General features: G+C 42.5%; 6 protein-coding genes across 12 annotated transcripts; 1 reads left to right on the forward strand and 5 right to left on the reverse strand.

Moving 5' to 3' along the window:
* Window positions 1–2639: 2639 nt before the first annotated feature.
* rfx2 (regulatory factor X, 2 (influences HLA class II expression)) lies at window positions 2640–30752 on the reverse strand. 5 transcript variants are annotated; one of them, XM_079574640.1, is made up of 19 exons: window positions 30612–30748; window positions 29102–29170; window positions 19581–19692; window positions 18944–19018; window positions 18172–18248; window positions 17702–17975; window positions 16150–16224; window positions 14779–14960; window positions 14484–14603; window positions 13967–14088; window positions 13397–13515; window positions 7245–7357; window positions 6350–6501; window positions 6064–6161; window positions 5823–5972; window positions 5530–5738; window positions 4876–5029; window positions 4622–4664; window positions 2640–3223 (listed from the first exon to the last, which is right to left on the reverse strand). In XM_079574640.1, exons 3-19 carry the CDS (start codon window positions 19686–19688, stop codon window positions 3102–3104), a joined length of 2193 nt encoding a protein of 730 aa, XP_079430766.1. In that variant the 5' UTR covers window positions 19689–19692; window positions 29102–29170; window positions 30612–30748; the 3' UTR covers window positions 2640–3101. The 5 variants fall into 5 exon arrangements, with proteins under 5 accessions (XP_079430766.1, XP_079430770.1, XP_079430767.1 ...); XM_079574644.1 differs by lacking the exon at window positions 29102–29170 and having other exon boundaries at window positions 30612–30752; XM_079574641.1 differs by lacking the exon at window positions 18944–19018.
* A 3850-nt stretch (window positions 30753–34602) lies between these two features.
* Window positions 34603–52399, forward strand: acsbg2 (acyl-CoA synthetase bubblegum family member 2). Its single transcript, XM_079574639.1, has 15 exons — window positions 34603–34811; window positions 39445–39574; window positions 41138–41193; window positions 41988–42259; window positions 43255–43343; window positions 44483–44603; window positions 44726–44806; window positions 44880–45029; window positions 46034–46210; window positions 47042–47223; window positions 47581–47823; window positions 48429–48643; window positions 48782–48921; window positions 49781–50027; window positions 51412–52399. The coding sequence occupies exons 1-15, from the start codon at window positions 34805–34807 to the stop codon at window positions 51528–51530; spliced, it is 2229 nt and encodes a 742-aa protein (XP_079430765.1). The 5' UTR covers window positions 34603–34804; the 3' UTR covers window positions 51531–52399.
* A 7260-nt stretch (window positions 52400–59659) lies between these two features.
* Window positions 59660–81923, reverse strand: mllt1a (MLLT1 super elongation complex subunit a). Of its 2 annotated transcripts, none has more exons than XM_079574648.1 (12): window positions 81736–81923; window positions 75557–75737; window positions 72890–72972; window positions 71204–71347; window positions 70783–70908; window positions 69484–70140; window positions 69184–69274; window positions 68972–69077; window positions 67141–67240; window positions 62831–62899; window positions 61616–61687; window positions 59660–60009 (listed from the first exon to the last, which is right to left on the reverse strand). In XM_079574648.1, the coding sequence occupies exons 1-12, from the start codon at window positions 81745–81747 to the stop codon at window positions 59881–59883; spliced, it is 1770 nt and encodes a 589-aa protein (XP_079430774.1). In that variant the 5' UTR covers window positions 81748–81923; the 3' UTR covers window positions 59660–59880. The 2 variants fall into 2 exon arrangements, with proteins under 2 accessions (XP_079430774.1, XP_079430773.1); XM_079574647.1 differs by having other exon boundaries at window positions 62822–62899.
* Window positions 81924–84172: 2249 nt separating this feature from the next.
* Window positions 84173–86411, reverse strand: acer1 (alkaline ceramidase 1). The gene is made up of 6 exons (XM_079574649.1): window positions 86303–86411; window positions 86080–86194; window positions 85361–85499; window positions 84679–84816; window positions 84467–84604; window positions 84173–84389 (listed from the first exon to the last, which is right to left on the reverse strand). Exons 1-6 carry the CDS (start codon window positions 86402–86404, stop codon window positions 84212–84214), a joined length of 810 nt encoding a protein of 269 aa, XP_079430775.1. The 5' UTR covers window positions 86405–86411; the 3' UTR covers window positions 84173–84211.
* A 2585-nt stretch (window positions 86412–88996) lies between these two features.
* myo1f (myosin IF) lies at window positions 88997–107163 on the reverse strand. 2 transcript variants are annotated; one of them, XM_079574637.1, is made up of 29 exons: window positions 106968–107163; window positions 106724–106860; window positions 102990–103118; window positions 101846–101935; window positions 101655–101749; window positions 101480–101567; window positions 101318–101407; window positions 100463–100594; window positions 100256–100390; window positions 99291–99423; window positions 97583–97779; window positions 97391–97471; window positions 97213–97299; window positions 97036–97122; window positions 96705–96872; window positions 96405–96490; window positions 95039–95120; window positions 94855–94961; window positions 94600–94698; window positions 94360–94504; window positions 93955–94069; window positions 93712–93881; window positions 93462–93607; window positions 93065–93211; window positions 90583–90731; window positions 90444–90506; window positions 90154–90364; window positions 89465–89625; window positions 88997–89117 (listed from the first exon to the last, which is right to left on the reverse strand). In XM_079574637.1, exons 2-29 carry the CDS (start codon window positions 106724–106726, stop codon window positions 89041–89043), a joined length of 3273 nt encoding a protein of 1090 aa, XP_079430763.1. In that variant the 5' UTR covers window positions 106727–106860; window positions 106968–107163; the 3' UTR covers window positions 88997–89040. The 2 variants fall into 2 exon arrangements, with proteins under 2 accessions (XP_079430763.1, XP_079430762.1); XM_079574636.1 differs by lacking the exon at window positions 106968–107163 and having other exon boundaries at window positions 106724–106932.
* Window positions 107164–108724: 1561 nt separating this feature from the next.
* Window positions 108725–140506, reverse strand: adamts10 (ADAM metallopeptidase with thrombospondin type 1 motif, 10). The gene is made up of 26 exons (XM_079574635.1): window positions 140362–140506; window positions 133948–134275; window positions 130891–131027; window positions 130597–130806; window positions 127148–127316; window positions 126828–127030; window positions 125439–125522; window positions 123804–123949; window positions 122273–122316; window positions 122079–122184; window positions 120106–120252; window positions 119786–119927; window positions 119343–119450; window positions 119101–119246; window positions 118848–118911; window positions 118684–118786; window positions 116628–116761; window positions 115305–115428; window positions 113534–113614; window positions 113124–113287; window positions 112931–113057; window positions 112445–112574; window positions 112162–112366; window positions 110596–110772; window positions 110086–110254; window positions 108725–109878 (listed from the first exon to the last, which is right to left on the reverse strand). The coding sequence occupies exons 2-26, from the start codon at window positions 134051–134053 to the stop codon at window positions 109769–109771; spliced, it is 3336 nt and encodes a 1111-aa protein (XP_079430761.1). The 5' UTR covers window positions 134054–134275; window positions 140362–140506; the 3' UTR covers window positions 108725–109768.
* Window positions 140507–143854: the final 3348 nt, after the last annotated feature.

Here is a 143854-nt window from a genome sequence, read left to right on the forward strand (position 1 = left end):
AAAAAAACACATTTGAGAGGCTTTTTACTGCAAAGATGTGCATTTGTTGCCTGGAAACCAGACTCCGTACCAGCGATCGAGTCTGGTGACGGGCAGCGTCAACTCCATTTCCACAGCCGCACATACATAAGCAAACAGGAAGTGGAGTAAACCAATCAGCGAAGGGCAGGCATCTGCAATGTTATTTGCGGTTTTGCGTTAAAATTCGCACAGGATTATGAATCACAAAACTCACTGACTGTAAATGTTTTTTTGGTCATTTACTGCCAATTGGGAAACATCTCTCTCTCCGGTGCGCCACCGTAGATTGTTATTGAGGGACTTCCACGTGCCGTGAGTGACGCTGCTCGTAAACACATGACCGCACATAAACCAATCTGATTGCACGGGCTCGTTTGAGTTTTCCCAGAGTGATATCCCTCTGTGTAAAACATATAGAGGGGGATCATTCTGGTCTCACCAAGCTAGTGCATTTGCAGCTCCTTTTCTTCATCTGTTTAAAAATAGATGTTCAAGGTTGAACGCCATTACTGTACATGTATGTATTTTTATTATAATGACATTTTTATTTATTATTTGTACTGGTGTAAATTCTAAGTTTGAAACGAGAGCTGCTGCGTTAGCCAGAAGTTGAGACTTTGAGATTTTGTTCACTTAGAAAATTCATTTTACATTTTGCAGTTTGCCAAAATGAGATTTCTGTTTCATTCTACTCACCTAACTCTGCTCCTTTGGGCATCATTGCTATGAAACATTTACCATCTTTGTAATCCTTTGTAAACGGACTGCTGACAAAAAAAGAAAAAATAGATTGTTTGTGCCTTTTGATTTGTATCAGAAATTCACCAAAAAATGCTGTCATGAAAATGCATCATTCTGGACACGTCCGAGAATAGGATTTGTCTGTCAAACACTGGGTAAATTAACTTTAAAAAGGAAGTTGCCATTGTAAGTAGCATTTTAAAATTGTGTAAATATAATATTTAAAAAGGTAATGTGCGAGTAGACCTGTTTGTAAATCTGTTTGTGACCGTTTGATAAATAAACATGCTCACACTTTTGGCGTACACCGGTTTATTTTCCTTTTTTTTGAACACATCGTGACCAAGTACAAAATACAACTATGCTTTTTTTTCTCACATATATATCACCCATCCTTTAGTCTAGTTAAAGTGTAGTTCAAAAATGCACAAAAATAAGTATACTTGTAAGAAGAACCAAAACTAGTTCAATACAAAAGAATCATCCGGCCAGTAAAATCTAGACAGCTTTACAAAACGAGTAGTACACATAGAAATGACCGTATCCAAAAGCACTTGAAGGCAAAATGACTGACAGGCACGAGTTACAAGATAAATAACTTTTTTCCTCATAGCTACAGCAAAAAGTGGGATCAAAACAATCGATTTAGACAATTAACGTTTCTCATATAAATAGGAATTCTCAGTTTTAATCAAACAGTCTCTTACATCAAACAATTGACTGAATTGACAGTTTTAATCAGGTTATTTCATTGCATTTGTCATTAAAGAATAAGAAATCAGGCCACACACACTTTCTACATCCTATAGAGGGAATATATGTAAGCTTAAGGACATTTTTCCATTGCAGACAGAGATCGTAGACAGGGTAACGTTGTGGGGCCAGCCTTACTCCAGTTTGGTGCCATAGATACGTCCTATAACAAAATAATTGTGGCCAAACTCCCTGCTACACTTCTGCACGTACTGAAACAAGACTTTAATAGTGTTTTAATGAATCCATTTGTGTTTTTGAGAACTATTTACATCAATAGAAAACGGTAGCGGACTGCTTCAATGGCTACACTTTGAACGATCGCCTCATGTCACTATGAGCTAAAAAATAAAGGAGTACAGCATAGAAATCTACTGAGGTATTATATGCACCCACATCTAACACAGGCTAAGCACGAGGCTGAACCCCTGCCTTTGACTACGTGTGAAGGCCGACTACTGCATGGCTAACAGTTATAGGTACAAGCAGGTTTTCACCGGAGCAGCTTAGTCTTGGACAGGTCACCTTAGCATCAGAGCTTTGCCTAGGATTCATTTCAGATCAGATATCACACCACCTGGACTTAACGTAGAGCATTCACCCACCACAAAGGGGGAGATTTCACATTTGTTTTATCCAGGCAGCGTGTTGGTTTGGCTGGAAAGTAACTCAACACCTCCAACCCTGCACTCGGTTTACGAGGTACAAACAAATCCCTTTCAAAAGACTTTTCAGAAAAAACGTTCTTATGCATTTTCATTTTGAATGGGTACTTCCTGGACCAAGGGCGGGGTTCAAAGTGGGCGGGTCTGTTGATGCCATGGTACTATTACGCAATACAGTTTTATAATCTCACTAAAAGAGAAAACCAAGTAGTAACGCACGTAACTAGAATACATTTCCATTTCCCATGTGGCATCTGGTGAGAGTCGTCCTGCCCAACCCAGTGCTGCTCGGTGAAAACCAAGGCCTAAGGCTAATCTGCTGGGAACGATAGGGACAGGTCCTTAACCAAGGCCTAAGGCTAATCTGCTGGGAACGATAGGGACAGGTCCTTAACCAGGGTCTAAGGCTAAACTGCTGGGAACGATAGGGACAGGTCCTTTGGGTAAGCAGAATGTATGATCTTTAGTTGTTGTAGCTGCAAACGATACGTCCACACTAACCCATATCAAAAGGTGCTCGCTAGAACATTGAGGTTTCGGGGTCTGATACATTCATCCCGCGGTAGAGGCACAGCTGGGGGGAGGTGTGTGTGTGTGTGTGTGTGTGTGAGGGGGTCTTCGACATCTGTAGTGGTGGTTAGCGAGACTCTAAGGCACTCCAATGACACTATGGCACGGCTAGTTCCAAACCGAAATGAGAAGATCCACGTACACGGCACGCACTCAGAAGTTACCAATGAAGGAAAAAAAAAAAGTACTGCACAAAGTCATTCACAGTTGCAACAAAAAAACAAGAACAATCGAGTAGAAAACCGAGGTCCCCTGCTGCTGAAAAAAAAAAAAATCTCTCCACTCTTATGTACATCGTGCAGAGAGAGGCAGAAGGGGGGGACGTGGTCTTGCTGAGGGGCTGGTCCAGACTCACATCTCCTGCATGGGGTGGGTGAGCTCGATCCTCTCGCGCTTCACGGCCGGCTCGGTGGGACCTCGCGAGGCGTCGGCGTCACTGCCCACGTCGCTCATCTCATCGGAGAAGGACGTGTCTGAGGGGGGCGAGGGAAGAGCCGGTCAGGGGAGTAGCAGAAATGTACCACTTTATATTTCCCGTAGAGTAAATTGCCCTTTACATTTGACCCATCCCTGTTTACTTGAGTAGTATTACTTACTTATGACTTTACTCCACTACATTTAACACACAAAATACTTTCTACTCCATTAAATTTCAATTTAGGCCCCAAATTTAAAAGGAAAGATGTTTTTGTTTATTTTAAAAGCTTAATAATGCACACTCCAGAGCAGTAGGTGGCGCTGTGCAGATGTTCTGTCAATGTCACTGACTCAACACAAGGAAGAAGGTTTGTCCTCATCACGATTTTTGTCTTTTTAAGGCAGCAAAGTAGTAGTAACACTTATTCAAATGGATTTGAAGTGTCTACGACAGCAAATACTTCAGTACTTACACGGCTTAACATTTTGGATTATTTTGTCGCCAGCAATAAAAATCATGCCTCTAATGACCAGCTCGACACAAAAAATGGGTGCGGTGGGTAATCAAAGGATGGGTATTGGATGAGGACTTAACCTCTCTATTTGGCTGCAAACTACTACTACTACAACAAGTATCTGTATTTTTACTCAACAGTAACAAAATAAGTACTTTGACCATCACTGTGAATATGTTTAGGGGCGTCCACACGCTTCCTAAATCCTAAACCAGGCATATCGGGCGGCGCAGCGGTTAGTGCTCTCGCTGCACAGCTAGAAGGTCCCGGGTTCGATTCCCAATCGATGTGTACAATTGCAAAGCGCTTTGTGACTATGTATGAAAGGCGCTATATAAATAAAGATCTCTCTCATATGGATGGTGCACAAGTTTTATAAATGATCAAGTATTTACCTACATTACAAACTGCTTAATGGGTGGTAATCAAAATGAATACAAAATGCGATTTTGTTACACAATAAAGTGGAAAGATTATAACATCTTGACCTGCTATTACAAATGCAGCCAAGCAGAGGTTTAGGTCTGGACTCAGTGCTATGCTTTTACAATTTGAGACCAGTTGTATTGGAATATGTTCATTAGGGGAGATAAAAATCTATTATGTGGGCTGAAGTCTGCATAAGCTTGTACTTTATTATAATTAATGGCTGTGTCACTCAGCACCAGCGCAGCGCATTCAAGTGTTTTTAAATAACAAAGGGGCCCCATAAATCAAAGGAATACATTAGAAAACCCTATTGAAGCACCGAACACTGCAGGGCAATTAGCAACCAATATAAATAGGATTTTTTAGTGTGCGTGTGTGAGTGTATGCGTGTGTGTGTGCGTGTGTGTGTGCGTGTGTGCGTGTGTGCCTGTATTCACAAACCTGCATTCAATAATTAAATGAATAAAATTAGGGTTAAATTAGAAGCAGAAACAGTTAATAAAATCGTACCTTTTTCCAGTAGGGAGGGCATCATAGAGCTTAGGTCACTGAACTGAAAGAGTAAAAACATGTGCTTGAATCAGAATCATCTGAAAAGTGTTAAAGCAGAAGTAAACTACAGCAACAATAGAATTTATAGAGGCTGACATAAAGGACTATGCTCTCAAATCACATTTACTGTCCCATAATTTCACAAGTGAATGTTGAATATACAGTCGGTTGCATCCAAGAGTCACAAACATAATCCGGACAATGAGTCTTACCTCCCCCATAACGGCTATAGGCGTCTCTCCGGTGGCCTGGGCCACGCGGTGCTCAACCAGGTAAAACATGTACTCGTCGTACAGGAGGCGGATGAGGTGAAAGGAGCCGAAGCTGGCGGCACTGCGGAGGGTCAGGTCCCTGATTACCATGGAGCTGCAGGGGCCCGAACACAGGAGGTAAGTATATGCATAGAACATCCCTGCTATAATGCTGCCTTCATGTGCTACGGTAAAGATGATCCTTTCCTGTTGTGAACAAGAAATTACCAGCACATTGTATTTACATATAAGTGCTTTTGTGCTCGTAGCAAAGTGAAACCTTATAAAAACACACAAGAGCACACAGTAAACAAGTCAAATCACGCGAGAAAGTCGTCTACAGATTGTAATCTTGAATAGGTTCTGCTTGGAAAAACAAGTTTGTCGCCATATTGAACAGTGTAGGCTTCATATCAATCAGCTCAAAGGCAGGAAAATGTTGAAAGGTTAAAGGCTTTATAAATCTCGGGAACTCAGGGATCAAAATTATTTACCAGTTTCCCAGTGGAAAATACAAGAAGTCGTGGTGTTCATGTGCAACTTTCTACTCGTCAAGTGGTAATACCATAATTACAAGACCACATGAAGGCAGCATGATGTAAGCAGTGACAGTACCTATAGAAGGACCACTTGAGCAGGAACTGGCGCGCGGCCTTCGGGAAGCTGGGGCTGCCCTGGTGCGGCTTTAACACCTGAGTGACCACGTTGTCCAGCCACGTGGCCCACTGGTCCAGCGAGCTCTGCTGCTGCAGCGTCACCTTAAAGTCCTGCTCCAAGCGCTGCACCACGCTCTCATCGCACTGACACACCCAGGACGCCTGCTCCTGTGGCACAGAGCAAACATCACCCATCACCGCTGGAGCTCGCACACACAGGCCCAGCTCCTCCTGACCGACTGGGGGGCTTACTTGAACGTTAGCGAAGTCCACTCTGTTGAGGTCCGAGAGCATCTGGTTGATCTGGGAGGTGTTCTGGAGCACGGCGCGAGCAGCTTGGGCCAAGTGGTTCAGACTGGTGTAACGCCTCAAGGTCTGCGCAAAGGCACTCACCACAGCCACCTGAGGATTCCACAATGAACAATCAAACACTTCAACAGAATTAAGTCCGGAACCGATTTAAAAAAAACAATGATGGAAGTGTAACGGATACCTTAGTGCGGATGATTTCGTGAGGAAAGCTGGTCATGGCGTTTGTCAGCCAACCTTCAAGACTCTTGGCAAAGTTCCGGATGGCCTGAGTGAGAGTACCTGAGGAGAACATGGACAGTAGGCATTAGTTTCAACAAAAGTGGCAGTAAGTGATCTTTACATGTTGCATAAAGATGCTTTCACTTCACCTCACTACATGACATGACTTGATCACTTAAATAAATTAATACAAATAAAAATACTTGAGTTGCAAATTGAGTGAGTGAGAGTTTTTGCGAGATACTGACTGGGCACGGGGCGCAGCACGTCGGGGATGAGGATCTCCACCAGGGCTTGGTACAGGATGTGGTCACAGCTCCTCATCCACAGCCGCACAGGTTCAAATTTACACAGACACACCAGCTTGTCCCGGGGGAGGATACTTTCAGCGTCATCCTCACTGGACAGAAAGTAGCAGCATAAACTTATTTCTAGCTCTCACAAGTGCTCCTACTTATACGTGAATTCATTTAATTGCACGTCACGGGCGCCTCGACAGCACCAAGGAAATACATAATAATAATAATGCATCAGTTTTATATAGCGCTTTTCTGGACACTCAAAGACGCTTTACATTGTGCTGATTTGAACAATTAGCAATCAATTACTACATTATTGAGGCGGCTGTAGAGACTCTTTTGTCAGCATATTTTTAGATTTTAGAAAAACAATGATTTTTCCTTGTACTTTTGATTTATATATATTTAGTCGATAAAGGTAAAATTAATTTACTCAAATAATAATAAATAAAACCACATTTAATTATATTCTCTGCTTCATGGAGCGGCTTCAACATGAACAAAGCACAGACCTGTTCCTTGGGCCGTGAATTTAAATGATACAAGGCTTTTTCAAACTGCGTCACTGAAATGCACATGCTTTTAGTCCAATCTTTCCATTTTTATTTAGTTTTTAAACATCTGACATGAGTATCTGGACATTTCAGTCATAGGTCTGGTCTCATTAACGACTTTAAATATTTAGTTTTAGTCTCATTGTCATCAGCAAAAATATAACTTTCACTTAAATTGTGACAAAATTGCATAGTAGACAAAATGAACACTTTAATCAAGTTATTCTTTAATCGATATTCACACATTTTATGATGGAAAATGCCACAGCAAGTACATAATCTGTCCTCACCCGTTGGGGATGGTGGTGCTCCCGTCACTAGATGGCGGCGTTGCGTACCAGAATGTCTGCCAGAGTTTCTCAATGAAGTGGAACTGGAGGTTCATCACCACATCCAGCGTGGCCTACAGCAGAGCGGGCGGAGAGGGAGAGGGGGAGGCAGAGGGAGAGGGGCGGAGGAAGGGGACAAAACACACAGAGCTTAGCCATGGCAACCAGACACACAACAAAGTTTCTCCTCCAGCAGGCAGCCTCTCGCTCTCTCTCTGTGGGCCCTGGGGTGAGACAATGAGCCAGCTTTAACACGGCTGCTAATGTTCAGCTTCAGGCAGCCCAAAGTTTACCTAACCCCTCATTTCACCACCTTTTCATCTCACGTGCTGTGAACCTTAGGCCACATTAATCCTACTTGTATTAACGGCATTATTAGAGCTTTGAGGTCAGCTATATTTAGAAGGTAAACAAACTTAAAATCAATATTGCCTTTGTAACAGGGGCCATAATGGCTGGCTCCTGGGCTACAGCTGTCTCCATTTGTTAAGTTTCCAGCAGTTTAGCGAGCAACAGGTGAATAAATATGTGGATGTAATGGAAGTACACTGCAAGTAAATACCAAACTACTTTATTCAACTGTAGTGAACAAACCCTGTTTTAAGTTTTGGACTAGTTTGGTCCGCACAAGAAGATGTTAAATTATTGCACTGATTCTTATTTTTTGTGTAGATTTATATAGAAAATAGTAACTTAAGAGGGCGATTTTCTCAAAATGCATTGTTCTTACATCGTGGCGACATCTCTACATAAGTAGCACAAACACCACATTCCCAGTCGTATAACCTCCTCTTTTTCCTCTTTGTTTTGCATCTGTTTCAAAAAAAGAGATTTTTTTATTTTTAAATAAACCACTTGGCGAGTGTGGCTGAACTGGAGTGATGCTCTGACGAGTGTTTTCACTTCAGGATGAGGAAAGCATTTCCTGGATACTTAGGAACTATGAGGAGGAGCTTTTTGGGAGCTGTCACTGCCCTGCTGAGGATCCAGAGATTACTCTAGGCCAGATATGGGCAAATACGTAGACTGCAATGGCCTAAACACACTAAAACAAAGAGCAACAAAATAGCAGCAGTTATGCATTATCTTTCTCTATGTCAATGAAAATAATGGTGTTTTTCCCCCTTACTAAGCAATGCATATTGTGTTTGGTCATGTTTTGAGGGCCGGATTTTAGGGCTAGGCAGGCTGCATCTGGCCCCCGAGCCTTAGTTTGCCCACGCTTGCTCTAGCTGCTTGAAACAACAAAAACAAAAACTAAACAAGCTATCTAAAATTGAAAACCTGCTCTATCCACATTTTTAAATGGAAAGTCATGTCAGTGCAGCAAAATGTTTCAAATGAATATCTCTAAAGTTAATATTTTGCCCATTAACCTGCAGTGTCTTGCCTTAATTTGTTATTCAAACTATGAATAGGAATTGGAAATGCAATATTTATAACTCTAACTTAAAACTAAAATGTATAACTTCAATGTTTTGTATAGGCCAATCCTGAGTGTGTGCGATTATTATCTATTGCTAAAGTAATTTGTGTTGATTTTAGTGCATTACCAAAGTATTGTCCTGAGCTAGCCCACGTAACTTCCCCTTTCCTGTTGAGGCCATGAGATGTATAGATGTGTGCTACAGATAGAGTTACACCGCAGAGCACAAAGCGGACAGAGTCGCATTTCCTCAGCAGTAGTCCAAGCACTTTTAAAGCAGTCAAGGCAAAGAATACACACCAAAAGCTACAAAATGGCGCATTCTCCGGCCCCCTTCGCATTTACCCACGACAGCCTCCCTAAAAAGTGTGCACAAAGTGTTCTAAGCCCCTTTGTTATGTCATGAAACCGTAAAACAAAACATAAAAGTCCATCTCCATCATCCGCACTGTGCCCACAGATCCTCCCGCGTCTGCGTTTGGCAGGACGCGCACTTGCCGCTGGATCTAGTTACACACAAAGCAGTGGAGGCTTTAATCACATGATATGTTTTTGCTTCCTCTTCAGCTGTCTCCATGGCAACCTTGTTTACGGTTGCCCCCAGCAACAGGTCAAACACAGAACTCCAAAACAGAAAAAAGGAGAATTCCCCTTTCCCTCCGGACGACAGGGTTTTGCCGCCGCAGAGAAAAAGAAAAAAAAAAGACAAAATGAAATATTTATTTGTTCTTCGATGAGGCATCTAAAAATAGCATTTTATTAATTGCACAGATGGCCCCTGGATAACTAGCTATTATAATTTACTGCATGAAAAGAGTTCTGGTATCATCAAACTGATTAGTGACTGCAAAGCAAGTGAGTGGGTAGAGAACATTAACTTGAAAAATAGCTAATAACCTTATATTTGGACTGCAGCTAAACCGTGACTAAAATAAAGGCAGAATTAACAAATTAACTCTTGTACTCATTTGCAACTTTGTGGAGTTACCAAAAGCCATTTGTCACAACCTAACCCCAAAATCTGGGGGCCCAAAATATGTACCCACAACATTTGAGTCATTTGTCAAAACAAATAACAACAATGTATTACGCCCGTCATTCAGCTTGTGTTACTCTGCTGTGGCAGAAAAACCCTCTAACCTCTATTCTATTATTTTATCTTTACCCTCTACTCAATATTGCCCTTTGACCTTTTCTATGCATCACCATGGTTACTTGCCATCCTTAACCTGAACTATGCATCATTTTGGCCACAATACATGGAATACCTGCTTGTCTTCTTTTGAGGTATTGTGTAATCTCCATAAACATTTAACAGAGATTTTACAAGTCAATGGAATTTAACACTTTTAAACACAACAATTGATAATGCAACACGTGTGTGCATGCGGTTAGCGACTGATTGGAGAACATTAGCTGTGGGATTGTTAAGTGACGATGTCATCGCTCTAAATCCCATTATAGTGAATAGGGCTACAGTTCCATTGGACCCGGATATTGATGATTTTAACCTGTTATAGAGCTGACATGTTTTTAACCTGCTATAGAGCTGACATGTTTAGGTTAAATTAAGTTATGCTTTATTATTTCCTGTAAGGAACATCGTTCTCTGCATTTGACCCATCATCAAGGTCGCTGGGGCGACCTGTGGCAGCCAGCGCTCATGGACCCATCTTCAGATGTGAAGCCAGGCTTATGATCAAATACTCCTGGCTGGATTAACCTATTGTACATGTTTTTAGTGGCAGGGGAAAGCAGACATCCTGGGGGAAACCTATGCAGACACAATGAAAACATGCAAACTCCACAGAAAGGCCCTGTGTAGGATCAAACACGGGACCTTGAGAAATGGTGAGATACAGTACATTATTCTAATTTGGTGAAAACAGTTCTCTGTTGTTATTCCAGCAGGAGATTCAGACAAAGTTGCAGTTTTTGCAGTGTTTGTCTATGGAACTCTCAACAATTTGGAGCAGGAAGTAGCTTGGTTATTATGTGTGATGTCACAGCAAACAGATGTACAAAGTATGCACATTGAATCAGAGCATGGCAACAGAAGCCAAAATGAGTATTTGAACTATTTGAAACTTGATGTTTTTGTGCATTCGACACAGGTCTTCATGTTTCTTCATTAGTTAAATGGAATAAGGCCAGTGGTAAGAGTCCATTTTGAAGTGGCAACATTTTTTTCTCATGAAGAAAAGTTTTACAAACTAAAACATAAGTGGCCTAGGAAGAGGTCCATACATCATAGATAGAACTGGGACCCTTTTGGTTTCACGGCGTCAATTACAAAATGTTGACCTCTTCTTACATCAACTTCTCACTGTCCATCAGGCAAACACAGAAAATGTCAAACCAGGGACTTTGATTACACTGTAGCCTTTAGCGTTAATAAAGCCATGCCTAATGTGTTAAAGTGTCAGGGAGAAAACGCTCACAAAAACGGAAAAGCGTAAACCTTATAACCAGAGCGAGGCTTCGGGGGCTTGTGCGGGGATTGACAGAAAAGCGCAGCGTGGACAAAGCCGAGGAGCCCGTGTGCCTGTCCACAGAGCAGGCAGCACAAAAGCTCGAGAGGAGGCCACCGCGAAGACACCGCGACGTCCACCCCTCGCGCTCAAAGGTTAATTGGCATGTCTTGAAAGCCGCGGCGAGATGAAAAGGCAGCAGGAACAAAGGGAGCGTGCTGGGGCTGGACAAGGCAGGCCACGGATAATATGATAAAGCCAGGGTTGTGCAGCTTTTAATCACACTCACGCTCTCCCGCCTCAAAAAGCACCAAATTTTAATGTCCGATATTATTCTTTGGGAGAATGCGTTCGCCTCCGGGGGTCTCTCGTCTGCCCACTCGCATTCAGTGTCTTGCCCGGGCGCGACTATTCATGTTACGCAACACATCAAAATGTCATTATGCAATCCAAGGGGCTTTTTTTTTTAAGTTGTCCTTGGAACATTTCACTAATTCACCAATGAAACCTGCATGACCATTTTTGGCTGAGGCAAGTGCTAATCCACTTGTTGAATGCTTTGACGCACTATTGTCTCTCGCAGACCATTTAAATAACTTCATATCTAGCAAGAATAGCTAAAGAGTCTTGATGATTCCTCTAAAATAGTGGTTCTCCGATTAACATCAAAAGTGATTCTAACAAAGACAAAAAAGCACTGACCAGGACATACAATCATAAAGTCATCATAAAGTGTTACCGCTAAAGGTCCGGTGCTTATTTATTTTGTGCATTGAATTCTAGCAGCTAGCTTTTGAACACTCTAAATGAATTCTTTGCTCGCTTCAGGGCAGAAGACCTGGTGCTGAAGCTATCTCCAGAGAGTGTGAGAAGATCTCTAAGCAGGATCAACTTCACAAAGAACCAGGTCCAGACAACATTCCAGATTATTAACACATCTCTGCAGCAGTCTGTGGTCCCAACGTGCCTCAAAGCAACCACCATCATTCCGGTACCAAAGAAGTCACCACCCTCCTACAATTCTTATGAAGTGCTTTGAGCGGCTCGTCATGGACCACATTAAGTCTGTTCTCCCTACCACCCTGGACCCATACCAGATTTTGTATCGATCCAACCGCCAATCAACTGAAGATGCCATCTCTACTGCGCTTCATACAGCTTTCACTCACCTTGAAACAAAGGACTCCTACGTTAGAAGGCTGTTTTTAGCCTTTAGCTCAGCATTCAACACTATAATCCCACAGCAGCTAATACACAAACTGCTCCACCTGGGGATCAACACATCACTCTGCAACTGGCTGCTGGACTTTGACGGGGAGACCACAGGCTGTACGTGTCAGCGGCAAATCCACTGAACATGGGGGCTCCCCAAGGCTGTGTGCTGAGCCCCCTCCTGTTCACTCTGCTGACCCATGACTGCACTCCAAAGTACAGCTCAAACCTCTTCATTAAGTTTGCAGACGACACAAACTACAGGAGTGAAGTGAGTAGTCTAGATCCTCTCCCCTCCAGTAAGGACAAGTACTACACCCGTCTCACCCGCAAATCACAATCAGCAGGGCACCCATGCACCCATCACACAGTCTGTTCAAGGTAATGCCTTCAGGGAGAAGACCGCGAAATCCACGAGCCGGGTCCAGTCGACTGAAGAACAGTTTTATCCACCAGGCTATCAGAAAGCTGAACTCCCTCCCTTCCCTGCCCTACTTCATTCCCCACACTAAGGAGAGAATTAACATTTCAATTCATATCAATGAATTGACAATAAAATCTTTTAATCTTTTGAATCTTGAAAGTTAGGAATGAGTTTAAACTTTACAGTGAAGCACAACTGTTTCCTCTTTTATTGCTTGTAAATAAAAATAATCTAGTAGCTGGTACTGTTGTAATAACGTAGAAGTAAGCAGGGCTAGTTTCCCATGAGACGTAAGAAGGATACTCATTGACAGATTGCCAGAAGGGCACATGCTTTATGTCGAGACATGTTTTGACTGCCAGCAATTTTAATCTCCAAAGACATAAACAAAAGGATTAGGATTACACAACACTAGTGTGGCAAACAGGAAGTGGGTGTGTGTGTTGAGCAACAACATCAACAACGTGTAATGGAACTAGATAAGGATCAGAAAACACATGTGGACCTGATATGCTAATATCCTCTTCAACATCCCTCGCTTATTAATAAATGAGGCTTGTCTTTCTATAGGCTTATTTACCTCGCAGTGGTCTCTGTAGAGCTTCTGCAGTTTCTTGATATCGCCGGCGTTGATGCGCTCCGGCAGAGCCTGGGAGCCCAGGTCAGGAGAAGGAAATGGAGGCAAGGTGTGAGATGTGTCTGAAGAAACCGAAAGAGATGACAGCTGTCAGTCAGTGCGCCACACAGACTGCAGACAAACAAGTTTACCGGATCTGTGCGGTCTCTGAACAGAAAGAAAATGTCGACATGCAGTGATTTCAAGAAGTAGTCACAAACTTATAATTATTTCTAAGTTAAACGTGATTTCATATATCATATTTCTCAAAACTTGTCTATTTCAGTCCCGTCTATGTATATTTCTGCATGAAGTGATGTATATTTCTGCATTAATACCAACCGAGAGGCAGTTATTTCATGAGGTTTTAGGGCAGTAGTAGTCGAATAGAAAAGAATATGAAATTAAGTTTAGATGAGGCGTGCTCCAATCATTCCTAAATTGGGCTCTAATTTGCAAATATTATGCTGACACCTAAAGCAAAAGGGGTTTGAGTCTTGACAACTGCGGTCTCCGGAATTGCTGGGCTCTTACCGATGTACTGCTGGTGATGTTGACTCTGGGCGGCCACAGCCTGCTCTGGAGTGTTGTTACAGTGCTGCGAGCTCCCACACAGGCTGTCAGACATCCCGTCCACCTTCTGCAGAGGCTTGAATCTAACACAAATACCACCAGCCAACTATATTAGCTTTGGGGAGCAGAAGTGTAAAATATCATGCTGTATACTGCTTAATAAATGCAGAGTAAATGTTTGAAACTTTCAGTGTGTATGGATGTGGTTGAATTATCTTTTATCCTCCAACATGGTGCTGACTGTCCTGCGTTACCATGGAGATCAGCAGTGATGCGTCAGTTTTAATAAACCGAGGCAGTGTCTCATATGAGGATACCAAAATACTGTATAACAATTTGACAAAAAAACTATCTCAATATTTGGGGACTTTCTTGATAACAATAATAAAGTGTGCATGTAAACATCCTCACTTAGTTTGTGTTTGGCTCAAAAAGTGACTACTATAACTGCCTAGTGTAGGTATTGTAAGATGCTGACCTCTGTTTCTGATGAACCGGCTGCTGCCTCATGGCCATGTACTGCGTGTCTTCCTGCAGGCGGTTGAGCGGTGAGTCTGGCTTCACTCGAATGCCATAGTAGTGATACTTGGAGTTTCCCCTGGAGGATTCAGAGGAGAAAAGTCGGTGAGCGGGTGAAATTGTCAAACTAATCACTATCATTACCCCCCTCCATCGACAGCTATGCCATGCTTACAGCCTCCACACTAAACATCATAGGGTTTATAATGGCCGCATGATTACCGTTATCACGGCTACTGTACATGTGAACGTACCTGGTGCCCAGCCGGCGGGTTCGAAGCCCCATGAAGACAGAGCGGATGAGTTTGCCAAAGGAGGCGGCGTTGACTGGGTCCAGTTTCTGCTCCTGACAGTGGCGCAGGTAATGGTTGTACAGGGAGCAGCGAGGCAGACTCACCCCCTCCGCTGTCTCGTAGTTGTCCAGCAGCCACTGAAGCTAAGAACACACAAATAAACAGGGATAATTAGCTCAACTCAGAGGACATGGCCATTTCATTACAATAAAGACAGTCAAGCACACAAGAGATAAAAGGCTGTGACAATGTTGTTTGATATACAGGGACACTGGTCAACATGATTCATCGCTAATGCCTCCATATCCAAGATGTTTGTTTTGTTGCTTTTTTTCACTGGGAATCTGAGGCCTTGAATAATTAATATTAAATGAGTAAGAGGGGAATTTTAAACTTTTAACGCAAAACATTTACTCTGAAAATTCAGTCATCAGATAGATATATTCACTGCAAATTTTATTAGCACAGCAATATTGTGGCAAGGCTGCAGTTTAAATTGTTGGATAAGAGGACGGACTTTTGGGGGATACGTGCTAATGACGGGATCAACTGTGTTTTCCAGTCTTCACAGTGTTGTTCATTCGTATCATGAAAGTGCTTGTTGTTGTTGCCGCCGATGTAAAATTCTCCTATTGACGCGAGATTGGTCCAAAACACTGTGGATTTCAGCCATAACATTGAGATTTGGATCTTTCAAGATGTGTTTTTGTGAGTTTGTGAAATCACAAATCTCACAGGAATTCATCTTGTAGCGCAATACATCATCTGAACCCCCAGACAATTTTGCGAAATAAGATGGCAGACGACTGACATAAAACACCTGGTATATACCCAAGATATAGTCATTTAATGAAGAGTTTACCTAAGGGAGGTCCCCAGAGACAGCCCATGTGGGGAATACTATTACAACATAGCAAAGCTTGAGCTTTGCAAAATGAAGCTCCCATCGTTTGACTGGACATTTCTAATAAAATGTGTATTTAACAAGGAAAACTAAACCTTACTGAACCTATTTAACTGTGCACATATTTGGCACCAGCACTAAAAGTCCATGTAGAAATGTTCAGCCATTATTAAATGTCAATGCAAGAATTTTATTTTAACTTAAGGCATGACAGAAAACATTAAACGTCTATTTCAGTTCAGCAGTTGCATGCAAGTAAATGCATACGCAAAACATATTGACCGGTGCAAGGCCTGATCAATGTTAGCAACAAACATGGGTGGGCAGTGAGGAAAGCCAGCAGGAGGGAGTGTGTTTCACTCAGCAGAATACAACACACTGCCTGAGAACCAGCCGCAGGGTTAGAAGACAGTTACTGGGGAACTTACATGGCTGTTGAGCAGGCTGCTTTTGTGACTTGCAATTCCTTCAGACTTTTGGAGGTTTTCAATCGCCATTTCAAGCTAAAGAAAGGATAAGCATGCAAAAAGATTGGACAGAGGAGAGAGAGGGCAAAAAACAGACAGAAACAGGAGTAAGCAAAAGATAAATAAGAGAAATCAAACACAAAAATAAAAGATACAGGAAACAGGACTGTTAGCAGCCAGATCTCTGCGTATCCATTCAAATCAGTCAGTGTTGTAGCCAAATGCATTATTGGCTGACAATAGCATGCAAATCAAGGAGTTCATAGGGTTAAGCTTCTCAGTGAAGGCTTGCGGTCAGACACTCCTAATGTATGCAAATAGGAACCACAAACAAGGGCATGGGTCACATCATGCTGGGGCCAGCAGGTCAACTATGCCTGAACTAGACTGGCAATTTCAAAACAAGATAGTGATTCGATTAGTAGAATATGTGGGCATTTAATTCAAGGATGAAATGGACAAAGGGCAAAGCCAGGTTCACTCTGGTGGTGAGCTATGTAAAATGAAGTCAAAAACTGAATTGGAGCTGGAGACACCGAGGCAGAGGGGAGAGGAGCAGGCAGAGCTCCCGAGGCTCTGGACAAATGGTAATGAGCCCCAGGGGTTTCTTTGTTTCGCAGGGTGCTCAAGTGCCTGTGAAAACCTCCCAAACAAGGCAGCTCTGAATTATTAAAGCCTGTCCTGCTTCTACCGCCGAGCATCACACTGGTTTCGCCTGCATAGAGAAGTGGTCTGGGGCTGGGTCGTCTGAATTGAGGCCGTTTCATAAAAAAAAATAAAAAAAAAAAGCTTTGAAGACTTTTACCACCATGGAAAACTATCATGGTATTTGTGTTAATGGAAGGTAGAAAGTTACATAGGCTTGATCATGTTAATATTGGTACTATATTGGTTATGCTTGAGTTGAAATATAGTTTTCGATAGATTTGTTTTTCTTTAGAGTTTGTTGTTGTTTCTTTGTGCTGAGAATGTTTTGCCTCTCACTAAAGATGCTTTGTCCGCTCAAAATCAATCTCTGGGCACAGGTTAGAACCTTTTATGTTACTCCAAGAGCTCACATAAGAGCTTGATGGACAAACGCTTCAATTCTTTGGTATTGTTAATGAAGTCCAGAGCAGCTTGCTTCTGCTGGTGAGATTAGCTTCACCTTTTGCTCACATGAATTAAACTGATCCCAGCACTGACCGACTGCATTCAAGGAGCAATCAAAACAGATGAGTTGCTGCTTAAAAAAGGAATAAAATATGTTGCAAATCATAAGGGCTTTTTTTTTTTCTCTTGTGAAATGATAGAGCACAAGGCAAGCACAAGCATTGTTAGCTTTTAGACATCTCAGTTACTCGAGTGTATCATGGGAATTGACGACAAAATACTCCAATAATGCAAAGTAGCCAAAGTAAAGACACTGCACCTACTGTATTCAAGGCCACTACTAATTTGCATACATTTTTGCACCCAGCCAGGTTGATCACAAATGAAGCAATCCGGGCCTTGTTTATTACGCCTTCCTCACCATGGCGGAGGAGGAGCGCGAGGAGTGCGAGATGTGGTTGCGGCTGCCTTCCATGTTGGCACCGTGGATCAGGTAGGTGCTGCCGCTGGAGATGATGTGGCTGCTGCCCACGTCCATGGCGATGCCCACCATGCCGTGAGAGGGCACCCCACCCCCGCCGGACGAGGACACCACTGTGGTCACATGGGCTCCCCCTGCCTGGGAGTCAAAGTAGGGCCCTCCGCTGCCCTGGCTGTACAGCTGCGTGTCGGGGTTGTACGAGTAGGCCGAGCGGCTGGAAAACGCCAAACACGGAGAATGTAAGGACAGTGACAAATCAAATGTGTGAAATGTTTTTCTTATTCTTGATTTATTTGACTAATAATTATGAATACATTTTACAATAGCTTCTACATGTGTAATGATTTGGAGGGGATTTCTCTTAAAAAAATTGTCAAGTTTATTTTTAAGACTTGATAAATAGGCTTTACATTGTTCCATTGGTGTAAACAGCATCCCCGCCCTCATACTGGACCTGGGATGGGTACACGTGCTGCACCTGCTGTACCTACAAAGAGAGCAAAGAAAATGAGGGGGGGAAAGGACACTGCCTTGGGGTACTACTTTTTGAAGTGAACTACAAAAGAGAGAGTGGGACTGACTCACACTCTAGTCCACCATACCATAGGAGGTAAAATGCTGTTATAGATTAAGTTGACTGTGGAAATATGAGCATACAACAATAGACAAAACATACATTTACAGTGAGAGTAGGTGAGTCTGGGTCACTGACTGCATCATTTGTATCTTTAATGGGGAAGTGGCACAGGGCAGATAGTGGGATTTGGTTCAAGCATTTTGGATTTACAACTCTGGTATTAAAATAGATCAAGAGATGGAAACAGATGACAAAGACGCAACAGGAAACCCATGTCCTCAATGCATTCAGACTTGTATCATGTTAACATTCTCTTGCAGTTGACGTGCGAAGGCAGCAGGCCAGGCTCAGCCAGAGAAAGGAGCTTGTGTTAACAGTCACAGAGGGAAGCAGCACAAATATATGAATTGCATTTGTAATTGCATATGATTGGAGGAGATTGCGTTTGTGTACATGCAACGCTCATGCTGTAATGTTTTTCAAGTGAAATGAAGCCCCTATAGCAGCTTGGGATATTCCACTAAATATATATATTAACCCATGTCCCTGTGCCAAAGGTGTGGCTCGCACGTATTTAACAGCACAGTCTGCGTACAGCACTGTACCTGCTGTTGAACTCTGCTGTGCTGCTGTACTTGTCCTGCCTTCTGAGCTGAGCCTGTGGCTTGAACCAGCACCCTCTGTTTGGATATAAGACATAACTCAATTACATAGGTATGCACAAACAATCACGCACATCATGGTACACAATGTGTCAACACGACTGAGACATCTGCCCTGCTCATCAACTGCTGTGTGCCAGTGATCATAGATCCTGGTTGGACAGAAAGCAAGCATCTTCTGTAAAATTACACAAAGCTAAGAACTTATTCTTTTTGTGTGAGGCCAAAGTTACCCATTAATAAAGACTACAGCGTACCCACGGCATCTAATTTTCTCCCCTACAGTCTAGAATCAAGCTAACAAAAATATGACGAATTATATAATTTATCATGATCATAATATAAAACTATACACTCTGAAGAGAAAAGAACTGTTCTTCCATGATCAAACAGACGCAACAAGTAACATTTACACTCCTACTCATGTATCAAATATAATCATTTAAATGTCTCAGCATCGTGTCAGAAGAAATCTGTGTGAAACACTGCACAGCATCATGGTCTGCTTCTTGTATAACCTCACAAGGCATTGGAAATGAAGCCCATTTGTGCAGTTGTTCAGGCTGTTGAGAACTGATACCTGCTGTGAGGCGGGGACAGGCTGTACCACGGGAGCCTGGGCCGATGAGGATGTCCTCAGGGTGGCCACACTGTTCGCAGAGTCGGACCCTCCCTCTGGGCTCTGCATGCTGCTGTGTAACGAAAGGGGGAGTTAAATGTGTCATTTTAAGATTATACTGTATGAGGGCATTTAAAATGTATGCACATGGCAGGTCACCTTAAACAGTTTCCAGGGCTTTGGAATATTGTTGTTTAATTTACTCAAGGGGCTTTTAGTAAAAGTACAAATTGACCACAGGAATATTGTCATAGATATCTATACTGTCAGTGTGAGGTATAGGTTTATGTACAAAAACGACTCAGCTTTCCAGCAAAATCCTTTTCCAGTCACCATGGCAACGCACTGTGTACATAGACCACACACACCAGTTAAAGTGCACATGACACATTAGGCATAATTTTAACCAAAACGCAGTTAGCGCAATTACACTTCAGATTGTTCTTCTAATTTTTACCTGGTTGGACATTTTTTGCGGTCCACATCTATCCACTTACTTTTTTATCAAAAGGTATAATCATCATCAGTTTAAGTCAGTATTCTATAATAGAAAGTTAGCCTGGCTAAATGCTGTAGCTCCATCTCTTACTTGGGTCAGAAATTATCAAATCATTTCCACCAGACAAAAAACTGAACTGTATTCTATACCCATCAGCATTAAAGTGATGTAAAACACATTTTGATCATTATATAATTTTTCTAACAAACTTTTGAGACAATAAAAAGCGATCATGCAGCCGCTGGTGAAAGGCCAGTGACAAGGCTCAATATTTTATCTTCTTGGACATGGGCATAGGAAGTGACATACGTAGAGGCAACTGTGACATACGTAGAGGTAACTGTGACATACGTAGAGGTAACTGACATACGTAGAGGTAACTGTGACATACGTAGAGGTAACTGTGACATACGTAGAGGTAACTGTGAAATACGTAGAGGTAACTGTGAAATACGTAGAGGTAACTGTGAAATACGTAGAGGTAACTGTGACATACGTAGAGGTAACTGTGACATACGTGGAGGTAACTGTGACATACGTAGAGGTAACTGTGACATACGTGGAGGTAACTGTGACATACGTAGAGGTAACTGTGACATACGTAGAGGTAACTGACATACGTAGAGGTAACTGTGACATACGTAGAGGCAACTGTGACATACGTAGAGGTAACTGTGACATACGTAGAGGTAACTGTGAAATACGTAGAGGTAACTGTGAAATACGTAGAGGTAACTGTGACATACGTAGAGGTAACTGTGACATACGTAGAGGTAACTGTGAAATACGTAGAGGTAACTGTGACATACGTAGAGGTAACTGTGAAATACGTAGAGGTAACTGTGAAATACGTAGAGGTAACTGTGAAATACGTAGAGGTAACTGTGACATACGTAGAGGTAACTGTGACATACGTAGAGGTAACTGTGACATACGTAGAGGTAACTGTGACATACGTAGAGGTAACTGTGACATACGTAGAGGTAACTGTGACATACGTAGAGGTAACTGTGACACACGTAGAGGTAACTGTGACATACGTAGAGGTAACTGTGACATACGTAGAGGTAACTGTGAAATACGTAGAGGTAACTGTGACATACGTGGAGGTAACTGTGACATACGTGGAGGTAACTGTGACATACGTAGAGGTAACTGTGACATACGTGGAGGTAACTGTGACATACGTAGAGGTAACTGTGACATACGTGGAGGTAACTGTGACATACGTAGAGGCAACTGTGACATACGTAGAGGTAACTGTGACATACGTAGAGGTAACTGTGACACACGTAGAGGTAACTGTGACATACGTAGAGGTAACTGTGACATACGCAGAGGTAACTGTGACATACGTAGAGGTAACTGTGACATACGTAGAGGTAACTGTGACATACGTAGAGGTAACTGTGACATACGTAGAGGTAACTGTGACATACGTGGAGGTAACTGTGACATACGTGGAGGTAACTGTGACATACGTGGAGGTAACTGACATACGTAGAGGTAGCTGTGACATACGTGGAGGTAACTGACATACGTGGAGGTAACTGTGACATACGTGGAGGTAGCTGCCAACCATGTAGGGTATGCACATTTTAAAAGGGGAACAGCAGTTGGGTCCACTCAATATTGTTGCTGTTGTTGTGATGGATGTCTAACTGCTAAACTGTTGTCATGTAATGACATCACGCACATTAAACTCTATCACCAACTGAAACTAAAAAACTAAATGTTTAACTTTGACATTACCAAAAGAAAACTAGGTAAAAATTCAACATTGACCACTGTGTGAAAAACACCGCCGTGTCTCGCCTGTGAAAGTTGTGGGTCTTAAAAGAGTATGACTAAAACAATATGTTGATCCAAAATGTTCGTTTTACTTTCTAACAATGAATAAAACAGAAATCACATTTGTTCGAACAGGACCAACCCAAGTGGAGAAGTTTATAAGCACAGTTTGGGGGAGTTGAGTTACCAAGAGGGCCGATCTCACTCTCCACTGGGTGACAATGTGCACAGCATAGCAAAGGGGAGCTAAAAATGGCGTGGCACAAAGGCTCTCTTTTCAAAAGCATGGAGCGAGGGAGGAAAGCCTGGAGAATACATGCATTAAAGCGGGGGAGCAGGAGTCGGAGACATAAAATACAACTCTGTGGAGACATGAGGGAGAGCAGGATGGACGTCAGCGGGGCTCCGGCTCCAAACATATCCACAGCCGCTCTCTCCGAGAACTCCCATAATCCAGCTGATATGAGGAAATTCCTTAATGCTTTGTAAACGTTTGTTGGTTGCCATAGCGAGGGGCTCCATGGTGATCACCCCCCCTCCCCCCCCCAACTCTCTCTCACTCTCTCTCTCTCTCCTCCTCCTCCTTCTCCCTTCCTCCCACACCCCCTTCTCTCTGTTCTCTCTATTCTGCCCCGTTTGTAAAGCTCTCGCAGGAACTTTGGAGTACAGGGCGATGGATTAGAATAGGGACATGGGGGTAGAGGTGTTACCGCTGGGGGGTGGGCAAGATTCACGGGACATTGGCACAGTATATTCAAGGCAAAATCCAGCACAAGTTAGTACAGGCAGAGTACACGATTAGAACACCACCAAGTCTAGCTTTTCAATTTAAGCAACAGGTGCAATGTTTGATCTTACTCACAAAACACATTTAAAAGTGCTGATTGTTTGACTCCACTTTCCATATTGCAAATCGCGAGAAAAGAGAAGAGGAAACCACAACAAACAAATCGGCCAGTCTGTCGTTACCGCAAAGACAAAGAGAAAAACGTAACCAAAATGCTCCCAACAATTTGATCTCAAACCCAAACACGGATTATAGGTTGTTTTTGTGGAAAGTTTCGAAGTAAAATGACTAAGACCGTTTCTCTACAAAACCTTTGGAAACCTGACCGCAGCCTCAATTAGCTAACCACACATTACCCGCAGTCAAAGGAAGGCAGATTTAACTGGTTTCACTGAAAATCCTACACTTCAACGCCAAAAAGGAAATCGGACACTTGCGGTAGTTATTTCGACTGGACTAATGAGATGCTAACAGCTACTTATTATCGTAGACCCCTTCATATACAAACTATGACCTAGGAAGAACACTGATGCACTTGTGTTGCCATGACACTGAACTCCAATCAATTGGTTTGGAAGAGCAAGAAACTTTAAATTCGACTTCTTCACAATGGCACTGTTTGGAAACTTGGAAAATGTGTTTACAGCAATTATTTTACTTTTATTGACGGTTAAATTGTGGACAGGAAGTGAGGTTTTCCCTCCACTGGCCAACAAGAAGCCAAAAACATACTATAAAGAATCAAACCAAACATTGGGCGGTTGAATCTGTTGACATTCATGTTGCAATCTGTAAATAAAAGGTGGTACTATCTGCCAAAGTGTCCGCCTGAAAGCATTTGGATGTTCTCTGGGAGCTATATTTAGCTGGGAAAATGTACCAAGTCAGAACAGCAACAGGTTAGGGTGTGCCACCGCTGAGCTGTCTGTGCAGCTTTGAGCCCGAGGCGAAGTCTACACATGAGCAACAGACTTCAGATTACAAGTGTCAATCTCACAAACATATTAAACAGAGTGCTTTCGTCCACTATCTCAGCTCAGTTAAGTCAAGTGGACTGCATGGTCAATTATCACTCTACTGCAATTCTACTTCCTTCAACTAAACTGTCAAAGCGGCTCCAGAAGTCCATTATCAGAACGATGCAAGCAAGAAGTGAACACCTCCGCTCTCCGTCCTTCTGAAAGAAAAATGTGTCTCTAAAGTGTGAAGAGAGTTATAAATAAACGTGCAACAATCCAATCGTCCATTGTGAGACTTGTCATTTTTAGGGGAGGAAGTAGCCCGAGGGTTTCTTATACCAGGAGAGAAAGAGGCTAATGAAGGCACCGTACAGCTGGTGTTTCAGCTTTAGAGTTGCAGATGGCTGGTCTGAAGTGGGGCAAGGAGGACCAGTCTTTCGGAGAAGTTAAAAGCCACTACTAAATTCCTGCAACACACAAAGGTTCGTCCCAGCGGGGAGTGAAGTTTAACAAGTGAAGCTATTCTAGTTCATACTTTCATTCTCTGGACGTATGTCTGAGCCCGTTTTCTCAGCCGCTCAGCCATGTCCCAGATGAGCATAAACATAGTTCAGATGATCTCTCTTCCAAAGACGTGCCTAGAGACGCGTACGTGATAAAGTAAAAGGTTATTTAAAAAGTGAAAAAAAAAGATTAATGGGAAGATTTGAAAAAAAGAAATAGTGCATGTTTGAACCACTTTTACCCAACCAACTGATTCATGTTTCAATTATTTTTCAATACGCAAACAGCTGAAAGTAAAACCACTTTCAGGATTTATTGCTGTAAGGCTAAGTTTACAGTCCATTGCCATGGTTACTTGCCTTCGCAGAAGACATTCAAACACATTGTTTTCAAAGTGAACTTTTTTATGGCTTTCCCTTTGCGGTAGTTTCTCCCTGAGGTTGCTCCTATACGCTTGTCCAAACTGGAAGAAGACAAGCTAAAACAGTGACACTGCTCTGAAGTCAGAGATTTGCAGCGTGCAGATAGATTTACACATCTGTCAGCGACGCATCACATGCACAAAAACAGATACAGATGTTCAATTAAAGCAAGAGCCACAGTCTTGGCTCATGTTTGCTCTGGCCCACATTGTTTGCAGAGCAACAACGGTTGCTAGTGGCAACACCGTCCACTCCCGTTTCCAGGAGCCTGTTGCTAGGCAACCAACAGAATACTTCCCAAACCAAACAATGCCATCCCCCCACCTGATCCCTGTATCTCACGCTACGCACAAACTTACAACAAGTCGGGTTAGCTATTAATTTTAGAGCGCAGGGGTCATGTGGTGGAGGGGAGACTTTACAGACTTCACTTGAGAGTTGATAACAGTCGACAGGAGAAAGTGCTGTTTTTCTAACTACTTCCATGAAAGGAGGAATGTTTAAGTCATCAAGTCTTTTCTCCTCTACTTTACTGCCTTACACAATTGCCATTGGAGAACAAAGCTCACAAAATTTAATGTGGAGTGTTACCAAACTTCTCACCACTGAGGAGCTGATAAACAAGTCCAAATGAGCACTGTATTTCATTCTCAATACAAACAAAGCTACGCCACTTGTTGCTTTCACTGTTCAGTCTTCATTACTGCTAATCTAGCTCATTTCTTCTCACGTTTCTGATAACACAGGATCAACAGGTCTCCATTTCTGCCAATACATCAGGAGCCCAGTCTTTGTTGTGTCAAATAAACATTTACAACACGCTTGCTGTTTTTTTCTTTTTTTTTAAAGAAACTACAGGATCAAGGAGCCACACGTGCGGCCCCTGCCTCAAAGCCCCAAATGAAGATATGATAAAGAGATTTCCACCACGGAGGCTGTTCTTCAGGCCTGTCTCATTAATTCACGGCTAATCCAATCAAAGCGGCTCTTGGTGTCCGCAGATGGCAGTCGGAGAGTCTGAGTGAGAGAGAGCGAGAGAGCAAGCCAACCTCTGGCCATCAGCGCAACCTGTCCACTCCGTCAGCCTGACAGACACACACAGAGAAAGATCAAACTGTTGCCATGGAGATTGTGTGTTTGCGGCAACTTCCTCCCCCCCCTTACAGTCAGGCCCTTCTAACCCTTTCCAGATTTCCATCCCCCGATCCATCCGTCTACTCCGTCCGTTTGTCCATCCAATCGCCAACACTTGTCCACTTACAAGTCGAGCCATATGGAAACGACAGTGCAAAAGGCCATAGAGTTTCAGTTTGAGTTGTTGCATATTCAAAATAAATCATATCCTATAATCAGATCCGTTTTCCATTTGCTTCAGTTAAAAAAATGAAGGTGTTACAAAGAAAAAAATAGGGGGGGCAATCAAATCTGACCCCAAAATTTGATTGCTTACCTGTTATTTCTTGAACAAACCATTTAGTAATCATGGTGACATCCCAAATTACCTCCCACACCTGGAAGTAGACGTTGCACCTGGATTTTTCTCAAGAGGGCAGCTCACCTTAAGTGCTGCATTGTCTCAAGTGGTTCACCTCACATTCGACACAAGATTGGGGAAATTTCAGGACTAAATTGACCAGTTTCTTGTTTGTGCCTGTTTAGAGAAAACAAATCCACACTGCAGTTTCATTTACCTGTAATGGAGTTCTTCAAAACTATGTGGCTGTGTTTACTGCATGCTAGCATGGTTGCTCTCATCAAGGGAGCGTCCATTGTGTCCTTGGGCAAAATGACAGCTGAACACAATCCTGAAAATCTGACTAACACAAGATGACGACTCAAGTCAAAAACTGGCAACAGATTGTTGACTCTCTTATCCCCATTAACTTCTTAACCCCTTTGTTTTCCCAAAATTTCAATTCAGCACTAAATGATCCTTTATTCTTTACATTTTCTTGATGCGGCACAAGCCCAAGTAGTTCAACAGTTGTCTCCAGCTGATGTCCACAATGCTACCTCAGCCCACATCTGCAAAGTACTGCTCATCAAAGGCATTTCTCCATTAAACGACACCACGACAGCCATATTTACCCCAAATACCACATTGTCACCGTTTTAGGAACAGAATGGCCAATTTGCATCTAAATAGCGCGCTTCTTTTATGGCGACACTTTGATACCGAACCAGCTTCCATTTTGTAGATACTTTCTCCTTCACCCCGAGTCGTATGGAAATCAGCGAATACAATGGTACCTTTGAAACACTATACCTACAATGGCGATAAACAAAGGGGGCATTTAACTTGTGACAATTGGGCCGGTCTCCTTTTGTTTCCGACTAAAATCCTTTAGACGCAGGACCACCTAAAATGCTCCAACTTTCAACTTGAACCGCTCAGTAGTAAACTTTCTCACAAATGTCTTCACTGAGTACAAGTCTTTTAACAAATTCAGATGTAAAAAAAACTCCAAAGAGGAAACAGAGTGGTTTGGGGGGCTGCTAACCCAGTCTGATTTGGAGCGGAAAGGGAGAAGGGGGGGGTCTTCTGGTATTGTAATGCAAATGTCACTGCCTTGTTCACTGTTTGCGGCAGGATATTTAATTAGCAGTTGTGTAGCGCCGACGGGAACAGGTGGAATCTAAAGAATGCTCCGAGATGACACACACACACACACACACACACGCAGACACAGACGGGGTAGACACAGAGAAAGACATTTCATTTCACGACCAGTTTCAACTTGTTGCCGCCACGCCGGAGCCAATCAGGAACACTTTTCTTCCTGCTGTAAGACAAGATTTGTTTGCCCGGTGTCCTAGCAACAGTAAGCCCACAATGATTTCCAAAGTGTTAGCGGAGAGAGAAGAGAAGAGTCCGGCGGGAAGCTACAGTCCTCATCACGAGAGCATAAAACACTCCACTCTCCGCGAAAAGGAAAAAAAAAACAAGTTTATTCAGAACAAGTTGGCAAGATATTTCATTGCTCTTTATTCAATAGAAATAAATGCTAACGGTGCTATCCTGAAACAGTAAAACTAGAACAAACCATATGGGGTTAACGCTCGTTTATTTAGGTTCCATTTTTGTTGCAGATTTTCGCCCTTGCAATGGAACTGTAAAGAAAAACAATAGCAAAGTTTTCGATTCCCGAGTTGGGCTGGACCTTCTGTGTGAAGTTTGCACGGGCAATTTGTTGAACGTCTCTCCTCACTCCACTGTCAAAATACGTCTGAGGAGAGCGAAAGTGACTCATGTTGAAACGTGCGATTTTCTTTAGGGAAATGGAAAGATTCTACCAGTATAAACCGGGTATAGCATAAGCCATGCAAAGAAATAGCCAGAATCAACCTCTTCCACTTCATTAACATCAAACACGCCCTAAACAAAGTCATGTATTTATAGAAATCGCAAAACTGCAAGACTAGTCTCTACAAATGACACCATTAGTTTCCACTTAACAAGTCCCACAAGGCATCCGTCTCCTCTCCGCTTCTCCGCTTCTCCGCGCCTGTTGTTTCCTGACGTGCCTTTGATTGGTTGGCGCTATGGGGATAAGCCATTTAAAGTTTGCTAGCATGTGCAACAATAACGTACACAAGAGCCAAGCCAATAAGTCAGCGGGAGGTAAACGCGAGGCGGAGCAAATGTGGGAAGCTCGCCGGGGCAACAAGTGATGATGGTCTGTATATATGTGGCTCTACTGAACGACAACTTCTCCCCGAGGCTACACAGAGGGCCTCATCAAGATAGAGGCTAAATAAAGTCGCACACGACACAAGCACATAGAAATACAACACTAGGAGGCTACACACACACACACACACACACACGCACGCACACACACACTCGACCAGGCACTGTGTCAGGTCAGCTACCGCCCAAGAGACTCATGGACTATTGATAGCTGTGCCAGGCCATTAGCAGACACGCACAGACTTTGCAACATAGTTAAAAATAGCACAAATAGGGGCCGGTAAATAAAAGCAACGTTAATTGAAGATCATGTTGACAACAGAATAACTTCTTGTTGACGTTCTTTAAAAACAATCCAAAACACAGGCTCCCCTTTGCTGTGCAGCGGTTTCAATAAAAAACGAGGGGGAGGGGGAAGAAAGAAAGAAAGAAAACATACTCCATGCGTGTCCAGTGTGGCTGAACTGAAGTGACACAATAGGAGTCCGCTGTCAGGGAGAACTGTGCTAAAAACACAAGAAGCACCACCTTGTGACATCAGCAGGTGGAGAGGAAGTGTTTGAGCACTTAAGAACCAGACACACTGATTATGTGGGATATGTGGGATTACTCAGCTATGTCTGAATGATACAAACACAACTCCAGATAGGGTTTTTTGTGGGGCCGGGGTTTATATGATTTTTAAGAAGTCAGTTTAGCATTGCAAAGGCCCTCTTAGGCTTAGCTAATCGTCAATTAACAAAACGTGCAACAGCACAACCCGATTGCAAAAAACATTCACTAAATGACTCATTATCTTAACTTAAACTGTCATTGTACAATGTCTTACTTTCAGATGTGCAGAAATGTTCCTTGTGAGAAACTTGACTTCCTGGTCAGCGAATACAAGCCAGCACTCCTAAAGAGAAAAGGTGAAAAAAAGATTAAAATAATGCGATTAAGAGCACTCACGTTTTCACAGAGTAACAGTTCACCCCCTGGCCCGCTCCATCCCACTCCTTTTCCATGACTTGGGTGTATTTGTATATCGAGTTGCCATGTAAACATAACAGTGTCACGCTCAGACTGGGGGCAGGGGAGGTGCTGCATGGAGTTCTGCACACTTGTTGTTACTCTTTCTAGCAGCAGTTCATACAGATGAAGGAGCGGTTTTCAAAAGCACTTCACCTGTATAAGTCACTGAGATAATGGGTTCTGGCATAACTTACAACATGTCTAACAGGCACAAAAAAAAACAGATTCAAACTTACTGGGCCATGTTTGAAAAGAAAAGTTTTGATTTCAGTGTTTAGATTTACTGTGACATAATGAATGGACCGTTTCAATATGAAAACGCTGGGTTAAACAATGTGCATTAATTGATCTGCACCTGACAGCTGCCTCTGACATTTCATAGGGGTAAGGCTGGAGGAAGAGCACATTCATATTAGTTTAGCCCTCAATCTCAAGCACGATTCAACTGAATGAGATTTGTGACTGTAAAAACTAGATTAAGTGTCAACAGAGGCTGCATACATAGATGCATACATGAACAGTCAGGTTCATGGCAGGTTAAACTCATCAACTCAAAACTATGAGACCACAGCTAGCACTGCATGTAGCTATAATAATAATAATAATAATACAACTATCAAGTTTAAAGACACCATTTACAGCCTGTCTCTAAATGACATGAGTAACATCCTGCTCCTTCCACAAGCCATGATACAATCCTTCTATTCTCATGCTATAGTTTCAGAAGTGACTATGCCAAGGTAAAAGCAGTGGCAGCATGCAGCAGAAAGTTTTTTTGTCTTCCGAAAGCGGATATTTCATTTCCAGTCAGCTCAGGGTGATTCAGAGAGTGGCTACGGCTAGTTAGCTCACTCCTACTTCCACCTTGCACTGCGAGAGATCAAACACAGTCGATCCGAGCGCACCGGGCCATATTAGCGATACAGATATTGTACTCCGAGTCTAACAGACTTTGTAACTTCTCACTTGTTTGGGCATTGTGGAAAAACACTTAGCATCGGTGCTAGATCTGATGTAGTGTGATCGGCAGCGGCTCGAGCAGAAAGAGCGTTCACACCTCGCTCCTCCTGAAGGCAACAAGTGTCTGATCAACGCGCAACATAGTTTACGTTCCTGCGTAACATTGTGACAAGATTTATGAAAAACAACTCGGTTCAAAGTTTTCTTAAAAGGTCAATTTTGTGAATTTTGCTAAATTTGGAAATGTTCTTCCAAACGGTTGGCGGATGCGATGGAAAGTTGTGAGAGCGAGAAAGCCTGTATCAACAGATTTTTTCCCCACCCAAATTCCCACAAATCTTTTGTTGTGATAAAGAAATATTCACCTTTGTGTTGAGAAAAGTTGTGCGTGGATCTGCTCTTTTTGCCACTCTCCAGTCCTCGCTGACTTCCAGATGCTGCTGCGGCTGCTGTTGCTGAGTGTTGGCCGTTGGTAAGTAACTGTCTCCACGGCTACAGTCACTATGGCGCGGTGGGGTCTCGAGGCAACTGTTGCTACCCTAGAACACTTACGTCACGTTTCCCAGTTATTAAAGGGCGGGGCCATATTGCATGGGCGGAGCCAGATACCAATGCCTCGCCCACAGATGTGTGTCTAAGGGTGCACCACCAGGGGGCAGTGTAGCCTAATGCAATCTTGCAGATGTTTATTCCCTCTGACATCCATGAGCTAATGTTTAGTAAGATTTATGAAACAACAAAAGATTTTCTTACAATATAGCCTATTTCCCTCCTGTTTCATTCTAACGTACTGTGATGCAAACATGAATAAAATGTGGTCTCTTTTATTTTCACTTTCTGCATTATCAACAAGATCTAGATTCATGTATTTATTTGACAGGGAAATTACAATTTACTATAGTGCAAAACAAAACAAGTTGAAGCAGATGCTTTGCGGACCAAAAAGCCAGAGCTCATTTTCAACTTGTGACTTTTATTTCCTTCCACGCTCCAACGCTTCAGCCCTCGCTGGGCCTTTGAGGTGCGCGTTGAGCGTGATGTCACCTTCTGAACACCAGATGGCAGTAGATGTATAAATATGATGAAGAGAAACGCTCCCTCCTTTATCACCCCTGCATCCATGCAGTCAGCGGGGAGCAAAAATACTTTTCCTAGGATAGTTGGTAAACGGTGGACATTCATCATCCAATCAGAGACTAATTTAAGATTAGGCACCAGCCCTCTGTCCTTAAGGTTAGTGGCTAGGGCAGGGTCAGGGTTAAGCTGATTGGTTGATAGCCTATATGTGTGACGTTTCACTCTCATGACTTGTGACTGGTTGATCTACCAACTATCCTAGGAAAAATATCCTCGCCTGCGGGGACTTTAATTATCCATGATGCGAACTCGTGTCGTTTTTTTAGACGATCGCAAGGTACGTATAAAGTCACTCTCGCTGCGAGGCTCTGCTTCTCCTGTTGATCGACCTCATGTTTCTGAACCTGGACATCTTTACCTGCTCAGTTCTCTTCTCCTTTTCCCGCCATCACACACACTAGGATCACTTTCGCTTTGTCAACAAGCGTTCTCTTCCAGCTGCGCGTCCACGTGCTTCTTCTGCAACTAATTTACCAAGAAACCTGTCAACAAACAAGCGATTATTGAGGTTCCCACGGAATATTAGGGCCAATGTATTACAGAACATTAAAGCCACACTGTGGAACATCAGAACAGAGTTAAAGCTACACTGTGGAACATCAGAACAGAGTTAAAGTCACACTGTGGAACATCAGAACAGAGTTAAAGTCACACTGTGGAACATCAGAACAGAGTTAAAGCCACACTGTGGAACATCAGAACAGAGTTAAAGCTACACTGTGGAACATCAGAACATAAGTCACACTGTGGAACATCAGAACAGAGTTAAAGCCACACTGTGGAACATCAGAACAGAGTTAAAGTCACACTGTGGAACATCAGAACAGAGTTAAAGTCACACTGTGGAACATCAGAACAGAGTTAAAGTCACACTGTGGAACATCAGAACATAAGTCACACTGTGGAACATCAGAACAGAGTTAAAGTCACACTGTGGAACATCAGACCAGAGTTAAAGTCACACTGTGGAACATCAGAACATAAGTCACACTGTGGAACATCAGACTTGTGTTAAAGGATGCGAGTGGGGGATGGATATTTACCATTGGCTACAATCTAGCAAGGTTCATGAGTGTTCATTAACATGCACTGTCCTAACCAAATGAATAAATAAAAGCCACACTGCGGAACATGAGAACAGGCTGTAACTGTTCTGATGTCCCGCAGAGTGGCTTTAAGTCTGTTCTCATGTTTTGTCATGAATTTACCCTTTGTCATAAATGTTTTTACCTCATAAATCGCAAATTAAGTATAAACTCAAACATATTTTTTGCCTCCCTCTGTTTCTAAATGACCCTAACTCTCATCTGCCATAGTTCAAATCTCACTTAGATTAAAACTGGATTAACTGTGCAGCCCTTTGCCTGGGTTTGCGCATGTGCATCATGTGATGCTGTGGTGTGGTGATGACTCTGGGTTGCCTCTCTCATAGCAATTGGCTGGGACTGGTCTGACTATGCTCCAGCAGAGATGGAAAGCTCTGAAGTCATTCAGCCATCTCCTCACGTGAGATGAGGACAGGTTCAGAACAACCAGAAAGTCTGTTGTGTATCCTAGAGTGGGAATGTAGCTCGAGAGGGAAACTCAATAAATAGACAATTCTTAGCTCTACGACATTGTGGGTGTCAAACCACACAGCCTAGTGCAGTAATAAGTAAAGGAGATACTTGAATGTTTGATTTTTTGTCTGCCTTGTGAGTGAATCTTTAATTTTGAAGGAAGTCAATTTTTGTATTCTGTGCACAAGTCTTCTCTTCCTGATTTGACCCTGTACATTTCCTTGAGTGGGAGTTTAGGGGAAATGTTGCAGAGGAAATCCTGTGCTTTCATGCTGCTTTTGAAATGTTTGACTTTCCATCTGCTAAACCCACATTTAATGACATTACAGATACAAAGCAAACCTACAAACCTACATACATACAAACCTTTTAAAATCCCTTGAGTTGATTATGATGCACAGAGGTGAAGAGGTCAAAAATGTGTTTAACGATAGCACTGCCTGTTACCTCTGCATTGACCTCTTTATTGTGTGTTTCAACAGGTCCATCATGTTTTGTTAAGAGCCTCCACGAACCTGAAGGACAGGACTGACTCTTCATGCTCTGCCATTAGACTGGCAGCTTTGTGAGAATAAGGTATTATTGTAGTTTTGTCTGACATACACCTTTTTGGATCTGCCATTATCTATATTGAACAAGTTCTTCATTGTTGCATGCAGAGGTTAATCAGCTGAAGCAAATGTCATACTGCAGGTGCTTTTCCAAATAACGCGATTGCACAATTAATCAGTGTCACTACTATAGTTAACATGCAAACCCTCAAGAAAAAAACATGAATATCACTGGTTTTGAAAGTAGCTTTAAATTAATTAGTGATGATAATAGATAGTGACTGATACTGTAGTCATTAAATAGTTACTCTTATATTTCTTTTCTTATGACAGTTGGAATAAGTACTGTTAGTATTTACATTGCATGGAGACATGGTTGTTGTATGTATATATATATATTTTTTTTGAAGGAGCGCTCAGGTATTGATATCATAAGCCATGTATTGACCCACTATTGCTACTGGTAAACAATACCTACTCCTATCACCAAGTTTTGCCCAGATGATATTGATAAACACAGAGAATCATTCACAAAAGTAAAGAACGTTAAGTTATGAAGTGAATTTAATTCCACGCATCTCTGAAAATCTAATATACTTTTCTTTGGCCAATATAAAATGAAAACTATTCGAGACGTCACTGATGTGAGACGTGACGATGGGGGTCACCAGTGGTCACCAGGCCATGGTGGTTGTAAAGTTATCCTCATATAGGTCATGAGGATGCGGCAGTGAGGATTCATCTCTGAATGAACAGTCTGTAAAGTAGGCCAGTACAGCTGCTTGTGCCATGATGACTTGGCCTTACAAACCTCCCCTGTGTTGCCCGATAGTAACCTCCCTCCCAGCAGTGTGTGTGTGTGTGTGTGTGTGTGGGGGGGGGGGGGGGGGAGGGGGAGCGCAGCATCCAGAGCGAGAGTCGTCTGTGTTTAGACTATTACCCCCCCCCCCCCTCCCTCCATTTATTCATTTGGCGTGCGTGACCGTATATGGAACGTGGGCCTTGTGGTGTGAGCCGTTCGCACCAATCACAGGAGCGAAAGGGAGGGCTCTGTCTAGAGGAAGCTGGCTGCCTCTCTGGGTGGGGCTTTTTCTCTTTTCTTTTTTTTTTTGCAGAGGGAGGGACCTACTGAGCCGGCTTCTGCTGTTTGAAAATGAATGATATGCTGCTGGAGTTGTAGGCACGTTGGGCAGCTTGCATTTCTGTGTTGGAGAAGGCACTGCACCAAGACCACACTACACAATAAGAAGAACAGAAACCAGTGGGACCTTTTCGGCTCTTCGGCACAGAGGATAGGTTCTCTTTACAGCAATGCAGTGTAAGTGCTTTAAACGTGTCTATTCAATTCCATTCATCTCTCATGCGGATTCCTGAAGAACCTGGGCGAGTCATATTCACGTTTGTTTGTTTTCTCAAAGCGTATCTACCATCATTATCTAATTTATGACTTATTTTTGCTGGTATTGGTGTTGTTTACATTTTCATTTGGTTTATGTTACCCTCACCTGCCTGTCTTAATGCTTCTAAATCCAACATCAATGGCTGAATTTGTATATATTTTGACCTGATGACTTTATTTTAGAAATGTTCATTGACAGGGTTGGCTCGATTAAGACATTTGCTTAGAATGAGCTGTGTGATAAAAGGGTGGATCCCCGTCTATGCCTGTCTGTCACATTGAAAACAGTATTGTAGCGGTGTTTATTAAATGTATTTTAGTTTCATTTCTATTTCCCAGAGCAGTTTTAAGGGCTAATGATCTCAACATGTTTGTGAGCATAGGAGGCATGTTGGATACTGTGCGCGGATTACGCCCAGTCACAAAACTGCAGTGCTGCACAAGGCTGATGAGGCAGATGAAGAGCACAAGCTGCTGCTTCTGTTTGACATGCAATACGTATCCAGGCTGATCAAATGACATTTTAATTTCAGCCCATTTGAACAACACAAGCATCGATGAGACAAGTAAAAGGACACCCGCTGGAGATGAGGCGATGCACAGTCTGGTGTGGGACGGGCGCGGTGTGTCATCTGTTGTATGGGATTAGCATAATTTAAGTTTGCGTGGTGCTATTGTGTCCCTGGTTTAAATCGAAACAATCTGGATCGGCGTGTACAAGTGGCTGTTGAGAGATGACAACAATAAGGTCTGCAAGACTGTAGACCGAGACAGTGCAGTTATTGAAGCACAGTGTCATACTTAGGTCTTGTTATCAAACCTTCAAAGCTGGTAATTCAGAAATCTTATAATGTTCCGCAGTGTGAGTGATTTTTTAGTTAGTTTAGCAGCTCAGGTTTCAGTCTTCTTTCTTGTGAATCCTGTGGAAAGTGATTAAACGATGTAAAAAAAAAAAAGCAATTTAAGTCCAGGGTAAATCCAGTGGCGGTACCATCACATTTTTGTGGGGAAGTCCTCATTTTAACACTGGATCTGCTGAACAAGAGCGCGGTGAATAATTAAGTGATGTCGCAAACGTAAAGCCGGCAGGTTGTATTTTTAGGTGGCCAGCAGATATTTATAAATAAATCAGGAGGTACAGATGAATCACCTCGGACTGTGCGCTGTTAAGTCTACGCTGGGGGTGTTGCATCACATCAATCATAGAAATGGATTTTTTCTGGCCTTTTTGGTGATGAGGTCTTTAGCCTATGAGATTTATTGCTACTGTACTGTTAATAGGTTTAGGTTTAGGTTTATGACATAGCAGAAAAGGACAAAATGTGTCACTTGAAATGACAATTACAATAGAATAAAAACAGCAATAGAAGAAGAATGCACTTTTTGATATTTTGACTAGGTCACGACTGGGGCAATTATTAGTACGTTTTTATATTTAAAAGACTGTACAAAGCACAGTGAAGATGGGATGTTTTGTTGTAAGCACTGACAGGACATTATAACATGAAATTGTATGGTGGATCTGATGATTGTGATAATTAAAGGCACACTGCGCAACATTTTTGGAGTGGACGGTTTCCAGCCATAATGAGCAGCTAGACACAGAAAATGCTATTTTTGCAGAGGGTAATCAAAGGATGGATTCGGAGGATGACCTAACCTATTTAAATCTCATATTTGGCTGCCTTTAGTTAACATCTCCATGGAGACGAACCGGAGACATTACAGTCAGGGCTGAGGAGAGCTGAGCCACAGCAAAGGCTCGTGTTTGTTTGTGCATTTTGTCGGTATTTTTCAAGGATAAAACTATAATACAATAAATGAAATGCACATTTTTTTTCATTTGATTTATCGGGTGAAATGTTACGTGATGTGGCTTTAAAATTGGGACTGATTGCATCTTTTTGGGACGATTTTTGAACTCTGACGCCCCCGGCCAGCTTTGCATTGTTTTAAAAGAGCGACACAACACATGAAAAAGTGCTGACTAGAGGAAAAAGGACACTGTTTAGAGCCCAAATGGAGTGATTACTCAAGGCGAGGCTATCGGCCCCAAGGGTTTTACAGAAGGACATAACAATACACACTTTATATTCAATGATCGGGGATTCATACGAAGCTTGTTTTCAAAATGTTGTTTCCACAAGGATGTGACGCTGAGAGCTCACATTTGTAAGTTGTGTTGTTCAGAGGGAAACCATGTAACATTAGTAGAAAGGCTCTGAAGCAATGACTGATACTGGGGAGCGTTGGAATTTGTGAAATGATGGCCCCGTCTGTGTGACAGGCCGCTCTGTGTCATCATTATCCCTCGGTGTTCGGTGAGAGCGCGTCAGTGTTGTGTCATCTTAATCGCACAGAGTTCATGGAGCTTTTGCCCTCTGCCTGACACTTGTGGCGTTTGCAAAGTTCAGACGTGTTGAAACTTTGCCTCAAACTACAAGTCGACAAAATACATATTTAACATCAAAATACAGGCTTCCCATGTGTTCGCGGCCTGATTTTGGATGGCGCACACTGAGAAAAATATTTGTCGCCGTCTTAAAATGGTGATGGAAAATATTTTTGCATCCGCTCAGACCTCACTGACGCCGGTTTGTTTCCAAGCGCCCTGCTCCCCAATGGGACGGGGGCAGTTGAGGCCGCTGGTATGTGATAAGATAAACAGGACAGACCCAAACACACTGTCCAGGCTGTGTGTTTGACTGAGCTGAGAGAGACTGCGTCATGGAGACCTTTTTGTCATGGGGTTTTGTTGTGGTTCCGGTGATGAGATCATGGGTGTAAATGCTTTTGGAGTTGGTGCAGCTGACAGGTTTATGAACAAGCTTGTCCGTAAAGCACATTGTACATATCTGAGTAGCTTTAGAAGAAGACTATTACCTATTGAAAAGATCCAATATCTTTATTCATTGGTCAAGGTGCTGTTCAATTTGTTTTATACCAGCACCTACATAATGTTCTGTTCAGCATCTTATATGACAAATATATAACATAATATGAAGAGTTCATGTATGCATGTATAAGAGTTGATCTTATCCCCACAACTTTACCATCACACAGTACAGTATCCCCTCCAGAGTACAGTAACAAAAAAGTAGTTGTAGTACTGGGAAGGCCACATTTCTACAGCGTATCTTCTGGCTCAAAATGTGTTCATTCATATCAGTAAAATGTTGTGGTCACACAGAGGCATTGTATAATCACATCGTTCTGAAACAGTGCATGCAGTGTAATATTAATACAACCTAAGTTCTGATCTACGAATGAAACAATTAGAATTGTTTATACAAACATTAAATTAAACAAAACTCTAGCTCTTACTTAAAGGTGCGTTATACATTGATGTTCGTACATATTTGACCTTGTAGGTGCCCAGTGGCTGTATGAGTGGTCAGCATGGGGCCTTTACTTTCCATCACAGTGGTCGCTATGACGTTTTCACTGACGGAGACTCTCACCAGAAAATCTACAAAACATGGAGGTGCTAAACTGCAAGTGCAAGATGAAAAATGAATTCTGCTCTTTTTGCATGTTGCACCTAATTTACCATTAGAAATTGCCTGTATTCTGGCATCAGGACCACAAATCTGATCTGTAAATGACAGAATGCACACAAATGGCTTGGATGCTGCTGATCCACGACTCATTTTGCACATGAGCCACAGACTGTGGCTTAACAACAGCAACACTTGCACGTCTGTGTGAGTTCGATGAGGTCTTTGAGCTAAAGTGTATCGCGCTCTGCTGCTAACCATCCTGTTCGCAATTAGACAAGAACCGCGATGCTGCTTAGCCTGGGCTGCTATGACCACACTGTCTCTACACAAGGTCAAACTTTGTTCATTATGTGCTGCTAAAGTAGTTCTCAGTCTCAGGCTGCTCCGCTCTGGACCACCACTGACGCACACTTATCAGCACACATTGCAAAGAAGACGGGCTGTCACTGTTAGATCCTAAAATGTGCCATGCTAACACTTACTCCACTGTTGTTTTGGCTGTCAGTGGAATGACGCAGATGGCCTGATTACTTGGTTGTTGACATTCTTTTGCAAATCCTATTTGATGGTTAACAATGCTGTCAAACAAGAAAAGTTGCAAAGCTCATTCACCTAGTTTGTTGTAGCCTTTGCAGGCTTCGACTACATTGCCCAATGACTGCTGTGTTCTTTCAAGGAATGCACTGGTTTTAAAAATAGTGAAGCTTTTTTTTTTTTTTCGTCTTTGGATCTAAAGTTTAATGAGATTTTCTATTTGAAGGATTTAAATCAGCAAATCGCAAATAGGTAAAATAATGTCCACTGCAGTTATAATCCTGCCATCAGACAAACATGTCCCTATAAATGCATGTCATTCTTTTATTATTGTTCTTTTATGCTCCTCAGCTTGGTCAATGATTGCACAGTAACCTGAACCCTCAGAAGAAGTCTCAAATCTAATTGCAGTTTTTATCCTGAAAGATGGAAATACCTTCTCACGTGCCAGTCTTTGAAGTGTTTACAAGAGAAAATACTTCCCTAATCGGCGTATATATCTTGTGTGTATTCTGCAGTAATCGCGTGCGAGCCGACCACCATGTCCGAGGCCGTGGTGATGGAGCCTCCCAGAGAAGCTGCCTTCATGGAGTCATCGTGCAGAGCGGACAGCGCCGCCGAGCTGGATGACTGCACCGCTGACACCAAGTATGTTTCTCTCACAACAAACCATCAGATTGTACACGGTAATCTGCTCGCAGTAAGAGGCAGTGACAGTTGTTGTGATATCGAACGGGAAAGGAGTGCCATGCTTCACTTCAGGGCTTGGCATTGATACCACTTCTGTGATTCCCAATTCTGGTGTTTTTTATTATGCTAGTATCACAGTTTCCTCCTCAAGCTATTTTCTCTGACTTGTTGTTGCACATATTCAATAGAAGAAAGTATAGCAGTATCAAGTAAGGCAAGTAAGCATTGCACACTCTTTATTGTTCTCTGGCTTCACCTTCAAATACAATATTCGTTCTTCAAAAAACAGCAATAACAACGTTGGGGATCAAGACCACGCCGATCCAAAAAAGGCAGAACTTCATGACATGATCACTTTTTAAACTGCTCGATTAATGTATAGTGCAAAAGTATAAGCAGTTACCTGTAAAAATCTAAGCTCAGTATGTATCTTGGAAAATATTCTGTTGTTGTGTGTTTTAAAGCAGTTCATAAGTAGGTAGCATTTGTGCCGTGTTTCTTTGAGAACTTTGAGCACAGACTTTAAATGATAAGTTAGTAAAGTGTATTTATATAGCCCCTTTCCCAGACACAGAAGTCACAAAGTGTTTCACAAAATGACAACAGAAATAGAAGCCTAATAGGTTATTGAGATAAAATACAGAGAAAAGGGGTGGGATTTACTTCCTTCCACTGGATTAGATTAAAATGTATATATTCTTTCTCCTTCAATTGTAAATGTGAGCTGCATATTGTGTTTTGGATTCACAACTGCCCAGATTGGATTATGAGTTTATATAAATGTTGTGTTTTTATGTGTATTTTTTTATGTATATTGCCGATGGTAAAAGCTCCTATTCATTAAAGAGCACATGAGAAGGTTCTTTTAGAATGTTTTTTGCCTGTGCCAGGACCGAGAATTCAAAGAGTTTATGTAAAGAGGGATACTCGTCCCTGCCAATAATCTTCATAGCAGTTCGGACCAGTTTCTCAATTATGGTTTTACACAGGACAATAAGACGGCCAAACCAGGCAACCATGTGGTATCTGATTAGGCTTTCCAGAACAGCATTAAAAAACCAAGACACACGGCAAACAATCTCAGTCTTCTTAAAACACACACACTTGAGTAAGTTGTCAACATAAACATCGAGATATTCATTAATAATTAATAATTATACTCAATTGTACCAGAATGAAGTCATCAAAAAATCCGCTCTAGTCTTCATCATTAATCTTTTGCTGTACACCAGAATTGTGAGGTCTTTTTTTATTACGGATTTATCTCCTTTAATTCACCACTGCAGCGCTTCAGCTATAATTAGACGAAAGCGTATAAACAGCAGCTCTATAAACCCTGTATTTACACGGCTTGTGTAAAGGTTATGTGATGACAGGATTCACGTTTTTTGCTGGCAGCTACCTCTTTGACTCATCTGAGTAAAAGCCCGTGCTCCTGGGTTTCCCCCCGGAGATGTGATCTTCTGTAATCAGCCTGGGACCTCACTCACCGGGTTGTTTTTCCCCTTTCCTTTTCCTCAGCGAGTCGTCGGAGGAGGAGAGAGAGGAACAGGTCGCCGCTCGACCCGCTCAGTCAGGTGGGTCAATGATGTTCAAATCACTGTGATCCCCTTTACTAGTGAGGAACAAACATCAACATTCTCAAGACTGTTCGTGATATGAAGGGGCACTATACAACATTCTTTATTTTGGAGAAACTATAGGAAACACCAATTACTACTTTTCCTGCAGATTAGCTACTGATGCAGATATAACTCATTCTTCTCTTGTTGATATTGTCATGCAAAAACAAGGCATTTCATTTGTAGAGCAGGTCAAAATTGCATGTATTTCAAGATTTTAACAAATGCATAAAGCCAGGGTAAATCTTTCTTGTTACATAGATGAACTACCACGTTGAGTCACTTGAGGAAGAATGAGTGCATCGAAGGACAGCTTATGTTCAGCACTTTGGAGCTTGTCAGAGAAAAACCGAAGGAAAACAGTGCTGTTTACATTCTTGGTGCCTCATCGCACTAACAATTGTTCCGGTCCAACAGCAGTCGATAAAGACGCCTGTGATAAGGCAAAGTCAAGCTCCGAGTCATGAACTGTTAATAGAGCTGCTGACTTTCTCCAAGCAGCAAACGTCAGGAGCAGGCACATGGTTTATCTCTCTTCCCATGAAGGTTCCCGACTGAGAACACTTCATTCTGTGGCAGGAAAACCGCTCTTCCTTTTTCCTGTAGTTAAAAGTTCTTGTATGATTAATCGAAGGAAACACGCTCAGGGCTGTGACGACATTAGGGCATTAGTGAACTCGCCGCTAAGAGCACACCTTCACAGACACATTGAATTGCTCCCTAACATGACCCTTCTCTGTCTTGTCTAGTGAGTGTCCAGCGTCCGGCCTCGTTGTCTTTGCCCGTGGCCTCCGAGCCGGGCCTGTGGACGTCCCGGGGCGACGCAGAGGTGACACTCAGGATGGGGGAGTCGGGACTCGCCGCTGAACCTCCACTCACCATCAACCAAATGTTCTCGGCCACCGTGGAGCGCTTCGGGGACTACGCAGCGCTGGGCTGGAAGGAGGGGGAGCAGCAGAAGACTCTGACGTACAAACAGTACTACCAGGCGTGTCGCAGCGCCGCCAAGAGCTTCCTCAAGGTGAACAAGGAGCAAGAAATCGCGTTTTTGTAACTCATAGTATTCGATTACCAGTGGAGTTTGCTTGCTTGTTAGCTTCCTCCTGGTGTTCTGGCTTCCCTCCGAACATGCAAATCCAAAACATGCACAATGATAAAAAGATACAAGCACTGTCTTACACAGCAATCTACTAAACTAATCACACAAGCGCTGGTACTGTCCTACTTGGACTATTGTCCAACAGTCTGGTCAAATGCAACATCTGAAGGAATAAAAACCTTACAAGTAGTCCAGAACCGAGCAGCTCGAATGGTGCTAGGCTGTGACTACATGACAAGCACAAAAGAAATGCTGAGTAAACTAAAATGGTTGTCAGTGAAAAACAGACTCTTGTACTCTCTGTTATCCTCAGTAAAAAGTATTATGTCGACTAGATGTCCAAAGATCACTTATGAAAATCTCCTGTTCAGCCACGAGAAACACAAATATAAAACCAGACATGCAACGGCCAGAACATTTCTCTTGCCAACAGTAAGATCAAATAGCGTTACGAGGACCTTTACATACAGAGCTATGCAGGCAGTGGAGGACAAGAAGAGATTTAAATTTTTACTGAGAAAACTCTTACAAACAAATATGGATTGAATTTGGCGAATGAACGTGTCATGTGATATTCCTTTCTGAATGCAAATATGTACTACTTTTATGTACAGCTTTTACAGGATTTTAGTAGGATATACAAATGTATTGATGCACAATTTGTATGGATTTAAATACTGTTTATACTTTTTGTGAATGGATTTAGTGGGACCCCAGGAAGAATAGCGACAGCATGACTGCGCTAATGGGGATCCTTTCAATAAACAAACAATAAACAAACAAACAGTAAGTCCTCAGCTCTGTTCTCCTGACTACTATAATGTTGTTGATTGAGTATTATCAAACTGAGGAGACCACTAGTCTACAATCAATCACTCCCGTCCAGAGATCAAATTATCTGCTTACGTCTGTTACAGCTTGGCTTGGAGCGTTACCATGGCGTCGGGATCCTGGGCTTCAACTCCATGGAGTGGTTCATCGCTGACATCGGAGCCATTTTGGCCGGGTGAGTTCAAACACCTGTTTGTGAGCGTGATTCAAGGCTACATAGTGAACATACAGTCCAAGCCTCAGCACACCTCAGTGTTACTTCAGTTCAGCACGTAGCTTCTCAGTGATTGACACACGACGTGCCAAATAATGGATGCTGCTCTCATTCCTGTCTAAGTATTTGCTGTGAAACAAGTTCCCACATTTATGTTCTCAGTTGTCCGTGTGAGATCCTTATCACTGATCTTGGAAACAGCCAGAGTTACATTTCTTACGTCACTAAACATCTGTTGCAGGTCAGCAGATTGTGTCTGCCCAAACTGAGATGAGAGCTGTGAGCTCACTGGCTTTCTCAGAAACATCTCTCTCACTCTTATTTAACAAGTCTGAGTCTTGAACATTATGTAAAATGATTTCCCTAACTTCATGCTCCAACTCAGTCTTGTAAAATAGATCATTTGAAACATTCTGTTTTAGTATAGAATCAACTTTTAGCAACAGCATGCACCCATTGAGTGGCAAGTCTTAGATTTGCCACTCTCTATTTCTATTCTATTTCTATTTAGATCTAAAAGTGCATACACATTATATGCATATTACAAGAAACCCCATTATAGCCACCCCAGAATCGTCACTCTAAAGACGCTAAATGCAGGACTTCACCCCTGCAGCTGTGCTGCTGTTGCTGGGAGACTGTTGTTGGCAGAAACTGCAACTCAGACACATGCTGCAGCGGTTCTCAGCCTCCTGCATGACATTAGCGAAACTCTGAAACCTGTCAGCCTGTCAAACCAGTCCCACCAAAAGCACCCGGCGTCATAATGGAACATGTGCATTCAGAGTATTTCAACCTACTTTACCTTCAGGGCGACGTTTTATTTGGCTACAGTACTGTCAATGAAAGTGGATGTAAAAAAAAAACATGAGAAGCAGATGGTAAATGCTTTTCATCAATGGGAGAGGATGGAGTAGATGATGGAACTGTAGATGGCACATCTATCACATGGAAATTGCTCAGCATGAGGCCTTATTAATGATTCTCTAGGTCTTAAAATGCACATTAACAGTAGCGATAGCAGCAGTAGTGTGCTCAAAGTGTGCTCTGTGAATTAGTTTAGATTCATTGGAAATAAATAAATAACCTTCCTGTTGCAGTGGGTTCGCAGTGGGCATCTACACCACCAACTCCCCCGACGCCTGCCAGTATGTGGCAGACAACTGCAAGGCCAACATCATCGTGGTGGAGAATCACAAACAGCTGCAGAAGATACTACAGGTAAATCACCTACCGCACACTGCCTGCATTTACGTTCAAAAAGTCACCTCTTTTGTAAGTTTTAGACAATACAACCTCACACAACAGCATTTTTTACACTTCACGTCTTTGTTTGCGGACAGGTTGAGGACAAGCTGCCACATTTGAAGGCCATCATCCAGTACAAAGACGCGATCAAAGAGAAGAGGCCAAACTTGTATTCCGTAAGTGTGAAAATATGTTTTGTTTTGTTTTTATAGTTCCATAGCTTGACACTTTTCTGCGTGCTCTCTGCAGTGGTCGGAGTTCATGGAGCTGGGCCGCGATGAGCCCGACGCGCCCCTCGATGCCATCATCTCCAGCCAGAAGCCCAACCAGTGCTGCACCCTCATTTACACCTCCGGGACCACGGGCCAGCCCAAAGGAGTCATGCTCAGCCACGACAATGTACGTCTCCGGTGTGCTTTTAAGTCTTTATGACGGCAACTCAGAGACAAAGCTCGGACAGGAAATGGGATTAGAATAGAAGTGAACACAAGCTGCAGTGGTAAGACGTGTTTAGATGGATATCAACACATTATGGCTATCGCAATATTTGATCATGCAATATCTGTATCTCAAAAAGCCGCAACATATCACAAAATCACTGCATAGTCCCTGCAAAACAAAATGACAAAAGTTCAGACTTAGTCAAGATTTTTCTAATTTGGTTCCATTTTTAGAGGTGGGCAGTAACAAAATAAATGTACTTAAAGGTGCAATATGTAGCTTTTTATTCAGAAAGACGATTGATCCTTGAGTGTGATAGAGGCCACCGTGATGGAAAATAAAGGCGCCATGTTTTTTCCCCCGCATAAAACGTTCCATAAAGGACCTTTGAAATACTCATGATGCACCCTCCAGAACAGTAGATGGCGCTGTGCAGAAAACTGTCAAATGCCACTGACAAAGGACAAAGAAGAAAGTTTGTCCCCGGCTTGTTACCAAAGTCATTGTTCCTAACAATCATGTAAACTAAAGTGCACTTTCTTCTTTGAATATTTTCTTCAGCACGTACAAGTACTTCAGTGCTTTCACATAAGTAATAATTTGGCTGTGCAACTTTTACTTTTATTAAAGTAATATTTGCCCATTAGTATCTCTATTTTTGCTAAAGTCATGAAAGGAAGTGCTTTGACCACCACTGTTTAAAAAAAAAAAAAAAAAAAAAAACTATTATTGCTTTATTTTATTTGTTTCTATTCAGAAATGGCTTAGTAAAAATATTGCAACAGTATCGTAATTGCAAGATTCAATCCAGTCATCAAATATTGTCTCTCTTTGCGCAGTCCGGCTTTGGTTCACGGCATGTGACCCGACTTGCAACTTTCCGTGGAGTTATGGGAATATTAGATTAAGATTACGACATGAGGCCTCTCACGGTGAAATAAACATTGTCTCTCTCCCCCCAGCTGACCTGGACAGCACTGTCCACCAGCCGGCACGTCCACCTGACGGAAGCGTCTCAGTCTCAGGAGGTGGTGGTGAGCTACCTGCCCCTCAGCCACATCGCTGCTCAGATGGTGGACATCTGGGTCAACATGAAGGTGGGAGGGGTCACGCACTTCGCCCAGCCCGACGCCCTCAAGGTGAGACTGCTGGGTTTTAGATTAGTAGAGCGAATCCAGCTGAGCATGGCCATGGGATGACAAGAATGACACTCTATTCAGTGTCATTCTTGATTTGCTCTGGTCCAAAATGAGCTCTCTTTCACAATGCATTTCTGGAGAATCAGTCTGTGTTGTATAACTGCAATTGGCTTTCTTACCTTAAAGAGGGGGGATTTTTACTTTGCAATGAAAGGATTAAGCTTCAAGTTATGAGGCATGTTTTTAAGAACAGCATAAAGTAAATGGCTCCAAAAAGTACATTTGGCATGATACCCCCTTTTTAACGTCGAATAAAAATACAAAAGAGATATGCTACTACTAATAAACATTCATAGTAATAGGTTTAATCACTCAAGTACTGGCTTGTAACATGAAGACTCCAGCTATTTAAGCTATTTGGATAATTTTGCATTCTTCTTAAACAAGAATCTAGTACCAGGATAGATGTGCATTTTTCAGATCTTACTTTCATTTTTGACACTGAGGTAGAATCTGGTGCTTTGGGATTGAAGCAAAGCACACTCACTATGCACAACTCCTAATTTCGAATGGAGAACTTGCTGCAGGCCTACGCTGACAACCACTGATCACACTTGTGACATTTACTTGAGGCTAATATTGGTGTGAATGCAAATGCTACATGCCTGGAGAGAAAAGCATAATTATAGACGTTTAAATGAAAGTAGGGCTTGATTCCACTTGGCCACCATCTTTTGAAGTATTAAAAAATGAATCCCCAAAACATCTATCTCTTATTTATCTATCACCTCGTGTTTCTAGTGTTAAATGCCCTTGTGTTGTCTCCCACAGGGTTCTCTGGTAAATACTATGAAGGAGGTGCGCCCCACAGCTTTCATGGGCGTGCCGAGGGTTTGGGAGAAGATGCAGGAGAAAATGAAATCCATCGGAGCCAAGTCCTCCACTGTGCGGAGGAAAGTGGCAGCTTGGGCCAAAGACGTGGGACTGCAGACCAACCTCAGCAAAATGAACCAGTGGGTCTTTATGTTCTGCTATAATGCAGCTCCTTAAATCAGCACATACAGCTAAAGGCCAGCAGAGGGCAGCACAGTGCAGATTTGCAGCGATGTTGATAAAATACTCTAAGCTTGGTGCAAATTCACCATGAAATGTATAAAATATACAGAGGTCACATTTACATTAACTCAAGAATATGTACTTGAGTAAACTTCTGAAATAACTGCAGCCCTTGGAGTGGTTTTATCATCACTGTGAATTAATATTCTTAATGTCAAGTCTTCATATAGAGATAGAAATAGATGTAGTTTGTGTTTAACATGGCCAGAAAGTAAGATGTTCCAAGAGTTTACACTGTTTATTCTCCTTGTCAGAAATGGTGCCAGCGCCCGCTCGCCGTTCAGCTACCACATCGCCAAAAAGCTGGTGTTCAAAAAGGTGCGCAAGGCTCTGGGACTGGACCGCTGCAGTAAATGCTTCACCGGCGCCGCCCCCATCACCAAAGACACTCTGGAGTTCTTCCTCAGCCTCAACATCCCGCTGTACGAGCTGTTCGGCATGAGCGAGAGCTCCGGACCACACACCATCTCTGTGCCCGAGGCTTTCAGGCTCACCAGGTTTGGCTTTTGTCATGGTTTAAATAACCACTTAAAGCGAGACACTGCAGGCGAATGTGGATAAAACATCAATTCAGAGATAACAATTTGAAACTTTGACTGTAGATGAATGTCCACATTTTCCCCCATGTCCAAATAAGTAATTCTGTGTGTAAATATGGATAAAATTAGCTGTATTTTCTGCAACTAAATATAAATAATGACAACAGCAAGACTTAACTTATTATGTTAACATATTATATACAAAGATATGCTCAAAGAGCATTTTGGATATCTTGTTTAGTTTTTGAATAATAGAAACATTCACATTTCATCTGGTTTTGGAGTTAAAAACTCAATAAATCAGGGCAGAAGTTAGATGTGGAAAAATAATAAAGCCTTCAAAATATTGTTAAGTATAAGACTGGGACCAGAAAGATTGGCGTCACAAAAATGTGAGAAAATGACCTTTTAATTTCTCCTTTAAATCTATTGATAAACATTGAATGTGCAATAATTACACCTTATAGTGAAAAATGCATAGTTTACTCATTTTGAGGAGAAAGTTTATATTTTTAGAGCGAGCAAATTATCCCCAAAAAATATATCCCTCTGTCTCTCCTCAGCGTGGGTAAGGAGATCCCAGGCTGCAAGACCAAGCTGCATAGCCCCGACGAGGAGGGGAACGGCGAGATCTGCCTATGGGGGCGTCACGTCTTCATGGGATACCTCAACATGGCCGACAAGACGAAGGAGGCCCTGGACGCTGAGGGCTGGCTCCGCTCGGGCGACCTGGGCAAACACGACGACGGCTTCCTCTTCATAACGGGAAGGATCAAAGGTAATGCTTCCTCAATTCACTGGGGAATACAAACTTTAGATTTTGTGTCTGAACATGTATATAATGCCCCTAAAAAGCCTGAAGAAATTGTAATATCTTAATTATAGCTAACCTGTGTATATGTATCCTGCGCTTCAGAGCTGATCATCACAGCCGGAGGAGAAAACGTGCCTCCCGTTCCCATCGAAGAGGCGGTGAAGGAGCATGTCCCTCTCATCAGCAACGCCATGCTCATCGGGGACAAGAGGAAGTTCCTGTCTATGCTGCTCACCGTCAAAGTAAGCCCCGCTGTGCCTCAGGGTTGGGAGGTGGTTTTACGGACAAATGACACAGTCTGCGTCTTAGTCATGGGTCGGAGACAGATCTGTGGTATTACGCCTTTGCATATTTTTCATGAAATTACTACATGTCAACTATGATGGAAACATATTTTGGGAAGTGCAGTCTTGTTTTCAAATATCGCCATCTGGTGGTCACTAAGGGAATCCATTTTTTTATTTTTATGCTGCTCTTGATTTGTAAGACCTGGGACTAAATGAGGGGCTTTGTTGTGCCATCTAAGGCTTGCAAAAATATATATAATCAGAATTTTAATAGTTGCAATTAGAAAGTGCACAAACTGTAATTATTTTGGCAACACACTACCCTTTTTCCCATTTATTGTCTAAAAAAGGCTCACCCTAAACTCTAAAGAATGGGAATCATGACAATTGATATCAGTTGCCACTCTTTATACATGCTGTTTGGGAATGCTATGAGGTTTACATATGGAAAAAGTACTGAGAAAAAAGCACAAGTGGGTTTTTTTGTTTTTTTGTTTCTGTTATATGTGCAGGCTTTTTAAATATTTTATGGTTCCAACAGAAATATGTAAAGTGTAATTTGCACAGCTGTTTGGTCAAGGTAAAAGTAGTAAAAACTTGAATTGCCATGAGATATTGTCCCAAACTTGTGCAGCTCTCGTGCTATTTCTAATGTTAATCGGATAAATATATAAAATGAGCGCCGTGAACTATGTAATTCTAATTTCTCTTTGTCAAGAAAATGCAATCGGATATTCATGCGTCAAATCTGATAATTATTCAAGCTTATTAAAAAGATTTGCTTACCTTTTCTGTCTGGTCCCCTCCTGTCCAGTGCCAGGTAAACGCAGAGACGGGGGCCCCAGAGGACGAGCTCACTCCGGAGGTCATCGAGCTGTGCCGCAAACTGGGCAGCACCGCCACCCGCGTGTCAGACCTCACGGGAGGCAAAGACCGCGCCGTTCACGCCGCCATCCAGGAGGGCATCAACCGAGTCAACGAGAAGAGCACGTCCAACGCCCAGCGCATCCAGAAGTGGCTCATCCTGGACAAGGACTTCTCCATCACGGGCGGAGAGCTGGGTAAGTCTAACTTTTAGAGACAGCAGAGTCAGTTCTTCTACATCTGGTGCAGGATTATATATCGTACTATGTTGTGTAAAGAGAGCGAGCAGGGGTTTGGTTGAATGATATCAGAAAAAAGTGGTGGAACAGTATTGAAAGACAGTAATCACAAATGCTGCGCTGTGATCCGGCACATCTTCTCTTTTTCAAGTCTCAAGCATAGAGATATATAAACATTGATAATTATATATGCTAAATTGTACAACTTAAATCGGTCCATAAAAGCCAGGGCCTTCCAGAGCCTGCGCCCATTTCCTATTAGGCTTCAGCAGCTAATAACAAAGCTACATCTATGTTTTCCACAGTCTATGGTCTCAACATGACATTGCAGCCAAATGAAAACATGAATTGTTATCAATGTTTTCAATTGATATTTTAGCAGGATCCCCCACCGCCCTTGGACGACAAGCCACGTCCCATAAGAACATTTATGCAAACCCATAAAACAGTGTTCTCATTTGAATCTGTCTGAAATCATGTAGAATACTAGCCTGGCTAACGCCAGACTAAAATCACAAGTGATATTTAGTCTGGGGACACCAATTCATTTTCTCGTAGGAGAGGTGTAGTTTACGAGGCGCTACGAATGTCTATCATGCGTCTGCACGTAGCCACAGCCAATCGTATCATCGTATCCGATGATGTACCTGCTGTAAACTTTCGAGCTAAACTATTTAGAACACGGCCTAAAGCTCGATCGAAAAATAGCGTTGCGTCTGCTGCTGTCATGTTTGATCCGTAAATAAACTTTTTATTTTTAATCCGTAAATAAACATCTTGCCGTCCCTCCTCGTTCTGTGATTGGTTCCCAAATCCACGCGAAATTTCGGCCATGGTCCCCAGGCTGTTGTGCAGTTCGAAATGATTCGAGCGCACACAGCAGCATAGCGTTAGCCAGGTTAGTAGAATACAGTTTTTCCCCAGATTATTGTTGATTTAAGCACCGACCATTTTAACAGACTATGTACTTTTTCAGTAGATGAATATTGAAACAAATGTTCCCTGGGAAAGGCTTGCGACCAGAGAATTGTTACATTTTTGAGAGATCAGACTTATAAAAATAAGATTTGTGATGAAAAAGAAACCAAACTATTGAAAACAATGTTCTTTTGTAGTGAACCATGTTTCATCTATTAGCCTGGATGCAAATTTTAGCACAAAAAGCTACAGACAAAAGTGCTGAATGCTGCTGCACTTGACGAAAGAAAAAATGTACAGACTTCACCAGTTCAACTCGCACTGACCCGTCAATAATATTATGACTGTCATGTGGGCTACAGCTAATCTTTTGTGGTAAGATTGAACATTCTTCTTATACAAATGTTTTTGTCTTCCTCTCTAGGTCCCACCATGAAGTTGAAACGTCCAGTCGTTGCGAAGATGTACAAGGAGCAAATTGAGAATTTCTATAAGGAAGTCCCGACGCCCACGACACCGGACGCCCCGCTGCCTCCCAAATAAACCCCGCCCCCTCTCCTTTATGTGCGTCGATGTTCTTTGCGCCTTCGGTCGTCGTCTGCCATCGTTTACATTCAATCGATTTACACTGTAACAAGAAGCCATTGCGTGAAGAGCTTTATTAGTTGTGTATAAGCTGATTATTTATTGGTATTGTTGACAGTGATACCTTGAACCAATGAAGTGGAAGCAGCTATATGTAAGCAAAGCGAGTTTTACTGTGTTACTCGACAAAAGGAAGTGGTTAAATGTTCATTTGCCAAAGTCAGAAATGTCACTTTTGTCTTGTTTTTGTTGGGTTTTGTTTCTTTTTACATCGGAGCATTGTTGTCATGGTAATTCTTTTAAGCCATACTGTCCTTTTTGTACTGTGTTTATAATGGTTTCCACTGTGTAAACTTGACCATTTTATGATATTGTAAATAGTTTTTTGTTTGTTTTTGCACATAGCCTCTTTATTGTCTGTAATTTATTTTAGCAGGCATTTATTGATCAGCGCTGAGTTTTTGATGCATTATATTTGCACTGAGCAAACATGCGACGAATCATCAAATGTGCATCAGATCTATCGATGTGTTAATATAATCCAAAGAGCTGATCTTGTAAATGAAGTTATTGTACAGAAACATGCAGCAAGTGTTGGCCTCTTCATGGATATGACGGTGATTCGGGTAATCCTGGAGGAATCGCATTCACGTGAACTGTCGGTTTTGTAACATTAATGTGGCTGCTTGAAAGACATCTGGGTCAAATGTAAGGATCACTCCAGCCCCAGGTAAACGCTTGGATCTGCCTGAACCATGAGCTACTGTGATATCAGAGTGGAGTTCTGTCATTTTGTTTCACAGCAATGAAATAAAAAGGTTGCTCGAGTAAACTGGGTGTTTATTCCATACGTGCACACAGACATACAGACAGTACATCCTCCAGGTGTGAGATGTGTGGCTTTCAAAGTTCGCTGCCCCAGTTTGGAGCATCCTGTGTGTCTGGGAGTGGCATTTTAACCCAATCAGAAAAAATTAAATACAAAGTTGTAGCCCACTTTTAATCCATCATCGGTTCACACAACTTCTACTTTTTAAATATGTCCAACACTTCACTGGCACTGTCTGTCTATGCTATCATCTAGTGCCCATAGAGTTAGAGCTCAATAGCTCGAATAGATTTGCAGCTTGGATGGTCTGCACATATTCTCCACATGACACCTAACAAACCTATAAGTGATGTCATGTTACCATTGTGGGCGTGGGTGACAGAGGTCAGTGTGAGCTGTGAGGCTGAGTCCATGGGTGAACGTGAGGAAAAGAGTGACACAGGTACAAGACAGGGACACGAGGGCCTTTATTGCCGCTTACTGCTTTAAGTCAAATTCAGTAAAAACAGAAAACTGATTATTTCAGTGCATGTTTAGTATAACACGTTCTTTTGTATCGCTTCACAAAAGCTGCTGGCCACACATGTTGCCCTCAGGCATAAGTAGATCTGGTACAGGCCCACACTGAGATGCGTGGCTTCCTTTGTGTTTGTAAAGGCAGTGATCAAAGATGACACACGAGGGCGTGAGACAGTCATTTAGATCTCCACCTCTGCAGAAGTCACACAAGCCTAACCATGGCTCCAGACTGCTCAGGTTTATTTTTTAAAGCACAAACGGTATTTATTGATTAGCCTTCATCAATAGGCATGTGTCCTAGTCCTGACACAGACGCGATAGATGGTCCATGCATCAGCGGGTTATTGCTGAGGCTGAAGCCTGTCCTTTTAACCCCAGCCACATTGACTTGAACTCACCATGAACCTTCTCCTTCAGGTCAAACACAGGGCACGGAGTAGACACAGACAGAAACAGTACTTATGACTTTATTAATATGTTTTCAAAATAAAAATGAACATGAAAAGAACAGTTTTGTTCTTGTTAACAACTTGCATCATATGGCCACATGGTGGCATTGCAATGCCAAGTTTTATTAAAATACCAAATTGTTCTCTTGCCTCCAGTCCATTTGTTCGGCCTGCTGTAGACTGATCACATACATGAAAGCTCCATCCCCCTTAAACAGAAACCTTTAGAAATACAGGCAACCCTGTCCCGTCACAGACAACACTGACATAGGACCCCAGACATGCCCCGCCCTCCCCCACCCCGGCCCTGTCACAAAGTCAGCATCATGATCCTACCTTCTGTACTATACAAGTCACATGTGCATGAAATGCTCTGAGCTCCAGCTCCGTGTTTCCTATGACATGTTATTCTCACAGCCAGACCAGCCATCCTCATTCTGATTCTGGACCGTTCCAAACGTCTGCTTTTGTGGACCAGAGCTGAAAGAGCACGGGAAGCTGGAAAGAAGGACATCAGCATACCTCCAAAGTTTAAACCCTAATTGGATAAATATAATCATTAGTGCTCTGGTGCCATTAAAAAGGTAAAACCCAAAGGAACATGCAGAAATCTTTAGTTTGTAGTTAGACAAAGAGGTGGCATAAGGCTTTGCTCAGAAAGTGAATGAGTCTGGCTGGTCAGACTATGCACCTGCCTTCATTCAACACTGAATTGAAAACTATTTGGGCTGAACAGCGAAGACGTGTGGATAAAGTAACATTTAAATCATGGACAAAACAAGGACATGAACATTAGCTCATTTTTTCCAACTGGAAGCAGAGGGACTGAGTTTAGCTCATCCAGCAAATATCCTTCAGCTGTTGCTTGGTGTTCAGCTGTCCTCAAATTCATGTACATACAGGGAATGTCCCCATAACAGCAATTTATCCTAAAATAGATTCAACATCAGCATGTCCGTTTGCGAATAAAATAGACAACACATGCCAAAATAAAGACAATTAAATAAGAAAAAAACTTGGCAAAGAAAACTCAAATAGTATTGCATGTAAATATTGTAGAAAATCCTTAAAAATAGTCTAGGTTACTACATAAGTACTGAAGTCGTCACAGCCAAAAGTGCAGAGGTCCATAAATAAAACATTGACTGTGGGTAGACAGTGGTGGGACGTCCCGTGAACCCTTTCCGACCCAAATACAAGGGACTGAATGAGGCCTGGCCTCAGGTCGGAGTTCATGATCTAGGAGTTCCCACATGGAGGGGAGGACACAGAGGTCGGTTTGGTTCCCGCTCACACAGTTAAGTCCCAGGATGCACGGCCTGAAGGAAACGGAGGCACAGCAGTTCACTTTCCACCAGAGCATGGGCCAGTTTGGTATCGTAGCATTCTGTTTTGAAGTTGACCAATTGTTTTAAGAGTCACGACATATTAGTAAAACAGTGCATCACCAAATTATTATCTGGATACAAGTCAATATCGGAAGAAGCCGCAATATATAACGGATTTTAACGTTTTCTGCGCAATGGCTCAGTTTTAGTCACAATTAAGTTCAATTTTAAGTCCTGGTTGAGTCTCTTTTTAAAGTCTGTTTTCACTCAATTTGATGACACAATAATGTAGTTATATTTATCACAAGAATAGAGTTAACACAATATACAAAACAGGTCTCAAATATTGCGATTTGTTTCCCCTCATATTGTGCAGCCCAATTGGTTATTTAATGTAATTATTAGCATTATTTGATAACTGTACTATTTGTGAAATGATTCTTCAGTCAGCCAATCAGAAAAATCTATTCTTATGTGGATAAGCATTTGCAAACCATAGATTTTAAAAGAAAGGCAGATTCCACCTCAGTACCAATCCGTAAGGCTGTGTCATATGAACCCAAACTATTAGCCAGATTAGATTTCATTGGCATCACTTGGAGGAGGGCAGAAACCAACATAATAGCCACAAAACCGAAAGCAGATTTGTTTGTAGACCTGTACAACTCTGAGAAAGTACAAATTGTAATAAACCACAACTGTTTTATGAGAACTCTGTGATCTACACAAAGCTCTGGGGCATGTTCCTAAATGACAGGCCTTTGCCTCTGTTAGCTGACATTAGCACAAATCAACACATCAGGTCCCTTGTTGTGTTTCAAAGGTCAGTTCTTCTTGAAAACAGAGCCCACACTTTATTCAACTTAACAGTGTTTCCGACTATGCAGGAACGTTTTACCTGCCCGCCCTCAAAAGCAGGCGTTACCCATGGCGCATGCTAACGATTTGACCTCCAAGAATGCCACATGAAAAACTATACCAAACTGACACACATCGCATGGCAGAAAAAGAACTTTAAGGAAGCAAAAGTGGGAAAAGGGACAGAAATAGGGCACATAAGGCGACAAGGAACCAAAGTGTCACTTCGGAGACACGTTTTACAATGAAATCTGACAGACCTTTATCACAGAGCAGTCGAGAATAGGCAACAAAACTGTATATTAAAGCTATAGAGGTTTAGTGGATGGAGGAGGTCTTTTAACACAGTGACTTTTGTGTGTGTCCAGCTTCGAGGGGCCACAGGAACTAACACCGCGGGAATCGAAAAAGTCAGAAAGAAAGGAAAGAAAAAAAAAAAAAAAAAGGTTCCGAAATCCAGTCTCACAAAGCTGGTTCTGGCTGCTCAAAGACCATTGAAGAAACAGCCATGGACCTAAAATGAGCTTAATGTAAGATATAGCAGTTGGCAATGCGTTTTGTGGCTGCATATTTAGACAAAAATCAGCATATACAGTGAAAGGCACTAAAATATCGAAATAATGCCACAATTTATAAACAAACTAGCTTTTTACTGCTAATTGTAAACAGCTTAAAAACACAGCATAATACTGTCCTGAATATGCCCTTAGTAAAATGTGATCTTAGTGGACACTTGTGCTCTGTTTGCAATAAAACTAATGTTATTGCCTGATATGAAAGATTTCTGAATAAACACCTTTTTATTTCATTTGACAGTGACATTAGCAGTAATCACTGCATGCAAATCAAACAGTATGGAAGCCAGCTAGAACACAGTAGTGGATTGAAAAGGTCTCTGCAAATGCAATTAAAAACTCCCCGAGAGAGAGATTGGGTAACAACAAGAACAGCCGCATCAGTCGTCTAATTAAAAGCTTTAAATCTCCGCTGGGGCTGAAGCAAAATGGATAAAACCACATTAAGGTTTACAGTGAAGCCGCACTGAATTAGGCAGTTGATAAAAATAAATCTAGTTAATTCAATTACTCTTTTTTTTTAAAATTCACTTAGTGTCCAGACCTACTAAAATCCTTCACAGACCGATATGCAGCACAACCAAGAAGAGATTTTTCCTTGCAGGGAGATGACAAACTCATCGACTATTATGAATTAAAATAGATTGTAAATTGTTTGATATGTTTCTCAAAATAGTATTTCCTGTCAGAAGTTATCTATTGGTTAAAAGAGACATCACAATTAATGTTTTAGCCCTTAGTTTCTGTATGGAGAAAATAAAGTTTGTCATCTCCCTCGTCGGACCCATCTCTAAACAACATATATTGTGTTACTTATTGCCCATACTTCTGAGGAGATCTTTCCCAGCGGAGATTAGCGTTGAGTTTAATAATAAAAAAATAAAAATAAAAGACCAGCCAGCTTTGTGAGAGTGGATAATCAGTGCGGAGCTTAATATTAGCCGCCTTTCCCCCCCTCCTCAGAAAACCATTCACGAAGCGAGCCAAAGCCCTGCGAGACACTGGCAGCCGGTTGCTAAGCTGCTGTTTTAGCATACATTTCTATCAGCGATGCTTTCTGAAGAGCTTTGGAAGCGCTCCACCGTCAATTCACATACTTGAAAAGTACTTGAAGAGCCCCATTCAAAGACAACTCCGGAGTGGCGTCTCTCAAAAGCACAACACAGCGCTAAAACTAGAGCTAATGAACTTGAGTAAATACCTCACCTGATGCTCCCTCTTCAACACAGAGTCTATCATCGCTACGAAAAAAACAACAAAAAAACACATGACCAAAAAGGACCATACAGAAGATGTGAAGACAGTGGACAAAGAGAAGCGGAGATGTACGCCATTATTAAGACAATACTGGATATTCAGGCATCCCAATTAACACTTGCGTCCCCCAGGGGAGTTATGGAGGGGGGGGGGTGGGACTGACCATGGCTAACCCCCCGCACGCTGCAGTTGAAGAAAAGGCACTAGAGCGGGGCTGTGGCTATAGCCGTAGAAAAAGTAAAAGCGATATATACATTCATAGCTCGCAATCTGGGAATAAATACACACAATGCACTTGGTAGAAAAATAAAAACTTTGAAAAAGCGTGGCCCCTATTTGTATCACCGCTTGTTCTTTTTTTGTGTTTTTTTTTTTTTTGGAAGGGGGGGGGGGAGATTCAGGGAGACAACTCTGGCTACTTTTCACGGCTTATTATTATTATTATTTAACCGGCCGCCTCCCTTGACCCCTAACCCGCCGGCTCTAAAAGGCAGTTGAGATCATGCATTTACGTGCCAGTATGAGGGGGGGGGGAGACTAGGGAGGCGGGGCAGTAGCGCGGTGGGCAAGGCTCAACTTTCAGTGCAGGAGGAAATCCAAACATATGTTCAGAAGAAGTCACATACTCAGCTCAGTATGTGTACAGGCACGGCTGAGGCACAGGCTGCTGCTGCTGCTGCTGCTGCTGCTGCTGCTGCTGCTGCTGCTGCTGCTGCTGCTGCTAGCATCGCAGACCAAAACAAACAAGTCGTAGCTAGTGGTCAGCTGACAACTTGTGGCCGATTTTCATTCACTTTTGTGTGTAAAGCACGGGGCGGTGTTGACGTAGCTGCTAAGATTTCTGGCATTCCCGGCACATTCCATTATAATAAACGAATGGAGATTTTCAAATGGAGATATTGTTCATATAAAAGTGCATTACATTTTGTTCTGAGGCTGGAACTCAAAGCTGGGAACGCCATTTTTCTTTACAGTGAGACAAATACAAATAATTTAAATAATTTAAGCTGAATATTAACTCTCTTAAAATCACCCAAACAGTGTGCTTGTATCACTGGTGTAATAAATTATATTATAGTCAATTAAAGAGGGCAGTTAGCGCTTGTTGTCATTAGCCAGTTAGCATCATTAGCATCACAGAGTAAGCATTGTTGAGTAGTGGTTTGATTTACTTAAGGATGTTCCAGTTGAAATGTACAGGTTGAAACTCAGAAAACCAGACCTCCGAGGACAACCGGTACGCATTCGTCAATAGCAAATTAGCAAGCAAATAATTAAGCTAGCAAGGCAGTTAGTTAGCATCATTAGCTTAAGGACCAAGTGAAAATTGGTTTTGATTTCTTCAGTATTATGCCATGGCTTGAGGGGAAAAGTGTCCATGTAATTATAAAGCATTGATCGGTGAGCTTGCAGGTTTTGTTAGCATTTCTGAAAGTCGTGAAACATGCTCATAAACCCATTTACACTGGGATAGGCGCAATAAGCTTCATCTTCTGCCTATTCCGTTTCAGACTTAACGTATAAATGTTTCCTCTCTTTCTCTGTTAAATGTTTAAACGTCTGAATAAAATAAATCAGAATCTGTGAAGGATTGGGATGTTAGAAATACATTTGCATCACAGCTAACAGTTTAAACTTTCATTGTAGTAAACACAAAACAGGTATAGGGCCTTTAAGTCACAGTAGCTATGAATTGCACTTTAGCCGTTGAGCGCAAACGTGAACCGTATGAATTCTCGCCAACTCATTTTAGTCTCAAGTGTTGAGCTAATATTTCAACCAGCTTCTTCAAGTGCCATGTAAACATACTGAGTCAGTAGTGTCTAAGGACTTGGCCAGCTGTTAGCGCTTGTGCTTCGTGAACAAAACCACAAAGGCAACATCATCTTTGCACGAGCCTCGGTCTCTCGTACCCACACTCACGGGGCTTTGAGGATCTGCCGGCAGAGAAATGAGCTCCAGCTGACGGCAGGGGGAAGGGCCAGAGCAGTTCAGCCCAGGGAGGAGCAGTGTGAAGAAGGGATAGAGAAGAACAAGGCTAAAGACGAGACAGGGAGAGCGAGTAGGGCTGCACAATAGCCGAGCCTTTTGTTTATACCCGAATTGACCCATCAAAGCTTTTTTTCCATTTAGGTAGTCATAGTTTTAGCCATGGACTCTGACATTGTTTCTTATTCAGCCTTGTTATGTCAAGATTCTTAATTACAATATAAATCTTTAACTTATCAATTCAAACACATTATCAAAACTGCATGTTGTTTCAATATTGTGCAGCCCTAGCGTGGGATGATTTCCTCAGCGCCGCAGACACTTAAAAATAAAAACAATATTCAGTAATAAAAAAATCCTAGTTTGTCCTTCTCTTTTTCTTCACTTAGTTCCTGCAGTCCCCAAACGCAGCACGAAGGCGTCTCCATGTGTGCTTGTTGGTCGGGTTTGTGTAGGTGTGTTTTAGTCTAGGTTTTAGGCCCGCGGTGCCGCTCTGGCGTCCTGTCACGTGGCCGTGGCCTCCAGGTAGCTCTGTAGTTTGCGGACAGTGGATTCATCAAGTGAAAAGAGGTCAAAGTCAAAGGTGGTGTTGGTCACGTTGAAATGTCCCGTCTCCTCGATCAGGTTTACAATCTGACCATAAGAAGAAGAGATTTAGTAGTGCATGACTTTATAAACTCAGACTTCTAATAGCTCATTAACACTGAGTACACTATGTCCGCGGCCCATTTTACTCACATCTACCAAAACAATAGAATGTAATGAAATGAAGCTGGTGGTTTACGCCAGTGTGTCATGTCACCGTCACGACTCCACAGCAGGAATACGTAGAGATTCTATTTTTGACGGATGCCGCAGCATTATCAGTGAAGTGGAACAAGTTTTTTTTCCACAGCGCAGGACTTTGTTTATCACGCGTAGGGTGATGTGCCAGACAAAGGAATAAACTTTCACATTACTGTCAAGGTGGTACCCCTTCTCCGCTGAAATGAGCAAGCTAAAGCTGGGACTGTCTGTCCAGAGTCACCACGCACTGCGACACAGCACACGGCTTAAACTTTCTCTCTCATAAGGACTCTTTAAACTTTACACTTTAGGGGCCGAAACTATTGCCTACAGATTAAGTTAAAATCGAGGTCATGGAAATAAGCTCCCACATTGCATTATTACGTGACCTATTAACCTCTTGAATCTTAAACAAGCACATTTTCTCCAGTTCAGCTTTACCCAGTGCTTAATTTGTAAATTTGTATTTTCAGGAACACTTTGTCTGATGTGATGGAGGCCAAACAGGCCAAAACATTTGCCGGAACACTCTCATTAGATTCCATTATATCAGACACATTTTTTGCCGGATCCTCCCAAATATTTCCCGGATCCTTTACCCTGAAAAAAATTGAATGGGGGATCAAATAAGCACTGGCTTTACCCAAATCTAAAAGCTTCTCGACTGGAGTTTACCGCCTATAGGCCAGTGCTTCTTTGTCACTTTATTGCTGGTCTTTTGGAGCATTTGTGTCACTTTTTTAGTTGCGTTTTTGCTTAAAGGGGGGGTATTATGCAAAATCGACTTTTTCAAGCTTTACATCAAGTTATTCTGTCACTCCCTCATTAAAAACATGCCTGAAGTGTTGCCTTGGCACATTCACATATTTTTGAGTAATCTGTAAAAACTCTGATGGCAGCCATTTTAGGGATAGGTTTGCCTGAGTCCTCCTAGGAACGCCCCCACCTCCTGGAGACGCCTCCGAGCTTTCGTCACCAGCCGAGTAACCAACCACTGCTCCTCAGTAGAACCCCCTCCCCACTGATGCCACAGACAGTGTGTGGAGGGGGCGTGTCTGAAAGGCTCAGAGGTTCTTAAAGAGACAGAGGCCTATTTCAAGACATTCACTACAGCCATTTCGAGAGAGCAATTTTATACAAGGCAGTTATTCTAATTTACTGCATTTACAGACCAACAGAAGGTTTGGTCATCATTGTAGTGTGATATAGACTGGTGCTATGTGACTGAAAAAAGCATAATACCCCCTCTTTAAGTTCTTTTGTCGCTGTTTATGTCACTTTTTTGTCTTGTTTTTTGACCTTTTTTCATGAAGCTTTTAGATTTGGGTAATGCCAAACTGGAGGAAATGGACTGTTTAGGTGGTAACTGTGTAAACTAAAATGTGTGTTATGACTGTGCTTGAGACGGTCCGTGGACGTAGCGTACTCAGTGTAAATGAGGTGTAACACTCACCTGTTGTAGAACATTGCGCTCCCTTAAAGCCATGAGTCTGCGATGAAGGTCTACTAACTCTTCAGTATAAGCCTAGGAGCACAGATATGTTAATATAAAATTAACTGTACAGGGGAATGTATTTTGAGTTTTCTTGTGTTGGATATTTCTGCAGAGGCTGGTGATATTCATTTACTCTTCATGCAGTGTAGAAGTAACTGTATTTCTTGGGAGTAGTTTTGTCACAGTACTTCTTCCATCCACTTGAGTCGTATTATTCGGACTTAGCAGTACTCTTACCGTTACTTGACTAGACATGGAAAAACGCACAGAGCCAAAAGCTCCCAGAGAAAATCATTTATTGCTCACCAACAGTGCCGTTTCACTCTTACTTGAGTAAACATAATGGCTATTCCAACCCACCTCAGCATTTCTGAGACCTCCTGAACAAACAGAAAAGGCTTAGCTTGTCAATATTCTCAAAACCTTGTGTTCACACCAACACGAGAACAAAGCAGATTAGCCCTTGTTCTGCAGAAAGGTCGGTGTGAATTAAGACTACTGTAGCATGGTGTCTGACTGCATTTACTACGTGCGAGTAAAACAGAATTCGTCCATGCAGAAAACAACAACCATGTCATATTAATTACCACTCTTGTTATTGCAACGCTTGATTTTCGGGTTTCTAAATGAAGACATAATGTTCATCTCGCCTCGATTAACAGCTGAACCGTGTCCTTACTCATCAGTAAACCGCGAACACAGCCGTACCTGATGGGATTTCAAAACTTAATCCTATTTTATTGCTCTGAGTCTTTACTTTTTATCTGTTGGAAGTCACATAATCCCCAACAATGATACTGGGATGTTCATAAAGTAACACATTTGAGTATTGAGTATAATGACGTTCCCTGTAACAATATTGAAAAAGAGGACATTTTGGCAGCAGAGCTCATGCCATGTGGATCAAGTATCTCCCGCTGCTACATCTTGACTACATTACTGGCTTGCTGCGCATGTACAGAAATGACGTGTGTATGTGTATGTGTGTGTGTGTGTGTGTGTGTGTGTGTGTGTGTGTGTGTGTGTGTGTGTGTGTGTGTGTGTGTGTGTGTGTGTGTGTGTGTGTGTGTGTGTGTGTGTGTGTGTGTGTGTGTGTGTGTAGGTGTGTACGTGTGTATGTGTGTGTGTAAAATGCGAGAAATATAAAAAAAAGTTTTGATTTACCCTTCCTACCTTGTCGTAACCCTTCTTCAGCAACTTCTCCGAGCGGAAGGTGGAGTCTGGGCTTTTTCTACCGGACACCTGCACACACCACATCAAAGAGGAGCAACGTGAGGCAGACGATGAGGCCAAAAGATCACAGAGTCTCTAAAATAGAGTTTAGAATTTCAAAACTGGGAAATAAACAAGTTTATGCATACATTTTTCTATAGTTGTGGTTCAAACTCATTGTTACTTTCAGAACGCATTACCTACTTAATTTTGATTCCCATCCCTAAGCTTTGATCAGGACGATCCACTTTTGTCACGATCCGATACGTATCACGATACTTAGGGGCCGATCCGAAACATTTCACAATACTTAGGGGCGAATCCGATACGTATCACAATACTTAGGGGCCAATACGATACGTATCACGATACTTAGGGACCGATCCGAAACATTTCACAATCCTTAGGGGCCAATACAATACGTATCACGATACTTAGGGACCGATCCGAAACATTTCACAATACTTAGGGGCCAATACGATACGTATCACGATACTTAGGGACCGATCCGAAACATTTCACAATACTTAGGGGCGAATCCGATACGTATCACGATACTTAGGGGCCAATACGATACGTATCACGATACTTAGGGACCGATCCGATACGTATCACGATACTTAGGGACCGATCCGAAACATTTCACAATACTTAGGGGCGAATCCGATACGTATCACGATACTTAGGGACCGATCCGAAACATTTCACAATACTTAGGGGCCAATACGATACGTATCACGATACTTAGGGGCCAATACGATACGTATCACGATACTTAGGGACCGATCCGAAACATTTCACAATACTTAGGGGCGAATCCGATACGTATCACGATACTTAGGGACCGATCCGAAACATTTCACAATACTTAGGGGCCAATACGATACGTATCACGATACTTAGGGACCGATCCGAAACATTTCACAATACTTAGGGGCGAATCCGATACGTATCACGATACTTAGGGGCCAATACGATACGTATCACGATACTTAGGGACCGATCCGATACACTTCACGATACTTAGGGGCCAATCCGATACACTTCACGATACTTAGGGGCCAATCTGATACACTTCACGATACTTAGGGGCGAATCCGATACGTATCACGATACTTAGGGGCCAATTCAGTATGTATCACGATACTTAGGGGTCGATCCGATACTTATCCCGATACTTAGGGGCCGACCCAATACATATCACGACACTTATGCTGCGTCCACACCAAACGCGTTTTGGGCGTCAAAAACGCGCCTAAAGCCCGTAGTTGGACGCTTGTCACAAATGTCACCAAGCGTCAAGACGCTCTGGCCGCGCATCAGCTCAGAGTCTGTTCGTAGCATCTTGGAAGTAGCTCTTGCCTGAAATCTACCTGCTACAGTTCATTGTTGATTAAAAGTCTGCAATAAACCACAAATGCGTGAAGGTCGTCTCAGTATATGATTGTCATAAATCCTGGTCTATGTCGTTGCGGCTTCATTGACGTTATTAGTGCATAATGCTTGTTTTCATGGGAGAAAACCGGGGCTCAATGCGAGCTAACTGAGCTAACAAGCTATGGTTTTCTCCCGGAGCTAATTGTAGATGATGTGAGTAATAAACTACAACATCAGCCAGCCCAGCTCAGTGTGTGATCATTGTTCTTTATTGACTTTATTTGTGCATATTTCTCGTTTTCACGTGAGGACCGGAGGTGTAGCTTAGCATTAGCTTTCTCCTGTTGGTAATGCTACAACAGGCATCCTCGAGGCCCAAACACATTCCCAGCGCAGATTCAGCCACTGAAATAAGTTTTCTTGTCGCCGCTTTTAATCCTGGGTGTTTAGATAAAGAAACACTGATGTGTCTTTGTAAAAGTCCCTGAGCTGCTGTAGCTCCGGTTCACAATGAAGCTAAACCTCCGTGACTTGTGACTTGTTGACATCTGTGGGGCCGGCAGAGGATCTGCCTCAGTGGCTCAGCTACAACGTACGTCACTATGGGGGGGAAAGCTCCTGAACGGTCGACGCTCGCGAATTTCTCCAAAAGGTTCAACATTTCCCAACTCGAGCGTCGGCCGCGCTCGACGCCCTGAAGGCGCGTCAAAAGCTTTCCAAGCACGAAAAGCTTCAAAACGTGCCGCACAGGAGGCGCGTGACGCACTGCGGGACATCTTGACGCCCCCTCGAGGCGCGTCCTCCATGTATTTTAAATGTAAACCTGACGCTTTGGAGGCGCTGGCCGCGTTTGGTGTGGACGCACCATTAGGGGCCGATCCGATACGTATCACGATACTTAGGGGCCGATCCGATACGTATTGCGATGCAGTAAGTACAGTAAGTTGTCATGGTCCCTCTTCTGCCTGACTGGGGCGGTTCCCTGCAGCCAGAGGAGGTGCTCCTGGTAATCGGAGCCACCTGGGGCCCAGTCTGTAAGGCAGCTCAGTACTAATCACTCTCCCTCTCTCTGCCCTCAGGTACGCCTGGGTTTTGATCCTGTTTTGTTGGTTTCTGTTTCTTTCTGTTACACCCTCATTCCAGATCGCACTTACACTCACATTCACTCGTGCACCTGGCATACATCACAGATATTCATTCACACAGATATTCTTGTTTATTAAAACAATTGAAAATTGTTCTGTATTGTTGTCCTGTCTCCTCATTCTCAGCCACAGGCCTGAGCCAGCCTATGACAAAGTGTGAAGATTGAAAAGTGCATCAACACAAAATGTAACAAAGTGCTGTGTAACTGTTACCGGAAAACAAAGGAGGGCAGGATAAAAAATGCTCCAAACACAAGTACTGAAAAAGCATGGTGATCCAAATCCGATCCGATATTTTGTCAACGCTTTATTTGTAAATATCACAATGTTCACATGCTTTTATGAGTTGTTTCACATTCACATTGACGTAATTGAAAATAAATCAGATTTTTTTCCGCTCAAACAGTTACTTACACTACTTTCTCCAAGTACTTTTTTACTTTTACTAAATTCTGAGTTTTGTAACATAGATGAACACTTAGAATGGAAACAGGAAGTGCATGCATGAATAAATTACTAGAACAGCTGTAACACAAAGTTAATCTATTTTGCATGACACAAAGACTTAAGAGTTCATTGCTGTATGGCATTCGTATGTTCAAAGCAATCAACTTTTATCCAAATGCTAACATATCCCATGAAATTGTAAACCCCTATTTTGAAATGAAAAACCTGCTTCCTGGAGTGGAGGTCGGTGGAACAAATGATTGCAAATACATTTAAAAGGGATTAGGACATAGATATAAGTTAATAAAGCAGTGGAAACTTAATATGAGCAGTGTGCATTCCTCTGAATGGTTTTAGTGAATAGCTTGAGGTTATAATGTAGTCGTCATGTCCGATGTGTGTTTCCAGTCTTCTGCCCACTTTCAGACTGCCTAACATGAGCTATACTATCAGCAACAAAGTTCTGGAAACTTATTTTTGTAGTCTGAATCATATATATTTCTATTCTAATGATCAATATTCCGCATTACCCAACAATTATGAAATCTGAAAAAAAAAAAGTTTTATTTAACCAGGAAAATCCCACTGAGTTAAATAGGGGAGTCCTGTACGTGTTTTTAGTGGTAGGAGGAGGAAACCTACGTGACACGGGGAGAACATGCAAACTCCACACAGAAAGGCCTGTCCAGGTGGGAATCGAACCCGGAACCTTCTTGCTGTGAAGCATAAGCGCTAACCACTGCATCGCTGTCCCGCCCAAAATTGTATACTGGCTTTATAGGCTTAATAGATCTCGCAATGGAGAAATGGAGAAAATCTCGGAGTTTCCATTGGTTTCATAGTTGAATTATTTATCAGATTTTTGAACAGGCAACACAATAACTGCGATAGTTCAACACTGAATATTAGATTTAATTCAAACTATTTTGTCTTCAAATTGACTTAACGCAAGATATAAGGGTCAACACAAGGTTAAAATGGCAAAGATTTACAACATACTGTGGCTTATGGATGTGGTGTGGGCTGATATGGCTCTAACATAATATGACGATATGTTGTACAACTCTTTTGTAAGAATAAAGAGAAATAAACTGAACATCAACATATAACAATAACAAAGGGGGTAATCCGAGGGGTATGAACACTTCCTGTTTGAGGAAACTGCAGCTTCTGTTGGCCAGAGAATATTGTGGCAGCTCGACACAGGAAGACATTTAAGAGGGAAAGTGGTGTCAATGCCATTTTGTGCCGTGGTAAAGAATAGCGGACAATAGGGTAAAGTGAGAGGTTAGTACGACTTACTTTGTTATTGGAGGAGGTGTGTTTGTGTGGAGGCGGGGCGGGGTCTCGGCTGGGGCGGTGCGACCCGTCGCTGCTGTCACTCTCACTGTCCAGGCTCAGGCTGAAACGGGACAAGAAAGGGCACAGGTCAAACAACACTGACAGGCAGCCAACACAACCCACCATCCCATGCTAAGGGAGCTTTTATTCTGCTCCTGAAAGACACTTGCCCTTAAGACACTGCCGCTTCTTCTTATCTTGGTTTTGGAAAGCGAGTAAAACATTCTGCACACGAACAGTAATGTGTGACCTTTCAATATTGATCGTTTGTGTTTAATGATCCATGTAATACCTTTTCATTCCAATCCAGCGCTACTTTCTACACATGCAACATTTATGACAGATATTGTGAAAAATAATTTGTGTCACAAGTTACCTTATTTATATTACCAAAACAGACAACAGGAGAACTCAGTTTCAGGGGAATTTCCACTGCAATTGTGAACAGCATCTTGATATTGCCTAAAGCTCTTGAATGGCCTGGGCTGACACATTCAGGCTCAGATCCACTGGCCGAGAGGACGAATCGCATGGCAGTATTGCCATCAGGATTTACATTTGTCGACAACAAGAACTTTCACTGATAATTAGTAACATGGCAGCAACAGAAAAACACGAGGTGCTGCTACAGACTAAAAAATCTAATTCATTCAATCACCTGAGAGCTTTGTTGCTGAGCTGAGTTCTGAGACGTGTTTGAACAAGAGCCTTTCCAGATATTACAACATTTATTTATGCTGTAATATCCATCTAGCTTTGTCAGGTTAGTTATTGCCCTAATTATAATTTGCCCTATCTGACAATTTATCAAATTTGTCGAATAAATGTATCTGACCAGCATTGTGATTTGATTTGCAATTTAACCGATTCAGGAGAAGAGCCTGGAATAAACTGCTGAACTAGTATTAGATAAACTAATACTCAGAATAGGACATTTATAAGAATATTATATTACATTTATTTAGAATATTATATTTAATATTCAGAACATTTTGTCTGAGGTTTAGCTTATGTTTCACAAATGTGTCTTTCAAGCTCAATAAGCTGCTGCTCTTTTTATAGCTTTTATAAAGAATTTGATAAGAACAAAAGTAAAGATTCAAAACTCCACAATGCACTCCCGGTCAGTGTTGGAAACATTACATTAAAAATGTAATTAGTTATAGTTACTTCTCTGCAAAAGTAACTGCATTTGTAACTGAGTTACAGTATAATAAAAACACATGATGAAGTAAACAAGAGCCTGTTTTAGCCACATACTCATCAAAGCAACGTTTACCTTCAGTGTCTGAGCTCAGCCAGAGCTGAGACTGACTCCACACAGCAAACAGGGAAGGCAAACGCCTCAGTTAAACAACTGATCCCACATCAGTAGATACATCTATTAAACGCACAATGATCTCAGAACATATCCAGGACAATGTCAGCAAGTCTTCAGAAAACAACACTCTAATATGTCAGAAAATGCATTTAAGGGCAACTACTCTGTATTCTGTTACTACATAAAACTTCAAAGCTGAACCCCGGAGACAGGATTATTTATTGTTTGCTGAAGATGATTTTATTTAACCTAAACAACTGCCGTCATTGCAGGTTGGTAACCGTGACCTTTATAATGATACGATTGTGATTCATTTTGCAGCCGTATTTGCTGCCAAGTTCTTCTGAAAAAATAGAGTTGCCAATGAGGTAAATAAATTTGAAAGTTCAGATTTCTCTTTAAAATGATTATGCTAATGGAAACTAATTGCTACCCCACAGTCCACGCAGTTTAAAACCTCAGCAGACTGACCGGGAGTTGCCTGGGTTGGTTTTGACGGGGGTTTCCTCTTCTGAGCTGCTGTCATCGTCATCCGACTCCTCCGACTGGATCTCCTCCACCATTGATCGCAGCGGGCCTGGGGCAACACACAGGCCGAGTGGGTAAACAGACTTCTCAGGTTAAACGGCCCAACAACAGAACACGGTGCATGAATGTTGCGTCGAGGAAAGCGGGGAATTTACCTTGACCTGGTTTTTGACCGGGCTCAAAGTCTGAGTCCGAGCTGGAGTCTGAGCTGGAGCTGGAGCCCGAGGGACTGGAGGGGGCCGACTGCTGCGAGACCAGAGAAAAGATTTCCCATTAGTAGTCAGTCATATGAACTGACCTCTCATCCATCTCAATTATAAACAACCCAGTCCAGATGATCTCTTTTCTAAACCATGATGAACGACTCCAGGACGTTTGAGCCCTTCTTACAAAATGTTTGCCCTTTTTTTGCAAGCCAACACTAGTGGTCAGATTTTAAGGAAGGTGAATCTAACCTCTGACTTGGAAGACGCCTCGTCCTCAGAGTTGGACTCCTCGGACTCCTGCAGTTTCTTGGACTCTTTGATTTCCTGTGAGTCGTTCTTGCCTTTGACCCAGCGGACCTTGTCTTTGGGGGGTTTCTTCTCGGCGTAGGGCTGTCCCGCCGCGGACGACGAGGACACCCGCGGGGAGGACCCAGTGAACCCTCCACTCCCCGCCCCCTTGGGCCCCTCAGAGCTTCCCTTCTTCTGCTTCTTGTTGCTGGGCTTTGGGGACTCCACAGTGGAGGGTCGTTTCCCCGGAGCTTTGGCCTCTCCAGAGCCTCCGCCGCCTCCGCCTCCGCCTCCCCCTCCTCCGCCGCCGCCACCACCCCCTGCCCCAGGACCCCCGCCCTTTGGGGACATGCCCTCCATCTTTGACTCCTTCAGCGTGAGTTTGGGCTCCTTGAAGGCGGCTTTGGGCAGGACCTTGACCTCATCCTTGACTTTTACGTCGGAGGGCTTTTTGGATGAAGAGGAGGGGTCCCGGCTGCTCTTGCTGCTCCCGTCTCGGTCCGAGTCTTTCGACGTGGCTTTGCTCTCCGAGTCTTTCCGGGGGCGTTCGCGATGCTCCTTGGTCAGTTTGTGTGGCTTTGGACCTTTGCTGCTGCCACTTCCTTCTTTGCTGGGTTCCTAATGCAGACGACAAAGAACAGGTCACTTTAAAAACTGGTTTTATTTCCTCGTTAGCAAGATCCATTTTATTGGTTAGTAAAAGTTAGCATTTAGTTTGCCCTTCAACCAAAACAACAGATAAAATACCTGAAGCGCTGTCGGCTTTTGCTTCGACTGACACATTTTCAACACTTTCAACACATTTCCAATAACTACAAAATTCATCTGAACATGAACTTTAAAAAAGTTCTTTATATGAAAAAGCAACAGAACCAGGACCTGTTTGTTTTAACAACAGAGGTCATCTGTGTGGCAGACATTACAGGATGTTCCTGCTGTTGGCAGAGGATCAAGAACTATGTAAAACACACTCAATTAGCTTCTAAGTAGTGAGGAAGAAAGTGCACTCTGCATGGGAGTGAGCAGGCCATTATTCAGATGCAAGTTTACAGCACACACTTAATGTGAGATGTACTCTTTGGTGATGTACTTGATGAAGACTTTGTGATTTTAAAGGGATGGGTTTCCAGTGTCTTTCTCATAGGTTTGTGTGAACAGTGACAGTGAGTCAATACAAGAATTTACTTAAGCCAATATAAACAATATATAAACGTGCTTTATTACCCATTTCAGATTTCCTCGTCTTAATAGGAAGCTCACCTTTGACACATGAGACGTCTTTGTCTTCTTGGGGTCTGAAAAGGCAGAGAGGGGGATTGTGGGTAATATGGGATAGTCTGGACTGGGTCTTGACACAGCTTCTGCTCCTTCTGGAACCACCAAGACCTGCAATGAGTCACAAGGCAAATACAGTGAGTGAATACAATATAATGCGATGGCACAAATACTCTTTATACATTTAGGAAGGAACATTTGCCTTTCTTAATTATGATGTTCTCCATTTCCCAGCTCTCGTAGTCTTTATCATAAATAAATGCAAAATTAAAAAGTATTCTTTACTGTCCACATTGATAGACTTTGCATGTGAGCCACCCAAAACCGGGGGGGCCCATGCAATCCCCACCCAGAAGGTGCAGAGAGTGTTTTTATGGGTGTAATAACGCAGACAGTGTGTACTCACCCCTCCGGCTTTGATGAGCTTCCTCCTGAACTCTTTGGTGGGGTTGTTGAAGGTGAGTTTCTCACAGCGCAGGTGGTTCACTGGGGGGTTACCCTCCAAATTGAGGAACAGGTCATAGTTGAAACACACCTTTTTGGGTTCTTCCTGCAATACGACACAGCATAGACACCATTTGTTAAAGATAATCTCTTCACAGACAATACTTTAAAGAGTTATGATGAAACCAAGAGCAACAGAAACCTAAGGCTGAAATACAAATGAAAGTCGCCTAAAAAAGCAGCACAACACAGCACAACGCTTTCAAGCGCATGTCGGGCAATTCTTGTGCAAGTTTTCTCCGAGGGCAGAGCTTGTTCACGCTCTCCGTGTGTGTTCAATTGATTTGGGAGCATGTTTCCCTGTATAAATGTGGAGATAACATCAGTTCAGCAAATAAAGGTCTCATGCGGTTCTGCATGGACTTTTTGTGCTCTTAACCCTGACGTATTGTTGTACTCATAGGAAAAAACATACCTAGAATTGTGCAATGTTTTGTTCATACATTTGTCCTGAATATTTAGCCGTCTCTTTCTCAAGAACTCAAAACAATCAAGCCCCATCTGTATGATATCATAGAAATGAACTGGTTCACCCTCAGTGTCAGCAGATAGAGTTCATGTGTTTTGTATGCAGAGACTTCTTTACTTCTATTATTCTCGACAACAGAAAACCTCAAACCTTTGGTACAGTGAGCTGATAGTAGTGGTTTGTAAGATGCTACGTCGAAGAGGCATTTCCTTGGTATTCAAACTACATGATCTAAAAACAGTAAACTTGATTTACAGGACGTGTGGGACAGTTAATTGAAGCCACTCTGTGCATTTAGAGAGCTTTTATCACAGAGCTCTGCCATTTGCCTTTGATGAGCCCATTTAAAGCACAGACAGACAAATGTGGGAAGATCAATGACATGAAAGCAACTTCAGCTTTTACAGCTACATTTGCCACTCTCGACGTCACTGAAATGCACTTAAATTGGAATATTTCACCAAATCTTAAATGAAACGATATCAATTTGAGGGGGCGCTGATAGCAATAGAAGATACTGACATAAAAGCTGTAACAATTTCCCTCGTAAAATATGATGATATCGATGCATTCATTTCACTGTGGGTGATGTTATTGGTGGAAAATACAGTAAATAAAAAGTGCAGCTGATAGCGGGTGCCGTGGTTCTCAACCAGGTCTGTTCAAGATCCACAAACTTTACCTTTCGCTCCATCCAGGGGCCGGACATTTGCAATCATTGGCTCTTTGCTGTTTAAAACATTAACACGACTGTCTGCCATACCATTATTACGAATACCGGCTCTGACACTATGCTAAATGTCTCTCTCCGACCTGCAACCCTTTTTGCCCAATGCTGTCTAATAAAGAAGTGGGTACTGCCCATTATTTTGAAAGTGATTACCTAAAAACACCATTTATTCGTAAAAAGACATTTTTTTCCTTTCAAAATTATAGAATAGAGTAGAATAGATTTTACTGTCAACCAAGTTAGAAATTCACCTTTGACTCACCGACATATAAAAACACCAGATTAGGACAATACAAACAGGCCTAGTCGAAAAATACATAGGAAAAAAAGTACATACATACATAAATACATTTCTCAAAATGGGCCGGGCTCTCCTCAGATCATCTTACCTTGTTCTTAAAGTACACCTCTATGGGCATGAGGAAGCCGGCGTACCCCGACTCCTCCACTTTGTATGGCGGCTCCTTGCATACTGCAGACCAGAAATAAAACTTGCATTACATAAAAAATCTCCATGATTGCAGTAATAAACAGGCCCATATCGTCTATCTATCTCTTGTTTAAAACATTGAAGAAGGTAAAGGAAGTGATTTGCCATTCAGAAGACAAACAGCACCTTCTTCAGAAGAACCAGCGAAGTAAAGAGAGGAAAGATTTATGGATTACTCCCAGTGGCATTTCATCAGCTCCCGCTTTAGCTTTGAAGGAAATCTCTGTAATGATTAGCCTCAGTTTGACCCAGGAAACTGCCCAAGTCCCTGAAAAGCCCTGAACGCCTCGTGCGAGCTGCCCTTCCACTCAGGTGTGTGACTCGGGCACAAAACCTTCAGAATCGAGTCATCATTGCCTTGCACCCACAACACACTCTCTTTGTTGTATGATCCTGATTTAAAGACCAATACATTCAGACAGTCCTTCTCATCATTTAATCTTTCCTTTTTAAGCACTGGGGAGAAATGAACAGGAGCACATTTTGATTCACGCCAACGGTGCTTTGATGTGTCAAATACCTTCTCGCTCGACATTTATGTCAACTGAGGGATGATTTAGATACATTTCACACAAATATTTGCTTTGATGTTGCTTCAGACCAAGTTACTATTAGAAAAGTCTCCGAAGAGAAAAAGAGCAATCATGTTTGGGCGTCCACTACACTGACTTGAAACAAGGCTGTAAACAGATTCAGTGCTGTGCAAGACGGGGATTCAAGATTCTAATGTTTACGTTACGATTCATCTGAGGGAATGTTTGGAGATTTAACAATTATTCAAGATTATTGAAATTAAGGAAGAAAAATTGTTAAAACCTTTATAGTACCGTCTAGGGATGTCACGGTAACCGGTGTAGCGGTAAACCCCGATAAAAATTTTGACGGTGAAAATTACCGTCTTGTTTTGTGTTTTTATTATTATCTCGGTGAATAACCGCACCCGCGGTGTCGGCACGGTGAGCCTCACCAGCCACCGTCTCCTCTGCTGCAGTTTCCGCGCATGCGCACTTTGTTGTTTGCAACCCAAACAAAACTTTCTCGAAGCTGGAATCATGTCCGACACGACAGCGCAGGATCTATCAGCCTCAGAGTTCAGTTTGCGGAGCGTGCAGGAAAAAGTGTCTCTAAAGCAGCAAAACTTCGAACCTCTGACTCACCTGCGTGACCGTCTCCCACAGCTCTATAGCAGGAAGCTAACGTTAGCGCTTTAGCTGAAATGCTGATGTGGGACTTTGGGCTGAGGGAGAATGTAACAAGTCGCCTCATAGTGCGGCTGCAGCGCCACCGCCAGTACATAAGCCGTGTCCGGATACCTCCGCACGATGGCACAGTGCGTTACGGGGCTCCCGGTGGCAGATTGCAATAGATTCACTCTCGCCGCAGTTTTATGAATTTAATAATCAGGCATTTTCCCAAATCTGCAAAGCGAAAGCTCACTGGAAGGACAACAACAGTTTTCCTGATATAGACGGTTTATCTTCGTTTCTGACGCTATAAATAGTACATGTAATACCCTCGAAACATCAACAACACATCGTTATAGTTCCTTTACTTTGATGTGAAAAGGCTTTGTATTTTTTTTTATGTAACAAGCACTGTTAAACTTTTTTGAAACTATTTCAGTTTGTGTAGGACTGTCAATGCTTTCTGAACATATTAACACACATTTAAAAAAAATACCGCGATAATACCGAAAACCGTGATCATTTTGGTCACAATAACCGTGAGGTAAAATTTTCATACCGTGACAGCCCTAGTACCGTCTAAATGTTCACAAAAAGACATTATACAGTGCTGTATATGTTAGGATTTTGTAAGGGTTATTTTAACTGAAAGGTTATTGAACGTCTTTCATCTTTATGCTTTTACACTTATATGTAGAAAAGATACAATCACATAATCATTTTAAAAAATAAATAGGCAATAAAATATTATTATGAATTAATTTAGTGTGAGTGTCTACTGAAGATATTCTTTCATAAGATGTTCCCTCTGATCTGAGCCTCACTAGATTCACTAGAATTACAAAATGGTGACTTAAACAAATGAACAAACTGCTGATCTAATCAGCTGATTTGATTGTGCTGGCACAGTTTCACTTTGTTTTTGCCGTGACATGATAACTGCAGCTGCACATTGTTCTTTTGTGACTTTTGGGACTCTTCCCGAAAATGTATATAACTTGCTCTGGACATTGGATTGTTTTGGGGTGGATTTAACACTGGACACTGTTTCTTCAGCCTTTACCAGTGAGTGTTCACAGATACATGTACCCTTTAAAATGGTTACTCCCTCGTGGAAACTTAACTATAAATGCTGTAGCTATACTTTATACACACTAAATAAATACTAACAATCATCCTGCAGCTACAAAAACAGTTCAAGCCCTCACAAGTGTGACCCTACCCGAGTGTTTTGGGTTTGATCTGAACTCTTATTGTACATGCAAGACAAATGTAGTGCTTCATGGACACACAAAACACCATTCACACATACACATTCATTCACCACCAAATAATCCTGACTGGGACGCCTCCTTACACGTCACCAGCCCAGCGCGGCTCACCTCTCTTGGGTTTGGGGAAGCTCTCGTGTAGGCGGAACACCACCTTCTCCACAAAGTGCTGGATGTCTCCGGTCTCTGGGCCGCGCACGAACACCATCCAGTCATGAGTGAAGCCCTCGGACGTAATCTTCTTCCTCAGCTGCGCTCTGTGGCCCAGCTCCAGCTTCACCTGCACCGTGCACTGGAGAAAACACAACAGCAAGTGATTATTACCAAGGCGACGCCGAGGAGGAAAGAATAGAGGAGACTGTGGTTCCCTTAGAATCGAAAATACCTAGCCCCGGATAAACATGGAGAACAGACTGACAGGCAGTCGGAGAAAAAGATGCAAAATATACATGAAAAATGACAATGTTTTTTAATATGAAATCACTATAGAGATAAAAAACGATAATGTCTCAGAAAGCTCCTGTGTCTAAAGCTAAAGTAAAAAGGGTAAAGAATATGACATGGGCCTTTGCTCTAAAATAACTCTAAATAATCTTTCAGAATATGACAATTATAATGGCACCGAAGACATTTAAGGGATTTTTCAGAGAAAACCTTGTTTCCTGTGATAAAATCTTTACATCCTAGGTTAGAAGAGGGCAAACCTACCGTTTCCTGTCCTTTTATATCAGATGAATATGTAAATGAACCACATTTTACCCATTTGTCTTAACTAAGAAGACGAAATGGACACAATCAAGCCGAGGTGAATCCATGTAACGCTTAAAAAAACACAGATATGACAAGATGGAATTAGAACGTGCATATTTGAGAGGAAGTGGAACAGATGTTTATTATTATTTCATAATTCTATCAACTATGCAGACTAAGACTTAGAAATAATGTGTTCTGACGTCTAGGAAACTCAAGTTGCAGAGTCAATTACAATTCAAATGTAATTCATGTGAAATAAAGATGGATCGCTAGAGTGAGATTAGGTGAAGTGGCTATTGTCTGCTGATATCCACTTGTAAAACCCATAGATTCCTGTTTAGCGAGCGTGGGTTTCACTTTGAGAATGTCTAAGCTGGTTTGGGGAAGTTCTTTCTGCAGTAGATTAGCTGCTGAGCCGACGCATCTTTAAAAAAAAAAGGCCCGTCTTGAAGAGGGCCACACACTCTGGGCTCCCGAGAACGCCGGCGGCGGCAGGACACGCAGATGACAATGCAATGGTTTGACTGGAAAGAGGGCTGGGGGGGGATCGGCCACTTTCTGTCTGGGGAAGAATGTAGGGATTTGGGCCGTGAGTGGGGAGAGAGCGCGGGGATTAGGTGGCGGGACAGGATTGAGATGAGACCGTCTCACTTTCACACAGACGCTCAGACGCTCGCGAGCCAACCCGTCCCGAGCCCTGGCAAACGGCCCGGGACCGTCTCAGCGGCACCCGTGGCCTCACGACAACAGGACACCGCCAATCAAAATCGCAGTTTGAAAAATTTAAATAAGCAAATCACAAAGTTTAAAGACAAAACGGGAAAATACAACTTTTCCCACCTCTACCTAAGGGCTGCTCGTAATTCTGGGATTAAATGTGACATAATTGTGGTCCCAGGTCTCATAATAAAGTTTCTTCAACCTGACCTACGTTATGTAAAACAGCCTTAAATCTTTCCTAATCTGATTGGTTACTTTCCTGAAGCCTACAGTCGACTACTGCCATGCTGTTTACTGCCATGCTGATCTGACTGAAACGCCAACTTCCAACTGGGAAATAACCAACCTCCCAGTTGCCTGGAACCCGGCAGCATAATAATAGTATTTGCTTGGCATGGGCCTGTTTTGAATGTAATGAGAGGATATAGGATATACTGTGGATGGATTGTTCAGGTAGTTATTCATATCGCAATTCTCTTCGAGCCAGATCACTTTAGAGGCCACAGTGATGGAAAGTAAAGGTGCCGTGCTAACCACCCACACAGCCATTTGGTCACAAGACGGTCAGTTTATTTGCAAAATGAATTTGTATTTGTCGGTAAAACGTTGCACCTTTAAAGTGGCCGTATCCTGCACATGGGGCTTAAAAACAGACGTAAAACCATATTTGTCTGGCCTCAGCATTGATATTTTATATTGTGTAATTTGAAAGAATATTTCTGTAAGAATAAGATCGTAACAATGAAATACAGGTGAAAGGGCTGGCCGTTTCAGCCCAGCATAATAAACACACTGTGGGGGTCATTTACTAAGCGTTTGCTCTAGTGCAAAACAAGTAGCACATGCAAAAGTGGATCAGCAGCAAAGCCATCGGTAAATTAGGTGCAACATGAACACGCCCCCAAATAGATGGGATTTTCCAGCTCGACTTGGATCATCCCAGCCCTACTACATAGTGTGTGTAACTAGTAGGGCTGTGACGATCCACTTTTGTCACAATCCGATGGGTATCACACAATGCTCAGGGGGCTGTTCCGATACGTATCATGATACTCAGGGGCTGATACAGTAAATAATTATGAGTTTGAAGTATTATGTTAACCTTAAAGGAACAGGCCACCGTTTTTACATACCGAGACATGTTCTTACTTGAACTAAGACGAGTTAATGCGTAACTGTCTTTGTGCGTCTGTTGCAAATGCAAATATCGTGCAAATGTTGTTAGCATTTAGCTTCTCCCAGAGAAGCTAAATGCTAGCTTCTCCCAGCAAAGGTATAGCTCCAAACTGGGATGAAGTTAGAAGCTAGAAGCCGATAAAAAGGGGAACTATACTGTGAGGCGTAATAACACCTGGAATACTTCCGATGATATTACGGCGCGGACGTCGAGTGACTGAGCGCACGCACACAGACCAGACAGGTACACATCAACTCGTCTAAGCTCAGGTAAGAACATATCTAAGTATGGAAAAGCGGTGGCCTGTTCCTTTAAAATGTGTAAAATGTCATATGTCCAAAGTTTATAAACCAAATGCCATTTGACATTTATTGAAGAGTTAAGATTGAAAAGTGCATTAATACAAAATGTAACAAGCTGGACTGTAGCTGTTACTGGAAAACAAAGGAGTGCATGATGAAAACGCCTTCAAGCACAAGTATTGAAGCTATTGCGATACTTCATAAAGTATGGATACTTGGTATTGTAGCACAAAGTACTGCGATCCAAGCCGATATTTGGTCCCAGCCCTATCATTTAGAGCCGGTTTTGACAGTTTTGGGTTTAAACAATGACACAATATATAGCCAATAGCCAAGAGGCTAATATTGTGTGCTGACACTGTAGAAGAAGAAACAGCCAAATTAAACAGGATTCCCCAAAAAGGACTCTAAACGGCACTACTACTTGAGGCAGGCTTTTGACAAGGAAACAATGTAATAACATGGTTTTAAGCAACAACAAAAAAAATGCTGTTTTTGCACGATAAGTCCCCTGTGAGAGTTAACTAAAGGCCTCCCCTATATCTGAAAGTCGAGGTGATGTTTCTAACACCAGTAGAAATGAATGATTTTACTTGATTTGTGTAAGATGAGTCACAAAGCTACACAGATGAGAACCACTGCATTAATAAAGTGGGACTTGAAAAACTTTCTGCAATTGCCTGAAGAAAATGGTGGCTACTATTTAGTTACCTATTAAAATATGATTCGCTCCCAAAGATAGCGATCAAACAGCAAGTCAGTCGCTCACACCAAAACACCTTTAAAAGCCTCGGGTTAACACGAAAAGTCATGACTCTCAAATACAAAACAATTTACCCCAAAAAAAAAGACGAGCGAGAGGGGATTTCTACCAAGTCAACTCTCATCTTCTTCAAAAGAGAATTTAACCCGAAGCTTTAATACACTGACGGAGCAATTGTGTGGCCTCCAGCGTGCTCATACAGTGCAGCGATTGAGTGGAAATACACACTTTGGCAGACAGACAGGCTCCCATGGACACCACAGTGCCATGCTCATGACCCGTTAATCTCTTCCAGCTAATATTCCGTCACTTTCAACATCAAAATTTCCTAAAACGGTCTTCTCACGGAGTCTAATGCCCATGAACTGGGTAAAAAAGAATCATTCAGTGACCTGAATCATGATTTTGAAAACATGAATCGCACCCTTTCAGAACAATCGCAATGAAATATTTGACACTGTTCCATGTACTGGAAAGGCATCGATCCCAGGAGGAGGGAGGGGGGGGGGGTGGGCATTTAAATGGCCGATGTGCCACTGCGAAGGCGAGAAGGGTGGGTATTGGAAAACAGGGTGTGTGCTGGGATTACGGAGAGCAGCATGAGGCACTCGTCCGGACGCCCACTGCGCGCCGCTCACACAGCACAGCGCGCGACTCCTGCACTGTCCGGGCAGGAAGCCGCTCACCGGGACAGCCTGTTCTAAAGGGGAATAAGCAAAAGACACGCTGACACGGAAAACACTGAAAACACTGAATATTACAGTTGTTTATTACCAATGACCGCTGCTCGGATTGCTGTGTGGCGTTGCGTGCAGCGGGCTTTAGTTTAGACTAGTGCTTCTCAACTTTAACAGCCTTCAGATAGCTAGTCCACGTAGTTAGTCACCCTTTTTGGATTCGATTCTTGATAACGATGCACATGCTGTACTTTTTCCATGAATAGCTCGATGCTAGACTTAATCTTTAACCACAAGCTGGACTGAAGTCACAAAAGATGTTTTATATCAAGCAGCTGGTTTAAAAAATATATTTTATTATTTACCCCAAGTTCATAGGGTCTCATCTCATTGCTCCATTACTCAAATGCACAGCAGAATGATTAATTGGGAGTATTCCTAAATCAATCTGTGCTGTAAAGACATTATCTAATTGGTGAGGCGATTAGAGACCATGGATACAGAGGGGAAAGACAATGTGCAAACTGATGGATTAAAACCTACAGTGCTCAGCCAATTGAGCCACACACAACATTACTATTACTGCCTAACCACGTCTTTGTTATCATCATAAATCCAGACACCGGCGATACAAATGACAAGAGTGACATACTTTTTTCCCCCGCTTATACTAATGCTTTCCCAACTGACAACATAACAAACCTGACATAACTTTCCTTGCACTGCTCACTGTCCTCTGGGAACAGGTTCTCCCAGTCTCTAAAATGTTTTGCAGCATCATTCTTGTACAGCGTGAGAGCATATTTCTTGCTGCAAAAATGGAGACATGAGTGCCAGGAAACACCAATCAAACGACACAGCCTTCTCCTCCATGGCCCTGTTCCTGATGCACATGGTCAGCTCCAGTTCAAACTTCAAAGAGGCCAACTGTGAATGGGCACTGCTTCCAAGAACTAGTCCAGCCACCCCTTCCCTGTGTGTGGCCTAGCCATCTGAAATGTACTCAGGCCCAGGCAAAGAAATGTCTCCAACTTAGGCCATGGCAGCAGACCTGTAATTATGCTGTTTTACCCGAACTATGGGCAACCTACATGTGGATAATAAAGGCAATAGCATGTTATTACCAACTTGATTCTACCTTTTAAGTTTGACATGCTTTCACACCCTGTTCCTTTATGCTGTATAGTAATGACCAGCCTATAAAAGCGAGGTCACCGTTACTGATTCAAGTTCAACATTGTCCAGTGCCACAAAGCAGAAAATTACGCATTTTTCCCCCATTACATATGACATGCTTCACACTGCTCGAATGGATGCTGGTACAGGCAGTGTTGTTCTTAAGCAACAACAGTGCGTTTTTGTTATCTCGTTATCGGTATGAGAGGGATTTCAGGCCGCTGGCTAAGAAGGCACCACCCCGCCTCTCTTTGCTCCAACCTGGAGAGGACAAATCTTTTCCCCGGCGCCTTGTAGCTGCTCCTTAGCCTTTAGCCATCGGCCCAATTACACACACTGGCCTAGCTTAGCCACTGCAAAGCCAGTCTAAATTACAGTGTGTTGTAGGTATGAACACGCGTATCCGTAATAAACACCCCGGAGAGGATCAAACCCTGAGTGGCTGTGTCTTTGTGCACATGGTTGTGGCTAAAGCTATGCAGCGGTGTTGAATTGCAGTGATAGGCTGGAGCTAGCGGTAAATACCGATGTATGAGTGGCCAGCCAGCTAGCATAGCTCCAGAGCCAAACAACTACGAGTTCATTAGCAGCAGGAGCATTTTTTCTTCTTCTTGTGGCTAGTAGCGGAGTAGCGGGCTCACGCCTACTTTACGCACGGACCCTTCGGCTTTTACGCACGGGCGAAGTCGCGATGTCAGCGGAGGACACGCGGGCGACAGTACCTGATTCTCCATGTTCTCTGGCCTCTGTGATTGTTGCAGTTATCTACAGCGGCGTCCTGCTCCTCATTGTGTGCCAATCTCTCCAGCCCCACAAGCGGAAGGCAGACGGCTGGCTCCCCTCCCCGCTCAGACGCGACCAAAACAGAAAGCTCCGCGGGCCAATCGGCGGGAGCGCATTTCAACCGGCGTCGGACTCGGCCAGTCACGGGGCAGCGGAGGCGGGGACGGGCCCCTCGCTGCAAATACAATTAAAGCGTTTCACTGGTGCTTTTCTCGAGTGACAGCGAGCGTGTCCCAATGGCTACGGCTCTGTTTCAATTGTAAAATGCACATGACACTAATTGAATGGAAGTGACAACATTATAGATGTGCTGTGCTGTTTGCGGGTCAGACCTTCTCCATCACTTTCACAGCTGATATGGACTGAACTTTTTTAAATTGTAGTGAGTCTTCTTTCCAAGGAGGGTGATGGATCTTGTAGAGACAGCCATAAAATAATAATGATATTACTAGTAGTAGCAGCACCACACATGGTAGTAGTTGCATTTTGTACAACTACTGTGTGTAATAACATAATAATGCCTGTTTTAGAGTTCACTTTACACAATGATTACTGAAAGTGCATTCAGCAGAACAGTTTAACACATGTTTTTATATTATATACATTATAATATCATATTTTAAAGCCACACCGCGTAAGATTCAACCCAATAAACAAAACCGACATACAAGCATTTATTTTATGATTGATGTTTTCACCATTGAAAAATACCTCAACCAAACATGTGCTTTTGTGCTAAGCGGCTCGCCTCTGCTAAAACATGACTACAACTTAACCGGGAGTGGGTACGTCTCCAGCTCGTTTCCATGGAGATGTCCGCTAAAGTCTGTAGATTTGAGAGTTGGACAGGTTATAGGCCCTCATCCAGATTCATTCTTTGGTTATTCACTGCAAAAATAGGATTTTCTGTGTCGAGCTGGTCACTGAGAGCATGTTTTGTGTTGATGGCAACAGTATAGTCCAAAATGTTACGCAGTGTGCCTTAAAGTAAAAGATTGACTTTTCTGTGATTTGTATAAGTGATTCCAGTGCACTGCTTTACCAAACTGTATATAACTTTACCTGTTTTTTTGTAACTTATTATTAACAAAATGAAAGTTTCCCATCATAGTGTCTGGTGAGGTGTTTTTTCTGTTCTTTTTCTCGTTGGTGAAGAACATGAGTGAGTCACTACCTCGCACTGTAGCCCTGTGTCATTTAGAGAGAACTGTTTTAGTGGAACCTTTGATGTGAGATTATTGGACTGCGCGTGAAGGTCAGGCCTCTCTCAGTGCAGCTCAAAGCCTCGGTATAAAACAGGCCAAAAGGGAAGTGTCGTGAACTCCCACCTCACTGTCACACACAAACTGCAGCTTTTATGAACACGTCAACCTTTAAATCCGGCTTTTCAGCGCCAGGGAAGCTCCAAACGCAGTGCTGGATTATAGGACAATAATGTGAATTCCAAGTTTGACTCTTTCTATTGGGGAGTTTTTACTTTTCTCACGCAGCAATGACAGTTTGAAGGCTGTTCATGGCTGCTCTTGTACAGTTTACGCACCGCTAAAGCTTTGCCCATGTCCAAAAATGAGAGATGTGACTCAAACTAATGTTATTTGTAAAGTGTTTATTGCATTGAGTTGTCCATATGCTACAAGTAATGCCTCATCGGCACACGCGGGGGCGCTGTTGTTCCGATAACCGCTCACATTTCCCCATTCTCTGAAATCTATTGTTTTGACTGCTGCTGCGCCCTTCAGGAAAGCTCGCGTCAGTGGAGACAAAGTGAATGTGGATTTTCACAAAGAATCACGAAAAGGACGGTCCCCCGAGGTAAAAATAGCTTTCAGAAATATTACAACAACCCGCCACCCAAAAAGCAGTGTGTTGCATAGGCAATAGGTAGTTACAGTCAGACAGTGAAATGATCATTCTGAAAAACGCAAATAAAAAAATCTTTACACACTATAATAAACACAAAAACATATAAAAGAAAGTAGCTTTGCACCGACTTCTTTAACAATGTTTCATCAGTCATTTTAACAACAGTCGGCAAATGTCATCAGTTCAAGCTCTTCAATAAAAGTTGTTATTCTTTGATTCATAATAAACTTGTATGACTCAGTTTTCACATAAAAGTGGAAACCGTCCCAAGATGGTGTTTTGAAATATAAGCACATTTTCTTAAGTAAAACATCTGTTACTTGTATTGGATTACAACCCTGAAATTAAACTGATTCCAGGTTGGCCAGTTTTGTTTAGCTTTTTTACATTTAGTCAGTTGCTATAATTATAAGTGAGTTTCTGTTACATTACTGAGAATAAATAACACATCTTTTGGAAGTATATAGTAAAAAAGATAAATTGTACAAATACTGGCGTTTAGTTCCTTCTCAAGATGATATAAAATATTTCTATGCACGTGTATAAACATAATCAACATCTTTTCCGTGTCTTTGCTGTGCCTTTTAGAACAATGTGAGGTAGACCAACTGGCCACTTATCACAGGGCCAGTACTGCAGTCCAGGCAGAGAGTATGGGATCTCATTGTTAGCGTCCAGGTACGCGATCAGAGTGCTGCCATAGGCCACGGCAATCACAATGAGAATGTGCCTGGAAGTACATCGAGTCATGAGTCTCACACTTGCAGATAAGAAATGATTAAAACTAGTAAAATATGCAGTACGTACCAGAGACTGTGCAGGTAACAGAAGTTCATCTTTTGCCAAAAGCTGCAGCCGAATCGGTCGCTTATCCAGCAGGAGATGGCCAGCACCCACAGACACACCGAGAGCTTGGCCAGACGCAGCGCTCTCTGATCCGTGCAGCTGAGGCCAGAAAAGGTTTGATCAAAACGGCAAAACAGGAAACAATACGAGCGCAAAAGCAAATGCTTCAGTACCTTCTCATCTCGATAGCCAGCGTGTAGAGAAAATGGAGGCCAAAGGAGTTAAGGGCGTAGGCGTTAGCCGTGGGTTTGACGAAAGAGATCAGCGTCGTGATGACCGTCATGACCAGCACCAGTTTGGAGAACGTCGACCTGATGAAGGAAGGAAACGTGCATCTTATTAGAAGAATAACACAGACATACAATGCAGCATGGTGAGTGATAAAAAGTTTTTAAAAACTAAGCCCGATGCCCTGCTCCTCTGTAAATAGTGCAAAGGATCTATAAACTGTGTTGTCGGGAGTTTAAACTGCTGTGACAGTGAGCAGCAATCACCTCGTCGGGGTCTAGTGGTCCTCAGGGTAAGATTACCTCCGTGATGGACGTCCTGTTAAACTTCTTTTCCCACCTGCTGTTTAAATATTGATACAGCGCTGGATAGGACTCTATTATGAGCCCTGAGCTGAGCCCCTGTGCCACACGTTAAGGTGACGACGGCCGCACCACCATTGTGTCTATGGGACAATGACTGGAGCTGAAGCTGTTCGACAGGCTCCTGCTATGAGCGGAGGTTAGGTTACACTGCCGTGGCTTATAAAAGGGTTTCTTCTCTTATTAAGCTCGCTCATGTTTACATTAACCCTAGACAAATAAATCATTGTGTGTCATTAGGCTGACAGTGGCCAGGTTCTCTTACCTGTCCTTTATGAAGGATGGGAAGAGCTTACGCGGAAACCACAGGGAGTATCCCACCGCTATCACCCAGAGGATGGACAACTCGTCCAGCATTTGACCCACAAAACTCAAGGTCATGTGGAAATAAGCGGAGAAAAGTCCTGGAGACACAAACTATGGTAATTATCGCAGAAAGATGCAAAACAAAAATGGATTAGTAAAATGTGGTTGGCTATACAAGGGTCATTTGGTTAGCCCTGTGGAAAATCTCTCTGTAAATGAGAGCGATAAGATGAGTGGTGCACTTCTGTAAACTCAAACCTGTGACCCGAACAATTTACTTAATTTATGATCGTATTGAGACATTTTAGGATTATAAATAGCAAAATAACGGATCCTCCTCTGTCAACTTCAGTTACCATGGAAATGTTTATATAATCTCTGAAACACTCTGCCTTGTAACGTAAGTTTAAAGCCACTTCAGTGCACGTGAGAAATGTGTTGACTTAACTTTTTTCCTGCATTGAGTCTCAGGGCCAAAAGGTTCAACTTTACAAATCCTGATTGTAGATAAGGCTGGGTCGATATGCCCTCTTCAGGAGTGCAGCCTGAATGTGGTTTCCCCGACCATTATTTGCGTATTGCCAATGTTTCCACATACTACAGGCCTTTGTATATAATGCTGCTTTTGAGATTGCTGTCGAATGCAACAGGCCACACACGCATTTGAAGAAGTCTCACCTACAAAAATCATCATGACCCAGACCATGTGAACGGCCAGGTTCCTCTCCTTGGCGTAGGGATGCAGCAGGTAGAGCATGATGGGGGACACTATGAAGAAGAAGAAGCTGCTCACCTGCAATGACACACAGCTTTACACATCCCTTATTGTCACATATGAATGCGTTTGCGCTGCACAATGGGCCTCTTGTACCTCCTGCACCAAAGCGTGTTCACATCTCACCGTATTGAAAAATTCAGCCACATTTTCAGAGTGCTGGTAGTTGTCCTCGCACCAGTCGATGTCCGAGCTCTGGTAAGAAAACACCCCCACCATTTTCTCCATCGAGTATGTGCCTTGAAATACGAAAAAACAATGATCATGTAGTAATCATTCAGTTGTTGGTTTACGTGGACATATGCAGAATGGTCGCAGGATTGTTTACATAGGTTATGAAAATCAGTATGGGACGTTCTCGAGTGTTGGCAAAAGCGTATTCAAATGGGCCTTATCCTCCTAACGCACCTGCAGCGTGTGATGTGAGGCTGTTTTACTCAGTGATCTGTGGTTCAACGACACAGTAAAGATAGGATTCAAATGTCATTCAGGCTTGAAAAAGTTCAACAATTTGGTCAAAGATTCCTCAGAATGTTTCACACAAAGTTTAATGACTGAAATATTTGGCTCTCCAAGCACCATCAGATCTAAGAGGTGGACTATACCAGGGATAAACTAGGACTAAACCGGGTCTGGGAAAACACTAAACCATGAATAAAGTAGTTATGAGCAAGGACTAACCGGAGAACAAATGAGAAGGAAACTGTCTTTAAAATCAACAAAAAACATGAACAGCAGAGGAGAGGACCCTGAGAACCAACTAAAGCATATATTCTTATTAAGACTGTAAGCCAAAAATGTATGGTTTAATAGGCTATACAATGTTCAAATCAAATTAAGATTTAAGCAATGAATAATTTGTTTTATGTGACCTCTAGCTTAGAAGTGCAATGAAGATGCATGAGGCTATAAAATGCTTAACACATGCAAATAGGCTGTATGTTTATTTGGAAAGAGCAAAACAGAGCTACTGAGTCCATTATGTTTGCTGCTGGTACCATGTAGGCTATCATTTTCAAAAACCTCTCACAACTTCTTACACGTTACATGAAGCACAGTCGTCTAGAAGTAAGAAATAACGAGCCTTACCTCCCATGGCCCGCTCCCGCTCCTTCTGCCCGTGGCTCGTGCACTGCGTCGCTCCTCGCGCTCTGCCACAGGTGTAACAGGACAGGTGCAGCTATTTAGCAAGGGGCGGGGCTTCTGCACGCTGGAGCACGAGGCGTCACTCACAACAATAACAACAATAACAGCAGCAGCCTCTGGGATATCCTACGTTTATGGAGACAAACCGGCCACTCATTCTGGCTCAGTCTGGACCAAGTCACTGATTTGTTTTTTTTGTTTTTTGTTTTTTTATGTCAGAGTAGGAGGGTTACAGCGGAATTAGGTTATTGTCCATTTATGAATTAATTTGGGAAAACTATATCCACACAGCTTAAAAAGTAAATATTATTCGCTTTCCGCAATTTTGTGAGGCAACTATTACTCTATGAATAACTTCTATAGCTGCCCCCTCACAAGCAAGACCATATACACAGAAGCAAACAAATGTAGTGAAAAAAAATGACTACACACTCAATAACAGTGAGCTTACATATATAGAGCACTTTAAGTTGAGGCAAATCAGATTTATATATTTGAGAATAATTGTGTAATTAATCCTAATTAGATGTACAGTACACAAGCCTTCTTTCATCATTTTGTCTATGTACCAGTTGATTTGTAAAGACAAGTGTTACTTCTAGGGACGGACATTGCAAATTAGCCTTGGCTATAAATGTTGTAGTGTGGTACATGTTTATTGTTCACACATGTCCCTATCAAATAAATAAATAAATAAATAAATAGTTAGTGACAAGGCAGCACCAGAAAAGTCTAGAGGAAAAACTAGATCCTTTCCAACGAACTCCAAAGAATGGTATCATTTGGTCCACTCCCTATTCACTATGTCCTAATGCCAACTGAAGCACACCCTTGCATTAAAATGTCAGACTTTAGGCATTTGTGACATTCCCACTGGTCAGGTTTTGCTGCTACAGTGGTTAAGTACATGGCATTTTAAAGCAGCTAAAAAAATAGGGCCTCAAGACAGGCTTCAAGATCTGGAAATTCAAATGGCTTATTACTAAAAAAAAAAGACATGACATATTAATTCCATTATACATTGGGGTGAAAGGTGAGTTACTTTAAAGTGAGTAATGTCATAGATCATGCAGTAGGTGGCTGCTTGGTGTGCAATAACGTCCCTTTCGTGGAGGCCCAACCGGTCCATCAGCTTTGAGCTCCAAGCGATACCACTATCTATAAGTTTTTATAGTAACAATGGCGACAACAAGAGTTGTTTGTTTTCAGCACAATTTATAAAACAATAAAAATCAGACAAAATGACTTTATGTACAAAATTGAGTTGTACAAGTGCAGCAGATAAAATCACACTTTGAGTTTGTACAATGTAAATAGCACTTATCTAATCAAACTGATATCATGTCTTGTATAAAGAGTACTGTTGCTTGGGAGATCATTTGTATAATGTAAACATGCAAACTAAGCAAGGCCATATTCCAGTGAAACTATTGTCTGTTTGTGAGGTGTAACCTAATCTTTGCACCAATGGGACAGTGTGAAAAAGGGGTCGTTGGCAGCCAAAGATCTTGTTGCTGGGTCATTGTTCAAAAAGGATGTTGTGAGACGACAAAAGCCGATGAAACCCGAGAGCTGGTGCTAACCTATTGCTGTTAACGGCAACCACAGTTATGTTATACAGTGTGTGGAAGAACAAGTATGGTACAGTTAAAGAATCCAGCTGTGTTTTTAAAAAATTAGTCTCTCAAAAATAAATCCATGAGCGACTTTGGCTTAGATCAAATCTTTTCCACATAGTTCCCCGGGAAAAGGCCTTCTCTTCCTTTGATGCGGCCGGTCCACCAGCCTGATGGGTCTAGAGGAGGAAAAAAGAACATTACCAGTATATAGATGATGTGAAACTCAAGGAAGTTGGCTTTTGCATAACACTAAATGCAACAGTGGATCTTAAAATGCCTTCTCTTCTGACATTACTCTGGAAAAGCTTTATTCTTTGGTAGTTTAAGTCTTGTATTACTTGAATTTTCATCCTAATTTAATCCTCTTTTAGTCTTGCCAAGATATGGGCCTCGTGGTTCACCCAACCCAAGACAAGGATTGAATTTGACCTAAAACAGGCAACTAGACAAACTTCATGTAAACCACTACTAATGCAGAAAACACTGAAACGATCCTTTAGGCCAGTGTGTCTGTGACACCAACCTTCCTTGAGCAGTTCAAAGACATCATTGGCGTTGAAGGTGATCTCGTCAGTATCCTGCCCGATGTACTGATACAGAGCTCTGCAGCGCGGGCCCACAGGAGGGGGCTGGGGCTTAGGGGCCGGAGGGGGACGCTGGCTGATGCTCCTCGTTCTCTGCTTCCTGTAACAGTGTTAACCCAAACACAGGAAAGTTATGAGCTTTTGCTTGCGTCAGTCCTGTGTGTAAACAGTGAGCTCAGGAAATTCTCTCCATCTCTTGTCAAAGTTCTTGATTTCATAACTTGAGTAAAAGTACAGATTCTACTGGTTTAATATTATTCTATTTTGAAAATCATTTGAACAAACAGTACTCAGACGCTATGCAAACTTTTATGAATATTCAAAGCAGCACTTCAACCGGGAGCAATAGCCTGGGCAGGAGTGGTTATAACTTATATGGTTTGAATATTTAATGTCACAATAAAAAATGTGTTTTGTATTTTGTCCAACTGTTGTTGCACTACATTCTGCTATTGCTAGCTTCAGACAGGAAACAGGTTAATCTGCATATCCAGTCACTTTAAAGCCATCGGGCAGCAATGAGACTCCCTTCAACATGTCCCAACACTTCCCTGGTCTTGTTTCGGTGACTAATGCCCTCGACTCCACACCTTGCACCTCCCGGGAAGTTTCTATGTCCCACTCTCACCCTGACATGCCCTGGTCCGGGACGTTGAGGAAGTCCATGTTGCCCGGGTGTTGCTTGATGTGGGATGGTGCTCTCTGGGTCCTCTGGGGGCCCAGCTTGAGGAGAACGGCGCTGGGGGGCCGGGTCTGGTTGTGTGGGGTAGAATAAGTGACGCTTTCGTTGTGATGGGTTTGAGGGGCACGGGAAAACTTGGCTGCTCCGTTCTGGTAACCTGGGAAGACAGAAACAAAAAAAACATATTAAACAAAGATGAAAAGAGTTCACACAATCTTGAAGCATGTTGATGTTACCTCTGTTTGGTGTCTGAGTCCTTCTTCCACCGTGACTTTGTTGGGCACTTTTTCGTGTAGGCTCTAGAAAGTTACATATTTACAGAACAATTACTCCAACATTCACTTGGATTCGACAAACAACCTTCCCCTCACTCACTGGAGGATTTGGGCAGGCCGTCTCCTATGGTGATGGTGAGCGTCTTTCCTCCGGGTTTGAGTTGGGCCATGTCCCCGGGGCCTCTCTGGAAGGCCAGGACACGGGTGCCTCCTCCGCCCCATCCCTCCTTCTTCACCCTGAACTCAAGTCTGAAAGGAAACACGGCAGAATTCAAAGCAGGCACAACAAGGTTTAGTTCAGTGTAACCCCAAATGCTAGAGCATGATGGGGGAATTTGTGTCTGACTAATAGTTTCTCCGCCTTTATCTAGAACTGAGAAGAGTTTGTCATGTCAAGACATATTATAACCTTGTTTGAGGGCGACAGTGGTAGAGTGGGGGTGTCTCATGATCGGAAGGTCAGGGGTTCGAATCCCACCTCCTGAAAGTGCACACTGTCGCTGTGTCCTTGGGCAAGACATTTCACCCACATTGCCCCTAGTGTCTGTGTACTTTGGTGTATGAATGAGGAGTATGAATGGGTGAGTGGATCTTTGCTGTAAAGCGCTTTGAGTGCCTAATGAAGGTGGAAAAGTGCTATATAAGTTGGGACCATTTACCATTTGTTTCATTAATAGCAGGTTCCCAATCCAACCCGACTTCAGCATCTCAGTGAGCTTTGTCATATCCTAAGCAGATTCTATATTATACTAGCTGAGACCCGGCCTTCGGCCGGGCCTCGCTAGTCTCCACATTTGATATTCAGAGATTGTGAGTGACTACAAAGAAATGGCCAACCCGTCACACAGTTCAGCTGTAGGCCAGTGGTTCCCAACCCATTCCAAAAACTATGGCCACTACAAATGAGTAAAAGAATGAAGGCTCAAAAAAATTTCAAACAAACTGCAATTGGAGTGTTTGATGCACCCGTGCTCCTCTCTTATAAAGTACGACAATATTTTCGCTAAACTTGGGGAACAGGATTCAAGAGACAGTGTGATAATTATGGATAAATATTAGGGGTTCAGCTTTAACAGTTTGGGTCACGGTGCAGGACCCGTGGTTTGGTCCATCACGGTAGTGTACAATGAAAAAAAAGAATGAGTAGGTTTTGAACTGAAATAGCCTAATGATCGTTATTAGACAGTATTTATAACCTTACAATAAAATTGGCAATGCTTTCAAAGCTGCTTTAGAATCAAATGTACCTCTGGGCTCACAATACGTGAAAGCAAAATAGAAAACAAAAGGTACAGCAGCAAAGTAAAAAAAAAAAAAGGGAAAAAAACTACGCAGTGCAGGCCATGCGCTCGTTAAGTGGTTTCATTTTCGCTTTGACTCACACGGAGGAGAAATCAGTCGGAACAGCGCGTTTGATTAGAGGCTCGTGTTTGAGCAGGTTGTGGGCACGCATGCACACGCACACACATACACACACGCACACATCGCCCTGTTTGGATGCGCGCACACGCACGGCAGTCAGATCGCGTGCACTCGCGTTTGTGTGACAGCGGGTTGTCCTCGGACAGCAGCACCGCGGTCCATATGGACCCGTGGCCAATGCCCGCGGCCGGTGGGACCGTCACGTGGGGGCCGGCCGCGGATGTCCACGCACACACTCAGTACTGTCGCCAGGCTTCCTGGTGTTCCGAAACGGTCTCCCATCCCAGTCCTAACCAGGCCCTTCCCTGCTTAGCTTCGGAGGAACGGTCTCCCATCCCAGTTCTAACCAGGCACTTCCCTGCTTAGCTTCAAAGTCGGTATGGGAAATAAACATGGCGGCGCCCAGGCGGCGGCCATTGAGATAGCGTTTTCTATAATAGATTTAAAATCAAAACATTGCAAATACCCTATAAGATGCACATTTCATGGGTTTTTTCACTTCTAACTTCACTACCGTTTGGGCCCATAGAGGAGAGGAGGAGAGGCTCAGTGCTAACAACATCTTTGGCCTTTCTGTGTGACTGAGCGCACGCGTAAAGACCAGACAGGCACGCATCAACTCGTCTAAGCTCAGGTAAGAACATATCTCAGTATGGAAAAACAGTGGCCTGTTCCTTTAATATGTTCAGTCTATGCATGGTAAATGGACTCTTATATAGTGCTTTTCTACCTTGATCAGGCCCAAAGCGCTTTACAGTAAGGAACCAGTCACCCATTCATTCTCTCATTCATACACCAATGTACACCAAGACACTGGAGGCAAGGTGGGTGAAGTGTCTTGCCCAAACACACAGACAGTGTGCATTTGTGGGAGCTGGGATGCAATAAAGATGTTGTTGGATATCATTTATAATTTTGTAATGTCACAGTTAATGCACACACTTCCCAGCCACAGTTCAGTGTGTACAAATAGTAACAACCAGACTTTAGGACTGTCTTCAAGTGTGAGCACCCCAGTGTCCCAGCAGTAGGCTGTTTGTCAAGTGTATCCACTTGCATCCTGTGCAAATGGATACATGTGCACAAAAGGACAACACAGGATTTAGGTATGACAGAGAGCAGCCTCATGTCATGTGTGTATTTGCAAACTGACACTCTACCTGTCAGCGAAGGAGATGGTCAGCTTCCTCTTTGTCACCTCCTCGTATCGTTTGGACAAAAGGCTGAGGAACTCGGTTTTGAAATTAGATTCCAGCAGGCTGTCGTATTGGCTCTCGTGTAGAATGAAGAAGTCGTCCTGCCGCGTGCTACAGATCCAAGAAAAACACACAGCATAATCCACAGAAAGTGCATATCGAACAATTAGCTATTGTTTCAGTCATGTATCATGATTTGACAGTGACAAGCAAGTCAGATGTATTTGGAGGCAATGGCAGTTTTGTGTCTATATGGTTGAGCTTTACTGTTCCAATTCATATCATGCTAATTTGTTTTCTTTACTTCTACATGGTCTGGGAATTCAACCGTTTGGCAGTGAGTCAGAAGAGTCCGACTTACCTTAGAGAGACTCCACTGATGCTCCCAAACTCTAACTTTCTCTTCAGTACTTCCTTTATTTGACCTTTGTCTGGGCCTTTCTTCTCCTTCTCTCGTCCAATCAAGTAGATGCCTTTGGGTGTCAGAATCAAATCCCTCTTGATTGACTAAAAAACAGAAGTAGGAGGTGAAATCACACATACATCTGGAGAGGACGTTATTCAACTGCTAAATATCAATCAATTTATAAAATGTTACAAATAAATTTCACCTTAAACCTGCGGTCAAACTTGTTGACAGAATCCGCAAAGTCCACCCGCTCCCTTTTTGCCAAAAACTGCCGCAGTTCGGGCTTTTGTTCCAAGCCGAGATAGTCCCCGACAAAGTTCCGATTGATGCTGTTTTTCCTCCGCTCTTTAGAGTTGTATAGGATGTCCGAGGCTGGGTACAGCAAGCACACCGGGACATTTGTAAAGCTGATATTTCTCCTGTAATGTTTGTGTTGGTAACTCACCCTCCTCTCTCATCTGCTCGTACTTCTTCCTGGCAATGTAGCGTCTCCAGGATTTTTGGATAATTCGGGCGAAGGTGTCAAACTTCCTTTCTCTCATTTCTTCAAGAAGGAAGAGCTATAAGCAGGGAAATGGGAATGTGAAAGCCCATATGGTGTAGAACAATGCTTTGGGACAGTTGGTAGGCCAAATTCCACATAACCATAACAAAACACATAAGTTATAACATAACACATAACATAACACATTGTGTTAATTTATAGTGTTTCTATTTAAGAAATCGACATTCACGCAAGAATTTAGAATAGCCCAAAAATGTCATTATATACAGGCCTCTTCCCTCTCTTCTAAATGATACATTAATAGGATCAAACAGAAGGGAATTAAACGTTAGCAGAATCCCTTACCGACTCAGGGTTCTTGACAAAGACCTTGGTGCGTCCCATCTGGTACTGGTCAGTGTCCATGTTGACAGAGCGCAGGAGATGCAGGACACCCTGCTGCTCAGGACCCCTCCAACTCGGCCATGTCTCCGCTGTCAGGATGGCATATCTGAGAATACAGCAGAAATACTTATATGTATGTTATAATAAGTGTATTTAGTTTTTAAGTGAAATATCCTCCAGACGGTGTTTTTCCAAACTGACCTCATTAGAAACTTATTGAACACTCGTCGATAGGCAAACCCAGCTCTGCGGACTCGGATGTTTTCTCTGAGTCCCAGGTATTCCACTTGATGCTTCGCTCTGGAAACAAGATTTTTGAGCTGAGCATATTCTAAGATACAAAACACCACAATCTGGAATCTAATAGCTGAGGGTGTTTAACAATGCAGGGAATTTCTTCCAAATAACCTTGGCCTAAACACACGTCAGTAGTAGTTTTTGAAAAGTGTTGCTGACCTGCTCTCCTCCCAGTCCTTGGGCCTCTTGGTCTCGTTGGGTTTGATGCAGCGGATGTAGTGAGGAGTGCATTTCATCAGGGTGTTCACCAGGTCATTGGCTTGTTTCTATAGGAAATAATGGCAACATGAAATGTTATGGAGACAAGAGTATAAAAACATTCCAGTGGAGACTGAAGTTTTACCTTGATCTTAGAGCTAGCTGTGGTGGGCCTGCCCTTCTTATCTGTGTTGAGGTTTTCAGGAAATAAACTACAGATAAAGGCACTGTGGGGAAATGCAATTGCATTATTGCACAACATACACTAAATATATCAGATAAGTCTTTAAAAGCAGGGTCTTGCACTTTTTTCTTTCCTCCTGTGAGTTACAAACTAAAAATGGTTTGAGGATCAAGCAACTATGTGACTAAAGCCAAGTACTCACAGTGCATAGTTAGTATAAAGATTATACATGTATCTACACAATCATACTTTACTACATTCATCAGCATGTTTGCAGATTCAACGTGAAAGGAAAAGATTTGGAAACACCTTTTCACGCCACCCTTGATACACTGTACCTGCCAAATTTAGTGCATTGTTTTGGGCTTTGTAACAATCTGCAATAACGTGTACCAATGTAGTATATGCACGGTGGAAAATGTGTATCAGAAGTACATCATGTACTATGACATGTGTAGAGGCAAACCGGCCCTATGCTGGTTGCCTCCTGGCTGCTGAGTTTTTAGGGGTTCCCAACGCGTGTCTCCACAAATCACTCCAATATTGTGCTTTATTGGCCCCTGTGACCAATTCCTTTATTTTTGTACACAACATAAGATGTCCACATGACACGGTAAGAAACAGTTTACCTCAAAACCAGCCGCACCTGGGACACTGATTAGGCCCCTTTTGTAGGGAAATCTAACAGTCAATAAAGTTCACCAGCGCCCCCTACCGGCTGGGAGAAAGGTGCATTTTGGCTCCTACAACATGAGACCCTAACCCTAACCCTAACCATCTAAGGTTCAAGTACATTGTCCATCCATTCATTTTCTTCTGTTTTACCCAGGGCTGGGTCACGGAGGCAGCAGTTTGAGCAGAGACTTCCCTGTCCACTCATTATTACACTGTGCGCCTCCAAATTATTAACAACATTATTCTGTTCAAAGTTATTACAGACTTTTACACAGCACATTGCATTGCACTAAATTGTGTCGGTACAATGGATCGATGGTAAAATAAAATATTACCAGTTATGAATGTGACTTTTTGTCAATTCATCAAGCCTATGTGGAAATAAAGAAAACCTTTGGGGAACAAAGTGGCAGCTCCCATGCCACAGATTGGAATGTAGCTATACATTAACATGTTAGTGACTATTAATAATATAATGCAAGAAGAACCAGCACAGTGTCATATTTCCCTGCCAAAGCCGAGCCGCTTACCACACAGTATGCAAAACAAATCAAACAAACATAAAGCAACTATTCAATCTATTTTTCAAAGCTGATTCTTTTTGCAATATGAACCTACGTTGCAAAATGCAATGTGAATTAGTGAAACCTACTATTCACTGCTTTGCATGAGTTCGATGAGGTCAGGAAACAGCACGTCGCGGTTTCTTTCACAGAAGCCAATCACATCATACGACACCTGGGACAGCACAGGCACATGAGCAGTGGCTCAGGATTGAATGGGAATTATACATTGAAATAAACTAAGCAACAAATTTCCCATGAAAGATATAAAAAAAAGTGCAGAAAAGAGCCCCAGCAAATCAAGTGGAGGAAGTAAGTATGTAAACTGGTGTGGATTTGAAACCATTGAAATCAGTGCGTTGTCAGGGGCTGAGGGGACAGACTCTGACCTTCCCGGCGTAGTGGTGGATGACGAAGCCTGAGTTCCAGCTGTTAAAGTGCTCATGAGTCCCCACGGCCGCCTGGAGCTTCTGCAGGAGAGTGCCGTCTGCCCCCTCTCCTTTGGCGTGCATCGTGGCGCACACATCGTCCAGCACAGACATGATCCCGGGAGGGTTCTGCAGGGAGACAGAAGTCCAGATGTAAACATGACAGAGCTGTATAGTTTTTAGTGTAATGCTTAACGGTAAGGTCGGTATAATTCTTCTTATATATAGTTAAGTATAATCACAGCATATGGACAACAAATACATGCCAAAGAAACTTAAAGTGAATTCTTACCAGTTTATTTTCAATCAGGTCACACACTATTTTGTTGTTGAAATACTCAATTGCCGTCCATTTGATTCCTTCCTGCACATATTCCTCCTAATAACGGGAAAACACTTCATTCTTACACTGTTCAGTGGCGTGAATCCGGCAAAGTCTATACCGGTGCATGACGAAGACGATGTCTACCTGCTCAGCCTTCAGAGTCAGCTCGATGAAGATTTGCTGCAGTTTCTCATTGACAAAGTTGATGCAGAACTGCTCAAAGCCGTTTTTCTTTTGAGGAAGACGAGACATTGTGAGTGTTTGACAAACTACGAACACGACGGCTAATGTCTGACTGCAGCGATGTTACAAACACACTCACCTTGAAGATCTCAAACCCGTAGATGTCCAAAACGCCAATACTGAACTCCTCGTGCGGCTTCTGTATGGCTCCATTTATGGCCTAAAAACACAGATGGAACTGATTTGTAATGGAGGCAGTTTGAGCACTGAAATGGTAAGAATGAGTCTTTGATGATGAATCTAAAATAAAAATCTATCAAATCTGCTGTACCTCTACTAGGTAATCGAAGAGCCGGGCGTACAGGGCCTTGGCCAGGGCGTCCCGTGTGTAAGTGGCCTGTTCTTGGTTCAGGGTCACGTTTATGGACTCGGACTTGCCCCCCCACTTGGAGTCCATCTTCCGGCTGGTCAGCTTGTCCTGGAGACGGCTGGGGTCGATGCCCAGGAGATATGCCGGGAAGGCCAGCACTGCAAAAGAGAAACGTCCTCTTGTGATTGTTCATTTGTTTCTGTGAATTGAATTGAAACGTCCTCAACTCAAACCAACCCAGTCCAGTTGAGGATTTAAGCTTCACCACAGTATTTGGGTTGTTCAGTTTTGCTTGTACTTGGGTAGAAATATTTCAAAGTAATGTTTCTCTCACTTGTGTAAATCTTTTGACTACTCTACCCACCTCTGCACATACTAACGTAGGCCATTCAGACCCCCCCTTATCTTCCCTATGCAGGCAAATCCTTGAACTGCACGAACACGAGAGCAGTCAAACGCTCTCGCCCTGAAGGTAAGCACAAATTCTGTACAGCCGTCGCATTGAATTGCTAAGCGACCAGCGCGGAGCCACCATACAAACAACCTAGTACCAATTAGCCGCGAGTTTCTCTGGGGAAAACCCGCAGCTAATGCCCAACTCGTGTAGTCAGCTCCCTGAGGAGAGGCGCAGGCCAACAGGTGGGAAGATGTACGACAGGAGAGGAATCAGTTTTGGTGCTCGATCTCCCATGCATTTTAATGAGGATCCGTTACATGGCACTTATTTTCATGTGGCATAACAATATGATCAGACTGTGAAATAAAGTCTTCAATGAATTTACTGGGCTTTTTTACATGAAACAAATACTGGCAAAGTTGTTCACCATCTGGCCCATAAAAAGGCAAGACACTTCACGTTAATAGAGAATAGCATTTAATTTATCATTTATACTGTTCATACGGAAATTAGATTTTAAACTTGTGGCAGCAAAATCTCAATAATGGCTAGAGCTTAGTTTAATAGTGCAGGTCAGATCCCAGCTTCCCCCACCCTGGACACAAACTGTTTGACCCTCTCCCCTCAGGCAGGAGGCTACGGTCCGTCCAGACCAGAACCTATGAACCGCTTTGCCCTCTCTGCCAGCAGACTCATGAACACTAAATAACCTGCTCCTGCCATTTGAATGGTTATATTTGCACTATATGGTTTTTCACATGTGTCGTGTACATTTTGTATATTCAGGGTTTTGCTTATTTTACAACATCCAATGTATTTTTTATCCTATTTATTTTATCTTATTTTGCCCTTATGGACTTATATTTTATTGCTACTTTATGCTTCCTGTTGAGCAATTGCACAAACATTCCTAGTTTGTGAATGTACCTTCACTGAGAATGGCAATAAAACTCATTCTGATTCTGTTTACATATTAGATAATTTAGTCTTAAAAGCTCAATAAATCAGGCATAAATCAGGGATAATAGATACTGAGATACTTAATACAAACCCTCAATATTAAATTCATGTTTGGCAAATTTGGCGTCTGAATGCTTGTTCTGTATTGTAAAGCTGAGTCAGCGTGATTGATGAGGTGATTTTTCCTTAGTTTGTCTAAAGGTCTGGGTATTGTTTTTACTATCGCTCCACATTTTTGCCTCTGCTGTGCAAAGTAAATATTGACCCGTTGATATGACGCAGCATTTGTATCTGGGTGTGTGTCGAGCTCACAGTCGGTGCTCTCCACTTGGCCGTAGTTTCCTGCCTCGATGAAGCTGATGTTTCCCAAATGGAGGATCCCGGCGACGATCTGCAGCACCTGAGCCTGGACGGGCCCCGGGATCCCAATCACCTGCATGGCCTCCTGCGGCCCCCAGGCACACCACAAATACAATTACATAGGGCTGATTGTCTCATAAAGGGAGTTCCAATACAATACAATAGTTTCTTGTCTTCTTTCATTAGTCATCACCAGTCAACTCCAAAATATGACTAAAACATGACAAAACTTGACATTTGAGTTTCAGAGAGATTTCAGAATTTTATCTGAAACCAATAAACACAGAAAAACTTTTTAACAACTATTCCTCTGCAACAAGTTGGCATACAAAGCGAATGCCCTTCTTGGTTTACATGTAAAAGTTTTCTCAAAAATCAAAACAGCAGGGACATATGAGCCAAAGAAAAAAAAGGCAAAATTCACAGCTAAAAGGTCCCATGTTTGATCCCCGGCCGGACGGGGCCTTTCTGTGTGGAGTTTGCATGTTCTCCCCGAGTCTGTGAAGGTTTCCCCTCCACTTAAAGCATGTACAACAGGCCAGAATGAATGTAGTGAGTGAGTGAGTGAGTGAGTGAGTGGCAGGAGCCGATGGCACAGACTGGTTGCCTCGTTTCCGTCAGTCTACCCCAGGGCAGCTGTGGCTACGATAGTCCATTTTACCATCAGTGAGTAGAGTATGGAATAAATGAATAATGGCGACAGTGTAGCGCTTTGAGAAACTTGGTAACACAGGCTTGTAAAGCGCAAGACAATTGTAAGCCAATATTAGTATTAGTTTGTTTAAATGCTTTCTGTTAGAGTTACTAATGCTTAGCCAATAACAAAGCAGAGGTGTAGGAACACATTATGTCATTTTTTGTAATATAATGGCTTAGAATACAACTTCACACCTAAAAGCTGTACAGTTTGTGAGTACCATAGTCTCCTGGAAGTCTTTGCTGTCATTGGTCCCATCCACCTTGTAAGTCCCAGACTGATTGAGGTAGTAGTAATAGTCTGGGGTCATGATGCCCAGGCCTTCTTTCTGCTGAGCATTGGCGCCCTCTAGCAACTGTCAGACAACAGCACAGGGGATGAGCACAGGACTCTGGAGTGCATTTACCCAAGATCTTTCTGTTCTGACCTGATAATAAATGTGGAAGTTTCTCTCGTTCTCATTTTGGCTCACCACTCGGGACTTTTCCAGCAAGAAGTTGGAGATTTTGCCGCCATCAGGTTCTCCCCCTCTGCTGAACTGAATTTCAAAATATTTCCCCTGAAAGGCATAACAAAGAAAGTATGTCATTGTTTTGAAGTAAACATTATTCTTAATTTTATTTTGTTCTATTTGTCTAGAGCTCTATGACTGACACATGGGAAGGTATTACTAAGCGCACACGCATATTGAAGAGGTCGGACAGTTTCCCCTTACCAAATGCATGTGGTTTCTACGTGTGAAAAGATGATACTGGACGAGCAGTACCTCATCAGCTGCACCGAATGAAACTACAATGATTCAGTCTGTGTTTTGCAACTCCTTTTGGCAGTTCTTGTTATTCCCACGTTAGGCATCATGCAGTATTAGGCATTGGTTTGGAATCTATTTAAAGGTAGGGTATGTCGATTTTTCTTTAGTAGTCTGCACAATAGTCTGTGCTTTGTTAATGTGGGAGAAGATCCATGAAATATGTCTCTATACAATCATAGAAATAAAGCTTGTTTTTTCCCCCTATATTTCCCAATTTTCCTTCTTTCTTGGTTAAGATTTTTGTCCTTCTGAAACATTACCTACAAGCCACTGCATAGGTAAACATTCTCAAAATCAAGGGGCTCTGTTTGACCTAAACACTCACATGTCCGCTGTCCCCAAATGAGTGCTTCAGTAGTTAACGCATTTCAAGAAGTTTATACATTTACATACAGGAATGGCAGCGCTAAACATGTGCTTGTGTCCTCAATATTCTGCTCAAAAGTCAGAAATTCAAACAAGGTGACTCACAAATCGACTCGAGTTGTTGTTGCGGACGGTTTTGGCGTTTCCAAAGGCTTCCAGCAGAGGATTAGACTGAAGGATGATATCTTTGACATGCTACAGAGGAGACATTGTTACTTAGGAAACTATTTGACAGCTAAATAAATATCCAAACACTTTCATCTTTACCTGAACTTTGGCTCCTCCTCCTGATACTTTGGAAATATAGCCCATGATGTATTTTGCGGCCACAGTCTTACCAGCCCCACTTTCACCACTAAAGAGACACAGTAGCAGGCATTAACAAAGCACACTGAAGTTGCTATGGAAATGGCGTCCAAAATTCATCAGCCTTTACACTCACCTAATAATAACACACTGGTTTTCCCCTTCAATCATCATGTTTCTGTACATATTATCAGAGAGGGCGTAGATATGGGGAGGGTTTTCGTACTGGGCCTATAGGGGGAGAGGAGTTTTGTTATTATAGGTAAATAAAAAGTAGTTATTCTAATCTATTAAAGATGTGGATGACAGATATTACGGTTTACTCACAGCTCCTTGGTAGAGCTCGATCTCCCGGTCGGTGAAGTAGGGCATCTGTTTGAATGGGTTCACTGAGATCAGCACCGGGCCAATGTAGGTCTGTACAGGCATGTTAAAGGAGGCAGCGCGACAATGATGACATAAAGGGCCCCAACACATGACCTTGTGGACTGTGTGTATCCCATAGTGTATATCCCATCTTATGTCATGTTTTTGGTGTATGTGCTTTGCATTAACTTTAACCTGACTGTATTTCACACATATTCGTTTGTAAGGCACATTGAGATACATTATGTATGAAATGTGTGGTATAAATAAATATGCCTTGCTTGTTTAGAGCTACAAAAATGTAGTAATATAAAATGAATGGACACTAAAGGCCATTCAGTGTCCACTCAAAGACAACACTTAATGTTGAGGGTGTTTTTGTTGAAAACTTTTACCTGGTAACAAAAGAATGATGATATATTTCGGAATCTCGACACAACAACTCTATTTGCTCCAGTAGATTTGTTGATATTTTCAAATTCAAATAATCTTAGTGGAAAATCCGTTAAGATGCTGCATCTCATTTTCAAGGGGGACATTGAGAGTGTAGTTTGTTATATATTGAGCAGTGAATTTTCTCTGCTCTTTTATTACTAACTTATTACTCAAAGGCCAAATATCCAAATCACCTCTAAAAAAAAGTTTGTTACTGCACAACAATCATGCAATTTTGGAAATTTTAAGCAAGTAATGCTTTTCCTCTTTTTAAAAATGGAAACACTTTTTTTCCTAAAATTAAATTTGTAACATTCGTCATTGTTTCCAGTCATATGCAGGAATTGTCAATTACGCATCCGGATTATTGGACATTTCATACTAAAAGCTGCTGTGGTAGTGCGTGATAAATGCCGTGATGTCAGTGGCTACTGCTTACCAAGCAATGCTTCTACTAAATTTGGTCTTGTGTATCAGTTGGATAAAAAAAGACGGAAGTGAGCTGTTGTGACACATACAACGCAGAAGAGGAAGATGTGGATTTTATAGAGCTATATTTAATGCCCTTATTCTCCATCTATGTTTGGAATAAGGCAAAGCCTAATTTCAAAAGAAAACAGTGCTAGTTCTAGGATGTGGGAAAGCACTCGACCCTAGGCAGTCAGGATACAAATATATAGTCGTCCATGTATCGCTTCTTGAGGTTCTCCACGATGGCGTCCTCGCTGATCTTGGACAGCAGCACCATGTCGTCCACTCCGCTCTGTTTGACATTCTGACTCTGCCAGTGGTACTTGGCCTGTAACGGACGAGAACACGCTTTCATGAGCATTAAACATGCATCAGAATAAAACAGTGAGGTTAGTGTTGCAGGAAGCGGGTAGTTACCAAGCAACAGGTCAAAGCTGAGGTGAGCTCATGCTTAAAATGGTCTAAGGGGAAATAGCAATATCATCGGCACAGAAAGCCTCACAGCTGATGTGCTACCTACAGTGTTCAACGCTGATATCTGGCAGGGCATTTATGCACTGGCTAATAATACAAAACAACGTATTGTTTTGTATTGATCAATTTTGGGGACAATTTTATTAACTTTATATAACTTTATAAAGCAAACATAATATTTTATTTCATTTTTATACAGATGACACTCAAAGTTACTTCCAGTTAAATCCAGTAACATGAATTGATTGATCGAATGTGATATAAAGAATTGGATGTGTGAAGTTGAATTCTGATAAAACTGATATTCAGCAAACTTCAATCAGGTTGTTATCATATAGAAATATTGCCAAAAAAAAAAAACAGTTTTATCTTTTAGAAACCATTTGGCACACTTTTATTTAATGTTGTTCGGACTATTGTAACAGCCTGTAAAGCTGCCTTAGAAAATCTTCAATAGTGTGAGTACAGATTCTGAGCATGTGCACATCACCCCTGTTGTAGCATCTCACCCCTGGTATATGTTTTTAAATAGATATTAAAGGTTGATATTAAAAAGTTGATATTTGTGTGTATTTGACCTTGTAGTGACCCAGTGGCTGTATGAGTGGTCAGCATGGGGCCTTTCCATCACAGTTAAGGCGCCCTGTGTCATGATCTGCTTTCTGCTGCCCTGTTTCGGTTTGTTTTCTTGTGTTTATGTCCTTGGTGTTTTATTTTGACATGTTCTTTGTGATTTTCTGTTTGACTTCCCTCTTGTTAATTGCCTGTCCCGCCCTAATGTGTCTCACCTGTGCCCCGTTTCCTCATGTATTTCTACCCCTGTGTTTCCCTTGTTCTTTGTCAGTTCATTGTCTTCATGTCCCTGTCTGTCTGTTTGTTTTTGCTCCTGCTTTATTTTGTCAGTTTCTTGTTTGGACTTTTGCACTTATTAAACTAGTTTTGTTGCAGTATGCATTTTGGGCCGTTCTTTTCTAATTTTAAACCGTGATGCCATGCTGACCACTCATACAGCTGCTGAGTCACTACACGGTCAAATATGCACAAACATCAACTTCCTATTGGTTTTTGCATTAAACTCTAAATGGTCTGGATCCAAGCTATATTTTAGACCTAGGAAGGAAATATGGTCAAATTCATTATTTCCTTAAAACACTTTTTTTTTTTTAAATCAGAGACCCTTTTCTGATTTTAAATAACTTTATTGCTCTTTTTATGACAAATGTATTTTGGAGGCTAGGCGCTCATAAGCGTATTGCCTCAGCCCGCCCCTTTTGAGCAGATTGTATATTTATTTGATATGCTCAAATAAATAAATACATTGCAAATCGTAGGTTTTAAAGTTTATATTATGATGCTAAGTTAGCTTGGGACGACATTATTCCACACAAAGTGCATCACCGGCATAGATTTTGCAGTTTTTTGTGATGTTCATTCAAGGGCTGACCACTTTATTTACTATTAATCAGGAGAAACAGGCAATATATCCTACTTATCACAAATCCTCAAAATTAAAGCAAAAAAGCCATTGCACTGGGGCGATACAATGTGTTCCCAATCCTTTGTCAACAGCAAGCTGCTGAGATGTAACTGCATTGCATTGTTTATAGCACTACCAACCTTCAACAACCACTGTTTACATTTACCCGGGTAAAGCCCAAGACACAGTGATAAATTCTTGACAGTTACATGGGCAAAAATGGACAATGACAGGAGGAAACCTTGTTCTGTGGCGTGAACTGCCAAACCATCCCAGGGCTTACAGAGTCTATCAAACCAAAGTCTCTTTCTCTCTTCAGAACCTCACATAATGATTGTCAGTGTGGAGATATGGAAGATTATAAATATGTGATACTGTACTAGGTCTGTGGCCATTTTTATTTCTTTTTAACTTGCACCAGCTACTTTAGCTGCAGCTGGCCTGTAGCTGAACATGGCTGCTAATATGTGCCAATGGCATCTGAGAGCAGGGGTTCCCAAACTTTTCAGACTGTGACCCCCAAAATCACCAGACCAACAACTTGGAATCCCTTGTAAAATATAACTAGCATTTAGAATGATTTCAGATGCAAAACATTTAAAATATGGTTCATTCATGTTTACTTGGAAACTATAATTGAATATTTGACCTAATTTTACTAATATACAATTTTCACACACCACATTCACACTGGGAAGCTGGGAGTCGAGCTTTTTCCAACTAAGGACACACGTGCAGTGGCAATGGACAAGAGCGCTCGCCCCTAAACCAGTGGCTTTACAGTGACAGCTCTAGGACCTACGACCTTTGTGGCTAGCCACGATTTTTATCACTTTGACCTCAATACTATAAAAAAACACCTTCCTCAAAGAGTTCTAATATATGAGTTTCATAAACTCATATATTAAAAAATTAATCCACAGTAACTTTTGGCAACACGGCTCCTGAGACCCTTTTATGGGTCTTGTCCCACCAGTTGAAAACCATAAATCAAATTACTATAACCTAACCTTGACCTGATCATGACCTTGTTGCGTCTGATTCTGGGGTGAAATGCTCTAAATAAACGAGTGACAAATGGTCGTTCCCCACAACAATAGCGAAGAATGTTTGAAATATCCTGGGTGTAAAAGAAAACACAAATCTTTCAAAGTCAGTAGCTCAACATCCCAAAACTAGGCTGATGCACAGTTTGAGGAAGCATTGTGACAGACTGCAGGCCTCTTGGTCCACTTCCTCCTCTGACACCTCACTGCTACTATTGTGAAACTTGACTAACTTTGTACATGCAGCCTGTTTCCTGCTGATGCCTCACAACTCTTAGCAGGTCTGCTTTGTGCTCAGACTATCCACAAAGACCATATCAACTTTAGAAAATGACAATGTAAAGAAACACAGCAAGACTCAAATCACTTTCTGGCTGTTGTTGAAACTTGAAATATGAATAATGGTTTTCTCTTTTGTTTTCTCACTAGTTCTAGCAACTGGTTTACCCTTAATAAAGAGGAAACTGATGTATGAAGTTGTGTGGGAGCTTGGTCTCTCTGACAAAACCTCACTTTTAATATGCAACCACATCCCTATAAGGTCAGTAACAACTGCTTGTTGCTATACAAGAGTGCCATACATTTATTGTTACGCAGTGTGCCCAATAGAAGATTATTCTACCTCAACAGATGATTATTACTGCTATTGTAAGGAGACAGAGTGTAAAGCATGAGGACCATACTGTAAAACTAAAGAATAAGAAGTTAGATCAGTGTTTCCCAACAGGTGGGTGTGGACCAAAAGGTTTCTCACAGAATACATAGAGTTTCAATGCAATTCTTCAATTTTGATACATTGTCTTGCTCACATACAAAAGGTGGAATGGATTTTTAAAAATTACAAAAAACTTTTGTGACAAATTTCTCAAAGTCAAAAACATTGACATCTTGAAATTTCTCAATCTCAGAGACAAATCAAGTGTGTGAGTGACATACCATATTGCAAATTGTGCTTCCGTTTTCCAGTCTCCAGCCCGAGAGCTGCAAAAGGGTCGTCACGATGCAGCTGCGGATGCTCTTACACTTCAGCCATTGGAATGAATGACTGTACAGCAGCTGCAGCAGCCTGTCACCTACAAGCCACCCAAGACAGTATTGTTAAAAGCACTTCCTCTATCTCCCCTCGGCAGCAGCAGTGGTCTGAAACAAGAAGTGTTCAAAAGCACGGCTAGATACTCACCAAGCAACGCGCTGTCACTTCTCCATTAAAGAACGTGTGAGGGGGGGTATCAAATCAGTGAGTGTGAGCGTGTTGTGAACAATAAGTTTGTTGACAGCGGGAGCACAAGTGACAATTAGCCGCCGCCTGTTGCCAAATGATGGTGTTGGGTTCGAGCAGGCCAGGTCTCCACCCAGGCTGTGGTTAGTTGAGGTGCTGTGCTGAACGCCCATAATAACAGTCACATGCAAAAGTACTGAAACTGACTGAGGGAGGACAGATTTGGCAATCAGACGGGGTTAAACAACTTCATAAAGCGATGTGACACTGGAGGAACTCTCTGTTCAGTATTCAATCTGAATACTTAACAGAGGGTTCTGTATTCAGACCTATTATATCAAAATCCAAATATAAATAATAAATCATATAAATGATATTGAATCTGACATAAGGCTTCACTTCCCCCCCACATAAAAACAACAAAAAGGAAATAGTTTACAGTTCAGGGACAGGACATCCTAAAACAACCTGTTAGTGCCTGTTGAGAATTAGGATAAAGTTAATAATTTAAAAAAAAGTCCACAAGGGTCATCTTTATAAATATTTTTAGACTTTGTTTCCTGTCTGGACAAGCAGTTTTTTCCCTGATGCAACATTCATGAGCGAGAGCTAAATTACATATTGTATGGTCTGATAATTGAAACTACATTTGTCAAAACAACAATTCAACTCATTTAATTAAAATGATCTGTTAAAGAGAAGTACATGGGTTCATTTCAATATTTAACAACATACAGTACAAGTCACCGATAGATGTTATTATTGTCGACAGGAACAAAAAAGATGGGTGTGTTGTATTCTGCTCATGAGGTGCATGAAAAGTCCAAAGTCTTGACAATGAATGATAAAAGGTACATAGTTACTCACCACAAATAAAACAGTGTCTGGGAAACTTGACTGACAAAAACAGACTATTTTGTTCAAATTCAAACCAAGTACGAAATGAAAAATAGCACCATTTAAACCAAAGCACCACAGAAAAACACACACAAATATAATGGAACTTCCCAAAGAAAAACAAGGAAATGGCGTGAAGTAATGTAGAGCAGCTTACAGTTTGTGATGATGATTTGAGCTACAACCAACAAAGCACTTCTAAAAATACAGCATTAAACCAGAGGGGCACTTTGCTAAATGAGATCTTTTAAATGAAATGTCTAATCATGTGCTTCGGTGGCACACTTCCGGTTTAGCAGTAGTAAGAGCCATAGTAATAGTCAAAAATACTGGAGCATTAAATGAAAATGCATGACTGCATTGGTACACCATTTAGAAAGAGATGAAGCAGGAATATATTGTAAAAGTCCCTTTAAGTCACAGGAAATGATGTTTTTGTGAGAACAAAAGAATTGATTAACCCCTTGATGAAGGTCTGCTGAGCCCTGAGGCTCTGTTCAGAGCATATACTGAGACTTCCCAACACAGGGGTCCAACCACAAACTGTCTGTGTGCACTAAAATGTAAAAATGTAAACATGAACGCATGAAAGTCCTGTAAACCTGCAGCTTAGCCCTAAATGACATATGGAATTTTCGAGGTGTAAAGTCGACAACAGTTGATGGCATACCTGTCAAGTTTAGGATTTGAAAATACAGGAAATTTTCCGGTGCCCGCTGCAAGCCGTCTCATCAGCCCAACCAAGCTCCAAGACTGGGCCGTCTTGGAGCTTGGTTGGGCTGACGAGACGGTAGTTTCCCGGCCAAAACAGGACACTTGACAGCTACGCAACCTCGTGACAACTGCCACTCAGGCTTCTCGCGGTAGGTAGTTCTCGCGAGGTGAGTGACAGAGGTCAGTTCGGAGGGGGCAGAGGAGTGTTTTTTCTTATATTTCATTATAATATGGGAAATTTACAGGACAAAACTAATACGGTAAGACAGCGGGAAAGAGGGGGAAAATACTGTAGCTTCCTGCCAAAACGGGACACTTGACAGCTATGGTTGATGGTGAAGTGATAAACCTTTAGCATCCTCATAGTTTTGATACTGATCCATGGTCACAACATGGAGCTTATTGATCCTTCCTCTATTGTTGATAGCTCATAGAGTATATATTTGATTTGTTATTGATATGACTAGATCCTGAAGATCTGTTCAGGAACCGAACGTCTTGGAGCTCAATGTAATTGTTTCCTAAAGCATTGTGAAATGATGCCAGAAGACGACACGAAGGCAGAGTTTGTGACCTCAGACCTACAGCTCCAGAGTATTAACATTAATCAAGGCAGACCAAACGCAGTTTTGTATAGCTTCAAAAGCACTCCATAGTGCTGTAACATTTGTAACAAATATTAACACTCATTCAACTGACTGACTAACCTTTGTGCAAAACGGCTTCAGCTAAATAACAAGGACTGATAAAATCATTGAACTATAGCATAAAAGTGATCAAGTAACAACAAACCCTTTGTGAAAACCTTAAAAAATCTGATAACTAAACAATAAAATGATGTAGATTCTCAGTCATCCAGGTGGTTATTCAATCTTTAACATTAAAACAAAACAGAACGTTGTTTTAATGTTAGAAGACTGACTAACTAAAGACAAAAACAATTAATAAAAGGACACAATAAAAATAGTAGCACCAACGATTACTACTTCCATATTTTCACTAACTCCTAAATGTAGCAGCTCTTACAGGCCAGCGCTGTCCACTTGCAGTCAGTGAAAGGCCCGTGTGAAGAAGTCCCACTGTCTCAGGCCAGTGCTCCCTTCACAGAGTCAAGGGTCCGGTGGGCGGGGCTTATGGAGTCTCAATGCAGGTCAGTGCCCCTGGCAAGTTTTACAGCACATCTGTCTGAAATACGGCCGGCTGCAGAACTTAAACCTGAGCACCAGGGGGCAGTAGGCCACCGTGTTCACATCTTTGCACTCTGCAAGTAAAACAGAGAAGCTATTTAGAAATGTACTTCAAGGAGTTTAGTAACATTTATAAAGTTGAGCTTCTGATGGCGTCACAACAATCTATAATCATGCAGTGTTTAACTCAGATAGAAGTCCTAGGTTTACAGGCTGTAGTGAAATGCTGATATGCAGAGTAGGGCAGTGACGTGATGTTCTCGTCTGCATGTGGTGTGTACCCTCTGTGTTGTCCTCGGCGATGATGGGCAGGCTCAGGTCACATTTGCTGCGGCACTGCTGCATGGCGGCTGGGCGCAGGTGCTCCAAACACTCGCTGGACGGTTGACCGGTGTGAGCTAGACATTGGACCGAGCGCATCTCCTGTCCCAGGCCACACTTAGCTGAGCACTGCCACACACAAAACAATACAGGCAACGTAACTGACCTCCAACTATTCTAGTTGATGGAGTTTAGCCTATTATTCTACACGACTGTGGTAAAAGTAATCAATAACATTACTACATTCTGCATGACAGGCAACTAGTGACTAGTGTAATACATTCAACCATTATAAATAATAGCTGGATTTAGAAAGTACAAATTAGATTATAACGTCCATATGAGATTGATACCGATATGTAGGTAAATAAACCAATGTACAGCTGTTTGAACTTTGAACGCTGCACAGAACATAAAAATAACATTTTAGGAGCAGAAGTCCCTCATGCATTGGCATGATTGCGTCATACCTCTCCCCAGGGGCCAGTGATCCACAGTGGGGGTGGGCAGCGCTGCAGGTTACAGCGCACTCTGGACGTAGGGCGTCCCTGTTTGGGACAGTTAGACTCTGGGAGGGTGTCCTTGCTCTCCCCGCTCTTACACAGGACAACACGGTGCCGGTATCCCGGACCACAGCTGGGCGTGCACTGCAGACGGGCAGAGATGGACGGTGCCGAAGGGTAAAGAACATTGCACAGAGACAAGGTCAGGAGGACACAAAGTACTACAGTCTGCAGAGGGCAGTAGAGCGATGAAAGTAAATGGAAAAAGCATTTTCATTTAACAATTCAATTAGACATGTGCATAAAAATAATAAATAATAATAAGCCCAATACTTTATCCTGAAGGCACATTTGTGATTTGTTTTTTCCTTTTTTGCATCGTGATGTGGAAAACGTAACCTAAAGCCATCGCTCCTTCACCCACAGACGACAAATGACTGTGACTAAAATGTCAATGTAGGTAAAATGCAGAGACATCAGTTTCATGGCTATCTTTGTCAATGTGTCCATATGAGCGATCGCCGGGTCGTCACGTCAAGGGGATACGGTCGGCAATTTAATGTATTAAATAAACAATACTAGTTTTATGATGGCATAAACAATGCCCACAAACATGGCATTACTTCACTTGGACTGTAACAGATCAGTAATTTAGTAAAACAGTGTTAGAGGCCTGGATGCATCAGCTGTTTGCCTGCCATTCACCCAAATATCTAGCGAAAATCGCGACAGTAACTGCTCATATTTAAAGGGGAAAGAACAGCAGATTTGGTCATTTCATATTTGTTATCGTGTTCCTTTGACTGATGTGGTTCAACTGGAGCAAAAACTAAGTCAAGGTCAGTGATAAAAGAAACGGCCAAAGTAATTCCCCAAACAAATGTGAATGTTTGTCTTTGATTGAAGCAGCATGCGCAGGTCGATGATGTCTTTCTGTTGTGGCTTTGTTCAGATGGATAAGTCTTATTTACTGCTGACAGAGGCCTGTGTTTTTAGTCTTAGCTGGAAAGAAAACAACTGTTGCTTCATCTTGACAAATAGCACAAACTGGAGAAAATCCCGGTAGATTTTGCAGAACAGGCAGAATGTACAGAATGCAGCTAACATCTGTTAATCAAGCATCATTCCTACAACGGCTGTTTGACTAGAGCCAGGGACACAACATGATTTTTCACTCATTTGAATGACTGCTTTGGTAGTCCGTGAGTTTGCAGAGGTGGCCTGAGCAGCGCCACAGAACTTCCTGCAAACTTGCACAAAATGTGCTGTTTTATGCCAAATATTACACAAAATCTAAAATTGATTCTAACTTGCTATTTGTAATGACGAGTGCGAACAGCCAAGCACTAAACTCTCCACTCGTCTGTGTAAACTGCTCCTGTGGCACCTTTCCAATTAATCAATCAATCAATCAATCAATCAATCAATCAATCAATCAATCAATCAATCAATCAATCAGTAAAGCGCTATTCACGTCTCAAAGTGTTTTTACTTCTGAACAAAAACTAAGCCAAGAGAAAGCATCAATCATACCTCGGACCAGTCCAGGGCCAGCCACTCGGGGGGGCAGCTGTGGTTACTGCAGGGCTCAGTGAGGGAGGGCCGCGAGAGGGTACAGGCTGAATCATCCAGGACCTTCTCCTCTGATGCAGAAATCCTCCTTTTACACAGAACCTCCCGAGTCCTCAGGCCGCCGTTACAGCTGCGACTGCAGTCTGACCACTCCCCTGTCCACCAGCTGAACCAACAGATGCACGTCACTGACGGCACTTATGCAGCAAGGACAGGTGACCAGATGAAAGTGAAATGAGCTTACGTTGGGGAGCAGGGCTCAGTGTTGCATGTCCTCCTCCTCTCCTTCGGACGGCTTTTCTTGTCACAGAAGTGGTTGCTGACGACTAAGTGGTCTGCCTGCTTCCTACACACCACCTGCTGCAACTGGAACCCTAAATGAGGACACAATGTGAAAAAGCGCGATTGTGAATGCGCTGCTAGAATAATGGAGCAAGAGATGTTGCTGTTAAGTGGAAGAACATGTGATACAGCCAATGAAACGCTCCCTTAGACTTAAAAGAAAGAGGCAGATGTTATTTATGACCTTGTGATGTCTTTATTGCTTTATATCTTTGGTGAAACACAGGAAGCTTTGGATTAGACAAAGCCTGCTGCTGGTCTCACACAGCGTTGGAGATCAAAGTGGGATTGTGTTCGACAAAACACTATTGGTTTAAAAATAAAAGTCTTTCGGCATTCAGCGAGATGATGAAAGCAGTGTCAGAGCAGTGATGTGGAAAAACTGTACCTCCAGCACAGAGGGCCGAGCAGCGGGACCAGGACGTGTAGTGCCAGGCGTGTCCGCTCAAAGGCTCTCGGTTTATGGGAGGGTTGAACCTGTAGTGGATCCCGGAGTTGACCTCCCGCACGAGCACCTGGACATTCACACTGTGTTTAAACAGAGCAAAAACAGAAGCGACAGCCGCTGCTCAGCCACTTACCATGACAATCAGCGTCATGTTGGTCGGACCCAGCGCCTCGAGAGTCTCTGGTCCGTCAGTGGGGCGTCTGTAGTGGAACGTGGTTCCAGCGATGTCAAATCTGCGCGGGGTGTCGATGGTCAGCTTCCCATTGATAAAGAACTGGTCACTCTTACTCTTCAGCACTGGGGCACAGCACAAGGTGAATGCAAATATAGAGTTGCACGGCACTGCGCTCGATGTGACCAGTGGCAGGACAAGGAACTTTCAAAAGCCTCTATGACCAGACCAGGTTCTCGATGCACATGAATTTGAAATTGGTCTATACAATAATATCTAGCCGGCACCTGACGAGGGGTTTTCCCACAGACTAATCAATGGACCTGACGTTAACCTTATGGCATACCATTATTGACCCTGGCGCTGCTTACCCAGGTAGTTGAGGGAGATATTGAGCTCTTGGATGTGGATGAAGACTGATCCTTTGGGGATTCGCACCACCTCCTCATACCCTGCGCCACACACACACACAAATAGATACAAGTCAAAGCAGGGGGAGTGTCCTGTTGCATCAGCGCTGTGTAAGTCTATGGGACGTTCAGCTCACGCTGCAGATTCCAGATACATTCCTGGGCAGAGGGCCTCCAGACATAGACCAGTGCCAGACTTCATTCGCTCCAGCTGTTTTGGCCTGGGCCATTTTTCCTCTTTATGTAGGCAGCCTGCTTATTATTGTTGATTATCATTTTTATCTGCTTTTCTCAACATTATGCTGCTTTTAACAAACAGAGGCTCTTTCTTAGAAGGACAGTGTAACTGTATAAACAAAGCCGAAAGCAGGAAAGTGACATCCTACAAAAACGATCAATTTCACCAAAATCAAAGTGATTATTACTCTTTAAAATCTTGAAAGAGCTTTTCTTAAATCATAATAGAACAGTTTTGCTGAATGCTTGTATGTCTCATGTACATTATTAAGTAAAATATAACCCACAAACCGATGGGAATCGCCTTTCTCAAAACACCAGATCCAGAATACACAGAAACACAACGACCAGAGCAAACAGGATCACTCAAAGCTGCACAAGTGAAACAAGACCAGGACCAGGTACTGTACTCCTGATGAGGGAGCAACGCCAAAGAGCTGGAGTGAACCCTCCATTATGGAGGAATCTGTTGATTAATCAGTTGATTATCATGAAAAATCTATTGCATTTCTTCAAAGAGACCATTTATGGCACAGAAATTATTTCCAAACTAAAATCATCAAAACATTGATAGTCGACTGAAATAAAGATTAGGATCAATGTAATCAATATAACTTCTGTGTCCTGGTATACATTTTTCCAACACGGCTTGGCAAATACAGCTGTTGTTTGGAGTGGTCTGGACTGTTTTATCTTGAACCAAGTAAACTATGTGTAAACAACACTCAGCTCCACTCAAAATACGCATTGTAAGGAAACATGACATGACAACACTGTTAGACATTTTGAGGGCACTTGAGATTTAAACTAGACTTGAAAAAAGCATCAGTCCGGTCAGTGAATAGAACCAAAAAGGTCCCACAGAGCTGCACACAGACTTATGACACATATAGGACTCTCTATGGTAAATAAATGGCTACACAACATGGAGTCCTCAGTTTGTCCCTGAAGCAGGTGCATTGTAGATTTCTAACATGGGATTTATTATTACAATAGTACCTGAGATGCATCACTTCACATCTGCAATTGACAGTAAGTTTTGAGTGAAATTCTTTACAAATGACTGCTGCTGAAAGAAGGATCTGTTGCTTAAGCTCCGCAGAGTTTTGAACATTAGGCTGCTCACGGGAGAGTTTGCATGTGAAAGGATAATTATATGATACACTTTAAATGTTTGGGCTGCCCTAACTCACAGCACAGGGTGGCTTTCCAGAGGCCAGCTACAATCCAAAATAACTCTTATGCACCACTTGGACCAGAGAACAATGAAGTTGCATAACTGCTCTCAGAAAATCCTTCAAAATAATGTAATCTAATTATGAGAGGGGCAAAAGTGAAAACTCAACGACCCCTGTAACACTCCGGTAAGGGCCATTGCATAAATGCTTACTTTACATCATACTTTTTCCATTCATTTTGGAGCACAAAGTGTTGCATATTTCAGTAAACTGTTAACGTCAGCTCTCGTGTTGCCTGCTGTATTGTGTCTTAGTACCTCCTTCAGGCAGCGAGTCGTTGAAGAGCCCCTCCACGGACTCGCAGCTGCTGCCGTCTCCAGCGCACACCCGGCAGCGATCCTCCCTGACGTCCGAACCCAGCACGCGGTCACAGCCCACATGCTGCACACAAGCAGGAGACAATTGTCAGCCAGGGCCAGGGGCAGCTGAAAGATTACCGAGGATGACTTACAGGTGACTTTTTAAGGACTTCAAATGATTACTGTTGAAAGAGATGAACGACTCAAAGGAATGAATACAGCCATACTAATAGCAACATATTGCGATTAATTGTGCAGCCCTAGTTGTGTCCCTGGGCAAGGCACTTTGCCAAATAAAGCACATTACTTTACTGAAAACACATGCACAACCTATTTAATGTCTGCTTGAAACAGGAGGATCTGTGGTCTTAAGACTCGTCAACGTGACAATGATACTGGCAAACCCAAGAATATAAATGACAAAACAGACAGAAAATATTCAAATGATTGTTAGATGTTAGATCTTAAAACGCTAAAAAATAAAAGCAGATGCACTGCATCAGATATTCATCCCATTCTAACCCTGAGCCAAGTAGGCATTAGCACTGTCGGAGAACATTACCACCATCTCCACCACCTCAGCCATGGCTCATCTCTCCCACATCATCACCATCACCCCCTCAGCAAAACCCTTTGTCCTCATAAAGAGGTACAGTGTGCAGTGAGTTTGTGAACAGAGGAAAAGAGAGAAAAGAGCATGTAGAGATTTGGGAGATGCAGAAAGTCCAAAAGGAAAAGCAATAATAAGAGTCCAGTGAACGCAGCCAACTTTAGGAGAGCTGAGCCAAAGGTCAGCGGGTTCCTCCAAACCTCCGACTCAAAAGAGGAGGGAGAACAGAGAAGCAGAGGCGCAGGGGAGAGAGGAGGGATGTAGATAAACAAAAGCCTCTCATACGGACCTCACTTAAAGCCACAAACACATCACAATAAGAGTCATTCCTCCTTGTGAATGCAGGCTGGCAGCCTCACTTCTGTCAGTCTGCTCCAGGGCAGCTGTGAATACATATGTACAGCTCACCGAGTCCTGATGCTTGTCTCTATTTGCCCATGTTTGTCATTGCATAATGCGGTGTGGATATATAATGCACAATGTAGCTCCTCAAACCTTTCTGACTCTCTCCATGTTCAAGTAAAAAAGGAACATGACGTGTGCCAAGGTTAAGACAGTGTTGCACCTCCGCAGCTGATGGTGATGATGCTCAGCCGCTGGTGTGTAAACCATGTCCAGACTCGATCAGTGTAAACACTCCAATCTCCTCAATCATAAGCACAGACACTTACCTTACATTCTCCGTTCACACATACGTCCAGAGACTCATCCCGGCACGGCGTCCCATCCACAACAGCTGGAGCACGCTCAGTGTAGAAGTTATATCCTTCAGCCAAACAGTTGAGCGAGCATGGTTTCATCCCACCTGCAACGGAACAGGCAGGAACAAACCACATGTTAATGGTTATATGCAAAAAAAGGACACAAAATAAATCAACCCTACATTTGAACAATTTCCAAAAACAAAGCCAGGTTAAATTTTGCGTTCAGGACCAGAAGATGTTAGTGTATATATATCAGTTACTGTGTGAAAATATGTCTCTGAAAACAATGTTGACTGTGGACACACACCTTTGTACTTTATGTTCTGTGCAAAAGTCTGTAATCATACTGTGTACTGAGTGCACTGGTTTGTAACTTCCAATCTAAATAAACAGACGCTGGATGGACTGTCGTCACTGGTTCATAAACTTGCCTCAGAGATCTCCAGCAGTAAATAATCAATTGTAGGAGACTTTTTCTGTGTCATATCAGGTCAAAGTCTTAATTCTATTAGATTAAAGTTCTTACAGACTTAACTGGCGCTTGAGGCTTCAGAAGTGATGCACTTTATATGACTGGCACTGGTTTAGTTTGTGGCCCTGTGTCCGGCTGCATAGAGCAAGCTGTACCTGCGTGTATTCTGCCAGTGATCTGACAAATACAGTATAAGATGTACCCGTTTACACAGAGCTTCTAAGATGCAGGTCTCAAACACGGCAAAGTAAAGATACAGCAACATCTCTGCTCTCAAGTGTATTACACTTTCCTCCATCATCTTAACTGTTCCTGTTCAGCATGTTGATCCTTGGGTTAGGGGTAGGGTTGATCCTTTTCCGAGGCCCCACCTCAGCTTTGGCCTGCTGTCCAGGCCAAAGCTGAGGTGGGTACAGTGTGCTTCAGAGAGTGATTATGTGCTGGTAGAATTAAAAGCAGTCATCCTGCAAACAACTACAAATCCCATGGTGCCTCTTATTTTGCATGTGTTTCCGTGGTGTGCACGAGGTGTTGTATTTATAGGACAACACTTGAGAGAAAAATGCTAAATAAGTATCATTGTGGTACTATTGTGTGCTAATTGCTTTACACTGTGTGGAATCTGCTCTTCAACCCTTTTCTGTTTTGTTGTGTTGCTATGTGTTTGTACACCGCTTATTTACAGGATGTAATGATCGAAATGTCTAAGTACAAAAGGGAGCAGCAAAGAATCTGGCTGACAGTGGCTAAGAGTGTGAGAGCAAATTGTCTAGAGAAAGAATAGAGAGAAAGGGCTTGTTGAGGGGATGGAGTTGAAAAGATAATTGAGGGTGAGTTGGGGCCGAGGAGGACAGGGGAAGGGCGTGATCCCGTCTAAACTCAGGGCAGAGTCTGTGGCTCTGTTCCTATTTTCACAGCTGTAAGGGATTTCCATTGTAACATCAGCTGACTTGATGAAAGCAGCACTTGTTGCCTGAAGTACCGGCCGGAACCGCCGTCTCTGCTTGCTATTATGTTATTGGAGAAGTCGATTAAAGTGAGTTATGTTATTGAAACAATTTCTCTTTCCCGTTGTTCGGTGTAGCAGCCATCATCAAGAGTGAAGCATTTTGAAATGAATACAGTAGCTCTTTGCAGCAGCATCTGTGCGACAGACCACTCCACAAAACTAGTGATATAAGGACTTCCGTTTGTCTGCTTCCATTGGCTCCTGACACATACAGCATATGCAGAAACGGGTGCTACTTAATCAGACTATCCTGTATTATCCATGACCCATAGCTCAAGAAAACTGCCATGATATAAACATACATGTGACTTAGATCAGAGTTTCCCAACTAGGGGTACGAAGACCGTCGGGTACTTGAGCACTTAGCGGGTATATAAAAAAGTTGAAACGGAGTAGAATTTCAAATTTACTAAAGTTAATTTTAATTATGTCTTTCAGTAAAAGGTTTTTGAACTATAGTGTAGAAAATTATTAATTTACAGTTATTTCAAAGCAAATTGTTGACAACTCTGATAAAAACAACGCACTGGTGGGTGTCTCACCTCCTCTGTAAGGCCTCCATGTGTAAAACTTCCCTCGGAAAGGCACACTGTCAAAGTCCGAGCACTGAATGGCTCTGAAATCCTGTGAACCTGGAGGGCACTCCTGCAACACAAAGTTAGTTCAGCACATCTGTGCAGCTACAGCTAAAAAACGTATTGCTTACATCAATGTTGCACGATCTGAACCGTTTTCTCTCTCCAAGGCAATACTTTCCACCAATGGTTGGTCTGAAATCAAAAAGACAACATGAATAATTCCATCCCAAACTGTTTCACTAAACTTAATATTAATATTGATATTATGGCAAAGTACTGCTTTGGTCATGGCAGCATTTGGTCTCTCTTCATTTCCCACAGCTTGACCAGATGTGAGTAGACAAATTAGTGCTTTTTGTATAAAACCAAGTCTAAACTTACCTTGGGCTGTCACAGTGCCTGACGGAGGAAGACACGCCCCCTCCGCAGGTGCGACTGCACTCCTCCCAGGGAGACCAAGCCCCCCAGCCACCGTCTATGCCCTCGGGACGGGTTCCATAGGCCACACAGACACGCTTGTAACACCACTGGACGATAGAACATACGGTTACTCATGATACCGACCTGTCTAGCAGCAAAGTGACCAAGAAAGAAAGTATCAAGTATGAATAGAGTTTAGTCACCCCTTTCTCGATGGTGTTGGTCTGGCAGATGGTCCCCTCTGCTGCTGGGATGCTGCTGGTGATGCAGCGGTTGCTCTTGCTCATGCACCACAGCTCACTGCACACTTCCTATCAGTTTGAACAGACCAAAAACAAAAAGAACAATAAATCTGCTTTAGACAGAGGCACTCTGTCTGTGGCATAGGCTTTGAACACACGAGATGCTTTACCTTCTGCTCCTCATCCAACAATGTCTATAACACATGGGCTTTAACATTGTACATATGCTCTGACCACACAGTACTGACAATAACGAGTCTATAAAACAGTCTGCCCCTCCAGATGTCTGTCCGCTCTGAAGCTACAGCGCCGGGAACATTGGACCAAACCGAAAGTCACTTCTGTAGCGGGCAATATTTAAGAATCATCCGTTTTAATGAATGACACACAGAATAAAGACTTACTGCATATTTACATTGCCGCGACCTGACGCCGTACTGGAAGCGGCACTGCTCATCTGCGTCGTAGGCCTGTCCTGGGGCTGTGGTGGGGTACGTGAACTCCTGCTTTGGTGGCACGTTATTGAGGCAGGAGCCCATGCCAGAGCTATGAAAGGGTTAGGAGAAAACCATATTACCATATTAAATTTGACCATGAACCAACAGCTGCAAGCATCCAAAATGAAAAGAGTATAAAGTTGACGATGATTTGCATCTAAAATGTCAGTGTAGCTGAAATGTCTCCTCCAACCCGGTGATTATCAGAAGTACAGTATGTGACTCACTCCAGGAAGCTGGTGATGTAGTCCCTGCTGCAGGCTGACCAGATGAATGGGTTGGTCTTCATGGTGATGTGGTCTGCCATGAGTTTGGCTGTCTCCTGGCTGCGGGGGCCGCAGGCGTTCCCAATACCATCGTGGTTCATCCCAAAACTATATCCGGGCAGAGAGAGAGAGAGACGCTGCTAAATGAACATCATTACAATATCTAATCAGTATCTTAGTAGTGCAATAGAAAAAAGTCATTAAAATATGTGACCTCAACTGTAATGTTGTAAGGATTGAGCATTCAGTCCTTAATAGTCAACTACGTGGCTAGCGCTTTGTCAGCTACTACATTTTTTATCATTTATAATTCATAATGTAGTTTTAAGCAGCAAAGACAATTGTTAAACAGAGTCCATGATTTCCTTCTACTTTCAGAGACTGTTAAGACACCTCAATTCGGCATCAATTGATCAATCCAGCATCTGAAAATCCAAAAGCATTTCTTCAAAGGTAAAAGATGCTTTTTGCTACTGGATTTGGATGTCATTTCCAGCTGTCCCGTCTTGTACTCTCTGTATCTCTCTGTATCTGTTCATCTCACCTTGAAATCCTCTCTCTCTGGAATAGTACCAGACTGTTTTACTCTGTATTGAAAGCTACTCCATGTACTAATACTCCAGTCAGGCCAGGTAAGCATTTATGTGATAACAGCCCCAGTAGCTGTGTTTGAGCAGGAATTATAAATATTGTGGAAGTGTCTCTGAGTCATTGCCGTCTTGGTTAGACTTGTCCTTTTTATGTGGGACATCCCACCACAAACAAGCCTGGAGTTAATCTACGACTGCCCTGTGGGGTTAGCTAGCTAGTTCATGATGAGAATTAAAACCAAATGTGGCTTACTTTGAGACCAAAGAACTCTAAAGAGCATGGAGTTCTAGAGAATCCACTAAACTTTGCTGTTACTGCCACTACAGGTCCATCCTCCAACGCCAAGATATCCAACGCACCACTTTCCCCCTGGCCAACACTATGGGAGTCTATGTGTACCATACCAAAGGTTCAGGATAACATAAAACGTGAATATTGTAAATTTCTCTATGTTGGTCATTAAAACTTTTGTCTAAGATGACTTATGACTTTATTTTTTCAAGAATCAATTACAAAAACAGACCACCACATGCACGCTCTCTAACAAATGACTAAAAAAAGCTTACAGTACAACTACAGTATAAATGTATGTGCTCAGTGTCCAGTCCATAAGGCAGCTAAGGGCCTGGAGCGAGCCTGGGTTAATCATTAGGAACGCCACAGTCCAATGGATTGCCCATCTGTGACAAGTCTATTAGCGCTGTTTGAACACAAACACACCTTTTTCTGGAAATGTCAAGGTTTCCTTTAAATGAACCAACGTGCTGTGGACAAAAACAATAGCCTCACTTGATTTAATGAATTCATGACAGAAGTAAACCGTGCGTGGAGATAAAATTACAAGTTGTTAGGTGATTCTGTTCGACTGCTCCAAGCCAATGAGTTCAACAGCTTTCCAAGTCATCTGAGGTATCCAAATATAGAAAAAATAAGTGGCAGAGTAACTTAGCAGACCCACGTGTAACTAATTTTACTGACATATAAATAGTGAAAGAAAACATACTGCTATTATCACTTAGTGAATGGAAATGACTCATGGTGCGGGAGTCAACATGAACTCTCTCTGGGGATGTGCAAATGTATTCTAGGGACAGCCTTTCTCTGAATGAAGGAAGAGACCTGCTCAAAGCCAAGAAAAAAGACCCCGCAGCGATTCCTGCAGGGAAACTATGTGTTCTAGTCTGGTGGCCTCCGCAATGCAACACAATCATTACACAATACACAATACACAATGGTAAACATACCATAAACAAGGGAGTGTGTGTTTTTGAAGAGAAATGTACAGCTGTAGGTGCTTTTTTTCTTATCTGAGCAGAGCAATATTAACCCTGCGTATGTCTTACGTGTGTCCGATCTCGTGTGCGATGGTGAAAGCTGTTCCCAGTCCAATGTCCTCGTTGATGCTACAGCTCCGCTCCGGCTCGCACATTCCACCAACAGGAGCCAGACCTATTTCAGCAAAAAGACTCGGATTTAAAAATTACATTCCACACACCCTTTTTCTTAGAATATCTCCTAAACACTGCATTTGAGTTACCTAGAGTCTCACAGGGCTTGTTCTTTTGAATGCAGATGTCGTACCTGCAGACACACACAAACATATTGAACAGACTGTTTACAGCTCCCAGTGTAATCTTGTGAAATAGACCATGTAACTGCACTCACTACAAACACATTATTTATGGTCACATACTCAAATGGAGCTTGACAAAGACAGTTTTCCTGTGTTTTGACTTTTGAAGCTGGTAAATGAAAACGGTGGAAAAGAATGTACAATCGCACTGATTAAAGCAATTGACGGTAACACAGGGAGAGCTTCATGTTTTATTCTTGGGTGGTGTTGAGAGGCTGGTCATGGAGTCGTGTACATTGATGGACGTAGCACACAGATATAGAACAATAGCAGGAAATCAGGGATGGTCACAGCGGTGTCTTTAGTCTGGACAGCATCCACCCAGTTTTTGATAAACGCAGTTGTAAATCAGAGTTGTTCTCACCAAAGCACGTCTAAAGCGGTAATGACGTTTAAGCCTCGGTGCCTCCTCCAACACATTGATAGTGTTCAGACAATCTTCTGCTCAGGGAAGTATGTGTGGCAGCTCTGGTCACATGGAGATGACAGTGACCAAACTGTGGCCCTGTTTGCACATTCCACACTCAACAGCATCAGTGTCCTGTTTGACATTGTTCCCAGCTGCAGCAGCCTCGAGCGCCCTAGACTGTGGGAAACTCTGATGGTGAAAGGGGTGGCCAATGGCATACAGCAGAAGTCCTCCCCAAGACATGGAGTCCAGAATGACTGCCATTATTGCCATATTGTAATTATCATTTCTAAACGACCATTATGTTTTTTTCTAGATTGTCACATTGGGTTCATGATAGAACAGGACACGATACCTCCCGACTGTCTGGGACTTGCCTGAGAACAAAGCAATGAAGAGGCAGAATGAGAATGTTCTGTGTCAGCTTTGAGGAAATGCTGTTAATCCTGAATTGACCAAGAGACGAAGTTAGAAGCTTTACAGAGCATTATTTTTGATTTATTGGGCAATTAATGTCAGACTGCAAGATTGTGCATGGTGATTTAAACTTCACACTTGAGCTCAAATTATGTCTATGTTTTCTGGAGTCTCAAATCATTTTGTAATTATCTTTTTGTTTGGAGAAGGCGGTTTCACACAACACAAACTGAGGAATTGTGTAAACAAATGAAACATATTGCTAATTGTCTTTGTCCAAAACACAGACGTTTTTAATGTAACACAATAAATGACAAATAAAAGTACTTTCATGTTCACAATCGCCTCTTCAAACTTGTGCTGCTACATTGACTGTTCCTTTGCTAATCCTGAAATATTCTTTGTAGTATTTGAACAAACAATGAAAGAATAATGGCCACAGCTGGAAAATCCTTGTAAAGTAGGAATGTGCACACTGGTGACTTAACTAGTAATTGTCCTACCCCACACTTACAGCCAGATGTACCACCGGACCAGCCGAGTTGTTTTGCAGTCCTGAAAACTACATAGACAGTGTTGATGCTTGGGTGAGTAGTAGAAGACTCAGACCTGGTGATGAGCACTGCTGTGTCGTGGTGTGCGATCCCGTTGTCTGGTATGGCATTCCCATAACTGTTGCGATGTTGGATGGACTTCTGCCACTTGCAGAAGCTGTCCAAAGACTTCCCCGCGTGGTGGTTAATCTCGAGGGTTGGCTGGTGAAGACGAGAGGAAAAGCATATACTCACAATACTGGCTTTACGATGTTTTTGTAGCACTAATAAAACTTCATATTAGGTCCAATATTACCAAAGACTAATATTTTCTATTATCACAAGCACACAGTGAGGAGAGTGAGGCGGCCGTTTGCACTGACCACAGCTGGAGACCGACTGTAACCCAGGAATGCGTGCGGTGACATAACCAGTAATTGTCTCAGCCCGCAGTTTCTCATTTTTGGACTGACCCACTGGCAAGTGTAGCTCTACCTTTCTCAAACCAGGAAACCAATGATGGACTACTTTCACTTTTGTGCCAAACACTTTGAGCCAGACTTAATATCATTCACCACTAATGACACCGACATATAGGTTTCTTGACTTCCCCAGATGAGCACTAGCCTTGCTTCAAAAGCGTGTTTGACAGCTGTTAAGGAAACCTCCAAAACCATGGAAGCAGTCCAGCTGACTTTAAGTTTAGAATGGCTTGTCCATCTGCCACATGCTGGGAATAGTGAGGTAATGGGGTCACTGGAGTGGCGTGGTCATCTCCTGTCTGCATTTGAAAAGGTTGTGCACTTGAAATAACCAGAGGCTAGAGGTTACATGGGGATTCATTGACTTACCGCAACTTCCATCTGTCACTTGGATTCATTTTGAGATGATTATAGTAGTAACCAAAACTGGTGCTCCACAGAAATGAAAAGCGTACTACTGTTGGAGGTCAGTGAAGACACCAGGATAATAATAATAGCACATTAGTCTTGCATTTTTCCTGACGCTCAAAGTCGCTTTGAACTTTGTGCATTATTCAATCACACTACGTATGTAGCCACAGCTGCCCTGAGGTGGACTCACGGAAGGGAGGCTGCCAATCTGCGCCATCAGCCCCCCGACCACCACCAACAACTCACTCTCAACACTACAGTTACCAAGGCTTCCTAGTGTTGCCCAGCGGTCTCCCATCAAAGTACTAACCAGGCCCATCCCTGCTTTGCTTCAGCGGTCTGACTGGATCAGACAGAGCAAAGACTTTGCTATGTCTGAGCAAATAGATAAGACTTATAATCACATACCTATATGAATTCCCTTATTTGAACTAGTATGCATGCTGTATTAAAGGTTAGGGTGGTAGGGACTACCAGTGTGAGCACATGACCGTCCAAATTAAACAAAGTGCAATATTTTGAATGAACAGCTTTGGTGCGAAAAGTCCCTGTTTTCCATCACAAAGCCGCTCTGTCTCAAAGTCACTACACAGAGCTTTATTGGCTGACATTTAATGTTTTGAATGAAGAAATCTCTGCTGCTAAAATGCCCAGTTATAAACATATACGGCCCAATGAGCTCAGTACAGAGGTTGCCGATTATGCCAAGTGACAAAACAAGTCATTTAAATGACATACTGTAAGTTATAATACATTAAATAAACACACTGAGTGTGATTCTGGAGTCTGCTGTAAAGTATATGTTTGAGAGCCTTCACCTGGTCCTCCATCAGCAGAATGAGACGAGTCACCACTATGTTGACTGCGTTGCCCAGGCTTGAGTCCTGGAACAGTTTGGCAACCTGACCTCCAAGGAAACAAGAAAAGACCAGTCTTAAAAACAGATGGAAATGAAACCGTGCAAATGTATTATTATTTCCAGATAATGCACAAATACTAAATGTACATTTCTACCATGCCAGGACCAAAACTCGCAAAATGCTGTTAAACTGTATTGAATTTGGTCAAATGATTCATTTTCTGCAGTAGACAAGTGTGAGTGGTGTAAAGCAACACATTACAAGTGTTAATGATCATTATAAAAGTTTAAAGCCTTTTGCAGACACTTGTGAGGACGATGTCTGGCTCACTGCAGCTCGGTGCACGGCTGTAACCTTCAGAGCACTACCCCCTCAGTGACAATAGCAGTGAAGCAGTCCTTCATTAAATAAATAAATACCAAATGCATGTGCGCTGTCTTTCAGTGATTAAGTGTGTGTGAAGGGATCTCCACTGACTGAAATGGGGCCAATGATGACATACAATCTAAAGCTGTCTGCTAGGCCTCATGCAGATCCCCCAGGAGGAATAATGACTTAAACACATTTGTTTTTATTTCTCTCTACACCTAATTATATATAAAAAACACACAAGTTTTTAATTTGGCACATGTTGGAAACAAATCTGTTTTTTTATATTCATCCCAACCCCTAAAATAACAAGCACCTTTCAAATACATCTAGTTTGAAACAACAATCAAACGACAAGAAGACTTGTTTTTCATTTTGCTTTGATAGTTTGCTTAGATAGATCATGAAAGACCTGGAAGTATCGGTGTGCACTGACATGCTATGTTTGAAGGTTTTATAAAATGACACGTATACTGTACTCACTGAGGTTAGAGGGCCAAGTTTTTATTCCTAATTTGACTTTATTTAACAGGGAAAATCCCTGGCCCCAGAGGAGATCCTACTGCTCATGTTTTTGGTGGAAGAGGAAACTAGAGCAGTCACAGGAAACCTACAGAGAAGGGACCAACCCGTCTGGAAATTGAAACTAGGACGTTCTTGCTGAAAGGTAGGAGCTTAAGCCTAACCACTGTGCCCTGTACCGCCCACTTTGTGCAAAATTTGCACTACAAAGCGCTGTACATTTCTGCATCAATCATCATTTCTGACACGTGATATCATAGACTGTAATCAAACACAAACATTTGATGTATTGCCATAAAAGAGCAAAGGTTCTCAAAATAGGGAATGGTTCTTTAAAAGTACACAAAGAGACAGGGCACATGACAAATGAGGAGCCACTGATCTAGACTAGGAATCTAGAGAGAAAAAGGCGCAATAACCTAGCTCTCAACAAGTCTTTTGTGTTGTAAAACTTACAATATTCATGACAGCCAGGATGTACTGTTCGATGTCCCGCCGGCCGTGGTATCCCACCATCATCTTATCGGCCACCACCAGAGTCTCCACGTAGCGCTCCCGACTCACCGAGCGCTTGAGGGGCAGCTGCCCCCGCCCCACGTGATGAGGGGGGGTCTTCAGAGTCCTCTGCCACCACGATGCCGTCTTCATTGGCTTCTCATCTACGTTTGTAAAGTTTTGTTTAAGACCAACATGTATTCACACAAACTAACAACTACTGGATGTTCTACAAAGATCACATCCATGTACTACCGATCCAAATATGCATTCTTTCTCACCAATGACTCCACAGGACTTGCCCTTGTACTGGTGGCGCAAAGAGGAGCGCTTGTAAACCACATGGGGGCGTCCCTCTGTCCTCTCCTCCCTCTCCGTCTGGGTGTCATTGTTCGGAGATGCAAGTGGCTCAATCAGGTACTCCTCTCCCCCAGCAACAATCACCCCTTGCTGTGGAAACACACATGACCCACATATAACATGACAATGGCTTCAACTGGCAAAATACATATTGGACAAATTGCTGTGCCCCGAGAAACTTAAACTCCTCCACCTGACGCAAACACTCTCCAGTGACCTGGGGAGGACATGTGAGTGCAGCGTCTGCAGCGATGCGGTCGTTGAGTCTGGGGCAAAGCTCTCGATTTACTGTCGATCTATGTTCCTACTCTCACCTATGGTCATGAGATCTGGGTCATGACTGAAAGGACAGGATCACGTCTACAAGAGGTCGATGGATATTAGATATAATGAAATGGTCTATTTTCTATGGAGAAGAGGCAGATTCAAGCACAACTACGCACTTGGTCAGAAATGATTCAGAAATGCAGTTAGATCAGTTTGATGATAGCATTATGCGTAATACTAGACACTGTGTAGTAGTACTCGCATCAGCAAGTCTTCTTTAGATGGACGTGAACTTCGCAGACCAACCTGAACTTCGAGACTTGTTTGATGGATAAAGTAAATAGAGGACAGTTAAACTGGGCACCAGGCAGAGGGAGTGTCTCGCTACCATTCACTGCGGCACATTTCAAAGTCTATGTAATCTCATAATGAAGTTAGTGCTGCTCTTCTGCACACATTAACAGTAATTACATGTGCTGCTTATTAACGCTTTGTGAACACACTTGTTATTGCAGGACCTGCTGTTTTTATTGAGGCATACACAGACACATCCAGGGAAAATCCTTTGAGCCACACAGCCAAGTGATTCAGAGCTTTGATCTGAGTTTAGCGCATCATCACACCGCGGCCAGTGCACACATGAGGTAATGTGAATGGCTTGTAATGAGCTGCTCCACTAATAGGCACAACAACAGTACGTGCTTTTGTAGACCTCGTCACGTTCAAGTGCGCCCTCAATGGAGCGAAAGTCTATTTTCATGATGAGCCAAACAAGCCGAGCAAAAATCATTACTCCATCCAGACACTAATTTATGCTCACGGAATCTATCTGGATAAGAATGATTTCAGAAACACAAAAGAGTGCTGGTGCCCTTATAGCTTAGTGGGTAAAGCTGAAGATTGTAAACAAATAGGTTTGTAGAATTGTGTTGATCCAAACCGACTTTTTAAACCCATTGACATTCACTCCCATTTCTGCCATGATCTGATGTTCATCAAACCAGTGACTTCTCAAAATGTCAAGAGGCCATATCATGCCTTTAACTCGAGCCATCACTCACCCTGCGTTTGAAGAGACATGTGGTTGCCTCCTGACCAAAACTACAGCTTCGGGAGCCTAAAACACACACCACCACAAACCCACGCTCTGTTGATAGATGGTTACCAGAAATATTATTACAAACCCGATGTATTAAGGTGCCTTTGTTGCACATAAGTCTTTATTGACAACTCTAAATACCTTTTGCTATCACTGCAAATGCTTAACACAGGTGCCTTATTTCTAACACACAGACAGACTTAAGATACCACAACACACTCTTTATGAGCCACTTCATTGTCTACAAACTTGACAACTCATGGGGGCTGGGAGCTACAATTTGCCTCATTTATGGAGAAGTGCCCAGCTGACGATACAAGCGTCCAGGTGTGCGCAGGTGTGAAAATGAGGGCTTTATAAACTGAAATGAGCACTTTGGTCTCCAGACACATTGCAATACTGTACTGTATGTTTTGCGGGGCAGCCTGATAGGTTACGGGCTGGAGTTAAAAGTTATTGGGCTCTACCTTGTGTTTCTAAGCACAGGCTTTAACTTTGGCACTGATGGCGAGCGCTCAGTGAAATCTTCAGCTTCAGACCTGACTCTGTAAGTGGGCTGGACACTCATGGCTCAGGACTAACTCAACACCTGAATGCAATTTTTTTGTACAGTTGTACAATGACAAATAAAGCACTTACATCTTTACTTGTGTAGAAGGGTGGCCCCTACCATTGTTCCTCTATCTTACGGACCAGACCTGAATATTTTCCGTGGACCGGGGGAGGGGAGTTGAACACATGCTGGTATTGATCACGTTTCAGCCCTGCACTCTGTGATACCAGCGCTGGACACAGATAGTGTTTAAAGCTGAGCACGCACTACACAATATTTTTGCCCAATTTTGTGATCATTTCCAGTCGCGATGAGTCATCTTGAGTCGTGACTCACAATGACTCACCGCGATTCTTTGTGACTGAAGACAGGGTTCATAACTGGACTTGCGTTCAAATAATGTAATCTGTGCGGCAGAAAGATGCAACTTGCCCCAGTTGCAGGAAATCAAACGATAACAGAGCGAAATACACATAGATAAATACAATCGTTACCTCCCTTTTCATTTCTCTATAATAACAGCGGCACAAACAACAGAGTAATGGTCACAGCGACACAAACCACGTAAAACAACACAACATTATATCACCTAAAGTTCGTACACATTGCCACATTTCACCCGCAAACAGAGCTTAGCGGCACTTGCTGTGTTCTATTAACAAAATCAGAGAGGCTCGAACCTGCGCCATTGAACCGTTTTGGGCAGCCAACCGTGGTCACATGACACTGTAGACCAGACTGTTTGTGAGCATGCTTCTCTCGCTCACTGGGGGTCAGCTTTTTTCTCCAAAGAGAGAAATCAAGCGGGAGATAGCACAGAGAACTTAATGCAGCAGAGGGGTATAGTTGTGGCCACTCTGACGGTTCTCATTCGTTTGTGTGTGAGCCCCGATTCTTCACAAAATCTTTTAAGAGTGAAAAAATCTTGTCTGTGCTTAGCTCTTTGTCCAGAGAGAACTTAAAAATGATGTAGCCTAGAAGCTGAATGAAGTACATGTGGCTTTAGCACGACGTAAAGGTTGATGAGGGGGAGGAAGAGGCTGATAAGGGAAAGCAGTGCACTCACAACACACCTTTCTCAATAGCGACAAACTCTAACCACTGGCCGCAAGCATTGGCGCAGCCCTTGTTTGACTCGTATGGACCAACGCTACCGTTACGGCAAGCAGAAGATCTAACTTTAGGTCAAATTTTAATTTCACGGTTGAATTTTCATAATTTTTGTGTTTCTAGACGGCTGAAAAGTACAGAACAGGAAGGACCACTCTTTAAAGCATCTCGTATGTTGCTTGGAGCGCCTTCTGTAAGAAGCAGTGGGAATTAACCACGAGAAACACAAAATACAGGCTACCACTTTTAGTCCATGCTAACAAATCGATGGTGCCGTAATAAATGTAGTTTGAGTGTTGAAGGGGTCATAAAAGGGTCCTACAATCTAGGAACTATCTTACCAGGCCGTTGCAGTTGCTCAGAGCCACTTTGCTGGAGTGTGGTCGATCCTGCAGGTGTCCCACATAGTGACAGTGTGGCGAGTAAGGGTGGCTCCAGGCCAGACGCCCCCTCTTCCAGTATTCTACCCTGAACAGGCGGGACAGCAGCCCCCCCTGCAAAGTCAGGTTCAGCAGGAAGTTGTTGTTGGATGTGGAGAGCTGATAGAAGAGCTGCACACAGGATTTTACAGTAGCTTGTATACATATTTATACAAATTGTTGACATATTTAGCAACAATGGAAGAAAGATTATACAGAGTCAGGCAGTTTGTCCTCAGCGCTGCGTTGTCTCCTTCGGTGCTGCGGGTGAGCAGTGTCCATGGTCTCTCCATCGGGACCCACTCGCACTGGGATGGCAATCTCATAGTGACCCAGACTGGACAGGAACTCAGCTACAGACATAAAGCATACAAGACACAAGCAATATTATTGTACATCTTTAAACTTTCAAACATTTTAATTAAATTACAAAGTTGTTGTTGATCTTTTCCATGGTATCTGGAAACATGTACAACTTTGTGAAGAGAATCTGGTTCAAAGCCTTTTTGCGTAATTCAGTTGGAAAAGTGTAAGCCTTTGGGTGTTTGCTGACAAGAGCTTTTTCCTCTAAGAGTGACCTGTAGATGAGGCCAGCAGGGTCGTCACCATGGTCACAGTGAAACAATATACTTCCTGTCTGCCCTGGTTCACTCTGTGGCCCATACTTCAGCCCTGTGGAGGTTTACAGTCCAAATACACATAGCCACAAAGAGTTCATGGGTCATCACCTTCATCTGACCTCTGGCCTTCTGCCAAAGTGGTACAGAGGCACGCTTACCCTGAGAGAGAGCACTCTGACATCTCTTAAAGGCAACATTGCCAGATAAAATGTCTCCAAGAAGAAACTGCTATTTTACGCTGAAGGAAATAAATGGTCAGACTCACTATGAAAGTGTGCAACATACTTGAAAAGGTTCATATAATTTTACTGTGGGTAAAAATGTGGACACAGCAGGCCATCCGTACAAAAGTCGAACTTTGCAGTCAAAGTTGCAGTTAGAGTAAAGCAGTCATATTCATATTTATTCATATGAGCGATTGTGATGTTGTCACATCCGGGGGCTGTGGTAGTCTATCATGGAACAAATACTTTTTATTAAAAACATTAAATTGCCTAAGTTCACAAACAGGGCACTGCTTTCCTTGCGCTGTAACAGATCAGTAATTTTCGAAAACAGAGTTAGAGGCCTGGACAATTCACCACAACATCTAGCAAAAACCGCAGAAGCAAACAACAACAGCGATCGCCCGTATTCCTATTCATTTGTTTATCGCGCCGATGTCGCTTCAAGCATGCCCTCTTTTGTGTATGACAAGCAGCAGCTTTCCCACATGTGTGCAAAAGGTCATTTTCAACTAGTTGGACAGAGTTCTAATTTTAAAAGACCACATATTGTAATTGGTTAGGAATAAGAACGAGTCACTTTTGGACACTTGAGAGGTTTAACCAACGTATAGCAGCTGCCAGCTTCTACACTTAAATAGCCTGGCTAACGCCAGACTAAATTCACAAGTGATATTCAGTCTGGGGACCACCAATTCATTTTCCCGTAGGAGAGGTGTGGTTTATGATCGTCCATAGCCGTTTATTGGGCGCTACGAATGTCTATCATGCGTCTGCACGTAGCCACAGCCAATCGCATCATCGTATCCGATGACGTATGACGTACCCGCTGTAAAATTTCGAGCTAAACTATTTAGAAGCTTGATCGGAAAATAGCGTAGCGTCTGCTGCTGTCATGTTTGATCTGTAAATAAACTTTTTCTTTTTTAATTCGTAAATAAACTACAAGCTTCCGTATATCGAATAGCTCGTCATCGTCTTGCCGTCCCTCCTCGTTCTGTGATTGGTTCCCAAATCCATGTGAAAATTTCGGCCATGGTCCCCAGCCTGCTGTGCAGTTCGAAATGATTCGAGCGCACACAGCAGTCTGGCGTTAGCCAGGTTAACACTTAAAGGCAATGCACTCTGAACTAATTTCTTCTTTCTCTGAATGAAATGTTGCACATTGTTTCACAGAATGTCGCTAATGCCTGCAGTGAAGCCACTGGTGCCACTCTCCCCAAGTCTTTCCCACAGAGTTGTTTCCCACAAAACACTTCCCTGGGTCCCAGCTCTAACAAACCACAAAGAGTAAACAGCTGCTGGACTGGACCACTTTGTTTGATGCGGGGAAAACTCTCCTGCTGTGAATGAAAGAGGGGTGTTAAGGAACAGATAAAACTGACCTCCAGTGAAGGCTTCACAAGACCTCACACAGAATTAAGTGCATGCTAATGAGAGCCAGATCTGAGTGCCCGTTTATGAAACAGGGAAAACAAAGAGTGACCCTCATCTTCAAAAAAGTAGTCAAATGTGTTCAACACATGATAGCAATATTTAACCATTACTAGTTACAAGAGTCATGCTAAGTCCAAGACTGCCTAAAATCAAATAGGGAGCAGTACATTACACCATAGAAAGAAACCACTTTAACACCATCTACAGCAGTACAGTCAAACATGTGGGCATCACCCTGTTATGGCTATCACTAAATGAACACAGTGGAAGGAAGCACAGCGTTTGGAAAAAAGTCCCTCCCTTGATCTCAGGTCACAGAGGTCCAACTTGGTGCCACTCCTGTCTACTGTCTGAGATGATAAATTACTGGATATTTTGTTTTGTAACTAAAACATTGAACGGCCTGTGTTTTCATTTAGTATTGAGCCATGTCCCGACAGTGGCCTCGTCCACATCGGCCTCACACTGTTATTTAAAGGAAGCTCTGCGGCCGACTATTAGAGACGAGTGACTGTGAGGGTTCAGAGGTTAAGTTTAGGAAATATACAATGACAGGCCTGTTCTGGGTGAAGGCACCAGGGCACTGGAGGATTCTGGGTGTTTGTGTATGTCTGTGCTTTTGAGGGATTAGTCTGTTGCGCTTCAGTGTGTATGTGGACAGGGGTGCAGGGCACGTGGCTGCGAGCTTTACCATGATTTGTCAAGAAGTTCAAGTTCAACTGAAGACAAGAGACAAGAGCTGGAAGACAGAGCCAAGACACTGCTACAGGCACATCCAAAAGTTATAACACACATGCATGTGACATTGAAGCGTTAACATTGAAAAGTGCATATCAACAAAATGTACGTGTTAAACAGAGTGCTGCGTAACTGTCCCAGAAAAAACAATAAAGATACAGACATATTTATGCATTTTTGGTAGTCTTCCAATCCAGAGGTACTGATTGATTTGACACAAACACACTGACAGAAATAAATGACACAATTCTTACCTTGTGATTGACCAAACTCATGTCTGTGACCTCTGGCGATCTGCATGGCAAGTGCTACAACAATGACTATAGTGCTGGGCAGCCCTGTCCTCCACGCCATCTCCATGGTTACTGCAGAGGTCGCTATAGTAACAGAACTCAGTGCAGTGGTCCCCGCGCCTCTGTCCCAACATGTCTCCTGTCCTCAGGGATGTCCCGGCTTCTAGCAGTGGGACAATCTGGTGTTGTGGCTGGCCATTGCTACAGGAGAAGCTGAACGTTCACACAGACATGGCAACATCTAATGTATCAGGGCTGGAGGTGAAGATGTGGTCCCTCGTCTGTTGTCCTGTAGAGAGAGGGGGGCGGGCTCAGTGAAGCCAATCAACAACGATCATTTGCAGTAACGTTAGTAGGATTTTAAAGGTTAATGTGGTTACACAGTAGTATCAATGCTCCTCCCTAAAGGTGACACCTAACCTCCTTGGGAATCATTACTAGACTGACATGGGGCATCCAAGTCTGCTTTGTAACAAAAAGCAACATTTAGGTCATCACTGAAGTCTATGAAGACAGTGAATCACAGAGTCTAGCGAAAACCTCTCCTTCTGATTCTCAGGCTAATCAAACCAGGCTCTGATGCCCACGGACAAGAGCAGGTCCCGGGCCGGCCCCATCTCTAAGCCTCCCTTTGGATGGGGCTGCCATCGGGACGACTTCAAACACAAAGAAAGCCACTGATCTGGTAAAAGAGCGCACTTAAAGTCCAAACATGGTCTGAAGTGGGCATTATGTCAGAGGCTCTGGGGGTAAAATGAGCCAATTTGAGGGAACCAGCAGGACCCTAGCACAGTTGGGTGTGGACTCTGTGGACTGGCTGGCACGCAGCCCGCCTCAACTCTTTACTAATTAGCTGTCTGATGGTATGAGCGTCTTCTATATGAAGAGATTCAGACAATGAGAGTGGAGGCAGCTGCTACAGTTTGTCCTTCAAAGAAATAAACAGGCCTTTGGCATTTCCCACTTTAAATGTGACAATGTGACGATGGAAAGAGCCAGAGAGGATCTGCATTTCATCAACTACTTTCCATTCTGTTAATTGACTGGGCTAAAATTACCAGCAGCAGATATTTGAACTGTCTTCTGCCTTTGCACCAGTGCTCTGGTTCTCTTACCTGTAAATGTTTTTGGTCATAGTGCCAATTCACATATTTCCTTTTTACTGAGTTCATTTTAAGAGCTTGCATTCAGAGCGTTCTAGAATTTAAGGTCATAATTTCAGAAACACAGCACGGTAGCACAGCGGTGAGCGCTCCCGCTTCACAGCTAGAAGGTCCTGGGTTCGATTCCCAAGATGGGCCTTTCTGTGTGGAGTTGTCATGCTCTCACCGTGTCTGCATCAGCCTGGCTCCACATCTGCTCCTTACGGGTTGCCCTAGTGGCATCAGAGGATGGGGCAAATGCAGAGGACAAATTTCCTTAAGGGGACAATAAAGTATACAAACAAACAAACTCTGGGAGTCATTTACCAAGTGTTTGCTCATGTGCAAACTCACACAGCATTATTGTGTTTGTACATATCAGATTTGGAGGCCTTATACTGTAATACAGGCAAAATCAAATGCACTTAGTGGAAAATTAAGTGCAACACAAAACAGCAGATTTTACTTCCTTGCACCCGCTATTTAGCACCTGCCTTAATAAATGATCCCCTCTATGTTTTCCGGGGTCTGAAGTGGAGTTTACTTTTCCAATTCTGTCACCAATAAAAAGAACATTAGAATTACATTGCATACTTTATCAAATCTGGACAAAAGCAGCACTATATGCAAGAGCCCGACCGATACATCAGCCAGCCGATATATTGGGGCGATATTGTGTATTTTCAATATCGGCAATATCAGTATTTAAATATCAGCAGCGCATATCGGTATCTTAGAAAAACCACATTGGTTGACCTTTATTAGATATATTAATATGATTAAACCTTTAATAATTAATAACCTATAATATTAGATGTTTAACTATAGACTATTTGAAAGATTAAAAAAACCATCAAATTAAATTACTTAATATATCGACTTATATAGTATAACGGCTATAGGCCATGCCAATCCCTTCGTATTGAACCCCAAAAATCCCGATCGGTCGCGTCCTACTATATTATACACAAATTACCATTATTGCAATATTAGATAATTATATAACATATTGCAATATCAGTGAGATCTTTCATCTGACTGAGATTTGCACATTTCAAGCTTACACTGCATAAAATTAAGAAAGGCCAACAGAGACAACAAAAGAAAAAAGCGAACCAAGAAAAATGTGTATGATTTAACAGAGACTCGTATAAGAATTGCTAGAAAAATTGAATGTTGCAATATATTGCAACTGTAAATCATTTGGACATTTTATTCAATTAGCACAAGCATTAAGTGGAACATATGAAGTTGTACTGTTCTGTGTGTTTGAGCCAAAGACAACAACAAAGATACTTTCTCAGACCTATTTTAGCCCGTTACAGAAACAGAGCAGAGCCAGTGCCCTTTTTGTTGACTTGCCCCTTCCCTTTCCTAAACTCCGGACTGCATCGTCAGCTAAAGGGGAGGCCGACTGCTCTGTGTCCCCACCTCCCCTCCCTCCTGTCTGGGGAGGGTAGAGACGCCACACTGGCCCAGATGGCTGGCTGCAAACCAACTCCAGCCAAAGGTAATCGGAAGCAGATGGGAAACCTTTTTTGTGACGAAAGCAGTGGAGCAAGTTGCCCCCTGAAAAGAGAGAAAATGCTTTGCACGTCCCACATGGGGGATTAAACCGGGAGAGGGCATTTCTGAAGTGTAAATATGTGCAGGAATGCCACTTATTTATACACATGGGGAAAAAAGAGCGCTTTGTGACCAGCACCGTGTCTTCAAACGGTCATAAAGGGGTGAAAAGTGTCTAAATACAGTGTGCATGGCCTGTCCTATTCCAGATGGGGCATAGTGATGAAGTGGCTTAAAACCTGGGTTTCAAATCTCACTCATACACTTCTAGTTGATTCTAGATTCTAGTTGAAAAAAATAATTCTGCAATCACAATCCATTAGACTTTTTGTCCTGTTGCAGCCTGCTGGTCCCCTGGTCCCTGTCCCCTCCCTCGGGCCCTCTCTCAGTCATTTCCTGTACATGTCAAACTCCCTCTGTTTCATTACTGCTGCTCCCGCTCGCCATTTATTGAGGGGTTATTAAACTTACAGCTTGATATCAAGTGCTTTTTATTACAACCAACTCCCGCTTTGTTTGTTTTAACAAGAGTAAGAGGGAGCCTGGACCCCACAGCGGTTCCCCTTGGTGCTTTTTAAGTCAGGCTGCTTAAATGAAGGCATGTGCAGCCTTGAAAAGCCCCCCCTTACACCACGGCACATGCATGCACCCTCTTCTGGTAGTGTCCTGGGAAATGTTTGCAGCTTATCAGCCTAAATGAAGAGTCATCTGTCTGGGGGAGGTGATGCTGTTGTACATCTTTGCTGTGCGCTGCGCGAAACCTCCTCTCTGGGCTGTATCACTTTAGCAAAAATAAAAAGCGTATGTTTGTCGGCAGGCCAAGCAAGCCGGCGCGTACGCTCCCACTCCTTGCTTTTCTGTTTTCTTTGGACCCGTACCTCGACAGCCCCAGGAATATCAAGCGTATAGACCGACCTAAATCACAGCCAAGCACAGACCGGGCTGCAGACAGGCCACACAATTGCAATCACAATCCGCGAAGGTGAAGAGGAAAGAGGAGAAGAAAGGTTTCATTGTGAGAAAAGTTGGATGGCTCAGGATAATTAGGTGGGAATTTAAGCGAGGGCCAGATTTGAATGTAATCAAGCCGGTGCCTGGACCCAGAAGCATTTGACACGTCATTTCTTCATCCTGTCATCCAGTTGTGAACAGAGGTTTTTATGTGGTGCGACGGATGTACAGTAACCTCTTTTTTCACAGGCTAACTATGCTGTCCTTGTCTGGAAGCGTTGCCAGGGAAGAGTGGAGCTATCCGAAAGCTGGCCCACTAATCAGAGCCATATGAGCGACTCAGAGAAAAGTCTGTATGGAACTAACAGATGCTAAGTGTCCAGGGACTTGCCTAACCCCCCTGGTCGCTCTCTTTCACACACACTGTCTACACTTTGATCAGCCAGAAGCTCATGAATCAGCTTTAGGTTGGGTTTATTATTTCATTAAGCTGCTGGTGCGGCTTCCCCCTTTTCTAACAGACCATAAGGCCGCGGATCATATGGCCCATAAGTAGCATAGTCTAGAGGAAGAGACGGCTGCTCCGAGGAGCCAGAGAGGGAGTGTTTGTATTACCGATAAAAAAGGAGTTAAACTGCTCTGTCTCCCAGAGTGCTGAGTCAGGATCATACTGACCCGGGCCTCTGTTTAGCAACAAAGAGATATTTTCATTACACCACATTTTATCCAGTTAGAAACTAGAAAAACACTATCTGTCACTGGATTTCTCAGCACAGCAGGTTCAGTTTGTGCTCAGTGCAAGGTTATTGCGAAAAGAGTGGCGTTTATACTTTTTTGCATGAGTAAAGATCCCTAAAAAGATTGAACAATGCCTTAGTGGAGGTCTGCACTGTCAAACTAGAACAATAATAGTGACTATTGAGCACAGCCAAAAAGCGCGTCAGACTGTGTGCCTGTGCAGTGATCTTTCAGCGATATTATGAGGTCTCCTGGGTTCACCCAACAGCCATGTGATCCCCTCAACAGGTGATATAAATAATACAGAGGGTTAAATCCCAGACTAAACTCATGGAGCGTCTGGTCCAAAGTGAAAAGAGGCGGGCATTCCTTTCTCCGTTTGGCCAAATAAACAGCGTGCAGATGAAAAGTGGGAACATAAGCAGGCGGGCGCGCGCGGATGTGCTCCCCTCGCCTCAGAATGTGCCTCACAAATCTGAAACAATATTTAGAGAGAGCGCTGACTCGACACGACCGCAGCGGCTCTGGGAGTACAGCACAGATGGTCCACACTGCTCCACACACGAGTTACATCTCTCAGCCCACTTTCTATCAGTCTGCTGGGACCCATACTCCGTTTATATTACATAACACACAATTATTGCTGCAGACGTAGGTGACTCAGGCCTTTTGGAAGTCTCTGACAGTTCTTTTGCACTGCATTTCTGCAGTCCTTTTGCATAAAATCACAGTCAAAATTACTCAACAATTCCCACACTGTGCAGATGAATTACGATGTGTGTTTGTTTTTATATCTCACAGACCAACAAAACCAAACAGAACATTGCAGCCAACCTTTTTACTATATTGCATGGTTTTGTACCACTAAATTGAGTTGTGGGACTTGGTTTCCTGTTACAATTAAGGCAAAACCAGGAAGCAGGAATGTTCTAAATAAAATATTTTCAGTTAGAGCAACTGCAGTTATACAACACCCTGTGCAGTCAATTGATCTAAACCGACTTGCATGTGCTTAGCCTACATTTATAACATGTGTATTGACCCCTCAGGAAAGATAGTAACAGCTGATCTAATCCAAGTTTACCACAGTTTCTACAGCTTGTATAGTACTCATTCATAACCATTCAGGCATTTGGATCATTTGTATTTATCAAATGTACAGACATATGGTCCTGCTTTGATGAAGCGTGTGCTGTCACCTGAGTCTAATTATGAGTGATTGGTCACAGGTCACAATAGCACATTATCTGCAGGTGTTTAATATCGATGGGTTTAGTTATCTGTGGCAGGGATTAGCAAGGTGGGGATCTGGGCTGGGGGCTCAAGATAAATTAAAAAATAATGGTAGAAAGAATTAGTATTAGTTTAGAGTAGACTGTATTAGTGGGGTCAAATAACAAAATAAAAACGTTTACATTCATATGAACTTGATATTACATGTTTGGCTTGAGGTAATTACTTTTGATTTTAAAAAAAAAAAGAAAAGAAAAAAAAAGAAAGACAAAAAGTTGTGTTTAATATGTGTTGGTTTTGAGAATATTAGTCCACACAGTAAACATTGAATGTAGTTACATAATGTCTAGTCTAAGTAAAGCATTACTTCATTAGAAGTGTGAGGGCCATTGCTCCCCCCAGAGGCCGAAGTCACAAAGCAGCTCTTCAGTTTGAGTCAATCCTGAGGATGTCTGGAGACGGCCACATCATCCATTTATATGGACTGGAGTGGCCCTGGCATGTCCAGTAATGACTTATGACTCCAAAACTAAGTTAGTGCACATTCACACAAAAATATAAAATAACTTACTTGTTTTTATAAAGCAAAGTTTCATCAAATGCAAATATATTTGAACAGACTTCAGCTGAAGCAGAGAGCACTGGTTGGAGCTGCAGCCTGTTGCCAGCATCATGTCAGGACCGTTTCCTTCCAGACGTGTTGCACGGAAGAAGGCGCAGACTTTAGCGGGATATGGGCACTTACCTTCCCCCTGAGTTCCCTCCAGACGTGTCCGAGCTGAGAGTGTCCTGTGGCCGCTGTCCCGAGTCCACTGTCCCGCTGTGTCCGCAGCAGCGAAGGGAGAGGAGGCGGTGCAGGCGGCGGAGGAGACGCTCCACTTCTCCTCACGTTAGCGGCAACTCCACAGTCAAGACGCACGTGCGGGAATATCGACACTTCCGGTGCACGTTCAAAGTAGTGCTACTACTACTACTACTACTACTACTACTACTACTACTACTACTACTACTACTACTACTACTACTACTACTACTACTAATAATAATAATAATAATAATAATAATAATAATAATAATAATAATAAACGTATATAATCATTATAATTATTTTATGCATAAACCACATTTCTTTTGGAACTTCCAGAGTAACTACACAAACTGACTAATTGAAATTGGCTGCAAAAACCCACAACACACAGACAACGACGTGGTTGTAAGTGTTTTCTTTTTCACATAGTCGATATGTGGACCACTGCTAGCAATACATTAGCCAGCAGTCACATGTTTGCCTCTACAGGTGTTTGCCGCTTCTCTAGGGCCAGTGCTGCACTTTGCATGGATCAGTTCACCCATTCACAGCCACTCCAGTGTAAGTGTGCAGACACTGGAGGCAAGGTGGTGTGGGTAAAGTGTCTTGCCCAAGAACACCGCAGCATATGATGTTTTGCGTTGGTGAGCCCTCCATCAGTTGTTGAGTAAGTGTGACTGGTTAACAATAAGAAGAGATATTGTGTTGTGTTTCAGTCATTAAACATTTGACCTTCTCAAACTATCACCAGGCCTGGATCAAGATCTAATCAACATGTCTATACCAGAAAAAAAAAATCAAGTGGTACCAGCAGTGCACGTGCCACAGTTTGAGAAGTAACAATGATATACACATTGAATAATCCGAAATCCTTTTGATCACTTTATTGTGAAGGAGCATACATTGATTTCCTGTGCTGTGTTTTCTTTTGTCCGCCTTGACAGGTTTGAGTTCAGTGATTGGTTGCAGCTCAGTGAAGCAGCTGCAGACAGAGGAGGAGGAGGGAGCAGTGAACCCATTTACACACTGCACTCAGAGACTGGGCTCAGAGCTCCACAACGAGTCACCGTTTCTGGGTGAGGATTCATTTTAACAAGTCAAAGATATTAAACACCACACATACACTGAGCAGGACAGACCCATTGTCCTTTTGCTATGTATATTTTTCCTCAGCATTCATCATATTAACTAGTTAGCCCACGCAGGATTGACAGCTTTAGTAACTCCTACCTTTTTCAGATCTAGCAAATTAGTGTTTGACTCTACCATGTGATTTTGCTCTCCGAATGTGCAATGCCACAAATACAGGGGTGGTTTCCTCTGTTGTTTGTGGACACGTTCCCCTTCACAGACATCTGACAATCAGAAGTATTTCAAGTCCAGAAGGTGTCAAAAATTAGTTCATTTTACCCTCTGATTCCATTATTGTCCTTAGTTAAGTTAGGAACGCGAGAACTAAATCTGTCATCCTGTCCACCCACTCAAATAGCTATATTGAACTTTTTCATAATTTCTTCTGGTACGTTGAAAGTAGTATTGCTTTCATCGTATCTTTGTGACATTTGCACCCATAATCTTGGTGACAGGTGACAGGTTTGTGCTGCCCATATCTCAGTAAGTAGGTAAGTAATGATGACACATTTAGAGACAAAAAGTCAATCTAAAATGTTTTACCTACAGTATTTTCATATATATATATAGTTTCACTCTGCTGAGAAGGTCACAGACTTCACAAGTAAAGCTGCAGCTGATGCAAAGTCCTATTAACATTTGGACATGCTCCATTTAAAATAGGGTAAACCAGAGAGTGCCATGTCGTCGAATTTGCATGGGAGACGTCGCCCGACTTTTTCAACGTGGTAAATTCACAGCTTGGTCTGCATAATAATCCTGTTTGTCTTCGTGGTGGGAGGTTGAATTAAGGCATGTGTTTCAGAATCCCCAGACATCCTGCGGTGTTGTTTCCACAGCTGTGCACAAGCTTAGTGTGAGGAGAAATAAAGTTGTGTCTGCGCTATAGCCACGCCGCTACTCACAGCTCCTCTGGCTTATTACAGAGTTGACTTTGCTTGTACCAAAAAATATATATAGCTGCTTTCATTGTGCCTGGGAATAGAACAGTGTGGAGGTTAAAACACGCCCCTGTGGCCAGTGCCTATGCCCGTCTTTATCGCTTGGAGAAGTTACAACCTGTATTTTGGGGAAAAGCATATCTGCATGACTCTCAGCCACAGTCAAACGATGTTGGTCTGAAATAGAAAAATGTCAGGTCTTACCAAGTTGCCATAAATGTAGCTTGTTTTACAGCTAAAAATAATGCACAAATAACAATGCACTGGCAGAATTTTCCAAACAGTGGGGTAGGGCACAAATATAGGTTCCAGTGAATGTTGCTTTTGAAGATGTGTTGAGTAGCTATTATATTCTACAATCAAAATAACATTTTGTCCATATGGTTTAAAATACATTTGGGAACAACAGCTGAACGGTTTTGAAGAAAATATATATATTTGGTTGAAAGCAAAAATGTCCACGACAACGAACAACTAAACTAATCATTTCAGAACACGTTGGTTGACAACTGCTGAGAGGGTTAGTAAGTTTGAAATAAGACCCTTTGGAGATTAAATAATTTGTTGTGTAGAAAATTATTAAAAATTGCAGCCTTTTCTGTGTTTTCAGACACACTTTCAGTCTAATGTCAAAGTCAATAACTGGAAATAACAGGACATCTTGACATTTTAGTCACTTTTGAGGTCAACTCTTTCCACTGATGCAGATCATTAGATAAAAACCAGCAGTGAGAGTGATGCACAGGGTTGTGATCTGTGTAGGTAAAAAAAACATCAAGTGCTCTTCAAAGACGAGGACATCCATCCATCCATCTTCTTCCGCTTTGTCCGGGGCCGGGTCGTATCCACGCATGATGAACAGGTTTTGGGATCCCGAGGCGTTCCCCGGCCTGCTTAAAGATACATGTCTGTGTCTGTAACAATGTATTTTTGATTGAAAAAAGCATATTTGAGTGAAATTAAGCCAAATATCAAAATGTGTAATCCAACAAACGTTTTTTTAATGTTTTGCACCTGAAATTTTATTCTACAGTGGGGGATTCGGATTTGTTGGTCTTGATGGTTGCGGCCTGAGAATTCTGGAACCCACTGATCTAGATATTCTCTAGAGAGAATATATTGCACATGATTCAATTATAAACATGTAATTTATCATATAAAAGAAAACACTGCTTGAACTTTGTAAAGCTGTAGGACTGAGCTTGTTGAAAATGAAGCACAGTAACAAGATTGTAATTACAATCATTAAAAAAGCAAAGTTAGGGTAAAGTTCTTCATTTGTCATCAAACAAGTTGTAGAATACAAACTTCATAGCTCACAGACATACAAAACATGTAGCGTCTGTAGATTTGGGTGA

This window comes from Gobius niger, assembly GCF_951799975.1.
Source record: "Gobius niger genome assembly, chromosome: 17".
NCBI classification, from domain to species: Eukaryota; Metazoa; Chordata; class Actinopteri; order Gobiiformes; family Gobiidae; genus Gobius; species Gobius niger.

What these genes read in the sequence shown, in the direction of transcription:
- rfx2 (XM_079574644.1), bottom strand. Translation starts at nt 19,688, where the DNA reads ATGCAGAGCCCAGAGGGAGGGTCCGACTCTGCGAACAGTGTGGCCACC. An exon ending in CTGTCCCCGCCTCACAGCAG is followed by an intron (nt 19,019 to 19,580) that starts GTATCAGTTCTC and finishes ATATCCAAACAG; the next exon opens with AGGGTGCTGGTTCAAGCCAC. An exon ending in CCGGTTCATCAGAAACAGAG is followed by an intron (nt 14,089 to 14,483) that starts GTCAGCATCTTA and finishes TATTTGTGTTAG; the next exon opens with ATTCAAGCCTCTGCAGAAGG.
- acsbg2 (XM_079574639.1), top strand. An exon ending in CCGCCAAGAGCTTCCTCAAG is followed by an intron (nt 42,260 to 43,254) that starts GTGAACAAGGAG and finishes CGTCTGTTACAG; the next exon opens with CTTGGCTTGGAGCGTTACCA. An exon ending in GAGGCTTTCAGGCTCACCAG is followed by an intron (nt 47,824 to 48,428) that starts GTTTGGCTTTTG and finishes GTCTCTCCTCAG; the next exon opens with CGTGGGTAAGGAGATCCCAG.
- mllt1a (XM_079574647.1), bottom strand. An exon ending in AGACGTCTCATGTGTCAAAG is followed by an intron (nt 70,141 to 70,782) that starts GTGAGCTTCCTA and finishes CGTCTGCATTAG; the next exon opens with GAACCCAGCAAAGAAGGAAG. An exon ending in GTTACGACAAGGTAGGAAGG is followed by an intron (nt 61,688 to 62,821) that starts GTAAATCAAAAC and finishes CTGTGCTCCTAG; the next exon opens with GCTTATACTGAAGAGTTAGT.
- acer1 (XM_079574649.1), bottom strand. Translation starts at nt 86,404, where the DNA reads ATGGAGAAAATGGTGGGGGTGTTTTCTTACCAGAGCTCGGACATCGAC. An exon ending in TGGCTGAATTTTTCAATACG is followed by an intron (nt 86,195 to 86,302) that starts GTGAGATGTGAA and finishes GTGTCATTGCAG; the next exon opens with GTGAGCAGCTTCTTCTTCTT. An exon ending in CCATCCTTCATAAAGGACAG is followed by an intron (nt 84,817 to 85,360) that starts GTAAGAGAACCT and finishes TTCCTTCATCAG; the next exon opens with GTCGACGTTCTCCAAACTGG.
- myo1f (XM_079574637.1), bottom strand. An exon ending in ACATGGACGACTATATATTT is followed by an intron (nt 101,936 to 102,989) that starts GTATCCTGACTG and finishes ATGCCTGTACAG; the next exon opens with ACCTACATTGGCCCGGTGCT. An exon ending in ACAACAACTCGAGTCGATTT is followed by an intron (nt 100,595 to 101,317) that starts GTGAGTCACCTT and finishes TATGCCTTTCAG; the next exon opens with GGGAAATATTTTGAAATTCA.
- adamts10 (XM_079574635.1), bottom strand. Translation starts at nt 134,053, where the DNA reads ATGGAGATGGCGTGGAGGACAGGGCTGCCCAGCACTATAGTCATTGTT. An exon ending in TCCTGGCTGTCATGAATATT is followed by an intron (nt 125,523 to 126,827) that starts GTAAGTTTTACA and finishes CTTGGAGGTCAG; the next exon opens with GTTGCCAAACTGTTCCAGGA. An exon ending in ACATGACGCTGATTGTCATG is followed by an intron (nt 113,058 to 113,123) that starts GTAAGTGGCTGA and finishes GTGAATGTCCAG; the next exon opens with GTGCTCGTGCGGGAGGTCAA.